The sequence below is a fragment of the Pseudonaja textilis genome, chromosome Z (genome assembly GCF_049901715.1).
Source record: "Pseudonaja textilis isolate UNSWEBS1 chromosome Z, rPseTex1.2, whole genome shotgun sequence".
NCBI lineage: Eukaryota > Metazoa > Chordata > Lepidosauria > Squamata > Elapidae > Pseudonaja > Pseudonaja textilis.
In genome coordinates, this window is record NC_142008.1 from 2,295,610 (window position 1) to 2,436,547 (window position 140,938).

The window sequence follows — 140,938 nt, forward strand, 5'->3', positions numbered from 1 at the left end:
TTTTCATCTCTGCAGAAATTTCCAAGGTACATCAACTGGGGACCTTCCCTGATTGCAGTATTTTTATTCTCTTACATCTGTGGCTAAATTCATAATTCTTTGCAAAGGGGCTGAAAAATTGGTGCTTCAGAATTGGCAGAGCTCTCTCTTCAGACATATAAGTCAATTTCCAAATCATTTTTAAAAAGCAAATTTTAAACCTTTATAGAGTTAGAGCGGTGTTTCTCAGCCTTGGTGACTTTTAAGATGTGTCAACTTCAACTCCCAGAATTCCCAAGTAGCTATGAAGAAAGAAAGAGAGAGGGACGGAGGGAGGGAAGGAGAAGAGGGGAGAGAAAGAAACAGACAGAAAGAACGAAGAGAAGGATGGGAGGGAAAGAAAGGAGGGAGGAGGGGAGAGAAAAGTGAAAAAAGGAATGAAAAGGAGGGGAGAGAAAAGGAGAGGGAGGCACTGAAAGGGAGAGGGGGAAAATGAGTGGAGACTTAGAAAGGAAGGGAAAGGGGGAAAAAGGGATAGAAGGAGAGAAAGGCAGAAAAACATAGAAAGCAAAAGAAAAGGGAGGGAGGGAGAAGGGAAAAAAAGTCAGAAAAAGAGTGAAAGAAAAGGAAGGAAAGGGACCCAACTTTTTTTAGTACAGAGATAATCATATGATACAACAAACTCAAAACTTTAAATGGATATTTAGAATTAGAATTCTTTATTGGCCAAGTGTGATTGGACACCCAAGGAAATTTGTCTTGGTGCAAATGCTCTCGGTGTACATAGAATAGAATAGAACAGAATAGAATAGAACAGAATTCTTTATTGGCCAAGTGTGGTTGGACACACAAGGAATTTGACTTGGTGCAAATACTCTTAGTGTACATAGAATAGAATAGAATAGAATGGAATGGAATGGAATGGAATGGAATAGAATAGAACAGAATTCTTTATTGGCCAAGTGTGGTTGGACACACAAGGAATTTGACTTGGTGCAAATACTCTTAGTGTACATAGAATAGAATAGAATAGAATAGAATAGAATAGAATAGAATAGAATAGAATAGAATAGAATAGAATAGAATGACAGAACAGAACAGAACAGAATAGAATAGAATAGAATAGAATAGAATAGAATAGAATAGAATAGAATTCTTTATTGGCCAAGTGTGATTGGACACCCAAGGAATTTGTCTTGGTGCAAATGCTCTCAGTGTACATAGGATAGAATAGAATAGGGAATAGAGTAGAATAGAATTGAACAGAACAGAATTCTTTATTGGCCAAGTGTAATTGGACACATAAGGAATTTTGTCTTGGTGCAAATACTCTCAGTGTCCATAAAAGAAAAGATACATTCATCAAGAGTCAAGAATCATAAGGTACAACACACTTAATAATAGTCATAGGGTGCAATCAGCAATCAAATCATGCTAGGAAACAGTCAGTAAAATACCTTAAACTACTAATAACCAACATTCTGGAAAACAAACGCTCATAATATATTCTTCGTCTAATTTTAATCTAATCAATGGTCAAACATGGATGCCTATTTTTTAAAAAAAAGCACAATATTTTTCTAGCCCCCACCAATCCCTACTCCTCAACTCCCAGGGTCAAAAGTTGATTTTACCAACTCCTTTTCCAGCTGTGCTAGACTTTTCCTGCATTTGATTCTCGGCTGCCCTCTGCTGGATCTGTCCGATTTTCAAAATCTTTCTTTGGCCAGTTTCCACCCACCCACCCACCGTCCCAAATTTCGTTCTGTTGTGGTCAATTTTTGAACAATTATTGTCTAGATAAAAGTCTCTGACTCCTTTCATGCAAGTAGCCCTTGACTTATGACCACAATTGCGCCCAAAATTTCTGTCGCTTAAACGAAACATTTGTGAAGTGAATCTTCCCGTTTTACATCCTTTCTTATCCCAGTTTTTTAAGCGAATCGCTGCCGTTGTTAAGTTAGTAGCACCGCTGTTAAGCCAGTGAGGACAATTAACCAGGGGAACTGCTTGCCACCAGAAATAGTAGGTGGAGGTTTTGAAGAATAGACTGGGCAGCCATTTCTCTGAAATGAGATAGGGTCTCCTGCTTCAGCAGAGGGTTGGACTAGATGACCTCCGAGGTCCCTTCCAGCTCTATTCTGATTAATTCATTGATTGTACTTGTCCGAAGGTTGCAAAAGGGGATCACGTGACCCCCCAAGGACACTTCAATCATCATAAATCCCAGCCAGTAGCAAAGTTCTCCCATCCTTGCCGCTCCCCCCACCCCTCCTTCGTTGGTTTGGCCCTTCCACTCCCAGGATTCCTGTGGAAATGGTGTAGGGCAGGGGTCTCCAACCTTGGCAACTTTTAAGACGTGTGGACTTCAACTCCCAGAATTCCTCAGCCGGTTTGGGAGTCCACTAGTCTTTAAAATCGCCAGGGTTGGAGACCCCCTGGCGCAAGGCATTCTGGGATTGGGAAGAACTGATGGAGTGAAGCAGGGGTGTCCAACCTTGGCAACTTTAAGACGTGTGGACTTCAACTCCCAGAATTCCTCAGCCAGCTGGCTGAGGAATTCTGGGAGTTGAAGTCCACACGTCTTAAAGTTGGCAAGGTTGGACACCCCTGGAGTAGAGTTTGGTGCTCAGAAGTTTTTGCTTTTTGTTTTGGTCTGTTTTAGATCCTGCTAATTCCTTGAAGGTGCAAGGTGAGCTATGATTGGTGTCCCTCAAGCTGGGAAACTCTTAAGGTCTGTGGAGTTCAGCTCCCAGAATTCCTCAGGCAGCATGTCTGCATTTCAGTTCCCAGAATTCCCCAGCCAACAAGTGTGGAGTTCAGCTCCCAGAATCCCTCGGGCAGCTTGTGGGATGGAAAATTCTGGGGCATGAAGGCCCCCAGGTCTTAAAGTATGCTGGCTGGGGAATTCTGGGAGTTGAAGTCATCCCATCTTAAAGCATCCTGGTTGGGGGATTCTGGGAGTTGAAGTCATCCCATCTTAAAGCATCCTGGCTGGGGATTCTGGGAGTTGAAGTCATCCCATCTTAAAGCATCCTGGCTGGGGATTCTGGGAGTTGAAGTCATCCCATCTTAAAGCATCCTGGCTGGGGGATTCTAGGAGTTGAAGTCCTCCCATCTTAAACCATCCTGGTTGGGGGATTCTGGGAGTTGAAGTCATCCCATCTTAAAGCAGGCTGGTTGGGGGATTCTGGGAGTTGAAGTCCTCCCATCTTAAAGCATCCTGGTTGGGGATTCTGGGAGTTGAAGTCATCCCATCTTAAACCATCCTGGTTGGGGGATTCTGGGAGTTGAAGTCATCCCATCTTAAAGCATGCTGGTTGGGGATTCTGGGAGTTGAAGTCATCCCCTCTTAAAGCATCCTGGTTGGGGGATTCTGGGAGTTGAAGTCATCCCATCTTAAACCATCCTGGTTGGGGGATTCTGGGAGTTGAACTCCACCCACAGAGGCTGGGGGATTCTAGGAGTTGAAGTCCTCCCATCTTAAACCATCCTGGTTGGGGGATTCTGGGAGTTGAAGTCATCCCATCTTAAAGCATCCTGGTTGGGGGATTCTGGGAGTTGAAGTCATCCCATCTTAAAGCATCCTGGTTGGGGGATTCTGGGAGTTGAAGTCCTCCCATCTTAAAGCATCCTGGTTGGGGATTCTGGGAGTTGAAGTCATCCTCTTAAAGCATCCTGGTTGGGGATTCTGGGAGTTGAAGTCATCCCATCTTAAACCATCCTGGTTGGGGGATTCTGGGAGTTGAACTCCACCCACAGAGGCTGGGGGATTCTAGGAGTTGAAGTCCTCCCATCTTAAACCATCCTGGTTGGGGGATTCTGGGAGTTGAAGTCATCCCATCTCAAAGCATCCTGGTTGGGGGATTCTGGGAGTTGAAGTCATCCCATCTTAAAGCATCCTGGTTGGGGGATTCTGGGAGTTGAAGTCCTCCCATCTTAAAGCATCCTGGTTGGGGGATTCTGGGAGTTGAAGTCATCCCCTCTTAAAGCATCCTGGTTGGGGGATTCTGGGAGTTGAAGTCATCCCATCTTAAACCATCCTGGTTGGGGGATTCTGGGAGTTGAACTCCACCCACAGAGGCTGGGGGATTGTGGGAGTTGTAGTCCACCCTTTTTAAAGCTGCCCAGGTTCACAGACCCCGCTGCCCTCCCACCCCCTTGACCCCCTCCGCTCCCTGTGAATCCTTCCTAGCCAATTGCTCGTCAAATTAGCCCAAAGGTTTAGAAATTTTGTGATTATCTGAACCCCATAGAGCCCACTATCCATTTCTCCAAATGCAACAACCTGCCCTCCTAACACAGGGCGCGCTTTTCTGCAGTGCCCCAGCGTTTTTCCAGCCAAACCATGTACAAAGAGAACAGGTAATCCTGGCCGAAACTGTGTCACCCAAGACCACGCTAAATGGGTATTTCAAGCATAAATTCCCCATTTGTGTGTGTGTGTTTGCAACTGCCTAGGGACTTTGCAAGCAACGTTGCCACCTCTGTTGTTTTCGGCAGCATCCTCTGCCTGTGTGTGGCTTGGTTTTGTTCTTTTACAACACCCCAATTTCACAATTTTCTGTCACCCCCCCCCCCCACCATTTTTGGGGGGGTTGGGGGGGGTAGGACTTCCCTCTCCTGGGGGCTTATGACCCCTGGCTTTGTCCATAAAGCGGCTTTTCTCACGGGATCCCCCCACATTTAACACATAGGTGAGAAGTTCCACCCTTCTCGCCAACTTTGTTATGTAAGGAGGTTATTGGGGGTCCCCAGGCCCCATTCCTCTCCTTGGCCCCCCCTCCCCCCTTACAGCAGGAAGCTTGGGCACCAGCCAGCCCTGAAGCAGAGAAATATGCTTTATAAAAAAGACATCAATTGCACGGATTTATGGCCCGGCCAGCATCCTCTCGTAAAACGATTTGTTGAGTGAGAAGCATCCTGATGGCCGGACAGACATAGATAACAATTTTCTTGCAATTAAAAGCAAGGGGGACATCCTCAAAGTGACACTTCTCTGCTTTTCCAGATATATGCATACATACATACATATATATGTATTTTTCCATTTTTTTCTTTTCTCTTCCTTTTTTCCTTCCACCTTTTCTTCCCTTTTTTCTTTTTCCTTTCTCCTTCTTCCTTTTGTCCTTCCTCCTTCCTTTCCTTCTCCATTTTTCTTTCATTCCCCAACCTTTCTTCCTCCCTTCCTTTCTCTTCCTTCTTTTCATCCTTTCTTTTCTTCCTCTTTTCCTCTTGTCCTTCCTTTCCTTCCTTTTTTCTTCTTTTCCTTCCTTCCTTCCTTTCCTTCTCCATTTTTCTTTCATTCCCCAACCTTTCCTTCCTCTCTTCCTTCTTTTCATCCTTTCCTTCTTTCTTCCTCTTTTCCTTTTTCCTTTCCTTCCTTTTTCTTTTCCTTCCTTCCTTCCTTATTTTCCTTCTTTTTTTCCATTCCTCAACCTTTCCTTCCTCCCTTCATTTCTCTTCCTTTTCATCCTTTCCTTCTTTCTTCCTCTTTTCCTCTTGTCCTTCCTTTCCTTTTCTTGTCCTTCCTTCCTTCTTTTCCTTCTCCATTTTTTTCTTTCTTTCCCCAACCTTTCCTTCCTCCCTTCCTTTCTCTTCCTTCTTTTCATCCTTTCCTTTCTTCCTCTTTTCCTTCTTCCTTTCCTTTTTCTTCTTTTCCTTTCTTCGTTCCTTCCTTTCCTTCTCCATTTTTTTCTTTCATTCCCCAACCTTTCCTTCCCCCTTCCTCTTCCTTCTTTTCATCCTTTCCTTTCTTCCTCTTTTCCTTCTTCCTTTTTCCTTCCTTTCCTTCTCCATTTTTTCATTCCCCAACCTTTCCTCCCTCCCTTCCTTTCTCTTCCTTCTCTTCATCCTTTCCTTCTTTCTTCCTCTTTTCCTTCTCTTTCCTTCCTTTTTTTCTTCTTTTGCTACCTTCCTTCCTTTCCTTCCTTCTTTTCCTTCCCTCCTTTACTTATTTCATTTCTATATGTTGCTTTTACGTCCACCTGTTGTTTCCCCCCCACTTCTCAATGTAACCTATTTGGGGTTTTTTTGGCCCTGGTGGATTTTCCCCTCAGGTTTATTTCATTTATTGATGAATTAAATTTAGGCATCTCCAACCTCACACTGACATGACTAGTAGTGGCTTCCCAAATTTTAAAAGAGATGAGATAAAACAAGGAAAAGATGAAGACCCATGGTGTTTGGGATGCAGAATTAAAACTTCTTCAAAACCTTTATTTAAAAAAGCCATTAAAATGTTATTTGAAATTAAAATTTGCATTCAAGTTAACTCAGAAATGAATGAAGGTCTTGGTTAATTTGAACCTGAATTTTAATTTTTAATTAACAATTACACTTTAATTAAAGGGAGCAAATGCTCCCATTTTTCTCCAGTTTTTGGGAAGTCAATTCAAATTCAGATCTATCTAACAATGCAATTGTTCTCTTAGAAAATCTGAAAAAAAGCATCTATAATAGCAATAGTACTTAAGACTTATATACCACTTCATAGTGCTTCACAGCCCTCTCTAAGCAGTTTACAGAGTCAGCCTCTTGCCCCCAACAATCCGGGTCCTCATTTTACCCACCTCAGAAGGATGGAAGGCTGAGTCAACCTGGAGCCTGGTGAGATTCAAACTGTCAAATTGGAGTCAGCAGAAGTAGCCTGCAGTACTGCACTCTGACCACTGCGCCACCGAGGCTCAGACAGATATGTCTGTGGTTAAGGTTTTTATGGGTAGTCCTTGACTTATAACCATAATTGAGCCCAGTATTTCCTTTTTTAAGCAAGGCAGTTGTTAAATCATTTTGTTTCATTTTACGACTTTTTTTGCCACACTGGTTCAGCAAATCATTGCCATTGTTCAGATGGTCACATGTTTATTAAGTGAATCTGGTTTGTCAGAAAGTCGCAAAAGGTGTTCATGTGACCCTGGGACACTGCCGTCATAAATATGAACCAGATGCCAATCACAGGATCACAGGTGCAACAATCATAACTGTAAAAAATGGTCATGAGTTGCTTTTTTCAGTGCCATTATAACTGGCCACTAAATAAATGTTAAGTCAAGGACTATCTGTAGATTACTAGCTCTAGCCTGCAACACTTTGGAAGACCAGAAGAGGGCAGCAAAAAATACAAAAAAATTCCTCCCCTTTAAAAAAACAAAAAAAAAAACAAACCTTTGCTGCCATCTAGTGGTCATCTGCAATCAAAATCTGCTATTATTCCTAATATATTCCCACCAATTTATTGCCACAATTGAGCCCAAATTTTTGTTCCCGAGTTAAACATTCGTTATGTGACTTTAGTCCAATTTTATGACCTTTCTCACCACAACTGCTAAGTGAATCACTGCAGTTGTTAAGTGAATCTGGCTTTCCCCATTGACTTTATTCGTCAGGTCACAAGAGATATTTCAGGTCACAAAATGAATTTCCCCATTTTTCATGACTTGGCAAAACAAACTTGCAAACCATGTGCAGGTAGTCCTTTACGGCAGTTCATTAGTGGCTGTTTGAAATTGCAACGGCACTGAAAAAGAGTGACTTATGACCATTTTTCATACTTATGACCACTGCAGCCTCTCCATGGTCACATGATTTACATTCAGATGCTTGTCAACTGACTTGTATTTATGATGGTCGCAATATCCTGGGATCATGTGATCACATTTTGCAACCTGATTTAATAACTGCAGCAAATCACTTAACAAATGGAGTAAAACTCAACACATTTCTCACTTCACAACATAAATTTTGGGTTCAATTGTGGTCATAAGTTGAGGACTACCTGTAATTATTAATAAAGACCAGATGGGTGGACTTCAACTTCCAAAATTCCCCAGTCCACCCACATTGGCTGGGGAATTCTGGGAGTTGAACTCTACCCCTCTTAAAGCAGGGGTCTCCAGATTTTGTGGGCTTCGATTCCCAGAATTCCCCAGCCAGCTTGCTGGGTGGAGAATTCTGGGAATTGAAGTCCACCCTTCCTAAACCATTCTGGCCAAGGAATTCTGGGAGCTGGAGGTTGGGTAACTCTGCTGTAGTCAAATTCTGTGTTGTTCCCCAAGTCACCTCCTCTTAATGACTGCAAAATAAAACCACTTGCAGGAAAATGAGGAAGAGGACAAAGTTGTGGCTGAATTACCTGGGTGTTGCCCACTCCTACCCAGCACAAAACATGAGACGACATCACAACAGACAAGCCACAGAATGGAGCCGAACCAGCGAGGATAAAGGCTGTGCCCCCAAATGGATAGACCTACTCAGTCACCTGCAATTAGCAGCCCATAAAAGAATTTTTAGCCATCTGTTGCCACCCGGCTTCTCCCAGGAAGTGCCAGGATGCCAGTCCTCATGAAGGTAGCACATTCTTTCTCTCCCAGCAGGCAACTCCAAATGCCTTCAGGGTGGGAAGGATCTGTAAAATCACTGTGCACATTGACATGGGCTGTGTATAGGTAGTCCTTGGCTTATGACCACAATGGAGCCCAACATTTCCGTTGTTGAGTGTGTTATTAAGTGAGTTTTGCCCCCGTTTTACGCACCTTTGTCACAGTTATTAAGTGAATTGCTGCAGGTGTTAAGTTAGTAAAATTGTTGTTAAGTGAATCTGGCTTTTCCCACTGACTGCCTGTTAGAAGGTCGCAAAAGGCGATAACGTGACTCCAGGGACATTGTAACTGTCATAACTAGAAGTCAGTTGCCAAACCTCTGAATTCTGACCACGTGACCAAGGGCATACTGCAACCGTTAAGTATAAAAGACAGTCATGTCACTTTTTTCAGTGACGCGGTCGCTTCGAATGGCCGCTAAACAAATGGTCGTTAGAGGATTCCCTAAGGTTAAATTCCCTTTGAATTCTGAGGAGGGATTTTGAATTTGCAAATGGCAAAGCATTTTCAATTTTGTGCATTGCATAACGGTTTGCAATTTGAAAATTGAGAGTGTTTTGTAATTTCTAAATTGCAAAGGGGTTTGTCGTTTGTAAATTGCAAAGAGTTTCAATTTGTAAACTGCAAAGGGTTCAACATTTCTAAGTTGAAAAGGGGTCTGTAATTTTTAAATTTCAGAGGAGTTTGGAATTTGTAACCTGCAAAAGGGTTCAGAATTTGTAAATTTGCAAAGGGATTCGTAATTTTTAAATTGCAAAACGTAGTAGTTTTAAAATTGGCAGTGATGCAGCTTGCTGGAAATAAGCCAAGTTAATTAATTAAATACATTTATCCTTTGCCTTATGTTTTCGTAACCCTCGGCCTATTTCTTCTGGAGTTGGTGTAATTCCCCCAAAATTCTTGGACCCAAGAAAAATCGCAGGCAGAATATAATTTGAGCTTAGAAGACACATCAGTGGCCAACACCTTTTAGACTTGTCACAAGAGAAACGAAGGTGCTGAACTGATTCCAATGATTCAATTTAATGACAATATCTGTAATTAATCTGTTCTTTAATTGTAAGAACCAAGGTAGCTTCTGAAATTGGTTGACACTCGCAACTACACACACACACACATACAAAACCCCCACAACAACCCCATAAAATGTTTCCATTCCTTGGTTTGGCCTGATGAAATTCAGAAGCGATTTTTTTTTTTTTTTTTGCAATCTGACAGTATTTCCTACTTGGGATGTACCTGATCCCCAAATTCTATTGCTTTTTTAAAAATTTAAATTCTACACGACCCCATCAGACTTCTTTTTATCAACTTTGGGAGGAGGGGAAAAAAAAAAAATCCCAACCCTCTGATAATTCCATATTTTGCACCTGGCATTTGTAAACTACGGATTTGCCCTGACCAGGTAAGCATAGCTAAATTTTATGTCCAATAAAAGACAGGATCCTTTAAAAAGAAATAATAATAATAATTCTCGAGTAGCGGTGCTAATGGACGGAGGGGCATCAGCGCCCCATCTATAGAAGAAAAGGTTGCAGAATTTTGCACCAGACCACAATCCATCTCCGCTTTAACGGTCAAAATAGCGACATGATAGGTAAATCTGGGTTTGTTTTAAAAGGATGGATCAATTGTCGGAATCCATGTCGTGCCACTTCTTGGCTGGGTGGTAGTCTAAGGATTCACCCTGCGTCCGTTTCCGGGGCTCTGAAGTTCTGTCTCTGGAAGCGGAGTACTTTCTATGACTTTGGTGTGGATGGTCGTCCCTTTTCGGCTTGGAGGGAGACGTCGAAGTCCTTTCGCGCGGGTACCGGTCGGAGGACGAGTGCGCTGCTCGGGGCGGGGACGATGGTCTATCGCGCCGGCTAGGATCCAGAGAGGATTTAGGTGAAAATAGGAACAAGGCAAAGTCAGGTTATGCGATTCGCAGCCCTGCAAAGCAGACCAAGTTAGAAGATCCCAAGACCGTGGATCTTCTAGCTTATCATCGCTTTATGATAGAGGTTACTCAGGTAGCCCTTGACTTACAACCACGTTTCAGTTGCTAAGCAGGAACGGGATTAAGTGAATTTTGCCCTGTTTTACAATCTTTCTTCAGACGGTTGTTAAGGGGAACCACTGCCGTTGTTAAATTAGTCGCACAGCTGTTAAGTGAATTGGATTTGCTTGTCAGCAGGTCGCAAAAGGGGATTGTGTGACACACACACACGCACACACGGGACACTGTGACTACCATAAGCATGAGTCCATGGCCAAATCTGAATACATGGCCAGGTGGAAAAGTTGTGGAAAAACAGCCACAAGTCACTTCTTTTCCCAGGGCCGTCGTAATCTCAAACGTCCGCCCACCGAAATGCTGTAAGTTGAGGACTGCCTATATCCTGATTGGCCACTGCTTGCTTAACTAGAAGAATTCGACAGTTAAACGTTAAAGTTCCAATAGGCTAGGAACATAACTTCAAAAAAAGGGGAATGCGGTGTTAAACGCGAATCCCACTCCGGTTGAAAGTGCGATCAATTTTCCTTTTGGGCCAAATCTTAAACTTCTAATCTCTACAAGATGCGGAAAAGATTTCCGAACTAAAAGGCTGTTCACAATGCCACCCACCGCACAATGCGTTTGCTAAGGGAACGAAGTTAAAGGCAAAACGCTCGTTACATCCGACAGCCCTATAAGGTAGACCGGACCAAGGAAACAGACCCTCAATAGACCTATAGCTATTAGAAGAGTTATAGCAACAGGGTCTTTAAGATGGATGGACTTCAGAGGTGGGTGTTCAGACAGTTGTGACCGGTTCTGGAGAACCGGTAGCGGAAATTTTGAGTAGTTAAAAGAACCGGCCAATCCCGCCTCTGTCTGGCCCCGCCAACCCCGTCTCTTCTCTGCCTCCCATTGAGTCCCAGCTAATCGGCTGGGTCTCCTTTGGTTGCCCTGCACAGGAGAACGGAGCTGGAAAGCAGGTTAGTGGGGTAGGGAGGGAGGAGTTTTTTGCGGTATCCTTCCCCTGCCACGCCCACCAAGCCACGCCCACAGAACCGGTAGTTAAAAAAATCTGTATCCCGCCACTGATGGGACTTCCACTCCCAGAATCCCCCGGCCCAGGGTCTCAAATGATACCTTTTCTCGTGATCCGAAGTCGTGCTGTTTGATGAGGAAGGCCTTCTCTTCTTCTGGTCTTTTTCCTTCTTCTTTTCTTCCTTTTCTTTCTTCTCTTTCTTCTTCCCCTTTTCCTTCTTCTTCTTTTTCTTCTTCTTCTTGTCCTTCTCCTTTTTCGACTTCTTGATGACTTTCCTCCTGACAAGATAGATCAAGGAAAGGATGTCGCTCTTGGACCACCCTCTCCTGTTCCACCCCAAATATCCCTTACCGAGGCGCCAAAACGTCGCCCCCAAAAGCGGCTTGGATCGTATAGGACACAGACAACGATGTGGCGCGGGTAGTTCTCGACTTACGACCCCAAGGGAGCCCCAAATTTACGTGGGCTAATAAGCAAGAGAGTTGTTAAGTGTGTTTTGCCCGTCCGGCGAACTTCCTTGCCACGGTTGCTAAGTGAATCGCAGCATTTGTTAAAAATTAAGCAGCATGGCCGTTGAGTGAATCCGGCTTCCCCGTTGACTTTTGCTGGTCAGAAGGTTGCAAAAGGGACCGTCGCAAATACGAGTCAGTTACCAAACGCCTGAATTTTGACCCCCCTGACTGCGGGGGAGGCTGCAATGTTAGTTTAAAAAACGGCCGTAATATTGCCGTCGTAACTTTGAAAGGTCCCTAAGCGAGCTGTTGATCCGTCGAGGAGGACTACCTGTGGATCAATTAAAAAATAAGAATGATAAAAGTCACTTACTCCAGCGCCTTGCTGTCCTCATCCAGTTTCTCTGGAGGGCCTGAGGGTTTGTCAGCCTTTGTGACCGGTTGATGCTGAAATTTCCGAGACAAAAAAAGAAAAACCAATCAAAAAACCCAGGCGGGTGGGTTAGGAAAGCGGAAAGGTAACAACACTAGTTCTGACACAACGTTGTGCGGCCACCACACAGCTTACCGTAAACACGGCTAGGCCCAGCTTGGCGGCTTCTTTGTCTTCCTTGGACAACACCATCCTTCCGCTAGCATTCCTAAAAGAAAATTAAAACGGAATTAAACAGCAAGCAAGGCGGAATTATTTTGCTTTCTTTCTTTCTTTCTTTCCTTTTTTTGTTCCCTTTGGTGGTTTGTCATCCTGGAAGGAAAATCTTGTTTTCCAGAAATAAAACCCTCAGCCCGTCAGAGGCTGCCTGTCGTGCCCCTGTCGGAGTCTGACTCCGAGGAGGAGGAAGACGAACAGCCGGCAGGGAGTGGGAATGTGGCTCCCTTGGCTGTGGAGGAAACTGGAGAAGGGCAAAGTCTAGCTGGGCAGAGCAGGGGAGAGGTAGAACAAGGGAGAGGGAGTTCAGAGGAAGACCCAGGCCCACCCCCTCCTCATCCTAAGGCACGCAGGGAGGAACGGAGAAGGGAGCAACGTGGGTTGCATGGCTTACGGGGAAGGAAAGGGCCCTGATTCCCTTCATTAGATGCAGCTGGGAACAGTTTATAAGAAAGGCAAGCTGCATGTGCCAGACTGTGGGGAGCAAACATGACTGCATCTTGTATTGTCGTGGCTTATCTGTGTTCCTGGCATCTTCCCAACCGTGCGAGTTTGGCTGTGGCTTCAAGTCTGAATTTCTTGCTCCTGCCCTGCCAAACTAATTACTTCAGTTTGGCTTGTTTGGACTTTAAGTTACAGTTTGTGTTGACTATGTTTTGGACTTAATTTTCTGCAGTCAAAGGTGGTTCCTGGGAGAGTTTTTTTTTTCCTCCAGCCGGAAGGTAACCTGGACATTGGGGGCAAAGTTGGAGATAATAAAGGAATTCCTATTGATTATCTGACTGTGTTGCCTTTGTGCCACGCCCCCTTGGGTCATCACACTACCAAAATGGGACATTATTTTTGGAAAGAAAGAGCCGTTGCCAAGACCTACACAAAATTCATCCTTGCTAACAATGTACAGGTAATCCTTGACCTATAACCATTCGTTTAGTGGCCATTCAAAGACACAACAGCCCTGAATAAAGTGATTTAGGAGCGGTCCTCACACTTACGACCATCATAGCATTCCCCACAGCCACGTGGTCTAAATTTGGACATTGGGCAACCAGTTCACATGATGGTTGTAGAGTCCCAGGGGTCAGGTTATCCCACTTTGCGACCTTCTGACCAGCAAAACCAGTGAAGCGGCTGTTAAGTGAAACCAGATTCACTTAACAACTGTATTTCCAATGGTTGCAGAGTCCCAGGGGTCACCTTTTGTGACCTCTACAGCCGGCTTCTGACAAGCAAAATCAATAACGGGAAGCAGGACTGCCTGATTCACTTAACAACTATAGGGATTCACTTAACAATGGTGGCAAAAAAAGGATGGTAAATATCAGGTTAAAATGCTTGGCGGTGGAAATTCGGGTTCCTACTGAGGCTGTAAGTCAAGGACTACATGGGCATCATCAGACTGTTTTTCAGTGAACTGTGGAAATCATAAGACAATTATTATCTTTCAAAATTGTTTTTATGTCCAAAAGAAGAGCGTGTCTTTGTGACTCTTGAAGGCTGAACGGTGGAGCCTTTTGATGTACTCGTGAGTTTGGTGGATTTCTTGCAGACGTCTCATGACCCAACTAGGCAACGCCATCAGTGCCAGAAGGAGTGGGGTTTGCAGAGGAAGAGGAGGTATGTGGGGGTCCTTGGTGTGCTGGGAGGTTTTCTTGCAGACATCTCATGACCCAACTAGGAAACATCATCAGTGCTAGAAGAAGGGGGCTCTGGAGAAAAGGAGGAGGAGAATGGGAGGGGAGGACTTTGGGGCCCTTGGGGATTTTCTTGCAGACATCTCATGACCCAACTAGGCAACGCCATCAGTGCCAGAAGGAGTGGGGTTTGTAGAGAGGAGGAGGAGGAGCACGAGGTAGAGGCAGTAGGTGGGGTTGTCGGTGCATGGGGTGGCTTTCTTGCAGACATCTCATGACCCAACTAGGGAATATCATCAGTGCTAGAAGGGAAGGGGGATTTCTGGAGAGGAAGAGAAAGAGGAGCGGTGGTGGATTTGGGCCCTTGGTGGTCTTTGAGCTTAGGGGCTTTCGTGCAGATCTTTCATAACCATCGTAGTGGTAGTGGAATCTGCCCTATTTCTCTGACGGCCATCCTCCTTACGACCTACACCAGCGTTTCTTCATTTCACACAACTTTAAGACACGTGGACGTGGTGCTGTCCCAGCTAGTCTATGGGAATTGGATAGTTACTTAGGAACTATGGGCTGTCCCCTTAAGGCAATGCATCATGGTAAATGGAGTTAAAAGTATCCTGGGAAATGTAGTTCATGTCACGTGACCACATCTGTAATCCCGATTGGTCACTAAATTGACCCTCCAAGGGTGGGGGAGGTTTTCCTCACTTTCGCCTGAACTCCCTAACTCATGGCAGCTGCTTTCTATCACTATGAGATGGGTTAGGAGATAACCATCTTTTACCTACAAGGCAGATATACAAAGGATTGGTCATTAAAGAAGAACTTTGTCACAAATGTGAGTCATGGGGATACCTGATGAACCGATAAATGTTCTTCGTTATGAACGTCTTGTTGAGTTATCTATCTGCCATCTGTACAGCTTATAAATCCACCTCTGAACAGGATACAGAAAAGTAAAAGATGATTATTTGTATTCCTGAAGTCCAAGAATAGTGGAAGGAGTCGGAAGGGACCTCGGAGATCTTCTAGTCCAACCCCAGCTCAAAAGCAATGCTGTATGTTGAAAAACCTCCAGACTGCTCCAACGCTGTGTTTTATTATTGGTCTGTGGGTAATGGATCCAGCCTATCAACCTTAGCAGTGGAAAGACATCTGAACTTCAACCCCCAGAATTCCCCAGTCAGCGGAGTGGAGAATTCTGGGAGCTGAAGTCCACACAGGTGAGGGGCAAGAAACAGTAGTCTACACCAGCCTGGCCTTGGGGCCTAGAGGCTGGGTGGGACTGTCCCAAACTTCCTTGGGCTGAGTACAGCCAGGGTCCTCGTCCAGCAGGCTACTAGCCACTAGGCCACGCTATCTCGAGCCACGCTTACCATGAGCTGCCCAGCCCCATGAGGCGATCCACGCTCTTCTCATCAGCCTCTCCTTCGTTGCGTTTGCAGACTTCGGCGAGCTCCTGGGGGAACAATTGCAGGCAGGCATGAGGCCGCTAAACCGCCATAGGCGATGGTAGGTAGTCCTCGACTTACAACCAGTTCATTTAGCGACTGAGGCTACGACAGCACTGGAAAAAAGGGAGTTGGGACCGTTCCTCATACTTACGACCCTCTGTGGCATCCCCGGGGTCACGTGATCAAAATTCGGACGCTTGGGAACCGACTCACATTTATGACAGTCGCAGTGTTCCCGGGGTAACATGACTCTCGTATTGCGACCTTCTGATAAGCAACGAGGAAGACAGATTCGTTTAACAAACGTGTTACTCACTTAACAACTGCAGGGATTCACTTAACAACTGTGGAAAGGAGGTCGTAAAATGGGGCAAAATTCACTTAACAAATGCCTCAGCAACTGTGGTCGTAAGTCGAGGACTGCCTGTGCCATCTTTAAAGCAACATTTGCACTTTTTTTTCCCCTTGGGCCAAAGCGACGACGTGCTTTCTATCCGGGTTAAAAGATTAAATTTATAAAAGACAGAAATCCAAGCAGATCCAATTGTGAGCCTCTTACTAAAAGCACTGAAATACTTTGAAATTAATAACTGACTTCTGACGAAACAGCCAAGTGAAGTAATTCACGACCTTATTTTATTCTGTGGTTGTTTATTATTGAAACCTAGGATACCGTGCGCTAAAATCACATTTAAGAAGAGAAGGGGCAGCCATTTGTCTGGAATGACATAAGTGTTCCTGCTAGAACAGGGGGTTGGACTAGAAGACCTTCAGGGTCCCTTCCCTTATTTCCCAGCTCTGTTATTCTAAAAATCGATAAGGTACCTCTTTGCTCAGTCCCGTCGGCTGCTTTTTCACGTTCTTGTAACCTCTGCAAAATGACAAAAAAAAGGAAATAAATAAATAAATGAAGCACAACACGGTAATGAGTGAAAGATCATCCGATCCAACTTGGAATTTAAAGAGAAATTTCCTCTGCTTTCTCTACTGGGCTAATTCTCCGAATTCCAGGACCCAGGTGGTTCCAGGAAACACCGAAAAGAAACAAGAGTCCTTGATTTTCTTAACAGCTCGTGTGGGTTTTTATTCGTGGGTATCATTTCTTCAACATGAGCTTGGTGGTTTTCTTGCAGACATGTAATTATCCAAATGTCTAGTGCCAGAAGGGAGTGGGGCTTTGGAAAGAGGAGGAGGAGAAGGAGGAGGAGGAGGAAGAGGAAGAAGAAGAGGAGGAGGAGGAGGAGGGAGGGGAGGAGGAAGAGGAAGGGAGAAGGAGGAGGAAGAAGAGGAAGAGGAGGGGAGAAGGAGGAGGAAGAAGAGGAAGAGGAGGGGAGAAGGAGGAGGAGGAGGAGGAGGAAGAGGAGGAAGGGGAGGGGAAGGAGGAGGAGGAGGGGAGGGGAGGAGGAGGAGGAGGAGAGAGGAGGAGGGAGAAGGAGGAGGAGGAGGAGGAAGAGGAGGAGGGGAGGAGGAGGAGGAGGAGGAGAACTGTGGAGTCCTTGGTGCTTCTCTGAGCTTGGTGGTTTAATGACACAACTAGGTAATATCAGGATATTGATGTTCCGTAGAGAAGTTAGAATCTCTCCCTTCTTCTAGCCCTGATGGTGTTTCCTAGTTGGGTCATTAAATGTAAGAAAACCACCCAGCTCCGCAAGCCCCAAGGGACCCCACAGCCCTCCCCCATTCTGCCACCTCCCCTCCCTCCTGGCATCGATATGTTGCCTCGTTGGGACACGAGACGCCTGCATGGAAAACCGCCAAACTCGGAGAGCACCAGGGACCCCGAGCCTCAAAATATTCTCCTTTGCCGGTATCATTTCTTCCTCCCAGACAAATCCCCCTGGGAGGTTTGCTGCGATTTCATCCCTACCCATTCTCCTTGCAGTTTCTCCTCTCGCTAGAGCTGAAAACTTCCTCCAAGCCTTACGTCAGGGGTCGCCCAAGCGGCCATTTTAAAGACTTGTGGACTTCAACTTCCATCTTTGCTGGCTGAGGAATTCTGGGAGTTGAAGTCCACAAGTCTTAAAAGTGGCCAAGTTGGGGGAGCCCTGGCTTACGTGATAGACCAAGGACTCCACCACCCGAGGGTTGGATCTGAAACTTACAGGGCTGCCATCATGGCTTCTTCTTCCGCCTGGCGAATGGCGTTCAGCTCTTCGGTGCGGGACAACGACGCATCGCCCTTCTTCTCCTTGGCATACCAGGTGAGGTCCTTGCCCTTCTGCCAGCGGCCCACGGGGGCCATCAAGGAATTCCCTGAAAGGAAAGCCAAAGAAATTCTTGCAATGTCGGAGCAGGAAGATCTTGGTGCTCCCTGAGCCCGGTGGTTTTCTTGCCGACGTCTCATGACCCAACTAGGGAAGAGCGTCAGTGCTAGTAGGGAGTGGGGCTTGGGAAGAGGGGGCGGGGGAAGGATTAAAGTTGCCAACGTTGAAAAATATACCGCTGGAGCAATTCTGGGAGTTGGAAGTCCAAGCATCTTAAAGCTAGATGGACAATTTGAGGAGCTGAAGGAAGGGAGGAAGGCTCAGCCCGTATCATTGTACACATGTTGTACTCTGACAATATAGGTAATAATAATGAAGGGTACACCATTTAAAGCCTCCTGACTGGGGGATTCTGGGAGTTGAATCCAGCCCTTTTAAAGTTTCCAAAATTGAAAAACGGTGACATACTAAATAAAAAATGTCTCTACTGTTTCAATCTAGCTTAGCAAGCTGCCAATTTGCATCCGGAGACATTTGAACCCAGCACTGCTGCTCTTTAAATAGATCTGGAGTCAATTCATTATTCTTCCTTTGTTCTCTCTCCTAATAAGCTTAATATTTTTTCTTTTACCAGTAAAATTTGGCAAAGTCTCTTGGGAAAAAACAACAACAACAGGAGCTGATTGGACAAGCCACCAATCAGAAAAGCTAACCGAGATAGTTTTCACGTTGTTTGTCTGTCTTCACATCTTCCCACTTGAACTGGTCCTGCCCTCCTCTCACGCCACCACGGGAGGAGCCGAACATGGTGGAGCCTTAACCAGGATCTAAAAAAGAAGATGACAGTTTAAAGTAGGTTAAACTCTATTCTAGTCACAAGACTGGAGTTCTGCCAAGCTAGTGAAAGTTTGCTTATTGTGTTCATGGTTTGCCCAAGGAAGACCAGTGTTAGACAGGTAGTTCTCAAGTTACGACAATGTAGCCCAAAATTTCTGTTGGTAAGCAAGCTAAGGGAGTTTTGTCCCATTTTACAATCTTTCTTGTCATGGTTATTAAGTGAATCAGTGCAAGTTATGTGCCACGGTAGTCACACGGTTGTTAAGGGAATCTAGTTTCCCCACAAAAGGGGATCACATAACCCAAGGACACCGTGACCGTCGTATAAATAGCAGCTAGTTGCCAAGCAACCAGGTTTTGGTCATATGACCACAGGTATGCGGCTACAGTAGTAAGTGTGAAAAACAGTCACAAGTCATTTTTTTCAGTGACCTGTGTAACTTCAGTCACTAAATGAAAGGTTGTAAGTCTTGAAGTGTCCGTTGTCTCAAGTGCGGTGTTAGACCACATTTTAGAGAGAAAAAAATAGTCAAAAGAAGAGGTCATAGGCCACTGTTTTCAATCTTGGGTAGTTTAAGAGCTGTGGACTTCAACTCCCAGAATTCCCCAGACAGCAAAACTGGCTGGGGAATTCTGGGAGTTGAAGTCCACGCATCTTAAAGTAGCCAAGGTTTAAAAACAATGCAATAAAGTGTTAACGAGAAGTGGAGACCCCGGAATTAGGCACGCCCTCCCCCTCCAACATGATCCTCCGCCCCCCCTTCCTCATCCTCACCCCAAACGTGCAAAGGGGTGCAATTCTAACAGCCGGACCCCCAACACACATAGGGAACTCTTACACCGGAGCCCAAGAGCCCCTTGAATCTTCAATGAATGCTTCCCCGCACCCCACTTCCTCTCGCCCAACTCTAGCTGGGACACACCCCACCCGGCTGGGGAAGATGGGATAACACATTCCCCGGTTTGCAAAGACCCCGGGGCTAGTGCACGGTCTCCCCACCGCACTGCAAAGGAGAGAAGGGGTGCATCGCAAGGAGTCCTCTCCTTTAAGGGGAGCCCCACCCCAAACCCGCCAACCGGTTCAGCCCAGCCCAGCAACCTTAACTGCAGCTTCACGTGCAAAACCCAGGCGTCGCTTCCGCGAGCCTGGGCGGGACCATCCGTTCTCATGGGGGACGACGACGAAGCGGGCTGGACCAATCGGCTCAAGGAGGAGGGGGGTGAGAGGAGGAGAAAATGTCTAATTGAAAATTCCTTTCGCTACGACCGCCTCCACTTGACAGAAGTTTTTAATTTTTTTTTTAAGTTAAAAAAAAAAAAGCAAAAAAGAGGGCTTGAGGGCAGTGAAGCAATGTTTTTTTCCCTCTCCAACCGGAGTAATTTTTTCCAGCCACTTGGAGAATTTGTAGTGGCTGGGGATGTTGGGCTTTGTAGTCCCCGCGCGCGCGCAGGCGCGCATGCACGCACACGCATGTACAACGGTGCCGTCGGGTTTGTTGGGAATAGTTGTTTGCAGAACGCCCAGCCGGATGGGCATTTGAGGTGTCCCATTGGTGCTTTTGGGGGGCGGGGCGGGGGAGTTAGTAGTCCAACTCCCATGGTCCCCAGACGGCAAGGGTGTCGTGGACGATGGTTGCAGAAATCCAGGCAGTGTGGTTTCCTGCTCTTTTTCCCCAGGAAGAAGAAAAGGGTGTTTCTGGGTGCATTAGGGTGGAGGCCACTTCTCCACCCCACCCTGCCTCCCCAGGATTTTGGGTATGGCTACAATGTCCATCCTCCTTAAGTCAGCAAAGATGTTGCAGTTCCCAACCTTGATAAAAAGCTAATTTAGGCATGCCTTGTAAAGAGAGAAGACCCCAAATAGTGCTGCAGATAGAGAGTTTGCTGGTTCGTCTTCTCACTTGAACGACAGCCCTACGAGGTAGGCCTCAGGCACTTAAGTTTCCCAAATATTTTAGAAGAGCGAGAACCTCTCTAAAAATGTTTGAAAATATCCTAGATTTAGGCAGTGACTCTAGCAAAGGTCTTCAAACTTGGCAAGTTTAAGACTTGTGGACTTCAGCTCCCAGAATTCCTGAGCTAACACGACTGAAGAAGGAATTCTGGAAGTTGAAGTCCACAAGTCTTAAAGCTGTCATGTTTGAAGACTCTTGGAATATAGGTTCAACAACATCAGGGTTTTTCCAAACGTGGCCCATTTAGGAGGTATGGACTTTAATTTCCAAAATTCTCCAGCTGGCATGCATCTTAAAAGTGATTTATGTTAAGAAACTCTGATCTAGAATAGAATAGAATAGAATAGAATAGAATGAAGAAGAGGAATGGAATAGAATATAGAACAGAATATAGAATAGAATAGAATAGAATAGAATAGAATAGAATAGAATAGAATAGAATTATTTACTGGCCAAGTGTGATTGGAAACACAAGGAATTTGTCTTTGGTGCAAATGCTCTCAGTGTACATAAACATACATTCGTCAAGAAGCGTAAGATACAACACTTAGTGATAGTCATAGGTTACTAATAAGCAATCAAATTATACTAGGAAACAAAACAATATAAATTGCAAAGATACAAGCAACATGGTTACAGTCATGTGGGAAGAGGGAGGTATTAGGAAGGATGAGAGGAATAGTAATACAGTCTTAGTAAATAAGTTGACAGTGTTGAGGGAATTATTTGTTTAGCAGAGGGAAGGCATTTGGGGAAAAACCGTCCTTGTGTCTAGTTGTTCTGGTGTGTAGGGCTCTATAGTGTCATTTTGAGGGTAGGAGTTGAAACAGTTTATGTCCGGGATGTGGAGTCCGTAGATATTTTCACAGCCTTCTATTTGACTTGTGCAGTATACAGGTTGAGGGCAGATTAGTAGTAATTGTTTTTTCTGCAGTCCTAATTATCCTCCGAAGTCTGTGTCTGTCTTGTTGGGTTGCAGAACCAAACCAGACAGTTATAGAGGTGCAGAGGACAGACTCAATCATTCTTCTGTAGAACTGGATCAGCAGCTTCTTGGGCAGTTTGAGCTTTCTGAGTCGACTGCTCCTTTTTTCTTTTTTGACCAGAATTGTGATTGCTAAGCAAGACAGTTTTGGAAGAGAGTCGCACCCAATTTTATGACTATTTTTATGATTGTAAAGTGAACCAATGCATTGTTAAGTGAATCACACAGTCGTTAAACCCAGATTCCTTTGCATTATCAGAACCAGCCGGCAAGGTGCAAATAGCGGCCACATGACTGAAAAACAAGCCAGGTACAAATTTTAATGTGACCGTGGGGATGCTGCAATGGTCATAACTGCGAGGACCAGTTGTAACTCATAGTTTTCCGCACTGTTGTGACTTAAAACAGTCACTCAATGAATGATTGTAACTTAAGGACAACCTGTAAATTCTATTACAGATCAAACCAAGAATGCCTGTGTTTACAACAGACACTTAACACATATCACAAATGCCTTCCTCCTTCAAACAAATTCACACATTCTCCCAAAAACACAACGAGAGCAATTACAAAGAAATATCTTTATTTGTGGGTGGGTTGCATAACTTGCTGCCATTGAATTTTGTTTTTCTTACGGCCCAAAACAACCCCTCCCTCATTTTTTATTCCAAAATTTCTTGTAATATTCCAATTGAAAGTCGTCTTCGAAAGTTGCAACCACTTCTTCCTTCTTGGACTTCATCAAGTTCTTCCTCCTCAACCGACTTCTCCTTTCGGCCTCGGGGAGAGTGTTGAGGTCCACGGGTATCTGAGTGGGGAAAAAAGACATTTCTCAGTAGCTGGGCCGACAGATGGCTAGACTACTGCTACGGGAAGCCTACCCGGGGCTGCCCTTGAATACTATCCAATTCAATTTTCAACCCGCTTACTAGCGGGCCTGTGTTGCTTTGAGTATCTTACACCTGTTTTGGCAGGTTGAGTTCTGAAGGCTATTTTTGACTTCAAAACACATTTATTATTATAGATAGTCCTCGAGTTATGGCCACAATTGAGTTCAAATTTTTACTGCTAAGCAAGACAGTTAAATGAGTTTTGCCCCATTCTATGAACTTTCTTGCCATAAGGGAATCATGCAGCTGTTAAAAGTTACTCATATGGTCGATAAGTGAATCTGGCTTCTCCACTGAGTTTGCTTGTCAGGAGGTCACAAAAGGGGATCGCATGACACCGGGACACTGCGACCGTCATAAATATGAGTCAGGTGGTAGAGGCTGGATTAAGATCATGAGACCCGGGGGATGCTGCTAAGGTCATAAGCGTGAAAAAGTCATGAGTCACTTTTTTCACTGCTGTGACTTCAAATGGTCAGTGAACGAATTGTTGTAAGTCAAGGACTACCTGTATTATTAAATTTTTAAGCATCCATCTCTTGTATAAGGTGGTGCAAGTTACAAAGGGAATATAAAAACATATGACTTGGCACACAGATTCCTGCGATGTTGTGAGTTTGTGTGAATACAGGTGGTCCTCAACCTACGACCAAAATTTATGTTGCTAAGTGAGAAATCTGTTAAGTGAGGCTCACCCCATTTTGCAACTTTTCTTACCACCATTGTTAAGTGAATCACTGTGGTTAAATTAGCAACATGGTCGTTAAGTGAATCAGGCTTCCCCATTGACTTTGCTGGTCAGAGGGTCGCAAAAGGGGATCACCTGACCTCAGGACACTGCGACCGTCGTAAGTGTGAGTCAGTTGCCAAGCGTCTGAGGGTCGCAAAAGGGGATCACCTGACCTCAGGACACTGCGACCGTCATAAGTGTGAGTCAGTTGCCAAGCGTCTGAATTTCAATCACATGACTGAGACTGCTGTCGTAAGGGTGAAAAATAGTCATCAGTTACTTTTTTTCAGTGCCGTTGCAACTTTGAATGGTCACTAAACAAACTGTTGTAAGTCGAGGACTTCCTATATATTACATTGGTGTGTGTGTGTGTGTGTGTGTGTGTATGTATGTATCTGCAGTCCCACACAACCCACAGCTGTTTTCTTTCCCCTCTGTCAGTAAGAAATAATAAAACAAACAAAACTACCGCAAATCCCTATACGTATAGTCCTTGATTTATGACTGTTAAGCCCAGAATTGAGGTCCTAAGTTATGCTGGCCATTAAGCGGGTCATCACATACCTGACCCAATTTTGTGACTTTTTTGTGGTGGACGTTAAGCAAACCACCACGACTGCTACACGACCCTGCAGTCGTTAAGCGAGCCGATTGTCTACAATAGGCCAGACGGGAGCTCAGAAACAAGTCAGATGGTTGCAACATGGTTTAGGGAGTCCTACCCTGTCACTGCAAAGGAAGCCGGGGGGCTTAATTCTCACCTGAAGGATACGCCTCGGCTCTTTGTAACGGAGATGTACAGTAGATCCGTCCAGTCTAATCAGAAGGACCGGATATAGCCGAGCGTACTTTGATCTTGGAAAGCAAGCGATGGACGTCCGATTGGAATTCAGATGATTGGGCGTTGTGTGAAGCCCACAAGCCCCGAGAAGACATCTGGACAGATTCCCGACCTGCAGGATGCTGAAACCAATTCAGACAACACAGAATGGCATCTTTCAAAAGGTGTGGACTTCAATTCCCAGAATCCCCCAGCCAGCATGATTTAATAGGGGCGGACTTCAAATCCCAGAATTCTCTACGGAGCATGCTGGTGGAGAACTCTGGGATTTGAAATCCATCCATCTTAAAGTTACCAACACTGCAGTAACTCTTTTAAATATTCCAAGATATATACCCTTTTCAGAATATCGCTGCTGTAAAAATTTCTTTTTTTTTAAGCAAATTTTATTGATTTTAACAACAAAGACACATAACAAAACATCATTAAACATTAAAAACATAAAACCTCTTTCCATTATAAATCTTTACAAGGCAGGTAACACATTATTTTATATCACATTCTTCTAATTTATCCCATTTCCATATAAACATGTAAATTCCCTTTAACAAATTTCACATTATTTCTCTTTACTCTTATTCAATAACTTTTCTAATTTATCTGCTATTCAATCATCACATTTTTATAGAATTTCTGTTAAGACTGTTATGGGAACATTATAAATACCTTAAACTCCTGCTTATAGCTGCCATTCTGATATGCAATGAGACTTTGGGAATAAATCCTGATCAGGAATTCCTAGGAGGATTAAAATGCTGGGCTTTTTTTCTGAGCCATAATGCGAAGCCCTTGAGAAGTGGAAGAAGAGAAAAAAAATAAATCACGTTACAATCTTTGGATCTGTTATTTTGTGCTTCCAATGTTGGAAATAAAATTTTAGAGTGGCTTTTCGTGCATGGGTAGCAAATGAATGAATGAACAAGCAAACAAATGCAAGAAATAAAAAAGTTGCAAGTTAGTAGGAAATATCTTGGATTGTTTGCAAAATTGTGATTTGGCCATTATTTATTTAAAATAATAAAAAAAGATACATAATCCACCTATCAGACCTGCTAAAATTAACCAGTTTAAAAGTCATATAATTTAAAACTGCTCTTGTGGCGCTGAAATATTGCATCAAATTCCAAGAAGTATAAAAAACGTTTAAAGGTTTGCGACCTTTCTTGCCCCAGTTGCTGCAGTTGTTAAATTAGTCAGAGGGTCGTTAAGTGAATTCAGCTTCCCCATTGACTTAGCTTGTCAGATGGTCGCAAAAGGGGATCACATGACCCTGGGACACTGCGACTGTCATAAATACGAGTCAGTTGCCAAGCGCCTGAATTTTGATCAGGTGACCTTGTGGAGGCTGCTATGGTTGTTAAATATGAAAACCCGTCGTAAGTCTCTATTTTCAGTGCTGTTATAACTTTGAATGGTCACTAAGTGAATTGTTGTAAGTTGAGGACTACCTGTAAATGGCAGCAGGTCCCAAGTTACACTGCCATGTAATCTGGAGGCTCTGTAAGCCAGTCAACCTCTATATAGGGATCTCCAAACTTAGTAACTTTAAGATTTGTGGGAAACTCCCAGAATTCCCTAGCCAGCATAGCTAGCTGAGGAATTCTGGGAATTGAAGTCCACGAGTCTTAACGTTGCCAGGGTTCAGCCAATCGTGGTTTGTTGGAGCTCCCCTTTGCTTCGCACCCATCTCACGCTATTTCCCACGCCCGGAATGAATTGCCTCCCGGTTCCACGTCTATTCCCCCACCAATTCTCGCAATGGTTTGATCCTTACCCACCCCCTTCCCGCTTGCCGGTGGTTCGATCCTTTGCTTTTCCACTCTGCGAATACCCGCGGCCCGCTTCTTCTCTTCTCCTTCCTCCAGAATGGTTCAACCTATCGCTGCCCTCCCCTCGTCCGTGTACCGAATGGTTTAACCCGGAACGGCCGAGGGTAGGTCATTTACGCATGTGATTCCTGGCTGGCCCTGCCAGGCGCTTTCAATGTCCTCTCATGCATCTGTGACGTCATCCGCGCCGCCGCTCTCCCACACTGCCTTTCGGCGCGGCCGGAACGTACAGTGCTCCCGGATACGGGGCGGAGCTTGCCTGGGGCGGCGGAGCCCGGTCATGGCCCGCCCCGCCTCTGTGAGTCATCCTTCCCGGACGCGGCTCCGGTTTGGCTCCTCATGTGGTGGCGGCACTTCTTATGCGCTGCAGTTTCAGGTGAGTGCAACAGCTTCGGGGTTCCCCCACGCCCCATTTCGACTTTGAGGTGTGCTGCAGAAATGTGCCCCCCCGGATCCCGCACTACTTCGCGTTGGTTCCACTACAGTTATGGCGCTCTGCGAGCCTTCCCTTTGCTTTCTCCCAAGGCATTTAGCTGGCCGGGAGTGATGGGCCGCGTAGTCCTCCCGGCGCACGTGGCGCTTTTTTTTGGCGGGGGGGGGGGATGCACAGAATGACCAATGCATTAATTGAAAGAATGCCTATTTAAAGGAGCCATTGGGGTACCCCTGAGGTCATCCAGTACAACCCCTATTCCATGGATGAATCCAAATCAAAGCATCTCATAGTTGTCCAGATAACCGCGATAGACACAGTGACTGAAGTAGAGAAGAGATTTTTCCCCCTCTAGGATTCGATGAGAACATCTAAAAATTGGAAGGGTCTGTAGAGGTCATCTAGCATGACCCCAGCTAAGTTCAGGGTCCCCTGCAGCATTTCTATCAGCTGGCCAAAGAAAGGCCAGTTTTCTCTGCAAGTACTCAACTTATGACCAGAATTGTGCCCAAAATTTCTGTTGCTAAGCCAAGTTTAGTGAGTCACATCCAATTTTTTTTACCGTAGTTCCCATCGCCTCCAGGTATCAGTTGTTGGATCCTGGGCCATAATCCAGGTCCCCTAATTTCTGGTGTTTCTTTAAAATAATCTACTGACTATTACCTTGAACGCAGTCAGCTCCACTCACTTTATAAATAAAATTTTATCACCAGCCAGAATCTTTTCCTTTGCTGAGAAATGGCTGCATTCTCAATGTTATTTTATTTTTATCTAGTAACACATTTATATGTGGGGTCCTTAGTGGTCTCTGAGCTTGGTTTGTTTGTTGCAGACGTTTCATTACAAAACTAGGTAACGGCATCAGTGCTACGAGATTATCTCCTTTAGCACTGATGATGTTACCTAGCTGGGTCATGAAATGTCCACAAGAAAACCACCAAGCTCAGAGACTACCAAGGACCCCCAGTCCTCCTTCATCTGCACTTCCACCTCCTTCAACTGATAATGTTAACTAGTTGGGTCATAAAATGTCTGGGGGAAAAACGATCAACTATCAGAGCGTATCAAATACCACACAGTTCAACCTTCTATCTCTTCTATCACTACGAATTTATATATCTACCCAAGTAACACATAGCTGACTGGGGTAGAGTGGGTAACAACATTAACATTTTGAGGCTCACTGAGCTACCATATCAATTTTTAAAAATACTGCTATAATTCTGTTTTCAGTTTATCTCTGCAAGTAGAATGAGAGTACAGGTTGTCTTCAACTTGCAACTAATACCACTCTTTAGAATGGTACTAATACCACCCTATAAAGCCTTAGTAAAACCACACCTAGAGTTCTGCATCCAGTTTTGGTCACCACATTATAAAAAAGATGTTGAGACTCTAGAAAAAGTGCAGAGAAGAACAACCAGGATGATTAGGGGACTGGAGGCTAAAAGATATGAAGAACGGTTACAGGAACAGGGCCTGGCTAGTCTAGGGAAGAAAAGGACCAGGGGGAACAGGAGAGCAGCCTTCGAGTATTTGAGGGGCTGCCACAGGGAAGAGGAAGTGGGTCCAGCTATTTTCTAAAACCACCTGAAGGGCAGACAAGGAATAATGGATGGAAACTGAACAAGGAGAGATTCAACCTGGAAATAAGAAGAAACTTTCTGACAGTGAGAACAATTAACCAATGGAACAGAGGTTGCCCTTGGAAGTTGTGGGAGCGTCATCATTGGAGGCTTTCAAGAAGAGATTGGGATCGCATCTGTCAGAAATGGTGTAGGGTCTCCTGCTTTGGGGGGGCTGGACTAGATGACCTAAAAGGTCCCTTCCAGCTCTGATTATGTTATCTGTTACAATGGTTATTTAGCGACCATTTGAAGTTACAACATCAGTGAAAAAAATGACACGATCATTTTTCACACTTACAACCATTGCAGCCTCCCTGTGGTCACATGATCAAAATTCAATCAGCTTTGCAACTGACTCATATTTATGACAGTTGCAGTGTCTCTGGGGGTCACCTGATCCCCTTTTGCAACCTTCTGACCAGCAAATTCAATGGGGAAGCCAGATTCACTTAACAACGGTATAACTATCTCAACAACTGCAATGATTCACTTAACAAATAAAGCAAGAAATGCTGTAAAATGGGACAAGACTCATATAACAAATGTCAGACTTAACAGAAATGTTGGTTGTGGTTGTAAGTCGACCACGTATATAAATTCTCAGGGCTTGAAATGTCAATTCTGTCAATTACTTGGAATCTTTTAACTCAATGAATTTTACACTCTAAAATTGGAGTACGATTTGAATGATAATCAGTTCCAAGAATCCAAAAAGGTTGGTGAAAAGCAGATATATTAAAAACCTTTTTTTTTCAATATTCTGAAATAAGTTCTGATGAACATCTAGGATTATGATGATTTGTTTTTTAATCTAAAAAACTTATTTTCAGAGAGATGAATGGAAGTTTAAAAGCTAAGGGCAGATGCCAGATTAAATACAATGAAGCGTCTTATATGTCCTTTTGGCAATTATTAAATCTATGCTGGAGCTGTCCACTTATTTACAGGATTACAAGCAACTGAAGCAGGAAATATCTAATTATTGCTGCTTTCTCTGGGAAACACATGTGCTGCGTGCTGTTCCCTGTTAGTGAATTTTATGCATGGCTTATAATGCACAAACAGCTTCTGAAAGCCAGGGTGAATTTCCCAGTAATTTATTTAATTTACCTATTCCTTTGGTGAAGGTCTGTCCCATCAAAGCATAATTGATTCCCAGCTTCTTTCAACAGAATAAATGAGATAAAACCAACCCAGGATAAGCACATCAGGACAAGCAAGCTGCCAGAAACAAAACACTGTGTAAATTAACAGATTAAAATATAGGTAATCCTAAACTTAAAAACAGTTTGCTTAGTGACAATTTGAAGTGACAATGGCCCGGAAAAAAGAGACCAATGATTGTTTTTCACACTTATGACCATTGCAACATCCCCCTGGTCATGTGATCAAAATTGAGACATTAGGCACTGATCTCACCCTTCCTTCCTTCCTTCCTTCCTTCCCTCCCTCCCTCCCTCCCTTATCTTCCTTCCTTCCTTCCTTCCTTCCTTCCTTCCTTCCCTCCCTCCCTCTTTTCCTCTCTCTCTTATTTTCCTTCTTTCCTTCCTCTCTCTCTTATCTTCCTTCTTTCCTTCCTCCTTTCTTCTCTCTCTTACCTTCCTTCCTTCCTCCCTCCTCCCAATATGAATCCGTTTAATGATTTTATATTTTATTTTTCTTCTGTGTTGTGCCTTTACTATTTTCACAAATACCTCAAAGGGGTGAACATAATCAATATACCTTCTACCTCTTATTTTACCTAGAACAACAACCCTGTGAGGCAGGATGGGCTGAGAGAAAGGGATTGGCCCCAAATCACCTAGCCGGGTTTCATTCCTAGGATGGGACTGGAACTCACTGTCTCCTGGTGATTGGGCCAAAGTCCCCCGGCCAATTTTCATGCCGAAGGTATGACTAGAACTCCCAATCTGGTGATTGGCCCAAAATCACCCAGTTGGCTTCCCTGCCTCATGCAGTACTAGAACTCCCAGTCTCCCATTTTGTAGCCTGGTATCTTAACGCCTGCTCCAAACGACGAGACCCTAACCACGAGATCAGACAGTTTAAACTGCGTTCTTTTTTATCCAATTTCTGCTTTGCTCTTTATTCTGCACCAAGAGCAGGTAAGTAGAAGGAACAGAGCAAATTTCTGTAACACAAATTTCTTGTGTCATGGTTTTCAAATTTGGCTCCCTAATTATTCCTTTCTGCTCTCCTTGATCTTAGTTTAACGACTTACACACCTCTTGTTTTTTTCTTTTTTTGCTGTCCTTGGATCAGCCATTGTAAAAGCGGTTTTAGATTAAAGCAGGCTATAAATAGGAAATCAGATTAGCGGTGCTTAATTGGGAAAAGGGTTCTTTTTTAGGCTCCGTAATCATCTTTTATTTGGAAGCCTAATGTTCTTCTCCCGCTGAGTTTTCCTTCCTTGTCAGGATGTGCTTGACTGAAAGCCAACCTCATCAGATATTGTCACCCATAATAAGGGTCTCCAACCTTGGCAACCTTAAACCTGGAGGACTTCTCTCAGAATTTTTAAGTCCTCCAGGCTTAAAAGTTGCCAAGGCTGGAGACCCCTGACCCATAGGGTGGATTTTATTCCTTCCTTCTGCAAATATCCCTGAGGACCTTTGGTTTCAAACCTGTGGCCTTCCTGCGGCCGACGGCTGCATTTTAATCAGCTGCACCACGTGTGCGTTGTGTGACTAACTTAACAACCGTAGTGATTCACTTAACAACAATGGCAAGAAGAGTTCTTAAAACTGGGGCAAAACTCATTTAAGGACTGCCGCGCTTAGCAACAGAAAGTTGTGGCTCAGTTGTGGTCGTAAATCTAGTTTCCAGTACCACCTATGGAAGAGTTTTTTTAAAAAAATTAAATTCCCCATTCTAAAATTTAAGAGCCGTGGCCTTTCTGGTGAGTCTTTCCTGCCAGTGTTAATCAGGATTCTTCCCAGTTGGCTTTTTTGGGGGACTGTTCGAGATTAGCTGTTGCTTGTCCGGATGGATATGTTAAATAAATGATGGATATATAAATTAAACAAGGCTGACAAGACCGCTCATCGTTTCTTAAAACTCCTTATGTCGAAAGGCAGAGTTTACCTCCTCCAAAGCTAAGCTCATGCTGTCTTTAAGCATTAAATAGCCTGATCCAAAGCGCCTGCTGGAAACCACGAAAGATGATTAGGGATTGAGATTGTCCCAAGGTAATTAAGGCTTTAGACACTCAACCAGGCTGTTATTCCCTCTGCGCTGCCTTCTCCTCCCAACACGATCCGGAGCCATCCCTTTCCTTTCTTGGAATCGTAAGAAAAAGCAGGATTTCGTTACAGTACTAAATTTTAAAAGGTCCTCCAAAAGGTAAGTAAGCTGTGGTGGACTTCAAGAAAGCGGCCATCAGTGCTGATCTTAACAATGAGGTTTTTTTCCCACCCTTGGCTTAGTGGCAACCCTCTTCTATTTTAATTTTCAAAAACCGCTTCATTGTTCTGTGTTCCCGGAGGTGCTTGCTTGTTTTATTCTGGGTGGGCAGCAAGAAATACGAACTCCGCATTAATGAGTTAATTGTATGAGACATTATTCATCCCTTCTGGCAGAAGAAGTCACAGTCGAAACCTCAAAAGAAATAAACATCAAAAATCTGAACAGTTATATAAATGGAACAAATACAGGAAGCCGGGTTTCAGATTAACGGAGTTGGAAGGGGCCTTGTAGGTCATCTAGTCCAACCCCCCAACCCAAGCAGGAGACCCTGCACCATTTCTGACAGAGGGCAGTCCAGCCTCTTCTTGAAAGTCTCAAGTGATGAAGCTCCCACAACTTCTGAGGGTAACTTCTATTCCATGGGTTGATTGTTCTCACTGTCAGAAAGTTTCTCCTTATATCCAGGTTGAATCTATCTTTGTTCAGTTTCCATCCATTGTTCCTTCTCTGGCTTTCAGGTGCTTTAGAGAATAGCTTGACCCCTTTTTCCTCTCTGTGGCAGCCCCTCAAATATTGGAAGGCTGCTCTCCTGTCTCCCCTGGTCCTTCTCTTCACTAGACTAGCCAGGCCCAGTTCCTGCAACCATTCAATATATGTTTTAGTCTCCAGTCCCCTAATCATCCTGGTTGCTCTTCTCTGCACTTTTTCTAGAGTCTCAACTTCTTTTTTATAGTGTGGTGAACCAAAATTTGATGCTGTATTCTAGATAGAAAAGGGGCTTGGAGTTGAAGATGGTTGGAAAAGGGACCTTGGAGGTCCTATAGACCAACCCCCAGCTCAGGCACGAGATTCTATACCATTCCAGACAAATGACTGTCCAATCTTTTCTTAAAATCTTCCAGCGTTGGAGCATTCACAACTTCTGGAAGCCAGCTGTTCCACTGGTTAACTGTTCTCACAGCCAGGAAATTCCTCCTTAGTTCTAGGTTGCTTCTCTCCTTTGCAGGCGTTCCTTGACTTACAACCACAATTGAGCCCGAAATTTCCGTTGGTGAGTGAGACATTTGCGAAGTGAGTTTTGCTCCATTTTACGACCTTCCTTGCCATGGTTGTTAAGTTAATCATTAATACGTTAGCTAACACGGTTGTTAAGTGGCTTCTCCATTGATTTTGCTTGTCAAACGGTCACAAAAAAAAATATATGATCACATGACCCCGGGATGCTGCAACGGTCATAAGTATGAAACAGTTGCCGAATGTCTGAACTTTGATGACATGATCATGAGGGATGCTGCAAAGGTTGTAACTGTGAACAATGGTCATGTAACTTTTGTCAGTGCTGTTGTAATTTTGCATGGACACTAAATGAAGGATAAGGACTACCTGTTACTAGTTTCCATCCATTGCTTCTTGTGTTCACTTTCAGGGGTCTCCAACCTTGGTAACTTTAAGACTTGTGAACTTCAATTCCCAGAATCCCTCAGCCAGCAAAGCTGGCTGAGGAATTCTGGGAATTGAAGTCCACAAGTCTTAAAGTTACCCAGGTTGGAGACCCCTGTTTTAGATAATAGACTGACCCCTTCTTCTTCTCTGTGACAGCCCCTCAAAAATTGGAAGACCGCTCTCCTGTCTCCCCTGGTCCTTCTCTTCCCAAGACTAGCCAGGCCCAGTTCCTGCAAACGTTTTCCAAAATGTTTTAGCCTCCAGCTCCCTAATTATCTCTGTTGTTTTCCTCTCACTCTTTCCAGAGTCTAGAGGTTTTAACTCACTGGGGGAAAAAAAATCGGATATCTCAGAACATTCATATTACGCGTTGCTGTGGGGATTGCTGCTTCCAAGCACTGAGAAATCTTACGAGGGGGAAATAATATAGATTTTTGCACAAAGTGACTCGTTCTAAATGAACATGGCCACATCCGGTAGCCTTTATCAAAAGATAGGCAAGAACTCAGGAGTGGAAATTGTTGTAGCAGAAAAATACATGATTGCTTCCTCTGCTTTTCTTCTATTGGGTTCCCCGGGTAACAGCAAATGCAGCTAGTCCTTGACTTACAACCAAAACGGAGCCCCAAATTTCCATTTCTAAGCCGAACCCTTATTAAGGGAGTTTTGACCCATTTTACAATCTTCCCCTGCTCTCATTAAGTGAATCACTTCAAAGGTTAAGTTAGTCACAGTTGTTAAGTGAATCAGGCTTCCCCACTGCCACTGCTTGGGAGAATGTCGCAAAAGTGGATCGCGTGACTCCGGGACACTGCAACCGTCATAAATATGAGTCAATTGCCAAGCTTCTGAATTTTGATCACGTGACCACGGGGGAGGCTGCATTGGTCGTAAGTGCAAAACTATCATATCACTTTTTCAATGTTGGTATGTCTCTAAACGAATGGTTATAAGTCGAGGATTAGCTGTAGGTGGCATGGGATGGATGGAAAAGTTATACTTGGGTGTTGAAGGACCACACACTTTGTGAGGAGAACATCACAACTAATTGGAAGGTTGGAAGTTTCTTTTCTGGATTATTTTTTTATTGGTAATATGCCTGCTTAAAATTTCCACATCATTTTTACACATTTCCCATCTAGCAGAGGAATATATATATATATATATTTAAAACTGAAACGGCTGTGATAGTCTGACTCACAGACGAACACAATACAGAAGCCTGATGATGGCAGATGAGATTCTGCCGAAACGTTGCTACAACTTTAAAAGCACGACTACAATGACGTGGGAAAATACCCGAACAAAGCTGAATGCCATACATGTAAGTACCATGAAAACTTAAGAAAACAAATATATATATATATATATATAATACACACTGCTCAAAAAAATAAAGAGAGCACTTAAACAACACTGTATCTCCAAGTCAATCACACTTCTGTGAAATCAAACTGTCCACTTAGGTAGCAGCACTGATTGACAATCAATTTCAGATGCTGTTGTGCAAATGGAATAGACAACAGGTGGAAAGCATAGACTGTTAAGCAAGACATCCCCAATAAAGGAGTAGTTCTGCAGGTGGTGACCACAGACCACTTCTCAGTTCCTACGCTTTCTGGCTGATGGTTTGGTCACTTCTAAATGCTGGTGGTGCTTTCACTCTAGTGGTAGTATGAGACGGAGTCTACAACCCACACAAGTAGCTCAGGTAGTGCAGCTCATCCAAGATGGCACATCAATGCGAGCTGTGGCAAGAAGGTTTGCTGTGCCTGTCAGCGTAGTGTCCAGAGCATGGAGGCGCTACCAGGAGACAGGCCAGTACATCAGGAGACATGGAGGAGGCCATAGGAGGGCAACAACCCAGCATCAGGACCGCTACCTCCACCTTTATGCAAGGAGGGACAGGAGGAGCACTGCCAGAGCCCTGCAAAATGACCTCCAGCGGGTCACAAATGCGCATGTGGCTGCTCAAATGGTCAGAAACAGACTCCATGAGGGTGATATGAGGGCCCAACGTCCACAGGTGGGGGTTGTGCTTACAGCCCAACACCATGCAGGACGTATGGCATTTGCCAGAGAACACCAAGATTGGCAAATTCGCCACTGCGCCCTGTGCTCTTCGCAGATGAAAGCAGGTTCACACTGAGCACATGTGACAGACGTGACAGGGTCTGGAGACGCCGTGGAGAATGTTCTGCTGTCTGCAACATCCTCCAGCATGACTGGTTTGACAGTGGATCAGTAATGGTGTGGGGTGGCATTTCATTAGGGGGCCGCACAGCCCTCCATTTGCTCACCAGAGGTAGCTTGACTGCCATTAGGTATCGAAATGAGATCCTCAGGCCCCTTGTGAGACCATATGCTGGAGCGGTTGGCCCTGGGTTCCTCCTAATGCAGGACAATGCTAGACCTCATGTGGCTGGAGTGTGTCAGCAGTTCCTGCAAGACGAAGGCATTGATGCTATGGACTGGCCTGCACGTTCCCCAGGCCTGAATCCAACTGAGCACATCTGGGACATCATCCACCAATGCCACATTGCACCACAGACTGTCCAGGAGTTGGGGGATGCTTTAGTCCAGGTGTGGGAGGAGATCCCTCAGGAGACCATCCACCACCTAATCAAGAGCATGCCCAGGCATTATAGGGAGGTCATACAGGCATGTGGAGGCTACACACACACTACTGAGCCTCATTTTGACTTGTTTTAAGGACATTACATCAAAGTTGGATCAGCCTGTAGTGTTTTTTTCCACTTTAATTTTGAGTGTAACTCCAAATCCAGACCTCCATGGGTTGCTAAATTTGATTTCCATTGATAATTTTCGTGTGATTTTGTTGTCAGCACATTCAACTATGTAATAAACAAAGTATTTAATAAGAATATTTCATTCATTCAGATCCAGGATGTCTTATTTTTGTGTTCCCTTTATTTTTTTGAGCAGTGTGTATATATGTATGTATGTATGTATATATATATATATATATATATATATATATATATATATATATATATATATAATTTCAAGAGATCCTCAAGGGTGGACACACGTTACTCTCTCCTGCTGCAGATGTTTCTAAAACATTTCTCTCTGCAGAATCAAGGTGGTGTAATTTTGCATTTGCTTTTAACAACTTCCTCTTTACCTGGTGTTTCTCCACCCATTTCAAAGGTCATCTTTTCATTCCTTCAAATACTGACTCACACAGTTGCTACGGTAGTTCACAGTTTACTTAAGGTCACAGAGATAACAACAGCCAATGCATACAAACCCAAGCAGAGTCTCTTGACAGTCACTTGCTTGAATGGTTAGCTTTTTAATAGGAGCGTGTAGAAAAATATTCCAAAATCAATCCAAGGTTCTGAGAGCCAGGTCAGAATCATCATCCGGCCTGAAGGTCAGTGTTTCATGGGCAGAATCCACACATATGCAATAGCCGAAGCGGATGGTTTCCACTAAAGGAAGAAAGGTAGGGCTGCCTAATAAATCAGGCAGTATGTTGTTAAAGATATTTACTCCTTTGCGTAAATATAGGAGCCACATAGAACATCGCTGCTCTGCTCCAACTCTCCAGGTGGTGCCTGCTCTCAATCAGTTCTATTTTAACTTTTTATTATTGCATTTGTTTATTTCCTGTTTTTATTTGTTTACAAATAAGGTAATGAACATAACCAACACACTTTCATCCTCCTATTTTCACCACCACAACAATTATGTGAGGTAGGTTGGGTTGAGAGAGAGGGAATGGCCTACAGTCATCCAGCTGGCTTTCATGCCGGAAGTGGGACTAGAACTCACCGCCTCCTGGTGATTGGCCCAAAGTCACCTAGTCAGCTTTCATGACTAAGGTGGGACTAGAACTCACCGTCTCCTGATGATTGGCTCAAGGTAATCCAGCTGCTTTCATGCCTAAAGCAGGACTAGAATTCACCACCACCTATTTTTTAACCTAGCACCTTAACCACTACATCAAACTGGCTCTCTTTTCCTAGGATTTTAACAACTCTGCTCGCTTTATAAACCACTTTTCTCTCTTCTCTTTCTCCAGTTATGAAAGGACCAAGGCCAGTGGTGTTGAGCGGCCCGTCAGGTGCAGGAAAAAGCACTTTATTGAAGAAACTTCTCAAAGATTATGACAAAGTCTTTGGCTTCAGCGTCTCCCGTAAGTATGCCCTTGTCTGCACCGACGGTGTGCGAAGGGAAGTGTGCATAATGGCTGGCCGGGTGGCTGGCTGTGCCTGCCAGACATACGCAACCGTTCCAGTTAAAAATCCAGGCGCTGCTTGGATCATCCTAATTTCAGTTACATCTTTATTCCTTTACTTAGCTCTGCTATTAGGATCATCTCCCGATTATGAATGAATTAAGCACGTTGTGAATTTAGCTCATGCCAATCATGCCTATTCAGGTAGTCCTCAACTTATGACCAAAATTGAGCTGCAAAACTTATGTTGCTATGTGAAACATTAATTGAGTTCTGCCCCATTTTACAAGCTTTCTTGCCGCAATTAAGTGGATCCCTGTAGTTGTTAAGTTAGTCAATGGTTGTTAAGTGAATCTGGCTTCCCCAGTGACTTGGCTCGTCAGAAGGTTGCAAAAGGGAATTGTGACCCTGGGACACTGTGACTGTCATAAGTATGAATCGGTTGCCAAGCATCTAAATTTTGATCACGGGGATGCCGCAACGGTCATTAAGTGTGAAAAGCGGTCATCAGTGACTTTTTTCAATGCCGCTGTAACTTTGAACGGTCACTAAATGAACTGTTGAAAGTTGAGGACTACCCATAATGTTTCATTTTTCTCCCTTGCTGTTGACACTAATGCAGGAAGTCCTCGCCTTAATGACCACAACTGGGACCAGAAGCGAGGTGGTGTTTAAGTGAGCCGACCCCGATTTTGCGTCCTTTTTTCTTTTTGCCAAGATTGTTAAGCGAATCACTGCAGCCGTTAAGTGAATCACATGGTCGTTAAGCAAATATGGTTTTCCCCCTGGGCGGGAAGCTGGCTGGGAAGGCCTCAAATGGTGAATTCATGACTCAAGAGGCTCTGCAACCGTCATAAATACATGCCAGTTGCCAAGCACTGAAATTTGATCACATGACCACGGCGATGCTACGACATTTAAGTCCAAATTGCGGTTGGAGGTTGCGGGGATGGTTTGGCCGGGGGAATGGCCAGCCCCACTTCACTTGTGTTGGAGGCACCTATGGAGGCCTGAACACTGCCAGTGAAAACGGGCTTCCAGAGCTCCATTTTCAGCCACAGTGGCCTCTTGCAGTTCTCTGTCAGTGAAAACGAAGCTCGGAGGCGGGTGCCTGCAGCCCGCCAGGCCCTATTTTCGGCCGCGATGGCCTCCTGCAGCTCTCTGCCAGCGAAAATGCATGCCCCCACCCCACAAGCTCCGTTTTCGCTGGCAGAGGCACCACGGGCTGGTCCTTCGCTGTTTCCAGGGTGGAAGATCTAATCACCCTCTGAGCCGGATCCAGCCCGTGGGCCTTGAGTTTGACACCCCTGTAGTAAACAAATGATTGTACGTCAAGGACTATAGCAGTGATGGCGAACCATTTTGTTGTGGTGTGCCGAAAGCAAAAGAAATACCGGAAGTGCCGAAACCGGCCCATTTTTCGGCCTCCAAAGGCTGCAGAGTCTTCCCTCGAGAGAGTGAAAAAGGCCTCAAACGGGCCGAAAATCAGCTGGGAGGTGCGCACGCATGCGCATTGCAGTAAATCTGGCTGGGGCTCGTGTGCCCACACAAATGGCTCTGCGTGTCACAGGTTCGCCATCATGGGACTACAGCATCCTTTTTCCTCCGTTGCTAACCTCTTTTGTCTTGTCATAGTCCTTAACTTATAACCATTCACTGAATGGCTGTTTGAACTTACAGCGGCACTGGAAAAAGTGACTTATGACTCTTTTCACACTTATGACCCCCTCACAGTCACGTGATCAAAATTTGGATGTGGCTGGCATATATTTACAACGGTTGCAACGTCTCGGAGTTCACATGGTTTCCATTTGTCAACCTTCCCAGTCTGTTTCCGACAAGCTAAATCAATGCGGGGGAAGTCGGATTCACTTAACAACCACATGATTGATTTAACCACTATGTCCTAAGTTGAGGACTACCTGTATCCATCATAGAATCAGGGCATAACTTAAAAGTGAAGAGAAGATGCGATTAAGTCAATGTAAATAGAAAGGGAAAAAAAACCCAATGCATTGGTGCAGCCGCTTCATAACGTCTCTTAAGAGTGTTTCTCCTCAAAAATTATTTATTTTTTCGCTACTTTCAGATACTACAAGACAACCACGACCTGGGGAAGTCAATGGAAAAGGTAAAAAAACAAGAATTTTATCATCACGTCCAGGAAAAACAAAACAAAATATAAACTGAATTTTCCTCAATCTGTAACCCAGCAGCAAAAAATTACAATTCCCAGTAACATGGGTAACAAACACGGACAGTCCTCAATTTACAACACCAATGGGGCCCACAATTTCTGTTGCTAAGTGAGACATTTGTTCAGTGAGTTTTGCCTTCCTTTATGACCTTTCTTGCCACCGTTTTTAAGTGAGTCACTGCAATTGACAAATTAGTACTAGTTTTGTTCTGTGAATCTGTCTTCCCCATCGACTTTGCTTGTCAGAAAGTCACTCAAGAGGGATCACGTGACCCCGGGACACTGCGACCGTCATAAATACAAGTCTGTTGCCAAGCGGCAGAATTTTGATCACGGGACCAAAGGGATGCAGCAACGGTTGTCAGTATGAACCCTGGTCATAAGTCACTTTTTTGCTGATGTAACTTTAAATAGCTCTTAGATTTATATACCGCTTCACAGTGCCTTCCGGCCCTCTCTAAGCAGTTTACAGAGTCAGCCTCTTGCCCCCAACAATCTGGGTCCTCATTTTACCCACTTCAGAAGGATGTAAGGCTGAGTCAACCTGGAGCCTGGTGGGATTCAATCTGCCAAATTGCAGGCAGTCAGCAGAAGTAGCTTGCAGTACTGCACCCTAACCACTGCGCTCCTTAAATAGTCATTAAAAGAACTGTTGTAAGTTAAGGATTACTTGTAGCTGCCTCTTTGTTAAATTTTAAATTTTGACCTTTGGCCAGAAATTCAAGATGAATCCTAATTTTCTTCACAACAGCCTTGTGAGGTAGGTTGCGGGAAATTCTCCGGAGGAAGTCCTCCAATTCTGAAGATTCTTTTGGGGTTCCTTTAAAATAATTTTAAAAAATGAATTAAAAATAGTTAAGTTTAATTAGTTAATTTAATTAGTTATTCTGGTTTTAATGTAGATGTACTTTTATGTCTGCTCAGTTACCTTATGGTAAGATCCAATAAAATTTTATAAATAAATAATAAATAACTTAGGAATTTGCACTTTAGTAAAAAAAATAAACGTGGAATACTTTTCAAATTCCAATTTTGAGGCTTCTTTAATTTTTTAAAAGAATTTGTTATTTATTTGCTTATTTATTAAATTTACTTGCCTCCTGTCTCGTAACAAAATGATTTTCTAATGGTTGATTTATTAATAGTAATAATTATTTTTATTAGAAAAAATGAAAATGGGTTTTTATCAGAAATTTTCACTTCAGGGAAAAATAAGTACCTAATTCTACAAATTCCAATTGTTCCCAATTCTGAGGCTTCTTTTATTTTTAAAATAGTTTAATTATTAAGGGTAATTATTAACTAACAATGTATTAATTATTACTATTTTTATTAGGAATTTTCACTGAAGTAAAAAAAATAAACACGAAAGACTACAAATTCCAGCTTTTCCCAATCCTGAGTCTTCTTGTTTTTTGAAAAAGTTTAATAATTGAATTATTAAAGATAATTGTGTACTAATAATTCATAATAGGTATTATTAACTTTTATTAGAGCTTTTTACTTAGGTAAGAAATCAACACAAAAACATACAAGGGAAAGAAAAAGAAAAAAAAGTGGTGAACAATAATAGAGTTTTTTAAAAAAAAGAAATGATATATAAAGAAACAACTTTCAATCTCCTTTACTAAGAAACCTATTGTCTTGCACCCCGTTTCTTAAAATTGTATATAATTCCCATCTTCCCACGTTCAGCCCTGTTTAATCAGGGTAGGTTAATTTAATTCAAACCCATAAATAAGCAATCATTGTTTCTTTCTGTGCATTCTAATCTTTTCGTGTTCCTTTTGAGTTGTTCTCGAACGTGAGAGAACGCGCGAGGGAACCACGATCCCATCGCTAAGAATGCCAGATAACCCAGCAACCTCTCCTAACAAATCAAGCATGTATTCTAGCAGGCAGTTGTGAGAAACCTGGTTTGTTTCTTGCCCTAGATTACCACTTTGTGACCAGGGAAGAGATGCAGAAAGAGATCGACATGGGAGAATTCGTGGAGCACGCGGAGTTTTCGGGCAATATTTACGGAACGAGGTAGCCTCTTTGAAACGGATCGGGAGATACGCTGCTTTTTTAAAAAATGGTGAAGCCTTGTCTTTGTGAACATGAGGACTAGGTTCTTAGAATATGAAGTATTTACATACCAAATGTACAGGTATAGCAGTGGTACCTTGCTGAATAGTAGTAACTGTGAGGAGGGGTCTCGGGGTCCACGTGAACTATCACTTAAATAGGAGCCAGCTGCGTGACGCAGCTGCCAAAAAAGCCAACACAATCGTAGGTTGCGTGAACAGAGGGATAGAATCGAGATTGCATGGAGTATTAATACCACTTTATAAGGCCTTGGTGAGACCACAGTTGGAATTCTGCGTCCAGTGTTGCTCACCATGATGTAAGAAAAGAGGTTGAGACTCTGGAAAGAGTGCAGAGAAGAACAACAAAAGAATAATTAGGGGTCTGGAGGCTAAAACATATGAAGGTTACAGGAATTGGGTATGCTTAGTTTAATGAAAAGAAGGACTACGGGTCACATTTTTCCAATATTTGAGGGGCTGCTAGAAAGAACAGGGAGGTCAGCTTTATTCTCCAGGCCACCTGAAGGCAGGACAAGAAATAATGGTTGGAAATTAATCAAGGAGAGAAGCAACCTAGAACTAAGGAGAATTCCTGACAGGAGAATTAACCAGTGGAACAACTTGCCTCCAGAAGTTGTAAATGCTCCCAACACTGGAAGTTTTTTTAAAAAAAGATGTTGGATAACCATTTGTCTGAAGTGGTGTAGGGTTTCCTGCCTAAGCAGGGGGTTGGACTAGAAGACCTCCAAAGTCCCTTCCAACTCTGTTATTCAGTTATTGTCCTAACTGTTTCTCATCACTTCTGGTTAGCTGGACACCTAGATTGAAATTTAAAATCTTTGCGCTCGTTTTTTCAGAGACATTTTATAGACTGGTTTTAAGAAAAAGAACTGTAACCACTCCTCTTTTCCTTCTCCTGGACAGCAAAGCCGCCATCCAGGCTGTCCAAGCTCAGAACCAGATCTGCATCCTAGATATTGACCTCCAAGGAGTGAGGAACATCAAGAAGACTGACCTGAATCCCATTTACATCTCTGTTCAAGTCCCCTCCATAGAGATATTGGTGAGAGGTTGGGTTACCGTAGTTTGTAGTTGTGGTTGAAGTTAACCTTCCGGGGTTGCTGGTTTTTGCAAAATTACCGACGGTAGTAACTCAAAACCCAGACTTTGAAATCACAGTCATGGTCCTTCTGCTGGACCTTATTCCTTTGTAAGGCACCATTTGAAGACCTTTCCTGTCTTATATTCTTCTCCGACATATAGGTAGAATAGATTCTTCAGTAGTTCTGTGTCTCATAAATACATCCTCTGGGCATCGTAGACCGAGCCAAATCCATAAAACATGAGGGAATTTCTGGAAGGTTTTGTACTCAAGACACATCAGCCATCAGTAGACATAGAGAGAGAGAGAGAGATGATAGCTTACTAAAAAAAGGTATTGTTTTCTGAAGAGTGTTTGTCTGGTGTTAATCCATGCTTATCTGGGTTCCTCTGTGTGTGTGTAGTCCTTCTCCGAGCTTGGTGGTTTTCTTGTAGACATTTCATGACCCAACTAGATAACATCAATATTACAAGGGAGTGAGGTTTGTGGAGTATAGAGAGAGAGAAGGAGGATGACAATTATGACTGTGGCTCTTTGGTGTTCTTTGAACTGGGTTGTTTTCTTGCAGATGTCTCATGACCCAACTAGGGAACGTCGTCAGTGCTAGAAGGGAGTGGGGTTTGCCCTATCATTATTGGTGGGAGTATTCTGGGTGGTGCCTTGGTTTTAGACCATTTACTTCCTTCTAGCACTGATGATGTTACCTAGTTGGATCATGAGACGTCTGCAAGAAAACCACCAAGCTCAGAGACCTCCACATACTTCCTTCTATCTATACCAGTGAGAATTTTTCCCCCCAGAAATTGAAACGCCCTAATTTTTCCTCTTTGTTCTTCCAAAGGAGCAACGGTTAAGGGAGAGACAGACGGAGACGGAAGAAAGCTTACAGAAGCGGCTGCAAGCGGCTGCCACTGACATGGAACTCAGTGAGTTAATTTGCTGGCTTTTGGCGGGGTTCTCTCCTGGTCCCCAAGTTGGAGGAAGGGGGTTCGGTCCAAGCGTCAGCAGAGATGACCTTCTGGAATGAAAAAAACAAGAAGAGAGGGAAGGAGGGGGGATCGAATCCAGGAAGGATCAACCCCACGTGAGGTTTGTCTGGTGTTAATCCCTGCTTATCTTAAGTTTTCAAACTCTGCCAATCAAAAGACCCAGGGAAGGTAGTCCTTGACTTATAACCATTCATGTAGTGACCATTCAAAGTTACAACAGTACTGAAAAAAGTGACTTATGGCCATTTTGTTGCAGCATCCTGATGGTCTGGTGATCCAAATTCGGACACATGACCACTGAACCTGTATTTATATGACGTATGGAGTGTCCCCTGATCGCCTTTTGCAACCTTCTGACAAGCAAAATCAGGACAGAAGCCAGATTTATTTAACAACTGTGTGACTCACTTTAATAACTACAGTGATTCCCTTAAAAACCATGGCAAGAAAAGGTCATAAAATGGGGAAAACTGTCTGGCTTAGCAACCTTTTTTTTGGCTTAGTTGTGATCATAAGTCAAGGACTACCTGTAGCCCCCCCTTTTTTTTAGTCTGGCCTTCCTCACAGGGCTGTGGTTGTAAGGCAAGAAATGATGAGGAAAATGTCTTATTTATGAAGATCCCGTAATTTCTGGGTTCTATTTCATCCTGGTTTTCCCTTCCAAGATGTGAACCTGGATGCGTTTAAAACCTTTCTAATCTCTGGTTTACTGCTAGGCAAGGAGGCTGGCCTTTTTGACATGATCATCATCAATGATGACTTGGAAGAAGCTTATACGAAACTGAAAAACATTCTGGCCGAGGTGAGTCACTGGGACTTTCACAAGTTCAATTCGAGTTTCGCTAGTTCAATTCGCAAGCTGTTTTACTGGGTCATGAATAGCTGTATTAAACCTCGCATTTCTTGGGAACTGCCAGAAAAACGGCTGCTTGGAAGAAAACAGGATCTGGGATGGGAAGTCCTGTCTGGTGCTGGGTTGGGTTTTAATTACCTATTATTGTTTATCTTCTGTATATATGAAAGCAAAATATCCCTCATGTGTCATCACAAAATCTCCAGAACCGTAAAGCCTACAAGCTTGAAATTTGGCACGTATGTTCTTTTGGCTTCTAGGGGCTCACTAAGAAAGGATTTTTTGAAATGACCATAAGAGCATTAGCATTTCGTATATTACTATTATTAACATGCTCTAATGCTAAGAAGTTCTACTCCCCCTCCCCACCTGAAAAGAAATCTGTTCCAAATGCAAAACACAAGCAGAGGAGTTTCAGTTTTAGTTTCATAGCGCCAAGCAGCTTTAGTACAGAACAGTTGAGGTAAGCCACACCCAGACTCCTTGCTGTCTCCGTGCTCACAGCAAATACTCTTTCAGTTTCCAAACAGCCCTCCACTCTCTCACATACTGACAAGATGCTAGCCAGACGAAAACCGATGGATGTTAGTAGGCAGAGGCAGAATTTTTCTCCTCCTTATTTTCCTCCCCAAAAACTAAGCCCGATTACATAATTTCGTAGCGAAGCACGGGTATAGAGCTAGTTTCATATATAGAATAGAATTCTTTATTGGCCAAGTATGATTGGATACACAAGGAATTTATCTTGGTGCATGTAAGAACAGGACAAAAGAGAAATGAACACCTACATTTCTATGGGGATATGATAGTGGCTTCACAACAATATGTCCAATTTAGCTATCCAGGTCATTCCCTCTGGGTTGGATTTTTTTTTTTTTTTGCAATTTTGCACAAATATGTTTAACACACATAATCCTTGACTTACAACCGCAATTAAACCCAAAATTTCTAAGCAAAAATCGTTAAGTGAATTTTACCCCATTTTACGACCTTTCTTTCCATAATTGTTACGTGGATCGCTGCAGTTTTTAAGTTAGCGACACGATTTATTAAGTGAATCTGGGCTTCCTCACTGGCTATAATTGTCAGATGGTTGCAAAAGTGAGTCATGTGACCCCAGGACACTGCGACCGTTGTAAATATGAGGCAGTTGCCCAGCGCCTGAATTTTTGATCACGTGACCATGGGGGTGTGGCTGCAATGGTTGTAAATGTGAAAAACTGTCGTAACTCCCCCCTTTTTTTAGTGCTGTTGTAACTTTGGTCACTCAGTGAACGGTTGTAAACCTATAGTTTGCATTTGGCAACAAAAGGAATCTTTCCATCCTCACGGACACAGGTTTGAGCGACATAAATCTGTAAAATTCAAATTAAATTCTGCCGCGTCGTATTTGGGGTCTGGATCCGCTCTGTGAATTCCAGAGGCTAAACTTCTCCATTCTCTTTCCCGTAGGAGATCGAGAAAGTGCAGGAATCGAAGAAAACATGAAATCTCCTGGAGATCCAACCGAGATCCAACCAAGCTTTGGAGTCATTCCTTGATGTGTTTTGTTGTGATTATTATTGTGCTGTGTTTGAGAAAAACACTCGTAAACCCACCCAAATGTATAAATACTCGTACATTCCTTTTTAGCTCGCTTCTCCTGTGAAATCCTTCTTCGACACTTTCTATTAAAGCGGGCAAAGTTCCCTTCCGGTTATTTTGCCTGATTCTTTCTGCGTTTTGACGCCCAGGGGATGGGGAAGAAACTGAAAGTGTTATAAAAAGGCTTTAAAATTCCACTTTGGGTGAAGTTTCCCACCTTTCTAAAAGATAAACCTGTCTCCTGTTTTGGATCGCACGCCCCAGAACCTCATTTATCCTTGCTGTGCAATGGGTTCTTTTGGTAGCGGGACAGACTCAAAACAAACCAGTTTTGAGGTCAGGATCCTTTTGGTGACCCTCAAAACAGACCACAATAGATCTTCTAACCTATCCTTGATCAGAGAACACATAAAATACAGAAAAACAGAGTTGGAAGGGGCCTCCAAAATCTCGCTCTCTATATATTTAAATATATATATATATATTGAAGGCTGTCTATTCTCATTAAAATGAATTCTGCATCGGTGCCCTTAAGTAATGTTCCCACTGTTATTAAGAGAGGCAGCCTACTACCCACCAGCAGGCAAATATTCTGCATTCTGGCCTTGTGATGCACAGCAGAAAATACACACATACCCACACAACACACACACACTCAGAGAACCAGACAGCCTGTCCATCTCCAAAATGCCCCACTGGAATTTAAATCAGCAGCAATTTGTCTTCTGTGACCCTTCAAGATTATGCTAGAAAGGGCTAATAAAACATTAGGCATTGTGCTCTTACCACACAAATGTCACAGTTTTACATCAATGTTGTCCACTGGAAGATTGGATGGACTTCCAACTCTCAGAAATCCCCAAATCAGCATGCTTAAAATTATATAGCATTTTTTAATTATTATTTTTTATTGTAAATTTTTTAAAAAACTATTTTTAAAAAAATATTTTTTATTTTAAAAGTTTTGGTTTTTTTACAATTTTTTATTTTTAAATTATTTTTATTTTTTTAAAATGTAAAATTAGTTTTTCATTTTTTAAAAGTACTTTTAAAATTTTAAGTAGAGCTATTTTTAAAATTTATTTTAAAACAGATTTAAAAATTGTGGACTTCCAACACCCAGAAATCCCTAGCCAGCATGCTTAAAATTATATATCAAATGTTTTTAAATTATTTTTACTATAAATTTTTTAAAATATATATTTTTAATTTTTTTAATTTAAAAAAGTTGATTTCTTTATATTTTTATTTTTTTTTAATTATTTTTATTTAAAAAAATTTTTTTCATTTTTAAAAATTACTTTTACAATTTAAATTATTTTTAAAATAATTTTTATTTGCATTAACAGAAACACTCCAAACTATTCAGAGGATATATTTGTTATGTTTTGAATTGATCAAAACTCACTTGGGGGGCATTCTGTAACTAATTCAACCAGTACCCCACTTGAAAAGGGGTTCAGATAAGCCACAGCAGGTTGCGAAGATTTATATGCAGGTAGTCCTTGACTTACGACCATTCATTTATTTACCATTAGATGTTACATCAATGCTGATATGAAGTGATTTATGACACTCAATTTTTCACACTTATGACCATAGCAGAATCATCTGGTCACATGAATTTTTAATTGAGTTCCCCCCCATTTTATGACTCTGGCCACAGTCGTTAAGTGTATCGCTGCAGTTGTTAAGTAAACCACATGGTCGTTAAGTGAGTGGCTTTCCCATTGACTTTGCTTTCCAGAAGGTAGGACAAGGGAATCACCTGATCCCAGGCCACTGCAACCATCATAGTTGTCAAGCATCCAAAATTTGATGATGTGACCATGGGGCCACAATGGTCATAAGTGTGAAAAATGGCCCTAAGTGCCTTTTTTTCAGTGCTGTTGTAACTTTGGTCACTAAACAAATGGTTGTAAGTTGAGGACTACCTGCATAGCAAAGCCTCTTCGGTTGAATTGTGTCATGCTGCTAATTCCAAAATAAACATTTTTCTTGCTTCCAATGCAAGTTCCAGCTATTATACGCTTGCATTATCCTAAATAAATGCATGCCTAAATGCAATTTAAGTTTCTCTAATTGCTTCGAATCCCAGCCCAATTTTGCTTTAAAACTTTTAAGCTCATTGCAATCTTGGGAACCTCATAATCTTGGGAATCCCGTAAAAAATTCCTTTTTCTTGCAGAAATCGTATTTCCCAAGATTTCCTTCCCTTTTCCTTTATTTCAGGGGGAAGGAAGAGAGAGGAGAGATAGAGAGCTGGGGTGGACGCACATGTGCCTGAAGTGGCTTTAAGCATCCCAGGCTTTATAAGGGCAAAACTTTGCAAACTTTCAGGGGGCGGGGGTGGAGAAGAAAGGAAACTGGAAAGAAAGAGAAGGAAGGAACAAAAAAAGGAAGGAAAGAAAAGGAAGGAAGAAGGAAAGAAAGGGAGGGAGGGAGAGAAAAAATGAGGAGGGAAAGAAGGAAGGAAGAAACAAAAAAGAGAGAAGGAGGGAAGAGAGGGGGTAGAGAAGAAGGGGGAGGGAGAAAGAAAGCTTCGGAGCCCCCTCTCCAAAAACACCCGTCACCATCTCGAACTCGCGCGTTGCAAAACACCCTTTGCAAACGTTCGCTGCGCCACGTTTTGCGCGCTTCCAGCAGGCAGCAGAGGCGGCTCTTCAGTCCCGGGACTGGCCCTTTCCTCTCCGGACGGGGCGTCCCAAGCTGCCCCCCTCTTCCCCGGTGGGTCTGCACGCCATCTCTGGGCTCCAGAGGCCCCGTTTCCATGGCCTGGATGTGCGCGCAATTGCGCACCGGGAGCCGCGGCGTTTGCAGGGTCTGCATCGGCTGCATCTGCTGCGAGTGGTCGCTGCCTGGCCGACCCGGGAGACAGAGGGAGGAAGGCTGGTTGCATTCACACGTGCACCTTTGAGCGTGCACGGGGCTCTCCTAACCGGCTCCGGTGTTGAAAATAAACGAGCCGGCGCTGCCTCGGGTGTCCTATGGCTCTGGCAGACGGGGCGCTGTTTAAAGCAGGCCGGCTTGTGCTCCAGCCCCGAGCCAGCACGCTTGTCGTCTGAACGGGGCAGTATGACTCGAGAGGTGAGTGGCCCCCGGCGGGAAAGAAAAATCTGGCCGTCCTCGGCCTTGTCTGGAGTCATCACGTGTCTTTCTTCCGCTAAAGAGCCGCATTTGCGAGCAGCCAACCCGGTCCCAGCCACGGATCCTTTTCCTGTACTGCATTCTCACGACCCGCTGGGATGAAGGGAGTTCAGGTTACAAGCAGTTGAATTTTGGTCATGTGACCACGGGGAGGCCGCAACGGTCTTAAGTGTGAGCAAACGGTCATAATTCACCTTTTTTCAGGACAGTTGAAACTTCAAACTGTCATTAAACATAGTTGTAGATCAAAGATTACCAGTACTTTGGAGCAGTGGTCACCAATCAATGGGCCGGGGACCACTGGTGGCCCGTGAGAAAATTTTGGTGGTCCGCAGATGGTCACCCCCAAAATATCCCCCAAATCAATTAATCCAGTGAGGGGCTGGAAGAATGACCCTTGAGGTCATCCAATTCATCCCCCTTTCATAGAAAAAATTATTTGATTAGCCATTTTTTTTAAATTTTTTCTCCAGGATCTGGAAAAAAAAACTGCAATCCTGGATGCCTAGTTTGACCCATTTCTAAAAATCCTAGCCTGGCCCAGGTAAGTGGCTGACCTATTTGGAATTGTTGGAAGGCTGCCAATCTGCTCCCGCATCTTCTCTCGCACTCAGCTCACACCAAGAACCTGTCAGGGGATGATGGTGAAGAATTCACTGCAGGTAGTCCTCGAGTTATGACCACAACTTCCAAATTTTCCATTGCTAAGCATTTATGCTGTTAAATGAGTTTTGCCCCATTTTATGACCTTTCGTACCATCGTTAAGTGAATCACTGCAGTTGTCAAGTTAGCCACATGGTTGTTAAGCGAACCCGTCTTCCCCGTTGACTTGGCTTGTCAGAAGGTCACAAAAGGGGAGTCACGTGACCCCGGGACACTGCGACCGTCATAAATATGAGTTAGTTGCCGAGCATCTGAAATTTGATCACATGACCGCAAGGATGATGCAATGGTCGTAAGCGTGAGAAACGGTCATAAGTCACTTTTTTCAGTGCCATTGTAATATTGAACGCCCACCAAACGAATGGTTATAAGGCGAAAATTACATTTAGTTTAAGAATAATTGAGATAAGCTACCTGTGCTAAAGTTACACCCTGTTTCCAGCAGGGGGCAGCACATGATGACGCTTGTGCTGAACTAAGAGGCCATGGAGGAATTTGTTTTCCATGGTTGCTTTTTCAAGTTTTGCTCTTACTTACTTTATTACTCGATTTATGACCACGATAGGGCCCATATGTTGCTAATTGAGACATTTGTTAAGTGAGTTTTGCCCCATTTTACTGTCTTTCTTGCCACAGTTGCTAAGTGAATCGCTGTTAGTCACATGGTTGTTAAGTGAACCTGGCTTCCCCATTGACTTTGCTTGGCAGAAGGTTGCAAGAGGGGATCATATGACCTTGCGATGCTGCAACAGTCATAAGTACATGCCAGTTGCCAAGCATCTGAATTTTGATCACGTGATCGTGAGGATGCTGCAACGGCCGTAAGCGTGAAAAACGACCATAAGTCACTTTTTTCAATGTGGTTATAAGTCACTTTTTTCAGTGTGGTTATAACTTTGAACAGGTGTAAGTTGAGACTTTCATACACTAGTAAAATAATGTTTCCCCTGTGATCCCAAGTAATACTCAACTTACAACCGTATCGAAGCCCAGAATATCCATCATAAATCACGAGTCAAGGCGCCCACATGACTGGACTATTTTAGCAGCGGTCGTTAAGTGAATCAATGTATTCCTACCGGTGTTTTTTTGCCAAAAAAAGGGCTGGAAATTGGCAAAAAAAAATTGTAAAAGAATACTATAACCTGCCATGAAATTGGACCACTGTCCCAGTGCTCCGAAAGGCACCTGTGTATGTTTTTGTGTGTGCGTTCTTCATCCAGATCTGGATAATATAAGATAACCTTTATTGTTATTTACCTATATACACAACGGCATACATTGAAATAATTGTAAGTAGCTTTCGGGTGTCTGTCATAACTTGAAACAGTCGCTAAACAATCGGTCATAAGTCGAAGACTACCCATAAGGGGACTTGATTTCTGCCAGCTGGGGGATTCTGGGAGTTCAAGTCCAGCCACCTGAAAGTAAGCAAGTTTGAGAAACCCGGTTTAAGAAAAAAACTCTTTTCTGTGTGTTTTCTTTCTTTCTGTGTAGAAATGTACAAAAAAAAAATCTGTCGCAAAGAGAAAAGGTGGAATGGCGGATTCCCCAGGGAAGAACCGTGTGTGTGTGGGGGGGGGGTGGCAGCATCTGGAGCCTCTATACCCCAGGGAGGGCCACATCTGGAGGGCCTGAGATTCTGGCTGATCTCAGCGGCTTTTGTGCACAGTCGCAATCTGTGTTGTTGTCACTTAGGAATGTTGTGAGAACGAGAATATGGGCCCCAAATCCAGATTTTAGTGCTGCCGGCGGTTCTTAATATTGGAACGATGCCTCCTGTCCCAGGCGGAATACACGAAGTCCTCGGCTTACGACTACAATGGAGCCCAACGTTCCTATTGCTAAGTGAGACAGATGTTGCGTTTTTGCCGCGTGGTGTGATCTTTTGTGCCGCAGTTATTAAACGGATCCTCGCAGTCATTAAGTGAATCTGGCTTCCCCCCATTGACTTTGCCTGTCAGGAGGCCGCAAAGGGGGAATCACGTGACTGTAGGACACTGCGACCGTCGTAAATACGAGACAGTGGCCCAGCGCCTGCTTTTTGATCACGTGACCATGGGAAATGCTTCAGTGGTCGTAAGTGTGAAAAATGGTCATAAGTCACTTTTTTTCAGTGTTGTAACTTTGAATGGTCACTAAATGAACCATCGTAAATCGAGTCCTGCCTTTCGAGCAGGGGTTCAACTGAGACCACAGAGGAGGGTCTGGAACTCATATCTCTTTGTCTCTCAAGCTGTTTGGACTTCAACTCCCAGAATCCTCTGGTCTGCAGGGCCTTTGCTAGGAATTCTGGGAGTCGAAGTCCCCCCCTCCCCCCCATCTTCAAAGGGCCAAGTTTGAAAAATTTGGGCATCAAAGTAGCTGCGGAAATTCCGGTTCCAATTGTGGTCGTAAGTCAAGGACCAGTGGTATCCCCTAGAAATTTCCTTTGCAGTCTGTACCCAACTTACAGCAATTTATTTAGTGACCATTCAAAGTTAAAACAGCACTGAGAAACGGGACTTACGACTGTTGCAGTGTTCCCACGGTCACGTGACCAAAATTCAGACCCTTGGCAACTGACTCCTGTTTATGACGGTCGCAGTGTCCCTGGGGAGGGGCAAGCAATCCCCTTTTGGGACCCGCTGACTAGCCGAATCAATGGGGATGCGACTAACTTAACAACTGCAGGGGTTCACTTAACAACGGCGGCAAGAAAGGTTGTAAAACGGGGCAGAATTCGCTGAACAAATGTTTTCACTCATGGCTCACTGGTGGCCATAAATCGAGGACCGACTATTGTCGAAGCTGGAGGTGAATGGGCCCTGGAGACTGTCAGCAGGAATTGCTAGTTCCGGAAAGGGCGTAACAGACACACCATCTGCAATTGTGTGCAGAAGTTGTGAGTCCACCGCACCCAACCTACATCTTTTCCAAACGCCCGGCGGTGAATTCCATCCCTGTGTTTTGGGGTCAGATTTCCCGCGGGGGACACCCCAGTCTCTTAATGGGGGAGGGAAGCGAGCCTCCAGGTCGAACCCCCGAAATGCGGAGCGCGGTTCCGACTGCCCGACATTGTCCTTGGGATACGACAATGGAGCCCTTTGTCGAGAGGATGGGAGCCGATGCTCCGTGGTGCCTGGCGGTGCGAGGCCACGAGGGGAGCGTTCAAATGACCATGAATCGCTCCTCTTCCTGCCTTTCTCTTCGTGTCGGGGTGAAGCCGCTGGTTCGAGTGCTGCTGCTGCTGCTACACAAGCCCCCCATTTGTGTCACGGGGGAAACAAAAGGGACGAGCAACACACACTCACACACGTGGGAGCCACCTAATTTTTTTTTTCCTGTCTGCGAAAGGTATGGAGCGCTGCAGTGGGTGGAGTGGAATAGAATAAGAGAGTTGGAAGGGACCTTGGAGGTCATCCAGTCCAACCCACCGTCTGAGCGGGAAACCTTGTCCCATTTCAGACAAATGAGTGTCCAATCTTCTCCTCCTTCTCTTCCTCTTCTCCTCTTTCTTCCTTCCTTCCTTCCTCCTCCTCCTCCCCTCCTCCCTCCCTCCTTCTTCTCCTTCCTCCTTCTTTCCTCTTCCTTCTTTCCTCCCTCCTCCCTCCTTCCTTCTCCTTCCTTCTTTCCTCCTTCTCCTTCCTTCCTCCTCCTCCAAATAACAGAGTTGGAAGGGACCTTGGAGGTCATCCAGTCCAACCCACCGTCTGAGCGGGAAACCTTGTCCCATTTCAGACAAATGAATGTCCAATCTCCTCCTCCTCCTCTTCTCCTCTTTCTTTCTTCCTTCTTCCTCCTCCTCCTTCCTCCTCCCTCCCTCCTTCTTCTCCTTCTTTCCTCTTCCTTCTTTCCTTCCTCCTCCCTCCTTCCTTCTCCTTCCTTCTTTCCTCCCTCCTCCTTCCTTCTTCCTCCTCCAAATAACAGAGTTGGAAGGGACCTTGGAGGTCATCCAGTCCAACCCACTGTTTGAGCGGGAAACCTTGTCCCATTTCAGACAAATGAGTGTCCAATCTTCTCCTCCTTCTCTTCCTCTTCTCCTCTTTCTTCCTTCCTTCCTTCCTCCTCCTCCTCCCTCCTCCCTCCTCCTTCTTCTCCTTCCTCCTTCTTTCCTCTTCCTTCTTTCCTCCCTCCTCCCTCCTTCTTTCTCCTTCCTTCTTTCCTCCTTCTCCTTCCTTCCTCCTCCTCCAAATAACAGAGTTGGAAGGAACCTTAGAGGTCATCCAGTCCAAGCCACTGCAAGGGCAGGAAACCCTGTTCGATTTCACACAAAGCTTTGTCTAACCCCTTCTTAAAAACCTCCAATGTCAGAGCACCCAAAGCTCCTCGAGGTAAATGCTCCCATTGCTGCAGGTTTTCTAGAAGACACAGCTGTTTGTCTGGAATTGAATAAGGTCTGTTCCTTGAGGACGGGGTTGGACTAGATGACCTCCGAGGTTCCTTCCAACTTTGTTTTTCTGTATCCTGCTTTTGCTAATAATGGCTTAATTCGGCAGGTCTCTCCTGTTGCAAAGGGAAGTATGAATCTTTCTAGCGTTTGATGCCTGCCCTAATTTACAACTGTCATGATTTATGACTGCAATGGCCAAGCTCCAATATTTAGGCTTAATTGTGGTTGTAAGTCGAAGAACGTCTGTAATTATAATAATATAATTTGAAGTCCTTTCCTGGAGCGTTGCTATAGGCTTCTGAAGTGCGCTTTTGTTAACTCCGAGTTGAACAGGGATGCGGAACGAAAGCATGTAGGTTTTGAAGCAGCCGGCGGATGGGAATTGTAGTACTCCCCCTTTCAAAATGGCGGATTTATGTCTTCTTATAGGGAGGGCGTGGCAGGGTCCATGCCTAAAATCCCTTCTGGCTAAAACTCACGTTTTACAGCAATGTTTTTCAAACTTGGATCTTGAAGATGTATGAACTTCAATTCCCAAAATTCCCAGCTTGTGTAGAGTCCCAATTCCCAGAATCCCCAGGCAGCCCGCTTGGGCTGCAACTGTGGGTGTGAATTAAGTAGGCATATAAATCTACTTAATTTTGAGTAATAAGTAAAAAAAAACTCCAAGAATTTTCCAGCTAGCACAGGTAGTTGAGGTTTACTGATTGGGGAATTCTGGTTATTGGATCCCACATATGATGCTGGGGGATTCTGGGAGTTGGAGCCTGGAAATGTTGGCTGGAGGATTGTGGGGGTTGATGTCCCTGCATGTTGGCTGAGGGATTGTAGGAGTTAAAGGCGACACAGGTTGCCAAGGAATTCTGGGACTTGAAGTCCACTCCTTCCTCCTAGTGATTTCTGGACCTTGAAGTCCACCTCTGCTGCCTGGGGAATTCTGGGACTTGAAGTCTGTTCCTTTCTTCTGGGGAATTCTGGGACTTGAAGTCCATTCCTTCCTCCAGGGGAATTCTGGGACTTGAAGTCCATTCCTTTCTTCTGGGGAATTCTGGGACTTGAAGTCCACTCCTTCCTCCTATTGATTTTTGGACCTTGAAGTCCACTTCTGCTGCCTGGGGAATTCTGGGACTTGAAGTCCGTTCCTTCCTCCTGAGGAATTCTGGGACTTGAAGTCCATTCCTTTCTTCTGGGGAATTCTGGGACTTGAAGTCCACTCCTTCCTCCTAGTGATTTCGGGACCTTGAAGTCCACTTCTGTTGCCTGGGGAATTCTGGGACTTGAAGTCCACTCCTTTCTTCTAGGGAATTCTGGGACTTGAAGTCCACCCCTTCCTCCTAGTGATTTCGGGACCTTGAAGTCCACCTCTGCTGCCTGGGGAATTCTGGGACTTGAAGTCCATTCCTTCCTCCAGGGGAATTCTGGGACTTGAAGTCCATTCTTTTCTTCTGGGAATTCTGGGACTTGAAGTCCATTCCTTCCTCCAGGGAATTCTGGGACTTGAAGTCACTCCTTCCTCCTGTTGATTTCTGGACCTTGAAGTCCACTTCTGCTGCCTGGGGAATTCTGGGACTTGAAGTCCACTCCTTTCTTCTGGGGAATTCTGGGACTTGAAGTCTACTCCTTCCTCCTGAGGAATTCTGGGACTTGAAATCCATTCCTTCCTCCAGGGGAATTCTGGGACTTGAAGTCCACTTCTGTTGCCTGGGAATTCTGGGACTTGAAGTCCACTCCTTTCTTCTAGGGAATTCTGGAACTTGAAGTCCATTTCTTCCTCCTGAGGAATTCTGGGACTTGAAGTCCACTCCTTCCTCCTGTTGATTTCTGGACCTTGAAGTCCACTTCTGCTGCCTGGGAATTCTGGGACTTGAAGTCCATTCCTTTCTTCTGGGGAATTCTGGGACTTGAAGTCCATTCCTTTCTTCTGGGAATTCTGGGACTTGAAGTCCATTCCTTTCTTCTGGGGAATTCTGGGACTTGAAGTCCACTCCTTCCTCCTGTTGATTTCTGGACCTTGAAGTCCACTTCTGCTGCCTGGGGAATTCTGGGACTTGAAGTCCATTCCTTCCTCCTGAGGAATTCTGGGACTTGAAGTCCGTTCCTTTCTTCTGGGGAATTCTGGGACTTGAAGTCCATTTCTTCCTCCTGAGGAATTCTGGGACTTGAAGTCCACTCCTTCCTCCTGTTGATTTCTGGACCTTGAAGTCCACTTCTGCTGCCTGGGGAATTCTGGGACTTGAAGTCCATTCCTTTCTTCTGGGGAATTCTGGGACTTGAAGTCCATTCCTTTCTTCTGGGGAATTCTGGGACTTGAAGTCCACTCCTTCCTCCTGTTGATTTCTGGACCTTGAAGTCCACTTCTGCTGCCTGGGGAATTCTGGGACTTGAAGTCCATTCCTTCCTCCTGAGGAATTCTGGGACTTGAAGTCCATTCCTTCCTCCTGAGGAATTCTGGGACTTGAAGTCCGTTCCTTTCTTCTGGGGAATTCTGGGACTTGAACTCCATTCCTTCTGCCTGGGGAATTCTGGGACTTGAAGTCCACTCCTTCCTCCTAGTGATTTCTGGACCTTGAAGTCCACTTCTGCTGCCTGGGGAATTCTGGGACTTGAAGTCCACTCCTTTCTTCTAGGGAATTCTGGAACTTGAAGTCCATTTCTTCCTCCTGAGGAATTCTGGGACTTGAAGTCCACTCCTTCCTCCTGTTGATTTCTGGACCTTGAAGTCCACTTCTGCTGCCTGGGGAATTCTGGGACTTGAAGTCCATTCCTTTCTTCTGGGGAATTCTGGGACTTGAAGTCCATTCCTTTCTTCTGGGAATTCTGGGACTTGAAGTCCACTCCTTCCTCCTGTTGATTTCTGGACCTTGAAGTCCACTTCTGCTGCCTGGGAATTCTGGGACTTGAAGTCCACTCCTTTCTTCTGGGGAATTCTGGGACTTGAAGTCCATTCCTTTCTTCTGGGGAATTCTGGGACTTGAAGTCCACTCCTTCCTCCTGTTGATTTCTGGACCTTGAAGTCCACTTCTGCTGCCTGGGGAATTCTGGGACTTGAAGTCCATTCCTTCCTCCTGAGGAATTCTGGGACTTGAAGTCTACTCCTTCCTCCTGAGGAATTCTGGGACTTGAAGTCCGTTCCTTTCTTCTGGGGAATTCTGGAACTTGAAGTCCATTTCTTCCTCCTGAGGAATTCTGGGACTTGAAGTCCACTCCTTCCTCCTGTTGATTTCTGGACCTTGAAGTCCACTTCTGCTGCCTGGGGAATTCTGGGACTTGAAGTCCATTCCTTTCTTCTGGGGAATTCTGGGACTTGAAGTCCATTCCTTTCTTCTGGGGAATTCTGGGACTTGAAGTCCACTCCTTCCTCCTGTTGATTTCTGGACCTTGAAGTCCACTTCTGCTGCCTGGGGAATTCTGGGACTTGAAGTCCACTCCTTTCTTCTGGGGAATTCTGGGACTTGAAGTCCATTCCTTTCTTCTGGGAATTCTGGGACTTGAAGTCCACTCCTTCCTCCTAGTGATTTCTGGACCTTGAAGTCCACCTCTGCTGCCTGGGGAATTCTGGGACTTGAAGTCTGTTCCTTTCTTCTGGGGAATTCTGGGACTTGAAGTCCATTCCTTCCTCCAGGGAATTCTGGGACTTGAAGTCCATTCCTTTCTTCTGGGGAATTCTGGGACTTGAAGTCCACTCCTTCCTCCTATTGATTTTGGACCTTGAAGTCCACTTCTGCTGCCTGGGAATTCTGGGACTTGAAGTCCGTTCCTTCCTCCTGAGGAATTCTGGGACTTGAAGTCCATTCCTTTCTTCTGGGGAATTCTGGGACTTGAAGTCACTCCTTCCTCCTAGTGATTTGGGACCTTGAAGTCCACTTCTGTTGCCTGGGAATTCTGGGACTTGAAGTCCCTCCTTTCTTCTAGGGAATTCTGGGACTTGAAGTCCACCCCTTCCTCCTAGTGATTTCGGGACCTTGAAGTCCACCTCTGCTGCCTGGGAATTCTGGGACTTGAAGTCCATTCCTTCCTCCAGGGAATTCTGGGACTTGAAGTCCATTCTTTTCTTCTGGGGAATTCTGGGACTTGAAGTCCATTCCTTCCTCCAGGGGAATTCTGGGACTTGAAGTCCACTCCTTCCTCCTGTTGATTTCTGGACCTTGAAGTCCACTTCTGCTGCCTGGGGAATTCTGGGACTTGAAGTCCACTCCTTTCTTCTGGGGAATTCTGGGACTTGAAGTCTACTCCTTCCTCCTGAGGAATTCTGGGACTTGAAATCCATTCCTTCCTCCAGGGGAATTCTGGGACTTGAAGTCCACTTCTGTTGCCTGGGGAATTCTGGGACTTGAAGTCCACTCCTTTCTTCTAGGGAATTCTGGAACTTGAAGTCCATTTCTTCCTCCTGAGGAATTCTGGGACTTGAAGTCCACTCCTTCCTCCTGTTGATTTCTGGACCTTGAAGTCCACTTCTGCTGCCTGGGGAATTCTGGGACTTGAAGTCCATTCCTTTCTTCTGGGAATTCTGGGACTTGAAGTCCATTCCTTTCTTCTGGGGAATTCTGGGACTTGAAGTCCATTCCTTTCTTCTGGGGAATTCTGGGACTTGAAGTCCACTCCTTCCTCCTGTTGATTTCTGGACCTTGAAGTCCACTTCTGCTGCCTGGGGAATTCTGGGACTTGAAGTCCATTCCTTCCTCCTGAGGAATTCTGGGACTTGAAGTCCGTTCCTTTCTTCTGGGGAATTCTGGGACTTGAAGTCCATTTCTTCCTCCTGAGGAATTCTGGGACTTGAAGTCCACTCCTTCCTCCTGTTGATTTCTGGACCTTGAAGTCCACTTCTGCTGCCTGGGGAATTCTGGGACTTGAAGTCCATTCCTTTCTTCTGGGGAATTCTGGGACTTGAAGTCCATTCCTTTCTTCTGGGAATTCTGGGACTTGAAGTCCACTCCTTCCTCCTGTTGATTTCTGGACCTTGAAGTCCACTTCTGCTGCCTGGGGAATTCTGGGACTTGAAGTCCATTCCTTCCTCCTGAGGAATTCTGGGACTTGAAGTCCATTCCTTCCTCCTGAGGAATTCTGGGACTTGAAGTCCGTTCCTTTCTTCTGGGGAATTCTGGGACTTGAACTCCATTCCTTCTGCCTGGGGAATTCTGGGACTTGAAGTCCACTCCTTCCTCCTAGTGATTTCTGGACCTTGAAGTCCACTTCTGCTGCCTGGGGAATTCTGGGACTTGAAGTCCACTCCTTTCTTCTAGGGAATTCTGGAACTTGAAGTCCATTTCTTCCTCCTGAGGAATTCTGGGACTTGAAGTCCACTCCTTCCTCCTGTTGATTTCTGGACCTTGAAGTCCACTTCTGCTGCCTGGGGAATTCTGGGACTTGAAGTCCATTCCTTTCTTCTGGGGGAATTCTGGGACTTGAAGTCCATTTCCTTTCTTCTGGGGAATTCTGGGACTTGAAGTCCACTCCTTCCTCCTGTTGATTTCTGGACCTTGAAGTCCACTTCTGCTGCCTGGGGAATTCTGGGACTTGAAGTCCCTCCTTTCTTCTGGGGAATTCTGGGACTTGAAGTCCATTCCTTTCTTCTGGGGAATTCTGGGACTTGAAGTCCACTCCTTCCTCCTGTTGATTTCTGGACCTTGAAGTCCACTTCTGCTGCCTGGGGAATTCTGGGACTTGAAGTCCATTCCTTCCTCCTGAGGAATTCTGGGACTTGAAGTCTACTCCTTCCTCCTGAGGAATTCTGGGACTTGAAGTCCGTTCCTTTCTTCTGGGGAATTCTGGGACTTGAACTCCATTCCTTCTGCCTGGGGAATTCTGGGACTTGAAGTCCACTCCTTCCTCCTAGTGATTTCTGGACCTTGAAGTCCACTTCTGCTGCCTGGGGAATTCTGGGACTTGAAGTCCGTTCCTTCCTCCTAGTGATTTCTGGACCTTGAAGTCCACTTCTGCTGCCTGGGGAATTCTGGGACTTGAAGTCCACCCGGAGTTGTCCAGCTTGAAAGCCCCTTCTTTGCTGGGAGCCTTGCAGTCGAAGGTCCCCTGTTGCAGGGAGAAAGCCAAGGCCCTCTCGGTGGTGGCAGCTGTCCGGACGAGGTGATGCATCCCTTGCCTTTCTCTGTCCCCCCTGTTTTTGGAAGTGGGGCCCCCAATCTCACCCACCCATCCCCCTTCCTTGGAAAACAGTCTCCTTTCGGGTGCAAAATCTCCAGATCCTCGGCGGGAGTGGAAGGAAGGACCCAGCAGACGACAGGAAAGCAGGAAGGAAAAAATGGAGAAATAGCTACAAAGAAGACGCTGCAGAGATGCAGAGAGGAGGGGATGGAAAACTTTTCCAGATCTCCGAAGAATTCCTAGTATGTCCGTTTTTTTCCTTCCTTCCCTCCTTCTTCTGTCCTTTTCTCCTCTTTTTGGCAGTTTTGCAACCGCTTGTAAATTCCCTCTGAGCCAACGTTTTGTAAGTTGCATAGACGTCTTGCAAAAACCTCCTTTTGTTCGTATGTTGGATTCTTGAACATAACTTTTTTTAAAAAAAAGAGTTCCTTGGAGGAAGCGTGCAAAAATATAGAAAATGGGTTTGCAAATTTCTTTTATTTTTTTCTCAGGGACCCGTTATGTTTCTAGGCCCGCGTTAATGGTATTTTTGAGGTTTGTATTTAGTTTTCAGTCCTAATTTGGTACTTTCTGCACACTATTTTTAACCCCTTTTGGCTGGAAGCTCTGAGTTTTCTCACAAATCGATGAACTTTTGTTATTTGTAGGTGTGTAGTGTGTGTGTGTGTGTGTGTGTGTGTGTGTGTGTGTAAGGGTATGGAACTGAGTTAGATTTCAGTGGCTGAGTTTGTCAGATAGCCGATTCAGGATGCAATTATAAACTCATAAGAAGTTTTGATTTGCGTATGATAAAGTATTTGTGTTGTAAATCTTATGAGCCTTAAAATATGCCAATTAAGGTTTGAAAAAGTTCAGAGTTTCTACTGACCTGGGGCATTTTAGCCAATGCAATGTAATTATTGTAGTTGTGTATAACAATTATCACTTATTTTTATTATAAATTTTGTAAACAATATAAACCAAAAATAATGTGATTAAGATAATAATGAAGATAGAACTTACTTTTTCTCTTGGGAGCATTTTAGCAAAGGCCATGTAATTATTATACTTGCAAGTGATAAATATCAGTTATTTTTATTACAAATATTTATAAGCAAAAAACATAAATAAGTTGTATGCCAATTAAAGATAAAAGATCAAAATTACTTCCAATCTGAAGCATTTTAGCAAGTGTTTGCATATGATAATCCTCAATTATTTTTATTATAAATATTATAAGCAAAAATATAAATTATAAATAATGTGTGTACCAATGAAGGGTAAGAGATTGAGGTTTCTTCCTATCTGGAGCATTTTTTTCTAATGTAATGTAATCATTGTACTATTCTATGATAATTATAAATTATTTTTATAATAAATATAAGCAAAAAATTATAAATGATAAATCTAAATATTTGTAAATCTTGCACCTGTGGGCCAATTAAAGGTGAAAGATAGATGCTTCTTCCTATTTAAGCAAATGCAATATAATAATTTTAATTATTTTTTTATTATAAATATATGTTAAAATACAAGTGATAAATTATGATGTAATTATGCATTAGTGCAGCAGTGCAAGAACTGTAATTATAATGTAATGTAAGGATGCATCTGCTGGTTAAGAATAAAAGATGGGTGTTTATATTCATCTTTGGGGCATTTAAACAAAAGAAAACTGGTGGTGTTTTGGTTTTTTCAATAGATCTTGTTTTTAAATTCATGCTAACTTTTAAGTGTGTTAAGTGTGCAAATAAAGGAATGAGAGATAAACAAACTTTTGTAGAGAGTAAAGGTGGTTCAAAGGGCCCTTGGTGTTCTCTGAGCTTGGTGGTTTTCTTTCAGACGTTTCATGGCCCCACTAGGTAACATCATCAGTGCTAGAAGGGAGGAGAAGGAAGAAGACGAGGAGGAAGGGAGGAGCGGGGTTATTGGAGATGTCCTTGCTGCTGTGTGATGCTCTGTTGTTTCCTTGCAGACATTTCATGACCCAATTAAGGAACTCTATCAGTGCTAGAAGGGAATGGAGAGGAGGAGGAGGAGGAGGAGGAGGAGGAGGAAGGACTGTGGGGTTCTTGATGCTCTCTGACCTTGGCAATTTTCTTGCAGACATTTCATGACCCAACTAGGCAACATCATCAATGCTAGAAGGGAGAGGGGTTTTCAGGGAGGAGGACAGGAGGAGGATAATTATTGTTGGGTCGTTGGTGCTGTCGGAAGATTAGTTGTTTTCTTGCAGACATTTCATGACCAAACTAGGTAGCAACATCAGTGCTACCAGGCTGCAGTGAGCTTTTTCCTATTATAGCTTGTTTGAGGTGATTAATTGATTGAAAATTGATTCTTTGTGTACAGCATTTAGCACATTTTGGAGATGGAGTAGTTGTCTGGAGAGTTGCAAATTGTTACGTACAGGTGGTCCTTAACTCATAACCATCCATTTAGTGGCCATTCGAAGTTGCAAAGGCCCTGAGAAAACAGCGTACAACCAGTCCTTATACTTACGACCATCGCAGGACCCCACAATTACACGATCTAAATTCAGGCTCTTGACAACTGGCATGTATTTACAAAGTTTGCAGTGTCCCTGGATTCCACGATCGCCATTTGTGACCTTCCATACTGGCTGAATTGGGAAGCTGGATTTGCTTTACAACGTTGTGGTTCACTTAAGAACTCTGACTGGTATTTGAGTAGTCCTTGACTTATAACCATTTGTTTTGTGACTGTTTGGCATGAAAAAAAATGACCTATGATCATTTTTTACACTTTGGACCATTACAGTATTTGATCATGTGATCAAAATTTGGGCTTGGCACCTGACTCAAAGTTATGATGGTCGCAGTGTCCCAGAGTCCTTTTGCAACCTTCTGACAAGGAAAGTCCATGGGGAAAGCCGGATTCACTTAACAACCGTGTGACTAACTTAACTATTGCAGTGATTCACTTAACAACGGTGGCAAGAAAGGTCACAAAACGTGGTCAAGTTTACTTAACAAGGGTCTTACTTAGAGACAGAAATGTTGGACTCAATTGTGGTCGTAAGTTGAAAATTAGCTGTATGTGGTTTCAGAGGTATTTTTTTTAATTGTATTTTTTTCAGTTGTGTGCTACCTAGAATCACCTTATAAATCTTTTTAATAAATAGATAGTAAATAAATTCATTATTGAGGCTCAAGTTTTCTAGGTTTAAGATTAGCTTTCTATAATGTTTCTCAGCTTTGGCAGCTTTAAGAGTTTTGGTCCAACTCCCAGAATTCCCCAGTCTGCATGCTTTAAGATGGTTGGACTTCAACTCCCAGAATTCCTCAGTCTGCATGCTTTAAGATGGCTGGACTTCAACTCCCAGGATTCCTCAGTCTGCATGCTTTAAGATGGTTGGACTCCAACTCCCAGAATTCCTCAGTCTGCATGCTTTAAGATGGCTGGACTTCAATTCCCAGAATTCCTCAGTCTGCATGCTTTAAGTTGGTTGGACTTCAACTCCCAGAATTCCTCAGTCTGCATGCTTTAAGATGGCTGGACTTCAACTCCCAGAATTCCTCAGTCTGCATGCTTTAAGATGGCTGGACTTCAACTCCCAGAATTCCTCAGTCTGCATGCTTTAAGATGGTTGGACTTCAACTCCCAGAATCCTCCATCCAAAACTGACTAAATTCCTGGAGTTTTTCTTAAAATAGGTAATCCTCGATTTACGACCGGTCACCTAACAACCATTAAGTGATGATGGAATTTTTAAAAAGTTACTTGTGACCTGTCCTCATATTTAAAACTTCTGTGGTCCTATGATCGCATTTACAAACAGTTCAAGCTTCCAGATGGTCAGAATTATCTTTTCCAGTAAACAAAATGCCCATTAAATAAGCTGGATTCGGACTTAGGACCACGTGATTTGCTTAATGACTACTGTGACTCACTTAACGACCATCATAAAAGCGGTTATAAAATATATCCGGTTACGTGGTACCTCGACTTACAACTCCAATAACTTACGACCAAAAATTCGGGAAAGAATTTGGGCAAAATTGTGATGCTGGCAATAAACACCTGCTATAAACATCGACTTACAACATTTCGTTTAATGACTGTCCAAAATTTCAACACTGAAAAAAGTGACATGACTGTTTTTTCACACTTACAACCATTGCAGCATCCCAGTGGTCACATGATCAAAATTCAGATGCTTTGTAACTGACTCATATTCATGACGGTTTGCAGCATCTGACAAGCAGGGTCAATGGGGAAGCCAGATTCACTTAACGACTGTGCTCCTAACTTAACAATTTCAGTGGTTCACTTAACAACATGACAAAAAAGGTTGTAAAATGGGGCAAAACTCACTTAACACATGTTTCATTTTAGCAACATAAATTTTGGGCTCCATTGTGGTTGTAAGTCGAAGACTTCCTGAATTTCTTTCAGGCACCACAAGGTGGCGGCGCTCTCCCTTTTTGTGAAAATTTAAAACAGAGGTCTCCAAACTTGGCAACTTTTAAGACTTGTGGACTTCTTCATTCCTATGCTGGCTGGAGAATTCTGGGAGTTGAAGTCCACAAGTCTTAAAGTTGAAAAGTTTGGAGACCTCTGTTTTAAAAGAATCTGTTCTCTCAATTCTTTCATCACCTCTTTTGATATTCTTTCTTTCTGTCTTTCTCGACCATATCTCAAAAATCGAAAAAGTGATTCCCAGCCCAACTTGGATGAGCAGTATTGGGAGGGGAGACCACTGGGAGATCACAGGATGGGATGTTAGACTGGGAAGACAATGGTAATCCCTTTCAGCATTGTTTTAAAAACTTGAATATTTTCTTAACTGGTGAAAGCTGGCAAAAATCTGGATAGAGATGTTTACATTCTCATTTAGTGTATTCGTTCCAGATGGTTCTTTCCCCCCCAATTCTGTTGATTTATTTGGCTGAATTGAGTGATTGTAGCACTTGGACGGAGCACCATAAGGTGATCCCAGTCCTTGGCTTACAACAGTTTCACTTAGTGACTGTTCAAAGTTGGCAATAGCACTGAAAAAAATGGCACGACCATTTTCACACTGGTAACCATTTCAACGCCGCCACAGTCAAGCGATCAAAATTCCGATGGTTGGCAAATGATTCATATTTAGGACAGTTGCAGAGTCCCAGAGTCACGTGAATCCCTTTTGCAGCCTTCTGACAAGTAAAGTCAAGATTCACTTAACAACCGTGTGACTAATTTAATGACTGCAGCGATATACTATTCTCGCAAAAGTTCAAAATGGTGGCCTTGTGGTTAAGACACAAGGTTAGAAACCGGGAGACGGTGAGTTCTAGCCTTGCCTTAGGCACGAAAGCCAGCGGGGCGACTTTGGGCCATTTCTCCTTTCTCAACCCAGCCCACCTCACAGGGTTGTATAGGGGAGGAAAAGGCGTGTTCGAAAAGTTCACTGCCTTGAGTTATTTATGAAAACAATGGTGAGCTATAAATAAATAACTTTCCGTGGCTCTCCCATTTTGAATGTTTTTGAGGGTTCTTCTTCCTCCTCATCTTCTCCTCTTTTCTCCCTCCTTCCTTTCCCTCCCTTCCCCTCCTTCCTTCCTTCCCCTATTCTCCTTTTTTCCCTTTTTCCTTCCTTCTTTCTTTCCTTCCTTCTTTCCTTCCTTCCTTCCTTCCTTCCTTCCTTCCTTCCTTCCTTCCTTCCTTCCTTCCCCTGTTCTCCTTTTTCCTTCTTTTTCCTTCCTTCCTTCCTTCCTTCCTTCTTTCCTTCCTTCCTTCTTTCCTTCCTTCCTTCCTTCCTTCCTTCCTTCCTTCCTTCCTTCCTTCCTTCCCCTGTTCTCCTTTTTCCTTCTTTTTCCTTCCTTCCTTCCTTCCTTCCTTCCTTCCTTCCTTCCTTCCTTCCTTCCTTCCTTCCTTCCTTCCTTCCTTCCATTCTTCCTTCTTCCCGTCTACCTCCTCCTCTCTACGTCCCGCTCCTTTCTACCACTGATGGTGTTCCCTAGTTGGGTCATGAAACATCTGCAAGAAAGCTCAGAGACCACCAAGAACCCCACAGTCGTCCTCCTCCCGCTCTCCCCCTCTTCTCCACAAACCTCCCTCCCTTCCAGCACTGATGATGTTCCCTAGCTGGGTCCTGAAATGTCTACAAGAAAACCCCCAGCTCAGAAAGCCCCCAGGGCCTCACAATCTTTCCTCCTCCTCCTCCTCCTCCTCCTCCTCCTCCTCCTCCTCCTCGCCTTTGTATTACTCCAGGTGGTTCAATTATTTTTACCCAATCTGCTTCATTTATTTATTTATTTTTGTCAATCGCTTACAAGATAATAAGTATAAGTAAAAACATAGTTATGAATACATGGATACATATAAGAAAAATAAAAGAAACAATAGCACAGGGACGGTAGGCACATCGGTGCGCTTATGCACACCCCCTACAGACTTCTTAGGAAAGGGGTGAGGTCAATAGTAGACAGTCTAAGGTTAAAGTTTTTGGGGTTTGGGGAAGAAACCATAGAATCAGGTGAGTATTCCAGACATTGACCACTCTGTGGCTGAAGTCGTATTTTCTGCAGTCGAGTTTGGTGCGGTTTACCTTGAGTTTGTATCTATTGTGTGCTCTTGTGTTGTTATGGTTGAAGCTGAAGTATTCATTGACAGGTAGGGCATTGCAATGTATGATTTTATATACCATACTTAGATCAGACCAAAGACGGCGTAATTCAAGGTTTTCTAGGTCTAGAGTTTCAAGTCTGGTGGCATAAGGTATTCTGCAATGAGCAGAGGAGTGGAGAACTCTTCTTGTGATATATTTCTGGACTTTCTCAACTGTGCTAATATCAGATACATGATATGGGTTCCAGACTGATGAGCTGTATTCGAGTATAGGTCTAGCAAATGTTTTGTATGCTCTAGTTACTACTGTGATATTACCAGAGAAAAAGCTACGTAGGATTAGGTTAACAACTCTTAATGCCTTTTTGGCTATGTAGTTACAGTGGGCTCTAGCACTTAGATCATTAGAGATGAGTACTCCAAGGTCCTTGACAGAGTTTGGATCCTCAACAAGGTCTTGACTCTTCAGCCTTCATTCAGCTTACTTCGAATCTGTTGGTGACTCCTGCCAGCTCTGGAGGAAGACGGATTCTTAGACCAGACTGCATGTCTTTGGGTGAAGAAGATCCATCCACTGTAGATAAAACGATGGAGCAACGCAAGCAAATTTAGTGGGGACAATTGCCAAAAAAAGGAGAGAGAAGGGATTTTCTGGGGATCTTGACAAGCGCTGTCTTCCCACGCAGAACAATAGCACGGATGTTATTTCCTTTCTGCAGGAAAGCAGAGTTAACCCCTCGACTTTTTCCAGTGACCCAGAATTCTAGCTTCTTTTGTTGGTACGTCACCGCGAAAACTTTGAAGCAGACGGACAGGTGTCTGCCTCCCCCCACAGATGGCCTGGGTGCCAACGCAGAGTTTTTTCCTTCTATTCTATTTTATTCTATTATTCCGTGTTCAGCTTTAAAGTGCAGCAGATGCATCCTGGTTCCACATCTGGAGCGGGGAAGCGGCCCCGGAGGTTCCATTTGGGGGACCAGCGAGGCGGTCATAAGTCCAATTTGTTCCTTATTTTAATATTCTCGTTATCCTGCTGGGCCTTTCAAAAAATGATCCAGGATGGGTGGTTAATAGTGAGAAAAACGTAACTAAAGTGACAGCAGAAGGAAAAGAGACAGACAGTTTGATCTAGTGGTTAAGGCATCAAGCTAGAAACCAGGAGATGGAGAGTTCTAGTCTAGCCTTAGACAGAAAAACCTGGTGACTTTGAGCCAATCACCAGGAGACGGGGAGTTCTAGTCCCGCCTTAGGCATGAAAGCCGGCTGGGTGACTGGGCCAGTCACCAGGTGACGGTGAGTTCTAGTCCTGCCTTGGGAACGAAAGCCAGCTGGGTGACTTTGGGCCAATCACCAGGAGACGGTGAGTTCTAGTCCTGCCTTAGGCATGAAAGACACCTGGATGACTTTGGGCGATCCCATGATCCAAATCCAGACCCTTGGTAACTGATTCATATTTATGACAGTTGCAGTGTCCTTGTGGGGGTGGTCGCGTAATCCCCTTTTACAACCTTCTGACAGTCCATAGGGAAGCCAGGTTCACATAACAACCGTGTGACTAACTTTACAACTGCAGCGATTCACTGAACCAACATGCCGGGTGGCTGGTCAAATGGGGCAAAACTCACTTAATAACTGCCTTGCTTAGTGACATAAATCCGGGACCATAAGTCGAAGTCTGCCTGTCTACCTGGGCTAGTTTTGAGCCTCCATAGGAAGAGGAGAAGAGAAGTTTTCAACCCCGAGAAAGGGTCACCCTGAAACTTAAAAATGGCCCGCCAATCTGACTTGGACGTGGTGGCCATTCGTGCTCAGCCCCTTCGTGTGGAGCCCAGATGCACGTCTGAAGGGGGGAATTAGAGGGTGGGTGCCTCCCTCTACAGATGGAGTGTGAAATCCCCTTCCTGCACCACCGCCACACCAAAAAAAAGTCTTCAAAGAAAGAGACGCTTCGTTCTGCTGTCCCGTGGTAATTCCATCACTCATCGCCCAGTCATGCGCCCCGAATTCGACAAGTCAATTGACTCAGAGATGCCCCCTCTCCCCCTCCCCTTTCTTCGCATGGGAACATCACATGCAAAGCGAAGACAATGGTGGTGTGTTATATTTGTTACTGGCAATGTGTGAAGAAGCTGGCGTTTTACTATAGACCAGGAGTGTCCAACCTTGGCAACTTTTAAGCCTGGAGGACTTCAACTCCCAGAATTCCCCAGCCAGCTTTTGCTGGCTGGGGAATTCTGGGAGTTGAAGTCCTCCCAGGTTAAAGTTGACCCCTGCTAGAGACCGCCTAGGGAAGCGCTAACAGGCCTGACGTTTTTAGATAAATTAATACGCTATGTTCCTTCTCTAGGGGTTGTATATAAGTAGTCCTCGACTTACGACCCCAGCTGAGCCCCAGATCGCCATTGCTTAAGTGAGACCTTCGTTGAGCGAGTTCTGTCCCCGTTTTTCAACCTTCCTTGCCGCGGTTGTCAATCTGTGCGGTTGTTCAATTGGGAACGCGGTCCTTAAGTGAATCTCTGCCACCGTTAAGATAGTCCCATGGTCGTTAAGCGAATCTGGCTCCCCCACTGCTTGTCAGAAGTTTGGAAAAAGACGGGTCGCTTAACGCCGGGACACTGGGACCGTTATAAATAGGAGTCACTTTACCAAACCTCTGAATTCTGATCGTGTGGCCGTGGGGGACGCTGCATCAGTCGTAAGTGTGAAAAAGCAAGTCATAAGTCCCCGTTTTCAGTATTGTTTGAATGGTCATTAAATGGAAGGTTGTAAGTGGAGAATTACCTGAAATTATGGCTCTTCACAGCAGTCTCCTAAGGCAAACTCTGTACGGTGCAAGGGACGTTTTCACTAAACGAATGGTCGTAAGTCCAGGCAAAAAGTAAATTCCGTCTCTTCGGGGAAGGACGACACAGCCATGCGCACAAACCCCAAAGGCAAGTTCCGAAAAGGAAAAGACAAAAAGTCTGAATATTGACAGACTTGCAAATGTGAGAAACGGAGTCAGGGAGGACTGGCCTTGACTAATTTGTAGCTAAAGGCACTCAGAGAAACAAAAATGTACTTTTTTTGCGCATGTATTTCTTCTCAAATTCATGGAAACATCTTCAAGACTTTTTGCAAGAGGCAGGAGGGAGAAATTGCATCTACGATTTGTGGCTTTTGAGAGGCACAAAAGTAAAACGTGGAGCCCAGAGAAAAGGGAGTTTTTTTTTTTTTTTTTTTAAGGTAATCACGGAGTGAGATACTTTTATAATTGTATTTTTCCTGGAGAAGAAAAGGAAGGTTCCTGTCTGTTTTTTCTTTTATTGTTTTTCCCTTCCTCCCTCCTCCGTTGCTAACTTAGTTCTCCCTCCCTCTTCCTTCCTTCCTCCTTTCCTTTCCTTTCCCTTTCCTGTTTTTTTCTCTCCTTCGTCCCATCCTTCTTTCCTCCCTCCCCCTTCTTCCTCTTTCCTTCTTTGTCTTCTCTTTCCTTCTTTCCATCCCTCCCCTTTTCCTTTCCTTTCTTTTCCTTCTCCCATCGTCTTTTCTTTCCTCCCTCCCTCTTCTTCCTCTTTCCTTCTTCCCATCCCTCCCCTTTTCCTTCCCTTCTCCCATCGTCTCTTCTTTCCTCCCTCTCTTCTTCTTCTTTTCTTCCTCCCTTCCTTTCCTCCCTCCCTCCCTCTCTCTCCCTTTCTCTCTCCATCCTCAAGAGTCGGTGTTTCTTTTTACCTCCTGGGTTAAACCCCTAACCAAAAAAACATTATTTAAAAAACACCCGAAGGAAGCAAACTCCAGCAAACTACCTCAGCAACTCTGGCACCGTGCTGCACCACAAAACCCATGTGCCAGAGACCCCCTAGGAAACCCCTCCTCCCGTCCCCCTCCTCCCAGGCCTAAGATTCCTGGCTCTCAACTCGGGGGGGGGGGCGTGGGGGGAGCCCGCAAGGACCAGGGACAGGCTGAGCTCGTGACGGAGGGTCTTTCCCTTTGCTGGGAGCAGCTCTGAGCCCCAGAAAAACGTATTTTTGTCCCCCTCGCATCATCAGACGATGCTTCTGCCTTTTGGCCAAACGGCCAGTTAATAATCCCCAAGGCCTTTGCAGACCCCACCCTTCCTCCCCACCTCACACACACACCCCTAAGGAAAACTCTCTTTTTCCTGCCTTTTCTCTGCTGGAAAACTTGGAGAAGTTTGCAAACGTTCGCTTCCCACCTCCAGGGTTACCTTCACTTTACAGCCAGCGAGAAGAAAAAAATTCTTTTTTTTTGTCTCTCTGGACCACAGAGAATTTCAGCCATCTCTGGACTCAGGATAGGGTGGCACAAATCCAGCCTCCTGGACTCGCAACTCCTGCACAACTGCGGGTTGCGAGTCCATTACGCCCTTGTGCGAATGCACGTTGTGCGTCTGTTGACTCCAATCCCTGCTCACAAGTCCTCGACTTACAACCACAGTGGAGCCCAACGTTTCTGCCGCTAAGCGAGGCAACTTGTTCCGTGAGCTGGGCCCCCGTTTTGCCCCCCCTTTCTTCCCGCAGCTGTTAAGCAAACCCTGCAGTTGTGAAGTGAGTCGCACACGGTCATTAAGTGAATCCCAGCTTCCCCATCGACGTTGGTTGTCTTGTCCCGAAAGGAGCCTCACATCACACACACACACACACACACACACACACACACACACACACACACACATGGTTATACTGCAACCGTCATAAATATGAGTTGGTGGCCAAGCGGCTGAATTTTGATCGCTTGACCTGAGAGATGCTGCAACGATCGTAAGTGCGAAAAATAGCCATAACTGGCTTTTTCCAGTGCTGTTGTAACTTCAAACGGTCACTAAATGAACAGTTCGAAGGCAAGGACTACTGCCATGTGCTCGACATGGGTCGTGAGACAAGGACTTTGTATACTAGAGGAACAGAATAAAATAGAATATAAATGCCCTCATTCGGGGATCCAGCTCTTTTAAGATACGTTTGATATGTCCTTTGAAAGCCCTTTTTTGGTGCTTCCAGAGACTCATGGATAGATAGATGGATAGATAGATAGATAGATGATAGATGGATGGATAGATGGATAGATGATAGGATAGATGAATGGATGTAGATAGATGGATAGATGGGATGGATGGTAGATGGATAGATAGATGGACAGATGGATGGATGGATAGACGCAGCGGAAGATGGATGGGGGATGTGGATAGATGGATAGATGGATGGATGGTAGATGGATAGATGGGATGATCGATAGATGATGGATAGACAGACAGACGCGGACAGATGGATGGATGGATGGATGGCAGATAGATGGATAGACAGATAGATAGATGGATAGATAGATGATGTGGATGGATAGATGGATAGATAGATGATAGATGGTAGACAGTGGATGGATAGATGGATGGTAGATAGATAGATAGATAGATAGATAGATGGTAGATGGTAGATAGACGTGACAGTAGATGGCAGACAGATAGTAGTAGCAGTGGACAGGACGCGATGACAGCAGATAGATGGTAGATGGTAGTAGATAGATAGATGGATGGGTGGATGGTGGATGGATGATAGATAGATGGACAGATGGATGGATGGATAGTAGATGGCGCAGTGGTGGATGGATAGATGTAGATAGTAGTGGTAGTGGATGTAGTAGATGGATGGATGGATGGATGGATGGATGGATGGTGGACGCGCGGATGGCAGATAGATGATGGATGGTAGTGGCGCGATAGATGGATGGATGTAGATGGTAGTAGATGGAGGGTGGTAGACAGATAGATAGTGTGGTAGTAGATAGATGGACGGATGGGCATGGATGGATGGATGTGGTAGATAGCAGATGGTAGATGGATAGATAGATAGATGGCAGTAGATAGAGGTAGATAGATGGTAGCAGATGGACAGATAGACAGATGGCAGTGTGGTAGCAGACGACGGAGACGTGGATGGATAGTAGTGGATGGTGATAGATGATAGATAGATAGACAGCAGCAGACAGTAGTGGTAGTGATGGTAGCGGTGGCGGATGGACAGACAGATGGGTGGTAGTAGTAGATAGTGGTGGTAGTGGATGGTGGAGGGATGGATGGATGGATAGATAGATGGTGTAGCAGTGGTGGTGGTAGTAGATAGTGGTAGCGGATGGATGGTAGCAGTGGCAGTGGTGGATGGTGGTAGATGTAGTGGCGTAGCGGCAGCGGTAGTGGTGGATAGTGGGCTGGTGTAGCGTGGTGGTGGATGGTAGTGGTAGTGTAGTGGATGTGATGGATGGTAGTAGTGTAGTAGTGGCGTGGTAGTAGTGGATGTAGTGGTGGTGGTGGTAGCAGATGGATAGTAGCGCGATGGATGTAGTGGTAGTGGCGATGATGGATGGCGGCGACGTGGTAGATGGTGTGGATGGATGGCGTAGTGGTGGCGAGGCGTGGTGGATGATGGTGGTGTAGTGGTGGATGGTAGATAGATGGATGGATGGATAGATAGATGTGTGGTGTAGTGGTGCGATGGGTGCGGGTGGTGGTGCGTAGTGGTGTGGTAGTAGTGGCGGTAGTGGATGGTGGTGGTGGCGGGGCGCGGGTAGTGGTGGTGGTGGATGTGGATAGTGGCAGCAGTGGGGATGGTGATGGTGGATGGATGGGGTAGAGTGCAGTGGTAGTGTAGTGGTGGTAGATGGATGTGGATGGTAGATGGTAGTAGTAGATAGAGGTGGTGTAGCAGTGGTGGATGGCGACGCTAGTAGTGGTGGTGTAGATAGTAGTGGATGGCGAGTGGTGGATGTAGTGGATGGATAGATGTAGATGGATAGTAGTGGCGGCGGTGCAGTGGTGGTGGAGGGCGGACGGTGGAGGTAGTGGATGTGGTGGATAGATGGTGGATGGATGGATGTAGTAGATGGATAGATAGTAGTAGATGGATGGTAGCGGCGGCAGTGTGGACAGTAGATGGTGGATGATGGTGGTAGTGGTGGTGGATAGTAGATGTGGTGGATGGATGGATGTAGCAGCGATGGATGGACGGATGGGCGTGATGGATGGTGCAGATGGATGGATGGATGGATAGACGGTAGATGGATGGACAGGATGGTAGATGGTAGTGGATAGATGGATAGGATGGTTGGATAGAGGATTAGATAGCAGTGGATGGTTAGTAGTAGATGGATGATAGATGATAGTGGATGGATGGATAGATGGATAGATGGATGGATGGTAGTAGATGGATAGATGTGGATGGATGGAAGGATCGATAGATGATGTGGTAGATGGAGATGCGGATGTGGATGGTGGATAGGATGGCGGTAGTGGATGACAGTGGCAGATGCAAATGGATGGATGGTAGATGGATGGATAGATGGATGGATGGATGGATAGGTGCAGTGGATGGATAGATGGTTGATAGGATGGATGGATGGTACTGGATGGATGGATTCCAGATGATCAGGATGGTTGAAAGTAGATGGCCAGATGGCAGACAGTGGTGGTGGATTAGCAGCAGCGGATGGAGTAGATGGTGGTAGATAGATGGATGGATGGATGGTGATGGATGGTGATGGATGGATGGCGTGGATGGATGGTGGAGCGTGGTGGTGGTGGATGTGGTAGATGGGCGATGGATGGTATGGATGGTGGTAGATGGTAGATGGATGTAGATGGTAGATGGCGGTGGATGGTGTGGATGGGTGGATGGATGGTAGATGGAGGATGGGAGCGTAGATAGTAGATAGATGGATGGTAGATGTGTGGATGGATGGATGGATGGTGGCGGATGGATGGATGGATGGTGGATGGATGTGATAGATGGATGGATGGGATGGGTGGGTGGATGGATGGGATGGATGGATGAGATGGATGGATAGATGGATAGATGAATGGCAGGCTCCTGCATCCAGGACTCCACATCCTTGCCAGCCTCTCCCCCCCTTGGCCGGAGGGACCCTTAACGCCTCCCCCCCTTTCCCTGGCCAAAAAACTTAGATTTCCAGCGGTGGAAAATCCAAAGCCCTTTTCGGGCAGGACGAAAGAGCCTTTTAGGACTGGTGGATTTCCTGCCGCCGTTTTCCAGTCCATTAAGACTCTGGAGGGCATCGGGGTTCGTAGACCCCACATTGCTTCGCTTTGACTCATAAACTGGGTGTTGCGATACGCCTGGTTTCCACCTATTGAAATGACGGCCGTTTGCTGGCCGGCACAGGAACTGACCTCTTCCATTGTTCGCAAGAGGGACGATGACACAAAGAAGGATAATTACCTATTCTTTCTTTCGTTCTTGATGGCTTTCCCAAAATTCGAAGCAATTTTATTGTATTTTATTTTATTTTACTTTTTTTTTGCTGAGGCAGAAATTTCATTCGGAATAAGGGAAGGGGCAGCAGAAAGTTCTCTTCCCCCTCCCCTCCATGCTTTAACAAATAAAATACGATGATACAATAGAATGAATGAGCTGGAAGGGACCTTAGAGGTCTACTAGTCCAGCCTCCTGCTCAAACAGGAGAATCTACACCCACTCAGATATGTGCCTGTCCAGCTCCAGAGGTGGTCATTTAGGAACCGAGGTTAGTATGTGTGGTTGTTGGCAGTTAGTCCTCAACTTATGACCGCAGTTGAGCGTGAAATTTGCATTGCTGAGCGAGACATTCGTTCAGGGAGTTTTCCCCTATTTTACGATCTTTCTTGCCACAGTTGTTCAGTGAGTCACTGCGGTTGTTAAGTGAGTCACACAGTTGTTAAGCGAATCTAGTTGACTTTGCTGGTCAGAAGGTTGCTAAATGGGAGTCACGTGACCCCACGTGACAATACAACCATCATAAAATACGAGTCAACTTGCCAAGCATCTGAATTTTAATCGTGTGACCTTAAAGGATGTTGCAGGGGTCGTTAAGTGTGAAAAGTGGCCACAAGTTATTTTTTCAGAGCTGTTGTAACCTTTAACGGTCACTAAATGAACTGTTGTAAGTCAAGGATTAACTGTACTCAGGGATGGGATTCTACCGGTTCAGACTGGTTGTATAGAACCGGTCGTTATGATTCTGCGCACTTCAGAGAACTGCAAATTGTGCCCCTGGCTGGCCCCGCCCCTCTCTGTCTGCCCTGCCCCTCCCTGCCCAGTCAGTCCTTATCGCAAATGCGCGACATCGCTGACTGTGTTCTTCCCCGCCCAGTCACGCCTTAAGGTATTTTTTTCCCTCTGCCAACAATCAGCTGTTCCGATGATCAGCTCCGCCAGGATCCCTCTGTCTTACCGCTTCGCCCAGGAGGCAAAAAAAAATGGGGGCGGGATTGTTGCTGCAAAAAACAAAAAGAAACCATGCCTACCCAGTCACATGGCCATGCCCACCTAACCACGCCCACCTAACCACGCCCACCTAACCACGTCCACCATAGTGCTTCCCTAAGGAGATGCATTTTCATATTGTCCTCTGGGAAACAGTACGAGTGAATAGTCCTCAACAAAAGGTTGTTTAGTAACCATTCGAATTTGCAATGGCATTGAAAAAAAAAGGACTTAGGATCGTTGTTCACGCTTACGAACATGGTAACATGTGGTAAAAATTCAGATGCTTGACAACTGACTCATACTGATGACGGTCGCAGTGTCCCAGGGTCACATGATCGATCCCCTTTTGCGACCTTCTGACCAGCAAAGTTGATGGGGGAAGCCGGACTGCTTAACAACCTTGGCATTAACTTAAAAACTTCAGTGATTCACTTAACAACAGTGTCAAGGAAGGTCGTTAAGTGGGGCAAAATTAACCTAACAAATGTCTCATTTAGCAATGGATATTTTGGGCTCACTTGTGATCGCAAGTTTAGGGCTACCTGCAACTGTCTAATTATTCCGTAAGAGTTGGGGTTCTTTTGCCCCTAAACCTTATAGATGGTCCCCTCTTGGGGAGGGTTTACAAAAATTTAGTATGGGTAGTCCTCAACCTATGACCACAGTGGGGTCCAGAACCTGATGTTGTTAAACAAGATAGTTCTTAAGTGGTTTACAACCAATCATCCTACTCGCAACCATTAGCAGCGTCCCATCCCTAGGGTCACGTGATGCAATCGACATGTACCGCCGACAGTTGCCCGGTGCCTGGGTCATGTGATCCCGCTTGCAACTTCCCCGCCGGATTCCAACAAGCAGAGTCAATGAGGAGAGGCTGGATTTGCTTAACAGCCACACGGTTCACTTAACAACAATTGCAGTGATTTGCTTAATGACCAAGCAAAGGTCATCAAATTGGGCACAACTCATTTAACAACTGCCTTGCTTAGCCACAGAAATCCAAACAGCGGCCTTAAGTTGAGGAGTACCTCTACCTGCTTATTAATTCAAGACCGAGCTGGTAGTCTCTCTGGGATATCTTTATTGTGTTTTGTTTTGTTTTATTATTTACTTTTTTTATTTTATGTATCATTTTATTTTGTTTTCTTACCTTATTTTATTATTATATTTTTTATATTTTTTGTTTTGTTCTGTTTTTATGTTATTTTTTAATGTTTTACCTTTTTATTTTAATTATTTTTATTTCATTTTGTTTTATTATTTTATTCATTTATTCATGTATTAATATTTTATTTTATTTCATTATTTTATTCACTTAGCTTAGTATGTGTTAATATTTTATTTTATTTCATTATTTTATTCACTTAGCTTAGTATGTGTTAATATTTTATTTTATTTCATTATTTTATTCATTTAGCTTAGTATGTGTTAATATTTTATTTTATTTCATTATTTTATTCACTTAGCTTAGTATGTGTTAATATTTTACTTTATTTCATTATTTTATTCATTTAGCTTAGTATGTGTTAATATTTTATTTTATTTCATTATTTCATTCATTTAGCTTAGTATGTGTTAATATTTTATTTTATTTCATTATTTTATTCATTTGGCTTAGTATGTGTTAATATTTTATTTTATTTCATTATTTTATTCACTTAGCTTAGTATGTTTTAATATTTTATTTTATTTCATTATTTTATTCACTTAGCTTAGTATGTGTTAATATTTTATTTTATTTCATTATTTTATTCATTTAGCTTAGTATGTGTTAATATTTTATTTTATTTCATTATTTTATTCATTTAGCTTAGTATGTGTTAATATTTTATTTTATTTCATTATTTTATTCATTTAGCTTAGTATGTGTTAATATTTTATTTCACTTCATTATTTTATTCATTTAGCTTAGTATGTGTTAATATTTTATTTCATTTCATTATTTTATTCATTTAGCTTAGTATGTGTTAATATTTTATTTTATTTCACTTCATTATTTTATTTCACTTTGTTTTACTTTTTCATTTTCTTCATTTTTTAAAATTCTACTTTATTTTAGGCCTTCACCCCCACACCCTCCCTTCTGCTGGCTCCACCCTTCTTCTTGGGCAAGATGGGAGCTGGAGATTGCTCCGTCCACGCACCGTCAGGCGCTTTGCAGCCAACAAGGACCTGTTTGTTTGGCACCGCTCAGACCAAGAGGCTGATCCAGGCTTCTGCTAGCATTTTTTTAATTGGGACTCCAAGACCAGATATTGTTGGCTTTGAAAGAAGGCCGCGTTTTCACAGAAGAGAGAAATATCATAGTAGGCATTATAACCTGTTAGGAAACCCATCAAAATCAGAGATTTTTTTTTTTTTTTGGAGCAGATCGTGAAAGAAATGGATGCTGGGAACCAGGTCCGGTCTTGGGTTCGAGACAGCTCACTTTATCGCAAGCGAGGCTTATTCGATCTACGTTAAAATCCACATTTCTTTGCGAGGGTTTAGTTTTTAAAAGGCTGCTATGAGTAGTCCTCAACTTAAAACCATACACGCGGTGACCTTTTGAAATTACAGCAGCACTGGGGAAAAAAAAGCAATGATTCACTTAACAACTGTGGTTGTAAAACGCAACACTCAATCTTAACAACTGTCCTGCTTAGACACAGAAATTTGGGGTTTATAAGTTGAGAACTATCTATCTCTACTGTGTGACTTTTAGTTTATCTTGAGTATTGGAGGGGGTGCCGATAGATGTTTAACAAGTGTTTGCCATTAAACACGTGAATAGACACATGTGAACAGACACACAAACGCACAAATATACAAACACACGCTTCATGTCTGAACTCTACATCTACATGAGGTCTAGGAAAGTATTTCTCAAACTTGGCCACTGGAAGGTGAGTGGACTTCAACTCCCAAAATCCCCTGGCGAACATACTTTCAGAAGGGAGGACTTCCAACTCCCAGAATCCCCCAGCCAGCCATGCTTTAAGCGGGGAGGACTCCCGGAATCCCCCAGCAAACGTGCTTTAAGAGGGTGGACTTCCACTCCCAGAATCCCCTGGCCAGGATTCTGGGAGTCGAAGTCCCCCTGTTCTTCCAGGGGCCGAGGCTGAGAAGAAGCCCAGATGCTTTAAGGACATCTCTTTACATTCCTTGCTTTGAGATGCTTTTTCCAGATCCCACCTGGAAGCAATGATGCGCAAACTCAACTTGCTCCAGCATTTGTGCGCCCGTGCATGTGAGTGTGTGGCTGGCTGGCTCTTCCGGTGTTGTGTGTGTGTGTGTGTGGTGTATGTGTGCGCAGAGACATCTATGTAAATACCTCCAGGAAACATCCCTGCTGTCTTTCTCTCGAGCCTGCTGGTGTATCAGCTTCAGGACGCATGTTGTGAATCACACATCGTCTCTCTCTCTCTCTCTTTCTCTCTCTCTTTCTTTGGCTTCGCCTTGAGGTGCTCCATCCCCAGATCTTCCAGGAAAAGGTAGGTTTACCTGCCAGGTGTCTCCTTCCCCTTCTCTGCTCAGGAGGGAGGTCTCAGCAAAGCAATCGCCTCAAATTCAAATAGTTCGATATTGCGAATATCTGGTTGCAAAATCTATTCGGAATCTCTCTTAACAATTTTGCAATTTAACGTCCCCTCCGTGCCATCCTCCAAATTTTTGCAATCTTCGCAATTTGTGACCCTTGGAATCTGCAACCCTTGCAATTTTCTAAAAATTGGACAGGTCCATAAAGATTTTATTTTAGTTATTTTGTTTTAAGGAATAATTTGAGGAATTAGAGGCGTCTTGCGTTGTATTCAATTGCATTGGTTGTGTTATGTTGTTTTATTTTATTTTGTTTTATTATTTTATTATTCTGTTCCCATTCCATTCCTTGTTCTGTGCTGTTTTATTTGATCCTTATTCCCTATTCTATTCTATTCTATTCCATATTCTATTCTATTCTATTCCATATTCCATTCCATATTCTATTCTATTCTTTTTTTGAAAAACAATTTTATTGGTTTTTAAAGACAAACAAAACATGAAGACATCTGGCTTTCTTTCATAAATATGCAAGCATTGTGTCGGTTGGTTTACCATTTTTTTGTGCATCCATTTCGTAGTCTCAATTACAGTTATATTACATAATAACTCATATTATCAATCAGAAATTAAATACCCTGGTATCACTATTAAACAATAATTTGACTATAATTTTATTCATTCACACTTTGCAAGATAACTATAATTTACTTAATTTATTTTATAACAAATCATATAATCATACCAAATCTATCCTAAAAACATTATTATAGATATGATATATAAAAAAAGAAATATATCTTTATATATTCATTATTTCCTAGAATTCTAGATATTCTATTATTGTATTTTATTATCTAACCATTGGTAGAAAAGGTCCCAAATTTTATAAAATGGTTTATCCTCTTGTTCTCTAATTTCAAATGTCAATCTACTCATTTCAGCACATTCCAATATTTTCTTAATAATTTCTTCCTGCGATGGTATTTTCTCATTTTTCCAGTTTTTAGCAAATACAATCGTAGCCGCTGTTAATACAATCAGGTATTTCAAGTCTTTACTATATGTATCAGGTAAGATTCCCAATAAAAAGATCTCTGGTTTCTATTCTATTCTATTCTATTCTATTCTATTCTATTCTATTCTATTCTATTCTATATTCCATTATCTTCCTATTCCTTATTCTATTTTCTATATTGTATTCTATATTGTATTATTTATATTCTATTCTATTCTATTCTATTCTATTCTATTCTATTCTATTCTATTCTATTCTATTCTATTGATTCATTTTACACATTTTTGAACTGTTTTTTTTTTCTCCCGGTGTAAGAGGTGCAAATATCCATCTGTACTTTCCATGGCTACATACCTTTTGATCACATTGAATGTTAACCAGATTTGCAAATTATGCAAATTGTAAAACGGGGTGCATGTACAGTTTAAACCTCAGGATGTCCATATCCTCCTTTTCTTCCCTCCCAGGACAGAGCCCAATTGGACAACTGTCCAGTTTTGGCACCAACAAGGATATTGTCCAATCGGAGCCATTTCAAAGATGCCCAACAGTTTAAGGGTCTAAAACCCAAACCGTGCAAGGAAAAATTGAGGTTTGGGTATTTTGAAGTCTCTAAAGGAGAAGTTTGAGCTGGAGATGCGATGAGAGTAGAATTTTGTTTTAATTCTTGACTAGCCGGATCAAAATACAGAAGCGCTAACCACATAATGCAATGTATCAATCAATTATGACCTAAAAAATCAATATATGATAGGTAATGTTGAATACATGAAGGTTTGTCACACTGAGAAGGGAGTGCACCCGTTCTGGATTTTTTGCCTCAAAAGGTAGAATCAGACTCAAGGTGTTGCAATGGTGAAGAATGAGGTTCAGAAGAACTTCTTGAGACCACAAATGGTCACAGGACTGGGGGAATTCTCCATCACCAGTGGGGTCTTCAAACGAAGGATGGAAATCATATGGTGTCATGGATATGGCACAGAGTTGGAAGGGGCTTAGAGGACTCATAGGCCAAGCAGGAGAACCTCTACCCTTTGTGGTCCTTTCCAACTCTATGATTTGTGATTCTTCGGGTCCTTTTTTTGATCTATGAGAATAGGCGGCAGAGAGATTGTCGTACATCAGCGGGAAGATTTTTTTTTTAACAATGGAAGTAAACGCTAAATAAATTGGACACAGTTTATGGAGGGGAAGAAAGTGTGAACTCCCTGAACGTATGATACTTTTGAAAGCGGGCAAGATCCCCTCAAGTTTTTGTTCTTTCGTATCAATTTATTCGTTTCAGATTTATTAACCCTTAAAAATTAATTAAAATTAATCGTAGCAATTTGGAGGTGACTCTCGGTGGGCATATAGACGGACGTTGTCCAGGAGAATCTGTCTTCAGGCTTGTTCTTGAGGTCTTTGGGTGGTTGCCACCATAACTGAGTTTATTTACGTTGTTTATCTTCTTCTCTTTCCGTCCACCTTTCCCATTATCATGGACTTCTCAAGGGATCCTGAGTTTTCTCTCTGAGTGATGGTCCATCCTGTTGGTGTTGAGTCTTGGTGACCACCTGGAATCTTCTCCAGGCTGATTTATCCCCAACTTGGTCCTTCAGATCTTCCAATAAGACATTCATGGTCAACATAGTTGAATTGTTTCTTCTTCTTCCCCTTCTCCTCCTCCTCCTCCTCCTCCTCTTCTTCCTTCTTCCCCTTCTTCTTCTTCTCCTCCTCTTCTTCTTCTTCCTGTTCCTGTTCCTCTTCTTCTTCTCCCCCTCCTCCTCCTCCTCCTCCTCTTCTTCTTCTTCCCTCTTCCCATTCTCCTCCTCCTCCTCCTCCTTCTTCTTCTTCTTCTTCTTCTTCTTCTTCTTCTTCTTCTTCTTCTTCTTCTTCTTCTTCTTCTTCTTCTTCTTCTCCCCCTCCTCCTCCTCTTCTTCTTCTTCCTCTTCCCATTCTCCTCCACCTCCTCCTCCTCCTTCTCCTCTTCTACTTCTTCCTTCTTCCCCTTCTTCTTCTCCTCTTCTTCCTTCTTCCCCTTCTCCTCCTCCTCCTCCTCTTCTTCCTGTTCCTCTCCTCCTCCTCCTCTTCTTCTTCTTCCCTCTTCCCATTCTTCTCCCCCTCCTCCTCCTCCTCTTCTTCTTTCTTCCCTCTTCCCATTCTCCTCCTCCTCCTCCTCCTCCTCCTCCTCCTCCTCCTCCTCCTCCTCCTCCTCCTCCTCCTCCTCCTCCTTCTTCTCCTCTTCTACTTCTTCCTTCTTTCCCTTCTTCTTCTCCTCCTCCTCTTCTTCCCTCTTCCCCTTCCCCTCCTACTTCTCCTCCTCCTCCTTCTTCTCCACCTCCATCCACATCTTCACCTTTTCATTTTCCCCAATATTCTGCACTTCCTGAGGGACCTGCTGTTTTTCATTGATCGATGAATTCTAGGAACCCAACTTAAAATTTGGCAAGGTTGAGAGTGCGTGCTTGCGTGTGTGTGTGTGTGTGCAACCATACCGCCTGGCATGGTGGAGGCCATCCCCCTAACTGTGTGGGGTCCAAATCTAAACAGAGCCTGAGCTTTTATGGGGTGGTGGTTGTATGAGCATTTTGGGGGGTGCAATGGATACCCCAACTCTTCTTGTTAAATTTTGCCCCACCCTCCCTTAAAAATGAAGGCAGAAGGATATTAGGGTTGCTTGGACCATACAAGCAATGGGGGTGGGGAAATGTATAGGTAGTCCTTGACATACGGCCACTCATTCAGTGACTGAAGTTACAACAGCACTGAAAAAAAGTGACTTATGACCGTTTTACACACTTACGACCCTCACAGCATCCCTAGGGTCACTTGATCAAAATTCAGATACTTGGTAGCTCATGTTTATGACGGTTACAGTGTCCCGGGGTCAGTGCGATCCTGACAAGCGAAGTTAATGGGGAAGCCAGATTCACTTAACAACCATGTCACTAACTGCAGCGATTCACTCGACAACAGTGGCAAGAGGGGCAGCGCTCACTTAACCTCTGTCTCACTTAGCAACGGAGATTTTGGGCTCAATAAGGACGATCTGGAGAGTCCTTTTCTTTCCAGAGGGAAGCAAACAGAGATATGTGCGCATCAGATGCTGGCTTGTTCCTCTCTTGCACGCCTGAGGGGAGGGCGATGCTGGAGGGAGAAGGCAGACGATTCTCTAGGACAGATGTGTGGGAAATTGTTGGGCGGTGCGCACGCCAAATATCTGTGTTGGCGGGGAGAATAATGGCCACAGGGAATATGGTGTCTGGGAAAGGTCAACCCCGAGTATCCCCATAGAAATAGGTGTGTTTGCACATGTATATGTCAAGGCAGGGGCCGAATATTATAGAATAGGCTAAGAGAGTTGGGAGGGGGCTTGGAGGTCATCTAGTCCAACCCCTTGGTCCGGCAGGAGACCCTTCAATGATTTCAGACAAATGGTTGTCCAATCCCACTCTTAAAAACTTCCAGTGTTAAAGCATTCACAACTTCTGGAGGCAAAGTCGTTCCACGGATTAGTAGTTCTAGTAGTCCTTGAGTTACGACCACAAGCCATTTTGTCCGGAACAACATAGGCGTCACACCACCACTGAATCCAAAATTTGCGTTGCTAAACGAGACAGTTTTCACCAGTGAGTTTCGTCCCATTTCACCACCTTTCTCGCCACCGTTGTTAAGTGAATCACAGCAGTTGTTAAGTGAGCCTGGCTTTCCCCATTGACTTTGCCTTCAGAAGGTCTGCATAAAGGGATCACATGATCCCCGGGAGACGCTGCAACCGTCATAAATACACGCTAGGGGGCCAGGCGTCTGAATTTGGATCACGTGACTGTGGGGAAATGCTGCAATGGTCGTAAGTATGAGAAAACGGTCGTAAGTCACTTTTTAGAGCGTTCTAAAGGGTCACTAAGTGAACTGTTGTAAATCGAGGACTTGCCACTTTCTAAGCATCCAAATTTTATTATGGGACGCCGGGGATGCTGCGATGGTCATAAGTGCGAGGACTGGTTGCCAAGTGCCTTTTTTCATGGCCATTGTTACTCCGAACGGTTGCTAGGTCATAAGTTGAGGACCATTTGCCGTGTTTAAAGGGTTGCTGATCAGATGCCCATTCCTCCGTTGAAAACTATAATCCCACCAACCTTCTTCGGAAGATGCCGGAGAACCCTTCTCCTCCAGGGTCTGGGTTCGAGCATTGCCAGTTTGCTCCTTCCCTCAGTTTAAATGCCTCTCCTATCTACCTTTTCCTCTCTCCCCATTACAGGTAGTCCTCGACTTGCAACCATTTGCTTAGCGACCGTTCGAAGTTGGAACCACACTGGAAAAAAGGGCCGTTTTTTTACACTTAATGTCTGTCACGGCATTCCCCAGAGGTCAAAATTTGGATGCTTGACAACTGATTTGTATTTATGACAGTTGCAGTGTCCCAGGGTCACATGATCCGTTTGGCGACCTTCTGACGAGCAAAGTTGATGGGGGGGAAGCCAGATTCGCTTAACAACCATGTGACTCACTTAACAATGGGCAGTGATCCACTTAACAACTTTGGCGAGGAAGGCCGTGAAATATTGTGAACTTCACTTTTTAACAAACATCCTGCTGAGCAATGGAAATGTTGGGCTCAGTTGTGGTCGTAAGTCAAGGACCATCTGAAATCCGGTCCTAGTCTCTTTCACTCTCTCTCTCTCTCTCTTTCAAAAGTGGGGAACAGGCAGGGGTGGGATTCAAATTTTTTAACAACCAGTTCTGTGGGTGTGGCTTAGGTGGTGGGCGTGGCTTTGGTGGTCATGTGACTGGGCGGACATGGCTTGGTGGTCATGTGACTGGCTGGGTGTGGCCAACTCAATATCACTCACATCTAGACTCGCATCTCCTCGCCTGGCCTCTCATGACTGGGGGGGATGCTGCAACAGTCGTAAGTGTGAAAAATGGTCATAAGTCACTTTTTTCAGTGCTGTTGTAACTTTGAATGGTCCCTCCAGACAAGCAAAGTACTAGCGAAGGAGGGGAAAAAAACTCCAGAGAAGTTTCTGAGACAGGAAGTCTAGTCCTGCCAAGAACGTAATAAGGGATAATGTAGAGGCAGTTTCTGTAAGCAACACCAGAATGTTTTCTTCCTGCCTTCCTTACAGGATTAGCCCAGTAATTTCTTCTAATAATGAACTGCTTAGAATGTTAACAACCGGTTCTAGCGAATAGGTGCAAACTGGTAGAATCCCACCCCTGGGAACAGGCTATCTGCAAGCAATAACCCCCCCACCCCACCCCCCGAGCCCCATTTATGGTCCTGGAGTAGAAAGAGAATCATCCTTATCGATTGTTTCTTTTTAACTTCGATCGGTGGATTCATTCATGACAATTATTTCGCTTAGCCACCAAAATTTAGGGTTCCCTCACGGTCGTAAGTCGAGGATCAGCTGCAAAAACCAGCTGTGCGTCTGGGATCCCACCCCAGTTCTATGCCTGGAAGAGGAGTGGGGGGGGCGATGACCTCAGCTCTCTTATTAAACGCCCCTCCGTTTCCTTCCATTTCTTTAATAATTCGTCCGAAAGGAATCCTCAGGAAGAGCCCCGTGTAATTAAAAATCGGGGTGGGAACTCAGCGAAATTGCCAGATAGGAGAAATTATTTCCTGTTATTTAAGTTTCGGGAGCGACACGAAGGGCTCAACGAGTTTCCCCCGAGGCGTTTAACGCGACCCAGACCTTCTGCTTTCCCAGCGCCGTTGCAGGAAAACGAGAAAATGGCTTGCCCAAAAAAATAAATAAAAATAAATGAATTTTTTTTCTTCTTCTTTTTTTCTGAGCTGGGGGAGGAAAGCCCTCTTTTTTCTCTCTCTCTCTCTTTCTCTTCCTTTTGTGCGCCGTTCGTTTTTAGTGGCGTTTCTGGACCGAGAACAGAGGAAAAAAGAAACAATCGCAAAGCAATTTTTCCTGATTTTTATTCTCACCCGCCCATCCCGAGGGGTGTTTTTGTTGGCAAGGAATTTCATGGAGCAGCCGGCCACCCTTGGACAGGGGTGGGGGTAATCCCTTTAATGTCTTTTGGTGGGGGGGGACACCGTGGTAGGCAGGAGAAGTAGTCCTCGGCTTACGACCTTTCGTTTAGTGACTGTTTGAAGTTACGACGGCACTGGAAATAGTGACTTACAACGGGTCCTCTCGCTTACGGCCACTGCCACGGTCACTTGATCAAAATTTGGGAGGTGGGCAAACAGCACAACAATCGTCCTCGACTTACAACCACCAATTAAGCCCCAAATTTCTGGGGCTAAGCAAGACAGTTTTAAGTGAGTTCTGCCCCGTGTTACAGCCTTTCCTGCCACTGTTGTTAAGCGAATCACTGTGGTTGCTAAGTGAACCCATCTTCCCCATCTACTTTGCTTGTCAGAAGGTCGCAAAAAGGGGATCGCAAGATCCTAGGAACACCACAACCGTCATAAGTACGAGTCAGTTGCCGAGCTTCTGAATTTTGCTCATGTGATCATGAAAGTTGTCGTGTCACTGAGATTTTGATCATGAGCATTGTCATGTCGCTATTTTCAGTACCGTTGTAACTTTGAACGGTCACTAGATGAATGGCTGTAAGTCGAGGACTTACCTGTATCTGGCTTGAAGGTAGAATCTGTTTTAACACATCTTTCTAAAGCAGTGTTTTTGCAAACTGGGCCCATTTGAAATGGGTGGACTGAAACTCCCAGAATTCCCCAGCCAGGGGGTTGGGCTAGATGACCTCCAGCATCCCTGGAATAGAATCTTATGATTCTGTGGATGTTTTTGGGTGTATTAGCTGTGCAGGGTTGCTCAGCGAACTGAAAAGCCATATAAATGTAATAAAATAATACATATTAACTGTAGGCTGTCTTCGACTTACAACCCTTCGTTTAGTGACTGTTTTCGCTGTAAAAGGTGGCTTACGACTGGTCCACGCACTTAGGACCGCTGCAGCTTCTCCATGGTCATGTGATCCAAATTTGGGGGCTTGGCAACGGGTTCGTTTTTATGACAATTATGGTCTCCCAAGGTCACGCGATCCCCTTTTGCAGCTTTCCAGCAAGCAAAGTCAGCGAGGAAATCCAGATTCGCTTAATGGCCACTTGATTCACTTAACAACTGCAGGGATCTGCTTAACCTCCGTGGCAAGAAAGGCTATAGGAGGAGGCAGGATTCACCTAACAACTTTTTCACTTAGCAACAGAAAAAAATTGGGCTCATATTGTGGCCATAAGTTGAAGGCTATTTGCAAACGTTAACTATTATTTTATATTAACTCGGCAAGGTCCCATTTTTGGAGAACATTCTTTCTTCCAAGGGTGCAAATCTATCTTTCCTCGGCCCTGAAAAGTTTTCGCATTTTCTGTCTAATGATAGTTTGTCTGCTGAAAAATCTAAATTTTGCTCTGAAATATGCAGTTAGCTGCTTTCCAGACCAAATATTTTGACATTTGCTTCTCTGGTGTTTTGCATCGCTCTGTCTAAACAACCCAAAACATTGTCATTTTGTGGTCTGCTGCCGTTTTTTCTGGGTGTGCAGCTTGGCAAAGATCCCCAAAATTATCTCACTTTTTTTGGGGGCGGGAGGGAAGCGGGGGGAACGATTTTTCAAGGCTACCCAGCAGAAGCTTGCCATAGCTTTGAAGGTTGCAAAATCTGTCGACGTTTTCTGTTCTCAAAGGGGTTTATAGGCAGGCCTCGACTTACGACCACAATTGAGCCCAACATTTCTATTGCTAAGCAAGGCAATTGTTATTTCATTCCTGCATGATTCCTTTTTTTCTTTTTTGGTCACAGCTGTTATACTTAATAATACTAAGGTTGTTAAGTGAAATGTGCAGTCATTAAGCGAGTTTGGTTTCCTCCATTGTTTATCAGAATCCGGTCGGGGTGGTCGCAAAGGACCCCAGGACAACACAACCGTCGTAAATACAAGCTGGTTACCAAACGCGTAACGATGGGGGTGCTGAAACAGTCATAAGTGTGAGGACCGGTTATAAGTCACTTGTTTCAGTGCTGTTGTAACTTTGAACACTTTTACTTCCAGTTTTATTTCTGGCTTCCAGCAAAAAAAAAAAAAAAAGGGTTCCTAGCGGTTCGCTTAGTGACCGCAGTGTTCGGTTAAAGACTGCGGCAGAAAAAGGTTCATAAAACCCAACCAGTTAGGTGATGACTCATTTTACGACCATCCTGACTTACAGCTGTAATTGCCAGTTAACATCATATGGCCACAGTCATTGAGAACCAGGCATCAAATACAGGTAGTTTAATGCAGGCAGTGCTTGACTTCCAACCGTTCATTTAGTGATTATTCAAAGTTACAAAAGTGCTGGTAAAAATGGGACTTGTGACTGTTTGCACACTTACAATCGTTGCAGTACCTCCATGGTTAGGTGATCAAACTCCAAACTTTTCACAATTGATTCATATTTATGATGGTTGCAGTGTCCCAGGTTCTATGACCAACATTTGCGACCTGACAAGCCAAATCAATGGGGAAAGCCAGACTCATTTACCAACCATGTAATTCACTTAACAACTCAATGATTCACTTAACAACTGTGGCCGGAAATGTTGTAAAATGGGGCAAAACTCAACTGAAGAACTGTCTCGCTTAGCAACCGAAATTTTGGGCTCAATTGTGGCTGTAATTCGAGGACTATCTTACAGTTACTTTGGCCCATTTCTTGCATAATAGCAGGCTTTCGAAATGAATAAACAATGCCAGGAGTCAGCCTGTAGTTGTGGTGATATCTAAATGTGGACGTAAATAAATAAATCTTCGTTGGATGTTTGTAAGGGCAGGAAACAAACTCTGCGCCTCAAAGGAGAAGTTTTTTTCAGACAGAAACCTTGAATGTGGCTGAACTTGCAACTCGAGGAAGACCTGTCTTACAAAAACAATACAGATAATATTTGAATTCCAATTATTCGTTTAGTGACCATTCAAAGTTACAAACTTGTGATCCTTTTTCATACTTAACAACCGTTGCAGGATCCCTGTGGTCACGTGATCAAAAAGTTCAGATGCCTGGCCACTGACTCGTATTTATGACGGTCGCCGTGTCCCTGGCGGTCATGCAATCCCCTTTTGCGACCTTCTGATAAGCAAAGTCAATGGGGAAGCCAGATTCACTTAACAACGGTGTTACTCACTTAACAATTGCAGTGGTTCACTTAATGACGAGAACTGAGGTTGTAAAATGAGGCAAAAGTTCACTCCAGAAGTGTCTCACGTAGCAACAGAAATCTGGGGCTCCATTGTAGCCGTAAGCTGAGGATTACCCATAATTTTGCCCACCACATGTTTACAGATAGTCCTCCACCTACGACCACAATGGAGCCCAATATTTCTGTTGCTAAGCAAGACATTGAGGTTTGCCCCATTTTACCAACATTCTTGCCTCCATTGTTAAGTGAATCCCTGCAGCTGTCCAGTTACTAGTATGGTTGTTAAGTGAATCTGGCTTCCCCATCGAAGGTCGCAAATGAGGATCAAATGACCCCGGGACATGCGACCGTCATAAATGTGAGTCAGTTCTCAAGAAACTGTATGTAAATCACATGACTATGAGGATACTTCCATGATCGTGTGAAAAATGGTCCTAAGTCACTATTTTCAATGCTCAAACAGTCACTAAGTGAGGCGTTATAAATCGAGGATTAACTGTATTCCCCAAAAGAGCAAACATACAATTTTTCCATGCTGTCTGGTGGGCTTGGAATCGCCTCTCATGCTTCCTCCCTCCCTCAAGGGTCCCTTCGGTGGGTTTAATGCTCCGCTGACCGGCGCAGGCGGGTTGCGGACGATCGATGAGCCAGCGGAGTCACTTTCGGATCGCTGCCCTCGGGGAAATCTGCCCCACATCGGCCAGTCAGTCTGGATTGATTCCGTTGAGGTTGCTGGTCTTCATTAACCCTGAGATAGTCTGTCCCGTTTCTATTTCCACCCTTTGGCCTCCTACTCGAAACACCAGGGCTAACAAGCGGTGCCGGTGATCGTAATTAATTAGTAACAATTACAGCTAAAGATAACGAACCATTGGACGGGCGCCCTGTTCACTCTGACAGCATCAAATGCTGGGGTTTTTTTTAGGCCGTTTGCACGCGGCTGCCTTACCCCAAAGCAAACAGGTCGATTGGTGTATATATATACATATATATGCATATATATACTTAAATATATTCTTTGCTCTGGGCGGGTTGCGTTATTTTTGGTGCTGAAGGCCTGCCGTAGAGTCGTCCTCGATTTAACGACCGCCCTTAGCCCAGCCTTTCTGTTGTTAAACAAGAAAGTGGTTTAAGTAAATTTTGTTTTACGATTTCTCTCGCCAGGGTTGTTAAGCGAGGCAGGTTGTTAAATGGATCTGGCCTTCCCCATTGACTTTGCTTTGCAAAAAGGGACCACATCACCCCACCCTTCAGCCGTCATAAATATGAGCCAGTTGCCTTGCCAAGCATCTGAAGGTCGATCATGTGACTGTGGGGGACATTGCAACGGTTGTAAGTGTGGAAAACAGCCGTAAGTCACTTTTCTGAGTGGCGCTGTAAGATTTGGACGGTCACTAAATGAACGGTTGTAAGTTGAGGACCAGCTGTATCACTTGGGCGCCTAAAAGAAGGAATGGCGATTAGAGGAACTTCCAAATTCAGAGGCACTAGCTCTGAAAATGCCTGTTGAAAAATACAGGGAGTCCTTGATTTACGACCACGGCTGAAGCCCTTCTGTTGCAAAGCAAAGCAGTTGTTAAGTGAGGTGCACCTGATTGTACAAGCTGTTTTGCCACTGTTGTTAAGTGAATCATGGCAGTTCTGAAGAGAACCACACGGTCATTAAATGAATACGGCTTCCTCCATTGAGTGCTTGTCGGGAGCTGGCCAGGAATATTACAGATGCTGATCATGTGACACCCTCCCGCCCCCCAGATGCTACGACCGTCATAATTACGTGATAGTTGCCAAGTGCCCGAGTTGCAATCCTGTGTCCGTGGGGATGTGCAACAGTCGTAAGTGAGATGGCTGGCCACTTTTTTCAATGCCGTCATAACTTGGAAGAGTTGCTAAATGAATGGTTGTAAGTCGAGGACTATCTGTCACGAAGAACCATCGGTCGTTTGATACTCCAGAGCAATCCCTTGGACCCCTGCCAGGACATAAAACGGGTCTGATTCAGTCTTTCCGGCTTGCAGAGGAAGGAGAGGGAAACTGAGTCAGACCTCCCAGTCCAGCCAGTTACATACTGGGTAGGTCGATCATTTAAAACCAGTTTATCCAGGAGAAATAAAATTTCTTTCCTTCCTCCCATCTTTCTTTTTTCTTTTTCTTTTCTCTCTTTCTCTCTCTTTCTCTCTCTCTCTCTCTCTTTCTTCTTCCTTTCTCTCCTTTCTTCTCTTTGTCACTTTCCCTTTCATTCCTTTAATCTTTCTTTTTCTTTCTTTCTCTCTCACCCTTCCTTTCTCCTTCCTCCTTCCCTTTTCTTTTTCTTCCTTCCTTCCTCTCTTCCTTGCGTTTTCTCTCTTTCGCTTCCTTCCTTTGATCTTCCTTCCTTTATTCCTTCCTTCTTACCTTCCTCTCCTTCCTCCCTTTCTTTCCTTTCTTTTTTCTTCCTTCCTCTCTTATGTTTTCTTCTCTTTCCCTTCCTTCGATCTTTATCCCTTCCTTCTTACCTTTCTCTCCTTCCTCCATCCCTTTCTTTTTTCTTCCTTCCTTCCTCTTTTTCTTTCTTATGTTTTCTTCTCTCTTTCCCTTTCCTTCCACTGATCTTCCTTCCTTCCTTTTTCTTTCCCTCTCTCTCTCTCTTTCTTCTCTGTCTCCCTCTCCCTCTCTTTCCTTCCTTTCATCTGTCTTTCCTCTTCCTTAAAATTTAGCCCGGTTCCAGTGATCCAACCTTCAGAAAACCTTCCATTTCGTCCTCCCTTTTCCTTCCCCTCTTTTCCCCTCTCCCCCCTTCACTCCAGCCCTTTTCCTCCCTTCCCCTCTCATTCCTCCTTTTCTTCCTCTCTCTCTCTCTCTCCCTTCCATCCATCCATTTTTCCTTGCCTTCTTTCCTTTGTACATCTGGAGCTCCCCCATCTGGACCCGCGGCAATAAGAAACTCCACTGTTTTGGGAGCCCTTGCAACTTCGAACGGCCACCAAACGAACAGTCGTAAAATGAGGATTACACGGAGTGTAACAGGGTTGTCAGCGCTGCTTGCTGGAAAGTCTGGGGCTTACGTCCTCCTCGCGGTTGCAACTGCCGAAAATGAAAAAGAAATAATAATAACTTTGCAGTTAATTCTTTGGCAGATTGTCTAGCCAGCCTCCCGCAGCGTCTTTTTTCCTGCTTTTATCTCCGTCCGTCCTTTGTTTATTCTGCTTTTATATAGTTCCTTTCCTTGTTCCCCATTTCCTCTCTTCGGTCTCTTCTGGCTCGGCCTGTCCAAACGCGGAGCTGGTGCTGCCTCCCACATCGGAGCTCACAGCTAGTCCTCGACTTACAACAATTGGTTTAGTGATCGTTAGACAGCACTACAGCGGCACTGAAAAAAGGGGCTTATGACCATGCTTACGGACATTGCTGCATCCCCACAGTCATGTGATAATAATTTAGCTGCTTAGCAACTGTCTCATATTTATGACCTGGGAGGGTAACACGGTCCCCTTTTGCGACCTTCTTCACAAGCAAAGTGAAGCCATATTCAGTCCATGTTACTCATTTAACAGCTGCAGTGATTCACTTAACAACTGTAGCAAGGAAGGCCTTAAAATGGGGCAAAGCCCACGTAACAAATGTCTCACTTAGCAACGGAAATTTTGAGCTCAGTTGTGGTCATAAGTTGAGGACTAATTGTACCGGCTCTTAATTTTTCAACCTGAAATCCAGCCAGTCACCTTTAAGACTAAATGTTTTATTTTGGCCTTTAAAGTCCTGCAGAATCCAAAACAAACTCTAAAAATGATTTTACGTTTCGATTCCGAAGGATGCGTTTTTCAAAATAGTTGTTGAATTATTATTTTTAGAAACCTACAGTTAGTCCCCACATGTGCAGAATTGGGGCCAGAATTTATGTTGCAAAGCAAGATGTTAAGTGTTTCACGCCAGATTTTACTGCAGTTGTTAAGTGGAACATGTGGTCATTGAGTGAACCCGACATCCTCCATGTTGAATTAGACGTAGTCCTCCAATTATGACCACAATTGTGTCCTAAATTTCCACTGATAAGCGAGACGGTTGTTAAGTGAGTTTTGTTCCATTTTACGACCTTTCTTGCCACTATGGTTAAATGAATCACAGTAGTTAAGTTAGTAACACAGTCGTTCAGTGAATCTGGCTTCCCCATTGACTGGTTGTGAGAAGGTCACAAAAGGGGATTGTGTGGTCCTGGGACACTGTGACCGTCATAAATACGAGTCAGTTGCCAAGGGCTTGAATTTTGATTACATGACCAAAGGGGGATACCGCAACCGTCATAAGTGTGAAAAATGGTCATAAATCACTTTTTTCACTGCTGAAAAAAGTTACTATACAAATGGTCGTAAGTGGAGGAGTATTTGTAACCACAAATTAGTCTTCATTGCAAGTTGGCCTGTTTTGGTGCCTGGCATGTTGGCATCTTGCTTGGCAACTTGTATAGGTTCTCTTTTTTTCACACTTATGACCGTGGCAGCATCTCCCCTTGGTCACATAATCAAAATTCAGATGCTTGGCAACTGACTCTTATTTATGACGGTCGCAGTGTCTCCCAGGGTCACGTGATCCCCTCCTGACAAGCAGAGTCAGTGGGGAAACCAGATTCACTTAACAAACTGTGCGACTCATTTAGCAACTGCAGGGATTCACTTAACCAACGCGGCGAGAAAAATTGTAAAACGGGGCCAGGCTCACTCAGCAAACATAAACTTCGGTCTCAGTTGTGGCCATAGGTTGAGGACTACCTGTGCTCCTGTTTCCTGGCTGTTTCACACATAGCAACAACCCTGCAGGATTGAGAGGGAGGGTCTGTCCCAAAGTCACCCAGTTGCCTTCTGTGCCTTAGCTACGACTCCCAGTCCAAAGTCACCCAGGGCCACACAACAAAGTCGTTATACAATGTGTAGATAACCGCCTGGTACCGGCTACGGAGAGAGGAAAGCAAGCCAAGTGCAACTAAGGTTGGTTGAATCATAGAATCGCTGGAAGGGTCCTTGGAGGTCTTCTAGTCCAACCCCCCGCTCAAGCAGGAAACCTTATAACATTCCAGACAAACGGCTGTCCAGTCTCTTCTTAAAAACCTCCTGTGATGGAGGATCCACAACTTCTGGAAGAAAATCCTTTCGTTGTTCTAACCGTCAAGGACTGGATGCCAGGAAAAAGAGGAAGCTACTTTAATGAGCCTTCTCCTTAAAACAGGTCTTCCGACAGCTCTTTTTTTTATAACCCCGTAATTCCTTAATTCCAGCACAGCCGCTTGCTTTGGCATGGCTTCCAAAATCCTTTTTTGTTTCAATTTTTTTTTTCCAGATGATGTAAGGGTCCCAATCTCCCCCTTATCACTTGGCAGGCCTCCCCTGTTCTCAAAGGAGTCTCTCCCCCACACCCTCCCCTCGGCAGTTCAACCGCCCCCAAAAAATGCAACTTCTAAATTCATTCCAAGGAAAGAAGAGCCAAATATTGAAGGAAACCCTTTGTCTTTTGTTTGCAAAAGGACAGATAGATTCCTGTGTGTGTATGTGTGTGTGTCTGTGTGTGTGTCTTTGTTACCATGCAGACATCCTGCTCCGGTCAGTTTCAAGTCTTTTTTTCTTCATCTGCAAAAGGACAGATAGATTCGTGTGTGTGTGTGTCTGTGTGTGTGTGTGTGTGTCTTTGTTACCATGCAGACATCCTGCTCCGGTCAGTTTCAAGTCTTTTTTTTCTTTCTTTCTTCATCTGCTAAACACCGGGTACATCCATCACCAGATGCACGGTGGGGTTCCCTCTGGACCAAAGTTTTGGCTTTGTTCAAACCTCTGTCTGGCTGTTTGGTGTTTCCTTTTTCTCCCCAAGGTTTCCACTCAGGGCTTTGCCTGGACACGTGCTCCCCATATGGTTCTCATTAGTCGTGCCTTCCCTCCTTCGAATCCGTTACCAGGGCCCGGACTGGCAGGCTTAACTTTTGGAGCTTAGTGGAAGGGAAGCAAAAAAGCTCAGAAGTGGGCTTAAGAAAGCAGGTTTGGGTTCATTCATTCTTTTTCCCCCGCCTTCCTTCCTTTCTTCCCTGTCTTGTTCATCTTTCGTCTTCTTCTTTTTCTTCCTTTCTCTCTTTCCTTCCTTTCTTCCATCAGTCTTTTTCCTCTTTCTTTTTTCTTTTTCTTCTTTTTTTCTTTTTCCTCTTTCTCTTCCTTTACTTTCCTCCCTCTTTTCTTCCCTTTCTCCTTTCTTTTCCTTTCCTTTCACTCCCTTCCCTTTCTCCGTTCCTTCCCCGTCTCTTTCCCCTTTTTCAGCAAAACCAATTCGTGAATTAAGTCTTAAAGCCAGCCAGCCACCTTCCTTTCTCCCTCCTTCTCCCTCCTCTTTTGATTGACACATCGAGCAAATCCCCCTCTTGGAAATGCTGTGATTTGGAGGCTGTTCTGGATTGATGCCTTTGGCAATTTGGGGGACGGTGGGGAGGGGGAGAAGGTCTGCCTTGCTGTCAGGAAGGCGGAGTTGAACAGGATGCGTTTAAAAGTTTGCCTGAAAGTTTGCCTTCCAAACTGGCGGAGGATTCGGGTGTTTTTTTTTGCAAAGCAGTGTGTATTTTTAATTTTTTGATGGGGAGATTCATTTTCCGTGCCGGTTTCTCTCCTTGAAGAAACGTCCGCTGAAGCACCATTTCTCTGTGAGTACCGGTTCATATTAATTTCATCCTCCCTTCTGTCTCCCAGTCATCATTTTAGGAGGAATTAAGAACAAGCTGTATTTTTTTTAAAAAAAAGCAAAACAAAACACCAGTTCTGCAATTCTTATAATTGCTTTAGAAACTCTTAAGCTCGCCTTTCACAGAGCACAAGGGTGTAATGGAATTGGTGGGTCCTAAATAACTTGTGGTTTGTTTTAAAAAGGGTTCAAAATTGCTTCTCCTCAACCCACAAAAGCAAAGTCTTGTGGATGAAAAAACTGCCGTATTGATAACGGTATAAAAGGTGGGTGAATTAAGTTGCATTGAGAATGTCAAAAACAGTAAGCAGGCACTGCTTTGAGCGCATTTGCAATGTTTTTCTTTTTACTGATGTGAAAGTCTTCTTGCTCTCTTAAAAGATGCTTCTGAGTTTCTACTCTTGTGGTGGATCCAGGATGAAGCTGCTTGAACAAATATAGATTGAGAAAAATGCATGCCCTGGAAATATCTTATTTTCTAGCACGATTCTTGCTTCCTTTTCTTTCTATCATTCGATATATATTTGGTTGGTTCAGTTTCTGGATATTTTCAAGTGGAAGATTCCCACCATCAATTAAAAAATTCCAGAATAATGAATTAAAACTTCTTTTTTTAAAAAAAGGAATCTATCAATTTAAAGTGATTCTGGAGCAATGAATTAAAACGTTAAAAAAATTCTGTTATCAGTTAAAAATAGTTCTGGAGCAAGCACTTTTTAAAATTAAAAACAGACCTAATTTATCAATTAAGAACAGTTCTGCAGGAATCAATTAAGTTAAAAAAAAGATTCCATCTATCAATTAAGAATCATTATGAGGTAATCAACAAAAGAAGACCTCATTTGTCAAATTAAAAATAATTCTGGGGGAAGTCAATGAAATTAAAAAAAAGATTTTCATCAATTAAGAATCATTCTGGATCAATCTAATTTTTTAAGATGCTACCTGTTCAAAAAGCATTCCAGAGCAAAGTTAAATTTTTAAAAAGTACTCCATTTGCATATCATTCTGGAGCAATCCATTAAAACTTTAAAAAAGATTTTCAAGCCATAATTAATCCATTTTGGATCAACAGAGCTTTTTCCTACATGTAGTTGACTTGAAAGAGGTTACTAAAAGATGTTTCCTAACCGTTCCATCTCAGCTACAGATAGTCCTCCTCTTAGGACCACAATAAAATTTCTCTTGCTAAGCAAGACAGTTGTCAAGTGCATTTTGCCCAATTTTAGAGCCTTTTTTACCACGATTGTTAAGTGAATCACCACAATCGTTAAGTTCGAAACATGGTTGTTAAGTGAATCTGCCTCCCCCACTGACTTTGCTTGTCAGAAGGTCGCAAAAGGGGGCTCCTGGGACTTTCTCCCGCCCCCGCAGGACGCTGCAACCGGCATAAATATGAGCCATTTGCCAAGTGTCAGAGTTTTGATCACGTGATCTTAGAGATGCTGCAACAATCGTAAGGGTGAAAACTGGTCACATCACTTTTTTCAGTGCCGTTGTAACTTCGAGCGCTCAGTAAATGAACCATTGTAAGTCGAGGATTGCCTATACTATGTGCACGCACGTGAGAGACTCCCAAAGAGAAAAGCAGATTTTGGACTTTGGGAAAGAAGTTAGGGAGATCAAGTCACCAATGGGATGGTCTTCCTTCTGGAATTGTGGGTGCTCCATTACTGGGGTTTTTCAAGAAAATACTGGACACTTGTTTGTTTGAGGTGAAATAAGGACTCCTGCTTGAGTAGGGGGTTGGACTGGATGACCTCCAAGATCCCTTCCAGCCCCATGATCGTATAAATAAGGAAGGAGGAAGACAGGAGGGAGGGAGGGAGCTCTTCTCTGCACCTTCTTGCTCTTCCTTGCACTCTTTCTAGAATCTCAACATCTTTTTTATATCATGGCAACCAAAACTGGATGCAGTATTCCAAGTGTGGCCTTACCGAGGCATTATAAGGCAGTATTAATGCTTCTTGAGATCTTGAGCCTTTCCCTCAGAGGTTAAGACGCTGAGCTCGTCGATAGAGAAAGGTTGGCGGTTCGACGGTTCGAATCCCTAGCGCCGCGTCACAGAGTGAGCTCCCGTCACTTGTCCCAGCTCCTACCAACCTAGCGGTTCGAAAGCATGTAAAAAAAAAAAAATGCAAGTAGAAAAATAAGGACCCCTTTGGTGGGAAGGGAACAGCGTTCCATGCGCCTTCAGCATTTACTCATACTGGGCACATGACCACGGAGACGTCTTCGGACAGCGCTGGCTCTTCTTTGGCTTTGTAATGGAGATGAGCACCACGCCCTAGAGCTGAAAACGAGTATCACGTATGCGCAAGGGGAACCTTTACCTTAATGCAGCCTAGGATTGTGCTGGATTTTTTGGCTGCAGCAGCACACCGCTGGCTCATCTTTTAAGCAAGTGTCCAATAAGACTTCAAGATCTCTTTGCAGTTATGCTTTTGAGCCAGATGCCACCTGTGCTATACCTGTGCATTTGGTTTTTCTTGCCTAAAGTTAGAATCTTACTTTTCTCACCATTAAACTTCATTTTGTTAGATAAGGTCCAGTGTTCAGTTTGGTTTGAGATCCTGGCGTGTTGACTATTCCTACTAGCTTGGTGTCACCTGCTAATTTGATGAGTTCCCCATCTATCCCTTTGCCCAAGTCATCGATGAAGATGTTGAAGAGTCCTGGGCCTAAAAGAGAGCCTTGGTATTCCTCACTGCCTACTTCCCTCCATGTAGATGTTCAGGACTTGGTGAGCCAGTTACGAATCCATCTGGTGGTGATGCCTGCTGTTTTGACTCTCTATCCATTCGCCTGCTTATTTTAGTGGGCGTTGTGTTGAAGCGTGCGTCTTTGACACGCTGTTTGCTTTGTTGTTGTAAACTGGTTCTTTTTGTTATGGAAAGCAACGTGAATGATGAATGATGAGTGTTATTGTATCATTTAATGTTAAGGTAAGGTTCCCCTCGCACATCCGTGGTAGTCATTTCCAGCTCTAGGGGGCGCTGCTCATCTCCGTTCCAAAGCCAAAGAGCCAGCGTCGTCTGAAGACGTCTCCGTGGTCACGTGGCCGGCGTGACTAAACGCCGAATGTGCGTGGAACGCTGTTCCCTTACCACCAAAGTGGTCCCTATTTTTCTACTTGCATTTTTTTTTACATGCTTTTGAACTGCTAGGTTGGCAGAAGCTGGGACAAGTAACGGAAGCTCCCTCCATTACACGGCACTAGGGATTCAAACCACCGGACTGCCAACCTTTCTGATCGACAAGCACAGCGACTTGGCCACTGAGCCACCGGGTACCTCATGTTACTCCTTTAGTATTACAGGAGGTATAACTACTACAGCTTATTACCACAATAGGGAGCAGAATTTTGGTTGTTAAGAAAGGCAGTTAGTCGTTAAGTGCATCGTGCCCGGTTTCACACCTTTTGTGCCACGATTATTGATTCCCATGGTCATTAAGCAAATCCGGATGACACCACTGACTTTGCTTGCCAGAAACCTGTTGAGAAATTTGCAAAAGGTGATCACCACAATAGTCATAAATACATGCTGGTTGCCAAGTGGGCGAATTTTGATCATGTGACTTTGGGGGTGCTGTCTGACCGACATAAGTGTTATGTGTCCCATGATAACGCTTCAGGATCCAATCTGGGTCGGTCACTGGAACCAGAGGATTAGTCTTCCGAGCTTTCGGACTCTGCTGGAGGGCACTTCCCTCTAGCAGAGTGTGTGCTTTTATGCAGTGTCTGGTTGTGTGTGGCTTTTTAGTTGTTGATTGGACCGTTGATGGCTGGCAGTTAAGTCGCTGGCTGTTGTTTCCTTTTGCTGCCAGTCCCTAGACTCCTAAGTGCTTGATAAGCTGATGGTAAACCAGCACTCCTGACTGACAAAGGGCCCGTTTTCCAGGCTTCAATCATTTCCCTGGCTGTTTTTGTACCTACTCTGCTAACAATCTTAATACCTCTGAAAACGAATGTATGCCTTTGTTCTGAGCAGCGGAGGACTTGGCAGCCCAAAGAAATAACAGCCAATAGCTTAATCGCTGAACATCAACACCCCAGTCAGCAACTGAAAAGTCACATACAACCAGGCACCGCGTAAATATTATGCGTAGAATAACCCAAAGGTGAGAGAGGTCCCCTCATGATGGGCTCCGGCATGGAAGACAAAACCTTTGGTCCCGGTGAACGACCCAAATTAGATCCTGCAAAAAAAAGGCATTGATCACAGCAAAGTATTGAGTTGTAATTAATTTTAACCTGGCACCGAGCTGTGATTTAGGTAGTCCTCCCAGGTAACAGGTGTGGGGCATACTGTATGGGACTGAAGGGTCTTGCACATAGGGGAAGTGGGCGGAAGAGAGAAGGGAGAGGGAAGGAGGAATGGAGGGAGCGAGGAAGGGGAGAGGGAAAGAGAGGGGAGGAGAAGTTTACATTGTTTATGAATAGAAAAAGATCTTGATCCTTTCTAGCACTGATGACATTACCTAATAGGGTCATAAAACATTCGCAAGAACACCACCAAGCTCAGGGACTACCAAGGACCCCACATTCCTCCTCCTCTTCCCTGCAAACCCCTCTCCCTTTTAATGATGATGTTACTTAGTTGGGTCATGAAACGTCTTCAGCAAAACAACCAACTTAGAGACCACCAAGGACAGCACAGAATGAACGAATGAATGATTCAATGAGTAAATGATTGAATGAAGGAAGAAGAACAAATTTGTATATTCCCACCTCCCTGTTTTTATCTTGCAGGCCGTAAATGATCAGCCCCTATGACCAACATGAGCTGGAGTTTTCTCACCCGCCTGCTGGAAGAAATCCACAACCACTCCACTTTTGTGGGGAAGATCTGGTTGACGGTTCTCATCGTCTTCCGCATAGTCCTGACGGCCGTGGGCGGCGAGTCCATCTACTCGGACGAGCAGAGCAAGTTCACCTGTAACACCAAACAGCCGGGCTGCGATAACGTCTGCTACGATGCCTTCGCCCCACTTTCACATGTCCGCTTCTGGGTCTTTCAGATCATCATGATATCCACCCCGTCTGTCATCTACTTGGGCTACGCCATCCACCGGATCGCCAGGTCCTCGGAGGAGGAGAAGAAGAGGCTTCGGAGCTTCAAAAAGAAGAAGAAACAGTTCGTCCTCAACTGGCAGGCGTCCCACCATCTGGAGGACTCCTTGGGCGCCGAAGAAGAACCTATGATCTCCGAGGAGATGGTGGAGAACGAAGAGAAGGAGAAGACCAAGGAAGAGGAGAAGAAGAAAGGGGAGAAACACGATGGCCGGAGACACATCCAAGAAGAAGGGCTGATGAAAATCTATGTCTTCCAGCTTCTCACCAGGGCCTCCTTAGAAGTCTGCTTCCTGATAGGTCAATACATGCTCTACGGTTTCGAGGTGAGGCCCTACTATCTTTGCACCCGTGATCCTTGTCCACATAACGTCGACTGCTTTGTGTCCAGGCCCACGGAGAAGACCATCTTCCTCCTGGTGATGTACGTGGTCAGCTGCCTTTGTCTGTTGCTCAACCTGGCGGAGATGTGCCATCTGGGCATCGGTACCATCCGGGACGCCATTCGAGAACGGAAAATCCACAGCTTCCGACAGCCGCCGTACAATTACGCCGCTTACCCCAAGAACATCTCCTGCCCGCCCGAGTACAACTTGGTGGTCAAATCCGACAAAACAGCCAAGATTCCCAACAGCCTGATGGCTCACGAGCAGAACTTGGCCAACGTAGTCCAGGAGCAGCAGTGCACCAGCCCCGACGATAACATCCCTCCTGATTTGTCGACCCTCCATAAACACTTACGGGTGGCTCAGGAGCAGCTGGACATCGCGTTCCAGAGCTACAACAGCACCCAGGGGCAAAACCAACCCTCCAGAACCAGCAGCCCGGGCTCCAGTGGATCCATGGCAGAGCAGAACAGGGCCAACATCGCACAGGAGAAACACGGGGCCAAGCCAAAAACCAGTTCAGAGAAGGGTAGCGTCAATGGCAAAGATGGGAAAAACTCCGTATGGATTTAGGAAGGAGGAACAGGTCAAAGGGTCCTTTGCATCAGGAGGCGGTGGGGTCTCTTCTTTGCTTACGAGAACAAGGCTAAAGTGAGACGCCAACCGGTAGTCCACCAGAGGCCTTTTCTCAATCCCTTGCTTGGTTGATCCCATCTCTCATTTTCTGGGTAAAGCAGAATCTTTGCGCTAGAAGTCTGCGCGAGACCGATCCATCCTTGAGGTTTAGCGTTGTTCTTCCAGGGAAGATTCAAACCAGGCGCTGATGGAAAGATGAGTCCTTTGACTCAAGTCTCCAGAGACCAGAAGAAACAGAAATAAATTCCTGTCGATAAAACCTTGGCCAAAAGCCCAATTTCTCAACCTGCCTTGGTGGTTGGGGAATCTCAGGTATAATCTCCCTTTTGAAACAGGTGTGGCATTTACCGCATTATCCTTGTTCGTCTTTTCTTGTCCTGCTTGCTTGTCCGAGTTTTCCACTTCTTCCTTCTGACAAGCTGCCTTTTTTTTTAAATCAACAAACCAATTCCTTCCTCTTTGTTAGTTTGATATTTGCTTCCTATCGAGACAGGATTGCTTCTCCCAACTTGGTGCCTGCCAAATAATTTAGATTATGAGTCTTTTTTCTTTTTAAAGTTAGGACAGACTTGGGCTGGAGAAGAGGGTGTGTTGGAGGGTTTTTAAATTTTTTACCACTTTTCTGTCTCTCCTGCCCTGTGATTGTGGTAAGATGGTGAACATGGTTTAAATAAACGACGTCCATTGTTTACGAAAAAAAAAAAAACATCGTCTGTGGATGGTGGGCTGCCGTAGACCTCTCTGTTGGGGGTTTTCCTCCTGTGTTAAGCAATTGCGCGGCCGAACCATGTTGTCTCTTCCTTGGTGGATTCCTTTTGAGGGCTAAAATAATCCCAAACTGAATTAATTTCCAGGTCCTTGGAGGGATAGCGATCTGGAGACGTTCCCAAAATGTTGTAGTTCTAAATTGTGGGACGTATCCATTGATGGATAGATTTTAGAAACTGAAAACCTACGTAAGTGTGACTAAAGATACACTAACCTGTGATTTTGGCGGTGTGGTTCGCAAATTTGATCTTCTCCAAGAAAGCGGAGCCTTTCTTGGAGCCTCCAAGAAAATGGAGCTGTACGAGAGAAAGGATTTCTAAAGTCAGTTTCTGGGGTTGGCTTCAGCTACGTTGTGCATTTAGGGATGGTTTTTCTTTTATTTTTTTTCCTGCTCTGCATCTACCCTGAGAAATGAGTTCCGGGAGATATGAAGGACGTTGCATGAAGGATTGTTCCCTGTCGAAAGTTGCAGAGTGAGTAAAATGAATTTAATCACTGTAAAGCAGCTGTTCTCAACCTTGGCTGCTTGAAGATGGTGGACTTCAACTCCCAGAATTCCCCAGCCAACAAGAGAATAATGGAAAACGTCTTCTCTGAATCTTTGTGGGCAGAGATTAGTGTTAAAACAAGATGGCCAGGGCTTCATTTGGGTGAGGCAGTGAACCAGATGTCCTTGTGTTATGCGGGGGGAAAAAACAGTCTCCAAGATGTTGCTGGTGGTGAAACATTACATCTTCCATTCAAAGGTTTGGAGATGTTGTATGATGCTTTTCTAAATCCCTGCTATTTCATTTTTCCATATGGATTTACAAAAAGCCCAAGAAGAACCATGATCCTTCAGACCAGTATTCCCTTGGTGAAACATTACATCTTCCATTCAAAGGTTTGGAGATGTTGTATGATGCTTTTCTAAATCCCTGCTATTTCATTTTTCCATATGGATTTACAAAAAGCCCAAGAAGAACCATGATCCTTCAGACCAGTATTCCCTTAGTCTAGCCTTCTAGTCAGATATCCTGGGCTGTTCCTCGGGATGAAGTAAAATGTAGGTTCTTCTTCTCTGTGGTTGACGTAGTAACTGAGAAACCTAAATGAAATCAAGATTTCCCCTTGATGAGTTCATATACCTTGGCAGTTTGGATAGGTGTGGACTTCCACACCCAGGATTTCCACAGCTGGAGAATTCTGGGCGTTGAAGTCCACTCATGGTGGCTGGAGAATTCTAGAACTTGAAGTCAACTTCTGTTAAAAGTTGCTGAGCTTCAAAAACGGTGGAAAGAATAAGGAAGGTGACATGAACAGGGTGCAATAAGACATGTGCAAGCAATTCAGAGATCTCCTTAATTCAAATGTTTATAAGGGAAGAGTTTTTACACTTTCTGTACAAAGGGTGTTCATGTTACGCCGGTATTTCTGAACCTTAACCATGTGAAGACTTGTGGACTTCATCTCCCAGAATTCTTCACGCTGGCTGAGGAATTCTGGGAGTTGAAGTCCACATCTCTTCAAGCTGTCAAGGTTTTGAGAAACCTACTGATCTGGAAATAGATTTCTTGAATATAATTCAGACATTGTTTGCTATTGTTTTCTTCCAGAACATTTTGTGTCTCCTTGTCTAGCCTACATCTCTGAGGGGTTTTACATCTCCCATTTTAAGTCCTCCATAACAAAGTCCGATCCTGCCTAGGTCTTGAGATCAGCCAAGAGAGACTTAATACTGTTTATTTAACTTCTATAAAAATCTACCTGCTCCTAATATCTCTAAGACCAAGCCCTTCTGCGTCGAAGTTCTCCAGAAGCGTTTACGTCAACTGGGAATTAAGGACCTGGAGGCTTAGGCAGGAGATTGAATTGGAAGACCTCAACAGTCCTTTCCAACCCTGTTACTCCATGTTGGGGGGAAACAGCCTTAACGTTATTTTATCCACTGCCAAAACACAGGTCTCCATTTTCACTCCATGAATATTGCACAGTTAGCCCTCCAGGTTGGTGTCACTGACGTTCACCAGGATGTGAAGGCCTCAGGAATGGAAAACGGTTGCAAGCATCGATCAGTCGCACAGGGAAGACTTCAAGATGTCTCTATGGAGTCCACAGTTTCATGTGTTTCATGTACGTAATGTGAAGTACCAGTCCTGAGTCCCTTTTGGTAATTTTCAGGAGATCATTCCGTTAACTTAACTAGACCATCAAGTTGCATCATGAGATATGTTGAACACCTCAGGTACGATAAGAAGCGAAGTGGCCTCAAGAAGTCAAATCCACTCTGTTACTACAAATCTCTCTTAGAGCTCACCCCAAGGGAGAATAAGAGGATTCAGACAAATAAGAATTAATTTTTGAAGGAAAAATACTTTCTTCCAACAGAACGAAGAAAAATCTATGTTTACAACTCTGCGGTGGGCAGAAACAGGTCTCTTTCACCCCTACTTATCCCAAAATGAAGATTCAGCAGTGGAGGATTATCCTAAAAATTATTCTGGAAACTCTATTTTTGATGTCAGGTTTGAGAAACAAGAATCTGCTAATTCAGCTTCGCTTAAGATTGGTCCTGGATGAAAATCATAATTAAAAACAAGCCTACCTTTATGGACAAAAAACCAGAAATGTTCAAAATAGGTGATTCACGGGTCTGTTTTGTGAGGGGCCGAACCGCAACTTAGTTTGCCGGGCTGATCAGGATTGTAGGACTGAAAAGAGACCACTTGGAGATCAACGTAGTGACAGTATTTTAAAAAAATTACACAACTTATAGTGAAAGCATTGCTGTCTTGACCTGGTCAATTTTCTTTTTCATCTTCGACTATCAGATGATGTCCTTCAGAAAAAGTCTTGAAGAAAAGGTCGTTATGGAATGAAGTGAATAATTAGTTCAAAAAAAATAGATCCTTTTGTTAAGAAAGTGTGTACAAATCAGCATTGTGTTTGTTTAGATTGGGATGGCAGGGTTAAAAAAAATGTAATTTTTGGGCGTATCTAGATCAATACATCCAGAGTTGCCTTGAACCTCGAGATGGGCAGCAAATAAATTTGATTATAATGATAACATGCACCAAATAATTCAATTCCTCCATTCTGTTATCCTGAATCTTTAGCTATTATGCCCAATACATGGGAAGACATCCTACATCAGAAGGCAGAACCAACGTTGTACAGTTTTTAAGACTCTTTATATACTTGCAGTATTAAAAAAAAAGCGAATTACCAAAAGATTAATCTATATTGCCAAAAAAAAAAAGAAAAAAAGCTTTTTTAACAGTAACCGTTTCCGTCAGCAGTTGTGCCCACAAAACTTTAAGGATTTTAGTATGGATATGGTGGTTTTGAGATACCAGCATCTTTCTTCCTCCTTTGAGCAGAGAAGAGAACACCGCTGTTCTCTTTCGACAACCGCACAACCAAAGCCTACACATACACACTGCCGTTCGCGTTCCATTCCGCTGGGAAATACTTGAAATTAACCAAATAGCCATAACAAATCTATGCTGTTAACAGAGTTTTGACCTCTTTTTTTTTTTTTTTGGTCTTTTTTTCTTGATTTTCCTCCTTTGCCAGTTGTGTAAGAAACCCGTTTTGGTTGCGTTCATATGACATGTTTAAACAACCCAGTTATAGAAAGTGGCTGTGTTGACACCTGCTTGTTTTGAAGTGTACAATTTCACTGGGTGTGATTAAAAATTCTGAGAATTATTATCTGAGCTGAGACAAGGGATGAATTCGTTATATTGAATCTTTTGTGTGAACACAGCCAGAAAGTATGTTGTTGATCCTTAATATGTTTCATTGTAAATGCTATTTACAAATTGTACGTGGAATAATTACTTACAAACAGTAAACAATTTTGGATGTTCAGTGTTCAGTACTAATAAAACGGAACAGAATGTTCCTTTTGTTTCATCATATTCCGGATGTGGTGGTGCATTTATTTAGGGGAAAGGTTTTTCTAAGTGTCCCATAGAATCAGGTTTCCAAAACTTTTGTCGATTTACTGCATCTTGAGTTCTCAGTAATTTTTTTCATGCTGACCCTAGGCCAAAAGAAATAACTAGCTACAGACATATAAAAGAGTTAGTTAAATAGTGGGTTGGGTGGGTGGGTAGATGATGAGAGAGAGAGGTAGGTAGGTAGTACAAAAATGATGGATAGATGGATAGGCCATGGTGGTGCAGTGGTCAGAATGCAGCATTGCAGGCTAACTTTCCTCACTGGCAGTAGTTCGATCCTGACCAGCTCAAAGTTGATACTGACTTCCATCCTTCCAAGGTTGGTAAAATGAAGACCCAGATTGTTAGGCACAATATGCTGTACACTACTTCGTGGTGCATTGTAAAGCACTATGAAGCACTATATAAGTGCTACTGAGATAGACAGACAGACCAATCAACTGACCAATATATATTATACGTGCGTGCACACACACACACACAAAATAGATGGATTACCTACACACAAACACACAGATGATAGGTAGATAGATTCATTCATTCGTGCACCTCTAGAATCAGAGTGGACACTCCGTTCACTTTACAGGTAGTCTTTGACTTATGATCATAGTTGGGATCAGAATTTGCCAAGGAAGGCAGTGGTTAAGTGAGTCATGCCCAATTTGCAACCGTTAAGCTAATCACCATAGTTATTAAGCAACTCATGTGGTCTTTAAGCAAATCTGGGTTCCTCCGTTCACTTTGCTTGTCGGAACCCAGCTGGGGAAGTTGCAAATGGAAATCCTACGATCATGGGACACTGCAACCCTCGTAAATAATGCTGGTTGCCAAGTGCCTAAATTTTGATCACATGACCGTGCAAAGGTCATACATTCCTAGGGCTGGTCATAAATGGTTTTGAGTGTGGCTGTGACTTCGAGCAGTCATTGTTCATTTTATCACAGCAACTGCCAAAAAGCAAGCTTTGTGAAGATAAAGACATTCCAACCTTTTAAAGTATCCTCTGGTGCAAAAAAAAAAAAAAAAGAAGAAGTTTGCTGGGTTTGAGTTTCCCTGATAATGGAGATTCAGTGTAGATCGGGGAAGTCAAACCTTGACAACTTGGCTGAGAAATACTGGGTATTTGAGCTGCCACAACTCTTAAAAGTTGCCAAAGTTGGCCACCCCTGCTATAGAAAGAAAAAATGCATAGGATTAATTCTGACAGCTTCCTTCTATTCCCCACCACTGTCCAGTCAGAACTGATGAAGCTTCTTGGATGAGAAGCAAAATGTCTTCAAAGAAAAGCCAGAAAGCCCAGTTGTCTCTTGAAAAAAAGCACCTTTGGGGAAAAAACCACCTTTGCCTGCATTCTGCCTAAAGCACTATAAAGAAAGGCAAATTGTCTGTGTAGTCCCTACGACCACAACTGAGCCCAAAATTTATGCTTCCAAGTGAGACATTTGTTATGAGTTTTGCTTCATTTTCCGAACCTCCCCCCAGTTCCTAAGTGAATCACTGCAGTCGTTAAGTTAGTAACATGGTTGTTAAGTTAATCCAGCTTCCCCATTGACTTTGTCAGGTCACAAAATTGGGATCGCGCGACCTTGCGACAGAGCAACCGTCGTAAATGTGAATCAGTTGCCAAGCATCTAAATTTGGAACCCATGGCCATGGGGATGCTGCAACGGTCGTAAGTGTGAAAAACGGTCATAGGTCACTTTCTTCTGTGCTGCTGTAACTTCAAATGGTCATTAAATGAACTGTTGTAAGTTGAGGACTGGCTGTAGATTCTCAATCATCCAGGGCATGGTTGTCCCAAAGGTGCTTTGTTTTTGTTTCTTGAAGACGTTTCACTTCCCATCCAAGAAGCTTCATCAGTTCTGACTGGATGATGGAAGGGAAGCAAGCTGTCAGAACTAACCCTTACACACACACACACACACACACACACAGAACTGACGAAACTTCCTGGATGAGGTCTTCAAGGAAAAACAAAAGCTCAGTTGCTTTTTGAAAAACCACCTTTGGGGCACATAACTTGGATCACTGAGAATCTCCATAGACATTTTCGTTGCCATGTATTCAAAAAGGTCCAGTATCTGATTTTTTTAAAACATAAATGGATGCTGTGCTTCAATGGTTAAATGGCCTAGACACTGGTATGAACATAATATTTCTCAAATTTAGAGTTTAGTATGTTTTACTAATCTTGGTGAAATGTTAATATATAGTGTTAGGCCATGCTAAAATAAGTCTTTGTAAAAAAGGCCCCAAATCGCTTCCGCATTCAGCACATGGATCGCAGAGGCCGGAAGAACCACTCGGCCAATGATGAGCCACCTGAGGATCTTGGCCCCGCCCCTTTACGCCAGTTGCCCAAGAAAGGAGCTGAAGAAGCCGCTGCGCTTGCGTACTTGAGTAAATCCGCCTCACGCCCTTTCGCTCCACCCTCGACCATACATAAGATGGCGGCGCCGAGGTCTTTTCCAGGTCCTTGGTCGCTCTCCGCCAGGCCGCCATGCTGGTGAGGGCGAGCAAGGCGCTGCGGCGGGGCCTCCCGCGAAATTTACACCTCGGCGGCGGCGATATAAGAACGACCGCCGTTTGCTTCCCGTTGAGCCATCGAGCGCTCCTCCGCTTGCAAGGCCCCGAGACACTCTCTTTTCTCCAAGGACTCCTCACCAATGACGTAACCCCTTTCGCAGAGGTGGGCGGAGCCGCACCTCGCGCGCTTTACGCACACGCCCTCAACGTCCAGGGGAGGTGCCTCTATGACGTCATCGCGTACAGGTGCGTACGGTGCTCTCAGCCGGGCGAGCCGTGGTAGGAATGCGAGGCTCGTCATCCGCCGCCATTGGCGGCAGGGAACTATGGGAGTTGTAGTGTCCCTTTTCCGCGGGCATTTCCGAGCTCTGAGAAAGACGGATCCTGAGGGCCACGTAGAATGGGCTTTATAATTTGCTTGCAAAATTTTGTAGTACTGTTGCAATGACTAAAGTGGGTTTTTCTTGTATCCTAATTTGTCTTATTTCCAAAGGCAAATTAAAATACAAGGAAACCAATTTGAATTAGCCAGTGCAACAGTGGTACGAAACCCATATTCCAAGTATGACAAAATCCATTTTACATAACCCTCAATGCCAAAAAAAAAGAAAAAGATGACATTTGTGAATCCACTTCCTCTTTCTTGCTTTCTAGTAGTTTTGCATCATCTTTTTATCTTTTTTATTTTGTGCAAACCCTCCAGAATTGACCTAGCTGGAAGCCCATTCCCTGCTAGCACTGATGATGTTACGTAGTTGGGTCATGAAAGGTGTGAAAAACAACCCCACCAAGCTCAGAGAGCACCAAGAACCCCCACATCCTCTTCTTCCTGCTCCTCCTCTTGCCCACCAACCCCCACTCCTAGTGATGTTCCCTAGCTGGGTCATGAAATGTCTGCAAGCAAAGCACCAGGAGCAGAAAACACCAAGCAGCCCCCAAACACAGTAGCTTTTCATAACACAATTTGGCCTATCCTGCTACAGGAAACAGCCCAAGATGTTAGCGTGTTATCTGTGCCAGGAGAGGAGCTTAACGCTTAGAGCAAGTTAAATTTGGCAACTTGCAGATGGCCTTCAGCTCCCAGTATCCTCCAGCTAACTGGGGAATTCTGGGAATTGGAGTCCACCTGCTTTAAAGCCGCCAAGTTTGGAGAGGGAGTAAATAGATTTCCCCATGGAGATTGCCAAATTCTTTCCTCGTTTTGCATCGGTTTTCAGGCTCCATGAAAACAAGCAAGAAGAGCAGCACGTCTTGTTGGAATGCGATGCAGGCCTGCTGGACTCCTTCCGGAAACATCTGAAGCTCTATAAGATCCGCAGGAAATTAGACATCTCGCCCTGTCTTGACCTCTTGGTGTGGGCCGTTGTTCCAAAGGAACCATCGGAGGGTTTGCCACATGCTGGCCAAGCTGTAGTTCTAACTACAGACCCCAGAGTGGAGGTTATGGGTTGGAGGCTGATCACCCGCAAAGATGTGAACCCTCTGGAGATCGTCTCTGGATGCCGGCTTGGAGAGCTGAAGGATTACCACCGGCACCGGTATCAACAAGGTAAAATGCCCTGCCAGCCGTCCTAGGAAGGGGAAAACGGCACTGTGTAGAAAGTGGTCGGTGATGGGTTCAGGAGTGGAAGGGGGGAAGTGGAACATGGGGCATAGAATGATAGGCTTGGGAGGGCCTGCCGTTGTGTTATTGTGGCGTGTCTGTTTTAGGATTTTAAAGGATTTTTTGTATTTCTCTACCTGAAAAGATAGATCAGAGGTGGGGAAATCCTGGGAGCTGAAGTCTGCACGTATTAAAGCTGATGAGATTGAGAAATACTGCCTTTTTTTTTTCTTTTAAAAAAACAACACTGTGCATTAACTTCTCCTTTGGCTCGATTGCCAGAATCCCAAACCCAATATTAGTATTGAGAAACCTTAGACTCAGCCGTTCCTCCTCCTTGCCTCAGAACAACCCTGTGAGGTGGGCTGGGTAGCCAAAGTCACCCAGCTGGCTTTTATGCCTAAGGCAGGACTAAAACTATCCCATCTCCTGCTAGGTGGCTCCTAGATGCCCTAACATTTTCTCTGTAGTAATATGCTGAATGGATCCATTAAACCCAATATCTTGGTCAAGAGAAAAAGCAAGCAGTCCCAACAAGAATTTCTAGCTCTGACATCATTCTAAGGTTCCATTAACCAAAACATGTAAGTCTCAAATTACATTTTCCCCTCCTAACACTCCAAGAAACTAGGGAAGGTCCTTTCAGAGATGTTTCTATGCCCCCTTTCCTTCTGTGGGCTATCCAGCCACTGCCTCATTTGTGCTATTCCTCCTAGCCCCCCACATACAGATAGTCCTTGACTTACGACCACAACTGAGTCCAAAATTCCTGTTGCTAAACTAGACCGTGGTTAAGTGAATTTTTCTCCATTTTGCGATCTTTCTTGCTGCAGTTGTTAAATGAATGACTACAGTTGTTAAGTTAGTCACAAGGTTGTTAAGCGAACCTGTCTTCTCCAATGATTTTGCTCGTTAGAAAGTCACAAAAGGGGATCGCGTGACCCCCCCGGGATGCTCCGACCACCGTAAATATGAGTCAGTTGCCAAGCATCTGAATTTGGATCCAGATGACCATGGGGATGCTGCAATGTTGTGTAAAAAATGGTAATATCACTTTTTTCAGTGCCGTCGCAACTTTGAACTGTCAGTAAACAAACTGTTGTAAGTCAAGGAATGCCTGTGTTGTTATAACAATGCAGAGTCTTGCTAGCATAGTGCTCACTTCCAATGAAACCCTTTCTACAGAATTGGCTGTCATGCTGAACCAGAATAGTCCTACAATTCAAATCATATCGATTCGTTTTCTTCCAGGTATCCCTGAAGGCGTGAAAGATCTCCCGTATGGAACCGCTTTGCCTTTGGAGTCCAACCTGGTTTATCTGAACGGCGTAAGTTTCACGAAAGGCTGTTATATCGGTCAGGAGTTGACGGCTAGGACTCACCACATGGGCGTCATCCGGAAAAGGCTCCTCCCCATTCAGCTCTCGCCATTGATGCCTTTAGAAAACCTTGCTGAAGGTACCGAAATTTTGACCGAATCGGGGAAGTCGGCTGGAAAATTCCGTGCGGGTGAGAACGAGTTCGGAATTGCCTTGTTGCGTTTGGCGACCACGAAGGAGCCTCTGCGGCTCAAAGTTTCTGACAATTCTCAAGTGATGGTCACAGCATCCGTTCCTCCATGGTGGCCCCAAACTGCCAATAAATAGCCCGATCTTCTGCTGAATATGACTTGCCTCAAAGTTTATTGTCTTTAGATGCTTCTTTTCACAATTCTGAAAATTAGTGGCTTTGAAAGGAAGAATCCTTTATGCTGGTGCCAAATTGACACCGATGGAAAACTTTGAAATGTTAGGTTGTTATTTATTCCTTGACAGTCATATTATTGTAGCTTTGTCCGATTCTTCCTCTCATCCTCCTTTTTTTTTTTTTACCTCCAGAGAAACAAAACCTAATAATAATCTTTCCTAATAACAAGGAAAGATTTGAACTCCTGCAAGTTTCGCCCAAGTTGGCTGACTCTAGATTTATTATCTTGACTATTTGTTGATACTGGTTTCCAGTTATAACTATCAACCTCGTTCTTCCCCTGAAATTCCTTCCCCTTTAGATAAACGTTTCTCCACAACTTTAAGTGGTATGGTCTTCAACTCCCAGAATTCCCCAGCAACCACGGGGAAGTCTGAGAATTGAAGTTGCCAAGATGAAGAAATAGCTTACTTGGATTCTTCATGTCCATCACTTTATTTGATCGGGAAAATATCACAGGTAATCCTCAACCTACATCCATTCGTTTAGCAACTGTTCAAAGTTACAAGAGCATTGAAAAAAGTGACTTATAACCGGTCCTCATACTTACAACCATTACAATATTCCCATGGTCACGTCCTGGGGTCACATGATCACCATTTGCAAATTGCAAAAATAGTAGTTGAAGAATGTTAAACCTCGCAGGAATTTTAAACCTATACAGACTACTATATAGGCAATCTTCTTTTGAATTCAGATTAATATTATTTGTAACTTAATCATCCGGAATAATTATTTTTCCCACTATCCGGCCTTCCTTCTTGCCAGTCAAATCAGTACAGGTAGTCCTTGACTTATAACAATTCTTCTAGTGACCATTCAAAGTTACAGCTGCACTGAAAAAGGGAACATGACCATTTTTCACATTTATGACTGTTGCAGCATTCTTATAATCACGTGATTGAAATTCAGAGGCTTGGCAACTGGTTCGTATTTATGACAGTTGCAGAGTCCTTAACAACCTTCTGACAAGCAAAGTCAATAGGGAAGCCAGATTCACTCAACAACCATGTGACTATCTTAACAATTGCAGTGATTCACTTAACAACTGTGGCAAGAAACATTATAAAATGGGCCAAAACTCACTTAGCTATATTACTTAGCAATTCAAATTTTGGACTCCGTTGTGGTTATAGATTGATGACTACCTGAAGTCAATTTTTCCAGTACTGCTTTAACTTTGAATGGCTGCTAAACAAATGGTTGTAAACCTATAGTATCTGTATGTGTGAAAAATTAGCATTGGCTTTGGGGTGTGTGAAAAAAGCCAAAACTAAGAATCATTAAATGTTTTCTCTGTCAATAAACACTGTTTCCGCTTTGTGATTTATGAATTAACCCAGTGCTTTTCAACCTTTTTTCCCTTGTAGTACTTTCTAACCTGCTTTTCTCGTCGAGCAGGGTGTGGGGAATTAAGACTCCTCTTTTAAGTTGCTGACCCAAATCAGAATATTAAAATGTCAAAATATTAATTTATTTGTAAATTAATAACAGAACATAATTCTTTATTGACCAGGTGTGATTGGACATACACAAGGAATTTGTCTTCGGTGCAGAAGCTCTCACTGTACATACAAGCAACACGTGATAAATCACAATCATAAAATCATCAAAAATCATAAGATACAACACTCAGTGATAGTTATCAGATATTAAATAAATCATAAGATACAAATTGCAAAGGGATCAGTTGCAAAAGGGATAGGTAATAGGAAAGATGAGAAGGATAATAATGCAGCCCTACTACATGGTCTAACATCCCAGGGCATAAGACAGTGTTGTGGGAATTAGTTGTTGTGGGAATTAACACATGTTGTGGGAAACTGCCTTTGTGTCCGGTTATTTTGGCATGCAATGCCCTATAGTGTCTTGAGGTTGAAACAGTTTATGTCCAGGATGTGTGAGGGTTCTATAAATATTTTCTCAGCCCCCTTTCTTAACCCATGCAGAAGGCAGAAGGCAGAATGGAAGAAGGCAGTCTGGTTATATGTATATCCCTTTTTCTCATCTGACACACACACACACGCACGCACGGACGCACGCACGCACGTGTACAGCAGCTGCCAAAAAAGCAAATGCAGTCCTAGGCTACATTAACAGAGAGATAGAATCAAGATCACACGAAATGTTAATAGCATTTTGTAATGTCTTGGTAAGGCCACCCTTGAAATATTGCATCCAGTTTTGGTCGCCACAATATAAAAAAAAAAACAGATGTTGAGCCTCTAGAATAGAAGTCTCCAAACTTGGCAACTTTAAGACTTGCGGACTTCAACTCCCAGAATTCTCCAGCCAGCATAGCATAGGAGAAATGAAGGAGAAAATTTCTGACAATGAGGACAATTAATTGTTATAATAATAATAATAATAAAGAGGGTATGAGACGCCTCCGCCCGCTTCTATCGCCTGCCCGTTCTTCAGACTACAGCTCCCAGCTTCCTCAGTGCCCGAGTTCCGCCTCCAGATCCGTTAGGGGCGCGCGCGCTCAAGGACGGCGGCGCTTGCGCGGTTTTCGCCCCTTTCCCCCTCCCCTTCGCGTGCTCAGAGGGCGGAAATAAGGTGGCAGTTGCAGCCAATGGGAGGCGCCAGGTGGCCCTATCAATCAAAAGAGGCCCGGCGGCGATGATCTAAACAGATCTTTTTTCACAGAGTTGGAAGGGACCTTGTAGGTCATCTAGTCCAACCCCGCCTCCTTGGTCGCGGATTGTTCTCGCATTCCGCGGCTGGAGGTGAGGCTCGAGTTGCAGCGTCTGAGAGCTTAAGGTCTGCCCCTCCCATCATCCGTAGCCAACCCCCCCATCATCCTGCGGGCACCCCTCGCAATGGGGGCAGGCTGCAACTTTTTCCTTTCCGCCTTCCAACCTTTCGGGCTCCAAATCCCATTATCCCCAGACACCGCACTTCCTCAGCTGTCAGCGCAGCCCCCACCCCAATTTTATTTGCTGGACTACAGGCCCCATTATCCCCAGCACAGCGTTGCTCCCAAGATGTGTTAACGTATTCCATGGTTCTGTTGGACTGCAAGTCCCATTATCCACAGCCAGCAAGCACTGCTGCACCCTGGGTTCCTGGCCTTCCATTTGCTGGTGGGGCCTCTGTCGCTGCCCCCACCTCATTTTTTTTCCTGCTGGAATACAGGTTCCATCCTCCCCAGCACAGCAGTGTTCTCCCGATGGTGCTAATCCAAATCTTTCTCATTCCTCTGTTAGATTGCAGGTCCCATTATCCCCTGCTGTTATCCAAGAATTCAAACTATGCCTCCCATCACCTTCCATGAGCCCGGCTGGTCGTCAGACTACAACTCCCACACCTAGAATCCTGTATGACGCACCTACAAAGCAGCCATTTGGAGCTGGGAGGTGCTCACGTAATGCTCAGACTCATATGCGACCTCCAAAACTGTTACGTTGTTAAGGAAATCACTGCAGTTGTTAAGTTAGGTACATCACGGTTGCTAAGTGAATCTGCTTGTCAGAAGATTGCAAAAAGCAATCACGTGACCTCCGGGACATAGCAACCGTCGTCGAGTCAGTTGCCAAGCGTCTGAATTTTGATCATGTGATCATCATGAGGATGCTGTAGCGGTCATATCAACAACAGTCGTGTCACTTTTTTTAGTGCCTTTGTAACTGGACGGTCACTGAATGATTGTAAGTCAAGAACGACCTATAGCAATTTCCTTTTTAAAAAAATCCACAAATACACCTGGGATTTCATGGTGGTCTCCCATCCAGACTACTTCTAAAGCCAAACAAGCTTGGCTAGTTATTACCACTTACTAACGTGCAACAAACTTGATTTATGCACCTGGAAATAATATGAATGACATTTAATTATTAATAAAATAAAGCAAATATTTACATTCCATGTATGCAGCAGAACCAAAATCCGCAAACCTGTTTTAGACTGGCTGATTTCCCTGTTCAGTTTTGGGTGTTTGTAGAGGAAGTACTCATTTTGCATTTCTTGATGAAAATTCTGGTGCAATTTTATATATTAAAATAAGACCCAGGTGGAGTCTTTTGTTTGCAGGCATCCTGAACTTTCTTGTTATGTTCATTTTGTGACTAAATTTACAACAGTACTGAAAAAAGTGACTTGTAACAATTTTTCACACTTAACGACTGTTGCAGCATTCCCACGGTCATGTGATTAGGACACTTGGCAAAAATTAGGACACTTGGCAAATTACTCATACTTACGACGGTTGCAGTGTCCCAGGGTCACACGATCCCCTTTTGCAACCTTCTGACAAAGAAAGTCAATGGGGAATCCAGATTCACTTAACAACCACAGTTACTAAACTGAACAACTGCAATGTTTCTCTTCAACTGGCAAGTGAGGTTGTAAAACTCACTATCTCACTCAGCAATGGGAATTTTCAGCTCATTTATGGTTGTAAGTCAAGGATTACCTGTACTTTTAAATTTTTGTTCCTGCTTTCTACAAAATATAGTTAAACCAATCAGCTAATTTAAGGTTTAGCAGTACCATGTGGTGGCGAAGTATAATTTAGCAGTAGGTACGGTAGTAGCGTTACCTGTGCTAGTGTGAGAGTTTGTCATTTGATACCAGTGCAAATTTTTTTTTTAAAAAAAAAGCCTACTGTATCGTTATTTAAGAATTATTTTGAGCAAGAAAACTTGTCGAGTTCGTCAGAAGTCTTCAGGCTAAATAAGGTATCTCAAAAATGGAAAGAAGAGAAGGCAGGATTGGCGGAAGGCGTGGCTGTATTCAGGGCTTCAAAAATTTTGGCAAGGGATTCTCGGCTTGGTTTCTGGGTGGGCGTGGCCATGGTGGGCGAGGCCTAGCCAGCCTCCTGCACCACAGCTGGGGAAAGGGGCGTTTTCGCCCTCCCCAAATCTCCGCACACGCCCTGCACTTACTTGCACTTGCACCCTGCACTTACTTGCATCTAAAATGGGCGGCGTGGGGACTCTGGGTGGGTGGGGAGGGCCAACCAGGAGTGGGATTTGAGGGTTCTCCGAATTGCACAGCTAGGAGCTCTCCTGAACCCCCGAGGACCCCCAACAGCCCAGCCCTGGTTGTATTCTCACAACACATTAACCCAGTGAATCTCAACCTTTGCATCCCTTATGGGGTGTGGACTTCGGTTCCCAGAATTGTCCTGCCTGCAGGAAAAACCACTTGGTTTTCAACCAGTTGGTTGGAAAATTGTTCCATAACGTGACCAATCCTTGTGTTGAATTATCAAATTACCGAAATTGCTATACAGGTAGTCCTTGACTTATGACTTGAGATTTATTTTTTATTTATTTATCATATTTATTTGCCAAGTTTCACGATTCAAGGTGACTGTGAACATTATTTTCCTCCTGTGTGTAGTTCCAGACCTACATCTAGACTTAGTGACCATTCGAAGTTACACTGACACTAAAAAAAAGGGATTTATTGTTTTTTCATACTTATGACCGTTGCAGCTTCCCTGTAAACATGCAATCAAAATTTGGGTGCTTGGCAACTGACTTGTACTTATGGCGGTTGCAGTGTCCCGGGGTCTTGTGATCCCCTTTTGTGACCTTCTGATGATCAAAGGATAATGGGGTGGCTGGATTCCCTTGATTGCGGTGATTCACTTAACGGTGCCAAGAAAGATAGTAAAATGGGGCAAAACTCACTTAACAACAGTCTCGCTTAGTAACAACTTTTGGGCTCAATTGTGGTGGTAGATTGAGCTCTACCTTATACTGAGATAGTCCTCAACTTACAATTATTCTAAGTTAACAATGGCACTAAAAAGTGATTTTGTGACCAGTCCTCACACTTACGACTGTCTCACCATCCGTGCAGTCATTTGGTCAGAATTTGAGTGCCTGGCAACTGGCTTATATTTGCAATGTATTCAGGGCCTCATGATCACCTTTTGCGACCTTCCCAGCCAGATTCTGACCAGCAATGTGAAGAGGCGAAGCCAGATTCACTTAGTGACGACAGTGATGTGCTTAACAACCATGGCAAAAGTAGTGAAATCAGGTGTGGCTCACTTGACCGCTGGATTAGTGACAGAACTTCCGTTCTCAACTGCAGTTAGAAGTTGAGGATTATTGTGGGGTTTTTTTTTCCTTCTGGTTATGTGGAATGTTATATACAAAGTTGATGCTGAGTAGGAAAGTACATGCAATCTTTGACTTACCACCACAATTTAGACCTAAAGTTCTGTTGCAAAATAAGACAACTGTTAATGACTTGTGCCCAGTTTTACAACCCTTTTTCCCTATGGTTGCTAAATGAATCACCCCTGTTGTTAACCGGATCATGTGGTCGTTAAGCAAATCTGGCTTTTCCCATTGGCTTTGCTTGTCAGAAACTGGCTGGGTAGGTCATAAAAGCGAGTTGCCAAGCGACTGAACCTTGATCATGTGAACGTGGGGATGCTTTGTCGGTTGTAAGTGTGAGGACTGGTCATCAGTCTGCCATTGAACAGTCGCTAAACAAATGGTTGCAAGCTGAGGACTACTCACATAGGAACAAAAATATACCACGTTTTCTGTCTGTTTAATTATTGTAAAATACTTGCCTAGACCTGGCCTCTTTAACATTTGGTGAAAATAATAATAATTATAATTCCCCCTTAAGTATTTATTACACTGAATATTTTCCTTTGAACACATCTATTAAAACGGAGAAAAGTCTCTCAAAAGATACCACCAAGGTGCACCAAGGTGAAGGATTTTCAATTAAATTAAGCCTTTGTGTGTGTGTGTGTGTGTGTGTGTGTGTGTGTGACAATCACACTTGTGGATAACCTCAGCCCTGATCCTACATGTGTTTGCTTGTCATGGGGGGCGGGGGGATATCCTAAAACTTGGCAACTGTTTCTGTGTGAGAGTTGTCACACACACACAGACATAACTGAGTTTGTAACAGTGTCCCATAAGCAGCGGCAATAAGGGCAGTTGAAATAGAGGTTGTTAAGGCATAGAGTTGTATCAATTACCTGTTAATCTGTTAAACCTGTTAAATCTCAGCCAAGTGGTTTTAAACCCCCTGTGTTCAGAGAGGAATCAGTTGCTGTCACACCTGGGCAGGTAAGGAAAGGAATGGAGACGCCGCCGCCAACGGAGTCTTCCCCAGAGTTTGAACGGGGGGGCGGGAAGGATGTAAAACGATTGGAATGGCATTTTTGCACTAGCCTTTTCAAAGTGTTATTTTAACTGCATCTCTGAAAGGGAATTTGGGGATGCCTATATGTTTTTTAGACCACTTATGCTTGAGATATTAAATGTAAGTAGGTATGTTGATTGGGAACCATGAAATGGCGGGTAATTTCTGAAGGTTAGTAGAAGACAATATTTGTAGCTCAGGTTTTAGGCTATTGGGTCCTTGCAGCTCTCTTCACGTGCTCCTTTTCTTGCGGACGTTTCATTACAGAACTGCCGGGATAACACCAGTTGTGCTAGAAACCAGGGTTTGTGTGGAGGAGGAGGAGGAAGGGGGAGGAGGGGGGAAGGGGGAGGAAGGGGGAGGAGGAGAGGGGAAGCGAGGAAAAGGCAGAGGACGGAGAAGAAAAGGTGGAGGGGGGAAGGAAAAAAGGAGGAGGAAAAAGAGGAGGAGGAGGGGGACTGTTGGGGTCCTTGGTGCTCTCTAAGCCTGGTTGCTTTCTTGCAGATGTTTCATAACCCACTTAGGGAACATCATCAGTGCTAGACGGGAGTGGGGTTTTCCAGAGTGGAGAAAAACGAAGAAACTGTTATGCGAGTTAAGTGAGTCTGTTTTCCCCCATTGACTGCTTGTCTGGGAAGGTTACAAATGCGCTGTTGCAAGGGGTCGTGAATACCTGCCGGTTGCCAATGGCTCAAATTTGGGGATGTTGCAACAGTTAGAACAGAATAACAGAGTTGGAAGGGACCTTGGAGGTCCTCTAGTCCAACCCACTGCTTAGGCAGGAAAGCCTACACTATTTTTCAGGCAAATGGCTGTCCAGTCTCTTCTTAAAAGCTTCCAGTGTTAGAGAATTCACAGCTTCTGGAGGCAAGTTGGTTAATTATCTTCACTATTAAGAAATTTCTTCCTTAGCTCTAAGTTGGTTAAATTTCATTTAACAAAATGAGATTCAATGTAGAGAAAAGTAAAGTCCTACACTTAGGCAAGAAAAATGAAAGTACACATATAAGTCAGTGGTGGGATTCAAAAAATTTATTACTACTGGTTCTGTGGATGTGGCTTGGTGGGCGTGGCAGGGAAGAGCAACCAGGATGATTAGGGGACTGGAGGCTCAAACATACGACGAACGGTTGCAGGAACTGGGCCTGGCTGGTCTAGGGAAGAGAAGGACCAGGGGAGACAGGAGAGCAGCCTTCCAATATTTGAGGGGCTGCCCCAGAGAGGAAGTGGGGGGAGGCAAGCTATTCTCTAAAGCACCTGAAGGCCAGACAAGGAATAATGGAGGGAAACTGAACAAGGAGAGATTCAACCTGGAAATAAAGAGAAATTTTCTGACAATTAGAACCAACAACCAATGAAACATAAGTTGCCTTCAGAAGTTGTGGGAGCTTCATCCCTGGAGGCCTTCAAGAAGAGATTGGACTCCCATCTTGGTCAGAAATGGAGTTGGCTCTCCCGCTTGGGCAGGGGGTTGGACTAGATGACCCATAAGGTCCCTTCCAACTCTGATAATCTGTTATCTGCTCCCCTCCTTGATTAGTTTCCACCCGTTGCTTCTGGTGCTGCCCTCTGGTGCTTTGGAGAATAGCTTGACTCCCTCTTCTTTGGGGCAGCCCCTCAGATATTGGAAGATTTACACAAGAGTTTTATCAGGCGCATTATGGATGGTTTCAAAGGTTTATTTTTCATGGCTTCGCCCTTGTGTAACCAGAGTCAAGAGTAAACCAGTAGCTTATGGCATGTTTTACGCAGATTAAATTCCTTTAGTGACAGTTCAAGGTTACAAAAGCACTGAAAAGGTGAATTGTGACCGTTTTCACAGTTACAACCACTGAAGCATAGTCACGTGATTCAAATTTGGACCCTTGGCAACTGACTCATACATATCACAGTTGCAGTGTCCCGGGGTCACATGATTCACACTTGCGACCTTCTGACAAGCAAAGTCCAAGGGTAAGCCAGATTCACTTAATAACTGTGTTACAGCTGCAATTTCACTTGGTAAGAAGGGGTCATAAAACGGGTCAAAACTCACTTAACAATTCTCTTGCTTAGAGATTGAAATTTTGTGCCCAACTGTCATAAGTAGCTTTTGATTTCATCATAATTTTGAATGGTCATTAGTTGAGGACTACCTGTACCTGTACAAGTACCTATGGAGAAAATGGAGGCGGGTAGTTTCATATGTATTTTTGCACAGTGAAACGTCTTGCACGCGATGATTGTGATTTAAATCTGTGGGGAATCTTCTTTTTGTGCTCATTTATGGTTTGTTGATCATAGCTAAGGTCTCCAAACTCGGCCACTTTAAGACTTGTGGACTTCAACTCCCAGAATTCTCCAGCCAGCTATGGAATTCTGGGAGTTGGAAACCCCCCCCCCCCAAGTCTTAAAGTTGCCAATTTTGGAGACCCTTGATTTATAGCTTATTGGGTTCCCGTCCACAAAATCAATTATTTTTTTCTGCAATTACTCCTCAGAGAAACCACAGTAATCCAAAAATAATTCGACAATTTCTGGGTGAAAGAACAAACGAAACTTTTTCTATGGAACATCCCACGGTCTTACCTGGATGTAAAGGAGGTGCCAGGATGGAGACTCTCCTGCTTAAATGCCCAGACCAAAGGTAGGAACTGTGACCCTTTCATGGATGATACAAACAGGTGTGGGGGCGAGGTGAGAGTTTTCTGCTCATGCACACATACACACGCGCACCTAACCTGTCCCTTAGCACTTGTATCATCTACCTGTTTGGCCTGCTTTAATAAATTTTAAAGTTCAGTCTTCTAAGCTCAAACGGATCATAAATTGATGAAAACACTTGCGGAGAAAATGTGAGGGAAGAAAGTTTGGTCTTGTGGTTGAGGCACCAGACTAGAAAGCGGGAGACAGTGAACTCTACTCCTGCCTTACACATGGAAGTGGTTTCGCTGATTTGGGCCAATCACCAGGAGACGGTGAGTTCTAGTCCCGCCTTAGGCACAAAAGCCAGCTGTGTGACTTTGGGCCAATCAACAGGACATGGTGAGTTTTAGTCCCGCCTTAGGAACGAAAGCCAGCTGAATATCTTTGGGCCAATCACCAGGAGGTGGTGAAATCTAGTCCAACCTTAGCCAGCTGGGTTGTGGTGAGTTCTAATCCCTCCTTAGGCACAAAAGCCAGCTGGGTGACTTTGGGTCAATCAACAGGAGGCGGTGAGTTCTAGTCCAACATTTTTCCAGCTGGGTGGTGGTGAGTAATAGTCCTGCCTTTACACAAACGCCAGCTGGGTAACTTTGGGCCAATCACCAGGAGGCGGTGAGTTCTAGTCCCACCTTTACACAAAAGCCAGCTGGGTGACTTTGTGCCAATCACCAGGAGGCGGTGAGTTCTAGTCCAACCTTATCCAGCTGGGTGGTGGTAAAGTCCAGTCCCGCCTTAGGCACGAAAGCCAGCTGGGTGACTTTGTGCCAATTACCAGGAGGTGGTGAATTCTAGTCCAACCTTAGGAACGAAAGCCAACTGGCTAATTTTGGGCCAATCACCAGGAGGCGGTGAGTTCTAGTCCGGCCTTAGGGACGAAAACCAGCTGGGTGACTTTGGGCCAATCACCAGGAGGCGGTGAGCTGGTCCAATCTTAGAGACGAAAGCCAACTGGGTAACTTTTAGCCAATCGCCAGGAGGCGGTGAGTTCTAGTCCAACCTTAGGAACCAAAGCCAGCTGGGTAACTTTGGGCCAATCACCAGGAGGTGGTGAAATCTAGTCCAACCTTAGCCAGCTGGGTTGTGGTGAGTTCTAATCCCTCCTTAGGCAGAAAAGCCAGCTGGGTGACTTTGGGCCAATCAACAGGAGATGGTGAGTTCTAGTCCCGTCTTAGGCAGGAAAGCCAGCTGGGTGAGCTTGGGCCAATCAACAGGAGGCTGTGAATTTTAGTCCAACCTTATCCAGCTGGGTGGTGGTGAGTTCTAGTCCCGCCTTAGGCACGAAAGCCAGCTGGGTGAGTTTGGGCCAATCACCAGGAGACGGTGAGTTCTAGTCCAACCTTATCCAGCTGGGTTGTAGTGAGTTCCATTTCCGCCTTAGGCATAGAAGCCAGCTGGGTATCTTTGGGCCAATCACCAGGAGGTGGTGAATTCTAGTCCAACCTTAGGCATGAAGGACGGCTAGGAAACTTTGGGCCAATCACCAGGAGGCGGTGAGTTCTAGTCCAACCTTATCCAGCTGGGTGGTGGTGAGTTCTAGTCCCGCCTTAGGCACAAAAGCCAGCTGGGTAACTTTGGGCCAATCACCAGGAGGTGGTGAGTTCTAGTCCAACCTTATCTAGCTGGGTGGTGGTGAGTTCTAGTCCCGCCTTTACACAAAAGCCAGCTAGGTAACATTGGGCCAATCACCAGGAAGCGGTGAGTTCTAGTCCAAACATATCCAGCTGCGTGGTGGTGAGTTCTAGTCGCGCCTTTACACAAAAGCCAGGTGGGTAACTTTGGGCCAATCAACAGGGGGCGGTGAGTTCTAATCCCGCCTTAGGAACCAAAGCCAGCGGGGTAACTTTGGGCCAATCACCAGGAGGCGGTGAGTTCTTATTCCTCCTTAGGCACAAAAGCCAGCTGGGTAACTTTGCGCCAATCACCAGGAGGCGGTGAGTTCTAGTCCCGCCTTAGGCACGACAGCCAGCTGGGTGACTTTGTGCCAATCACCAGGAGGTGGTGAGTTCTAGTCCAACCTTAGAAACGAGAGCCAGCTGGGTGACTTTGTGCCAATCACCAGGAAGCGGTGAGTTCTAGTCCAACCTTATCCAGCTGGGTGGTGGTGAGTTCTAGTCCCGCCTTTACACAAAAGCCAGCTAGATAACATTGGGCTGATCACCAGGAGGTGGTGAGTTCTAGTCCCGCCTTAGGCAGAAAAGCCAGCTGGGTATCTTTGGGCCAATCACCAGGAGGTGGTGAAATCTAGTCCAACCTTAGCCAGCTGGGTTGTGGTGAGTTCTAGTCCCACCTTAGGCATGAAAGCAAGCTGGGTGACTTTGTGCAGATCACCAGGAGGCAGTGAGTTCTAATCCCTCCTTAGGCACAAAAGCCAGCTGGGTAACTTTGGGCCAATCACCAGGAGGCGGTGAGTTCTAGTCCCGCCTTAGGCATAAAAGCCAGCTGGGTGACTTTGTGCCAATCACCAGGAGGCGGTGAGTTCTAGTCCCGCCTTAGGAACTAAAGCCAGCTGGGTAACTTTGGGCCAATCACCAGGAGGGGGTGAGTTCTAGTCCAACCTTATCTAGCTGGGTTGCAGTGAGTTCTAGTCCCGCCTTAGGCACGAAAGCCAGCTGGGTGACTTTGGGCCAATCACCAGGAGACGGTGGGTTCTAGTCCCGCCTTAGGAACAAAAGCCAGCGGGGTGACTTTGGGCCAATCAACAGGAGATGGTAAGTTCTAATTCAACCTTATCCAGCTGGGTGGTGGTGAGTTCTAGTCCCGCCTTTACACAAAAGCCAGCTAGGTAACATTGGGCCAATCACCAGGAAGCGGTGAGTTCTAGTCCAACCTTATCCAGCTGGGTGGTGGTGAGTTCTAGTCGCGCCTTTACACAAAAGCCAGGTGAATAACTTTGGGCCAATCACCAGGAGGCAGTGAGTTCTAGTCCCGCCTTAGGCATGACAGCCATCTGGGTGACTTTGGGCCAATCACCAGGAGGCGGTGAGTTCTAGTCCAACCTTATCCAGCTGGGTGGTGGTGAGTTCTAGTCCTGCCTTTACACAAAAGCCAGCTAGGTAACATTGGGCTGATCACCAGGAGGTGGTGAGTTCTAGTCCCTCCTTAGGCACAAAAGCCAGCTGGGTATCTTTGGGCCAATCACCAGGAGGTGGTGAAATCTAGTCCAACCTTAGCCAGCTGGGTTGTGGTGAGTTCTAGTCCCACCTTAGGCACAAAACCAGCTGGGTGATTTTGGGCCAGTCACCAGGTTGCAGTGAGTTCTAGTCCCGCCTTAGGAACGAAAGCCAGCGGGGTGACTTTGGGCCAATCAACAGGAGATGGTAAGTTCTAATTCAACCTTATCCAGCTGGGTGGTGGTGAGTTCTAGTCCCGCCTTTACACAAAAGCCAGCTAGGTAACATTGGGCCAATCACCAGGAAGTGGTGAGTTCTAGTCCAACCTTATCCAGCTGGGTGGTGGTGAGTTCTAGTCGCGCCTTTAAACAAAAGCCAGGTGGGTAACTTTGGGCCAATCAACAGGGGGCGGTGAGTTCTAGTCCCGCCTTAGGCACGACAGCCAGCTGGGTGACTTTGTGCCAATCACCAGGAGGCGGTGAGTTCTAGTCCAACCTTAGAAACGAGAGCCAGCTGGGTGACTTTGGGCCAATCACCAGGAGACGGTGGGTTCTAGTCCCGCCTTAGGCACATAAGCCAGCTGGGTGACTTTGGGCCGATCAACAGGAGACGGTGAGTTCTAGTCCCGCCTTAGGAACAAAAGCCAGTGGGGTGACTTTGGGCCAATCAACAGGAGATGGTAAGTTCTAATTCAACCGTATCCAGCTGGGTGGTGGTGAATTCTAGTCCCGCCTTTACACAAAAGCCAGCTAGATAACATTGGGCCAATCACCAGGAGGTGGTGAATTCTAGTCCAACCTTATCCAGCTGGGTCGTGGTGAGTTCTAGTCCCGCCTTTGGCACAAAAGCCAACTGGGTAACTTTTACCCAACCCAGGAGGCGGTGAGTTCTAGTCCAACCTTAGGCACGAAAGCCAACTGGGTAACTCTTAGCCAATCACCAGGTGGCGGTGAGTTCCAATCCTGCCTTAGGAACGAAAGCCTGCTGGGTGACTTTGTGCCAATCACCAGGAGGTGGTGAGTTCTAGTCTAACCTTAGGTAGGAAAACCAGCGGGGTGACTTTGGGCCAATCACCAGGAGGCGGTGAGTTCTAGTCCCGCCTTAGGCACGACAGCCAGCTGGGTGACTTTGGGCCAATCACCAGGAGGCGGTGAGTTCTAGTCCAACCTTATCCTGCTGGGTGGTGGTGAGTTCTAGTCCCGCCTTTACACAAAAGCCAGCTAGATAACATTGGGCTGATCACCAGGAGGTGGTGAGTTCTAGTCCCGCCTTAGGCAGAAAAGCCAGCTGGGTATCTTTGGGCCAATCGCCAGGAGTTGGTGAAATCTAGTCCAACCTTAGCCAGCTGGGTTGTGGTGAGTTCTAGTCCCACCTTAGGCACGAAAAAAGCTGGGTGACTTTGTGCCAATCACCAGGAGGCAGTGAGTTCTAATCCCTCCTTACGCACAAAAGCCAGCTGGGTAACTTTGGGCCAATCACCAGGAGGCGGTGAGTTCTAGTCCTGCCTTAGGCATAAAAGCCAGCTGGGTGACTTTGTGCCAATCACCAGGAGGCGGCGAGTTCTAGACCCGCATTAGGAACTAAAGCCAGCTGGGTAACTTTGGGCCAATCACCAGGAGGTGGTGAGTTCTAGTCCAATCTTATCTAGCTCGGTGGTGGTGAGTTCTAATCCCGCCTTTACACAAAAGCCAGCTAGGTAACATTGGGCTGATCACCAGGAGGTGGTGAGTTCTAGTCCCGCCTTAGGCATAAAAGCCAGCTGGGTGACTTTGTGCCAATCACCAGGAGGCGGCGAGTTCTAGACCCGCATTAGGAACTAAAGCCAGCTGGATAACTTTGTGCCAATCACCAGGAAGCGGTGAGTTCTAGTCCAACCTTATCCAGCTGGGTGGTGGTGAGTTCTAGTCCCGCCTTTCACACAAAAGCCAACTAGATAACATTGGGCTGATCACCAGGAAGCGGTGAGTTCTAGTCCCGCCTTAGGCATAAAAGCCAGCTGGGTGACTTTGTGCCAATCACCAGGAGGCGGTGAGTTCTAGTCCAACCTTATCCCGCTGGGTGGTGGGGAGTTCTAGTCCCGCCTTTACACAAAAGCCAACTGGGTAACTTTTAGCCAACCCACGAGGCGGTGAGTTCTAGTCAACCTTAGGGAAGAAAGCCAACTGGGTAACTTTTAGCCAATCACCAGGAGGCGGTGAGTTCTAGTCCTGCCTTAGGCACATAAGCCAGCTGGGTGACTTTGGGCCAATCACCAGGAGGCGGTGAGTTCTAGTCCAACCTTATCCAGCTGGGTGGTGGTGAGTTCTAGTCCCGCCTTTACACAAAAGCCAGGTGGATAACTTTGGGCCAATCACCAGGAGGCGGTGAGTTCTAGTCCCGCCTTAGGCATGACAGCCAGCTGGGTGACTTTGGGCCAATCACCAGGAAGCGGTGAGTTCTAGTCCAACCTTATCCAACTGGGTGGTGGTGAGTTCTAGTCCTGCCTTTACACAAAAGCCAGCTAGGTAACATTGGGCTGATCACGAGGAGGTGGTGAGTTCTAGTCCATCCTTAGGCACAAAAGCCAGCTGGGTATCTTTGGGCCAATCACCAGGAGGTGGTGAAATCTAGTCCAACCTTAGCCAGCTGGGTTGTGGTGAGTTCTAGTCCCACCTTAGGCACGAAAGCCAGCTGGGTGACTTTGGGCCAATCACTAGGAGATGGTGAGTTCTAGTCCCACCTTAGGCACAAAAGCCAGCTGGGTGATTTTGGGCCAGTCACCAGGTTGCAGTGAGTTCTAGTCCCGCCTTAGGCACGAAAGCCAGCTGGGTGACTTTGGGCCAATCACCAGGAGACGGTGAGTTCTAGTCCTGACTTAGGCACAAAAGCCAGCTGGGTGACTTTGGGCCAATCACCAGGAGACGGTGAGTTCTAGTCCCGCCTTAGGCATGAAAGCCAGCTGGGTGACTTTGGGCGATCAACAGGAGACGGTGAGTTCTAGTCCCGCCTTAGGAACAAAAGCCAGCGGGGTGACTTTGGGCCAATCAACAGGAGATGGTAAGTTCTAATTCAACCTTATCCAGCTGGGTGGTGGTGAGTTCTAGTCCCGCCTTTACACAAAAGCCAGCTAGATAACATTGGGCCAATCACCAGGAGGTGGTAAGTTCTAGTCCAAGCTTAGGAACCAAAGCCACCTGGGTGACTTTGTGCCAATCACCAGGAGGTGGTGAGTTCTAGTCCAACCTTATCTACCTGGGTGGTGGTGAGTTCTAGTCGCGCCTTTAAACAAAAGCCAGGTGGGTAACTTTGGGCCAATCAACAGGGGCGGTGAGTTCTAATCCCGCCTTAGGAACCAAAGCCAGCGGGGTAACTTTGGGCCAATCACCAGGAGGCGGTGAGTTCTAGTCCCGCCTTAGGCACGACAGCCAGCGGGGTAACTTTGGGCCAATCACCAGGAGACGGAGAGTTCTAGTCCCGCCTTAGGAACAAAAGCCAGTGGGGTGACTTTGGGCCAATCAACAGGAGATGGTAAGTTCTAATTCAACCTTATCCAGCTGGGTGGTGGTGAATTCTAGTCCCGCCTTTACACAAAAGCCAGCTAGATAACATTGGGCCAATCACCAGGAGGTGGTGAATTCTAGTCCAACCTTATCCAGCTGGGTCGTGGTGAGTTCTAGTCCCGCCTTAGGCACAAAAGCCAACTGCGTAACTTTTACCCAACCCAGGAGGCGGTGAGTTCTAGTCCAACCTTAGGCACGAAAGCCAACTGGGTAACTCTTAGCCAATCACCAGGTGGCGGTGAGTTCCAATCCTGCCTTAGGAACGAAAGCCTGCTGGGTGACTTTGTGCCAATCACCAGGAGGTGGTGAGTTCTAGTCTAACCTTAGAAGCGAGAGCCAGCTGGGTGACTTTGTGCCAATCACCAGGAAGCGGTGAGTTCTAGTCCAACCTTATCCAGCTGGGTCGTGGTGAGTTCTAGTCCCGCCTTTACACAAAAGCCAGCTAGATAACATTGGGCTGATCACCAGGAAGCGGTGAGTTCTAGTCCCGCCTTAGGCAGAAAAGCCAGCTGGGTATCTTTGGGCCAATCACCAGGAGGTGGTGAAATTTAGTCCAACCTTAGCCAGCTGTGTTCTGGTGAGTTCTAGTCCTGCCTTAGGCATAAAAGCCAGCTGGGTGACTTTGTGCCAATCACCAGGAGGCGGCGAGTTCTAGACCCGCATTAGGAACTAAAGCCAGCTGGGTAACTTTGGGCCAATCACCAGGAGGTGGTGAGTTCTAGTCCAATCTTATCTAGCTCGGTGGTGGTGAGTTCTAATCCCGCCTTTACACAAAAGCCAGCTAGGTAACATTGGGCTGATCACCAGGAGGTGGTGAGTTCTAGTCCCGCCTTAGGCATAAAAGCCAGCTGGGTGACTTTGTGCCAATCACCAGGAGGCGGCGAGTTCTAGACCCGCATTAGGAACTAAAGCCAGCTGGATAACTTTGTGCCAATCACCAGGAAGCGGTGAGTTCTAGTCCAACCTTATCCAGCTGGGTGGTGGTGAGTTCTAGTCCCGCCTTTACACAAAAGCCAACTAGATAACATTGGGCTGATCACCAGGAAGCGGTGAGTTCTAGTCCCGCCTTAGGCATAAAAGCCAGCTGGGTGACTTTGTGCCAATCACCAGGAGGCGGTGAGTTCTAGTCCAACCTTATCCCGCTGGGTGGTGGGGAGTTCTAGTCCCGCCTTTACACAAAAGCCAACTGGGTAACTTTTAGCCAACCCACGAGGCGGTGAGTTCTAGTCCAACCTTAGGGAAGAAAGCCAACTGGGTAACTTTTAGCCAATCACCAGGAGGCGGTGAGTTCTAGTCCTGCCTTAGGCACATAAGCCAGCTGGGTGACTTTGGGCCAATCACCAGGAGGCGGTGAGTTCTAGTCCAACCTTATCCAGCTGGGTGGTGGTGAGTTCTAGTCCCGCCTTTACACAAAAGCCAGGTGGATAACTTTGGGCCAATCACCAGGAGGCGGTGAGTTCTAGTCCCGCCTTAGGCATGACAGCCAGCTGGGTGACTTTGGGCCAATCACCAGGAAGCGGTGAGTTCTAGTCCAACCTTATCCAACTGGGTGGTGGTGAGTTCTAGTCCTGCCTTTACACAAAAGCCAGCTAGGTAACATTGGGCTGATCACGAGGAGGTGGTGAGTTCTAGTCCATCCTTAGGCACAAAAGCCAGCTGGGTATCTTTGGGCCAATCACCAGGAGGTGGTGAAATCTAGTCCAACCTTAGCCAGCTGGGTTGTGGTGAGTTCTAGTCCCACCTTAGGCACGAAAGCCAGCTGGGTGACTTTGGGCCAATCACTAGGAGATGGTGAGTTCTAGTCCCACCTTAGGCACAAAAGCCAGCTGGGTGATTTTGGGCCAGTCACCAGGTTGCAGTGAGTTCTAGTCCCGCCTTAGGCACGAAAGCCAGCTGGGTGACTTTGGGCCAATCACCAGGAGACGGTGGGTTCTAGTCCCGCCTTAGGCACATAAGCCAGCTGGGTGACTTTGGGCCAATCACCAGGAGACGGTGGGTTCTAGTCCCGCCTTAGGCACATAAGCCAGCTGGGTGACTTTGGGCCGATCAACAGGAGACGGTGAGTTCTAGTCCCGCCTTAGGAACAAAAGCCAGCGGGGTGACTTTGGGCCAATCAACAGGAGATGGTAAGTTCTAATTCAACCTTATCCAGCTGGGTGGTGGTGAGTTCTAGTCCCGCCTTTACACAAAAGCCAGCTAGATAACATTGGGCCAATCACCAGGAGGTGGTAAGTTCTAGTCCAAGCTTAGGAACCAAAGCCACCTGGGTGACTTTGTGCCAATCACCAGGAGGTGGTGAGTTCTAGTCCAACCTTATCTACCTGGGTGGTGGTGAGTTCTAGTCGCGCCTTTAAACAAAAGCCAGGTGGGTAACTTTGGGCCAATCAACAGGGGGCGGTGAGTTCTAATCCCGCCTTAGGAACCAAAGCCAGCGGGGTAACTTTGGGCCAATCACCAGGAGGCGGTGAGTTCTAGTCCCGCCTTAGGCACGACAGCCAGCGGGGTAACTTTGGGCCAATCACCAGGAGACGGAGAGTTCTAGTCCCGCCTTAGGAACAAAAGCCAGTGGGGTGACTTTGGGCCAATCAACAGGAGATGGTAAGTTCTAATTCAACCTTATCCAGCTGGGTGGTGGTGAATTCTAGTCCCGCCTTTACACAAAAGCCAGCTAGATAACATTGGGCCAATCACCAGGAGGTGGTGAATTCTAGTCCAACCTTATCCAGCTGGGTCGTGGTGAGTTCTAGTCCCGCCTTAGGCACAAAAGCCAACTGCGTAACTTTTACCCAACCCAGGAGGCGGTGAGTTCTAGTCCAACCTTAGGCACGAAAGCCAACTGGGTAACTCTTAGCCAATCACCAGGTGGCGGTGAGTTCCAATCCTGCCTTAGGAACGAAAGCCTGCTGGGTGACTTTGTGCCAATCACCAGGAGGTGGTGAGTTCTAGTCTAACCTTAGAAACGAGAGCCAGCTGGGTGACTTTGTGCCAATCACCAGGAAGCGGTGAGTTCTAGTCCAACCTTATCCAGCTGGGTCGTGGTGAGTTCTAGTCCCGCCTTTACACAAAAGCCAGCTAGATAACATTGGGCTGATCACCAGGAAGCGGTGAGTTCTAGTCCCGCCTTAGGCAGAAAAGCCAGCTGGGTATCTTTGGGCCAATCACCAGGAGGTGGTGAAATTTAGTCCAACCTTAGCCAGCTGTGTTCTGGTGAGTTCTAGTCCCACCTTAGGCATGAAAGCAAGCTGGGTGACTTTGTGCCAATCACTAGGAGATGGTGAGTTCTAGTCCCGCCTTAGGCACGACAGCCAGCTGGGTGACTTTGGGCCAATCACCAGGAAGCGGTGAGTTCTAGTCCAACCTTATCCAGCTGGCTCGTGGTGAGTTCTAGTCCCGCCTTTACACAAAAGCCAGCTGGGTAACATTGGGCCAATCACCAGGAGGCGGTGAGTTCTAGTCCAACCTTATCCAGCTGGGTGGTGGTGAGTTCTAGTCCCGCCTTTACACAAAAGCCAGCTGGGTAACATTGGGCCAATCACCAGGAGGCGGTGAGTTCTAGTCCCGCCTTAGGCACGACAGCCAGCTGGGTGACTTTGTGCCAATCACCAGGAAGCGGTGAGTTCTAGTCCAATCTTATCTAGCTCGGTGGTGGTGAGTTCTAGTCCCGCCTTTACACAAAAGCCAGCTCGGTAACTTTGGGCCAATCATCAGGAAGCGGTGAGTTCTAGTCTAACCTTAGGCAAGAAAGCCGGCTGGTGTCAGCTGGTGCTGCATTGAAAATCCAAATTCTGTTTGTAAGACCCCCAGCGCACTTCCCATAATCCTCCCCGTCCACCAACCCCGTTACTTATGACAGCCGAAAGATGCAAAGCAAAGGGAGGAAATCTTGAAGCCTGACAGCTGGGTGACTTTGGGCCAATCAACAGGAGACGGTGAGTTCTAGTCCTGCCTTAGGCACATAAGCCAGCTGGGTGACTTTGCGCCGATCAACAGGAGACGGTGAGTTCTAGTCCCGCCTTAGGGATGAAAGCCAGCTGGGTGACTTTGTGCCAATCACCAGGAGGCGGTGAGTTCTAGTCAAACCTTATCCGCTGGGTGGTGGTGAGTTCTAGTCCCGCTTTTACACAAAAGCCAACTGGGTAACTTTTAGCCAACCCAGGAGGCAGTGAGTTCTAGTCCAACCTTAGGGAAGAAAGCCAACTGGGTAACTTTTAGCCAATCACCAGGAGGCGGTGAGTTCTAGTCCTGCCTTAGGCACATAAGCCAGCTGGGTGACTTTGGGCCAATCACCAGGAGGCGGTGAGTTCTAGTCCAACCTTATCCAGCTGGGTGGTGGTGAGTTCTAGTCCCGCCTTTACACAAAAGCCAGGTGGATAACTTTGGGCCAATCACCAGGAGGCGGTGAGTTCTAGTCCCGCCTTAGGCATGACAGCCAGCTGGGTGACTTTGGGCCAATCACCAGGAAGCGGTGAGTTCTAGTCCAACCTTATCCAACTGGGTGGTGGTGAGTTCTAGTCCTGCCTTTACACAAAAGCCAGCTAGGTAACATTGGGCTGATCACGAGGAGGTGGTGAGTTCTAGTCCTCCTTAGGCACAAAAGCCAGCTGGGTATCTTTGGGCCAATCACCAGGAGGTGGTGAAATCTAGTCCAACCTTAGCCAGCTGGGTTGTGGTGAGTTCTAGTCCCACCTTAGGCACGAAAGCCAGCTGGGTGACTTTGGGCCAATCACTAGGAGATGGTGAGTTCTAGTCCCACCTTAGGCACAAAAAGCCAGCTGGGTGATTTTGGGCCAGTCACCAGGTTGCAGTGAGTTCTAGTCCCGCCTTAGCACGAAAGCCAGCTGGGTGACTTTGGGCCAATCACCAGGAGACGGTGGGTTCTAGTCCCGCCTTAGGCACATAAGCCAGCTGGGTGACTTTGGGCCAATCACCAGGAGACGGTGGGTTCTAGTCCCGCCTTAGGCACATAAGCCAGCTGGGTGACTTTGGGCGATCAACAGGAGAGCGGTGAGTTCTAGTCCCGCCTTAGGAACAAAAGCCAGCGGGGTGACTTTGGGCCAATCAACAGGAGATGGTAAGTTCTAATTCAACCTTATCCAGCTGGGTGGTGGTGAGTTCTAGTCCCGCCTTTACACAAAAGCCAGCTAGATAACATTGGGCCAATCACCAGGAGGTGGTAAGTTCTAGTCCAAGCTTAGGAACCAAAGCCACCTGGGTGACTTTGTGCCAATCACCAGGAGGTGGTGAGTTCTAGTCCAACCTTATCTACCTGGGTGGTGGTGAGTTCTAGTCGCGCCTTTAAACAAAAGCCAGGTGGGTAACTTTGGGCCAATCAACAGGGGGCGGTGAGTTCTAATCCCGCCTTAGGAACCAAAGCCAGCGGGGTAACTTTGGGCCAATCACCAGGAGGCGGTGAGTTCTAGTCCCGCCTTAGGCACGACAGCCAGCGGGGTAACTTTGGGCCAATCACCAGGAGACGGAGAGTTCTAGTCCCGCCTTAGGAACAAAAGCCAGTGGGGTGACTTTGGGCCAATCAACAGGAGATGGTAAGTTCTAATTCAACCTTATCCAGCTGGGTGGTGGTGAATTCTAGTCCCGCCTTTACACAAAAGCCAGCTAGATAACATTGGGCCAATCACCAGGAGGTGGTGAATTCTAGTCCAACCTTATCCAGCTGGGTCGTGGTGAGTTCTAGTCCCGCCTTAGGCACAAAAGCCAACTGCGTAACTTTTACCCAACCCAGGAGGCGGTGAGTTCTAGTCCAACCTTAGGCACAAAGCCAACTGGGTAACTCTTAGCCAATCACCAGGTGGCGGTGAGTTCCAATCCTGCCTTAGGGCGAAAGCCTGCTGGGTGACTTTGTGCCAATCACCAGGAGGTGGTGAGTTCTAGTCTAACCTTAGAAACGAGAGCCAGCTGGGTGACTTTGTGCCAATCACCAGGAAGCGGTGAGTTCTAGTCCAACCTTATCCAGCTGGGTCGTGGTGAGTTCTAGTCCCGCCTTTACACAAAAGCCAGCTAGATAACATTGGGCTGATCACCAGGAAGCGGTGAGTTCTAGTCCCGCCTTAGGCAGAAAAGCCAGCTGGGTATCTTTGGGCCAATCACCAGGAGGTGGTGAAATTTAGTCCAACCTTAGCCAGCTGTGTTCTGGTGAGTTCTAGTCCCACCTTAGGCATGAAAGCAAGCTGGGTGACTTTGTGCCAATCACTAGGAGATGGTGAGTTCTAGTCCCGCCTTAGGCACGACAGCCAGCTGGGTGACTTTGGGCCAATCACCAGGAAGCGGTGAGTTCTAGTCCAACCTTATCCAGCTGGCTCGTGGTGAGTTCTAGTCCCGCCTTTACACAAAAGCCAGCTGGGTAACATTGGGCCAATCACCAGGAGGCGGTGAGTTCTAGTCCAACCTTATCCAGCTGGGTGGTGGTGAGTTCTAGTCCCGCCTTTACACAAAAGCCAGCTGGGTAACATTGGGCCAATCACCAGGAGGCGGTGAGTTCTAGTCCCGCCTTAGGCACGACAGCCAGCTGGGTGACTTTGTGCCAATCACCAGGAAGCGGTGAGTTCTAGTCCAATCTTATCTAGCTCGGTGGTGGTGAGTTCTAGTCCCGCCTTTACACAAAAGCCAGCTCGGTAACTTTGGGCCAATCATCAGGAAGCGGTGAGTTCTAGTCTAACCTTAGGCAAGAAAGCCGGCTGGTGTCAGCTGGTGCTGCATTGAAAATCCAAATTCTGTTTGTAAGACCCCCAGCGCACTTCCCATAATCCTCCCCGTCCACCAACCCCGTTACTTATGACAGCCGAAAGATGCAAAGCAAAGGGAGGAAATCTTGAAGCCTGACAGCTGGGTGACTTTGGGCCAATCAACAGGAGACGGTGAGTTCTAGTCCTGCCTTAGGCACATAAGCCAGCTGGGTGACTTTGCGCCGATCAACAGGAGACGGTGAGTTCTAGTCCCGCCTTAGGGATGAAAGCCAGCTGGGTGACTTTGTGCCAATCACCAGGAGGCGGTGAGTTCTAGTCAAACCTTATCCCGCTGGGTGGTGGTGAGTTCTAGTCCCGCTTTTACACAAAAGCCAACTGGGTAACTTTTAGCCAACCCAGGAGGCAGTGAGTTCTAGTCCAACCTTAGGCAAGAAAGCCAACTGGGTAACTTTTAGCCAATCACCAGGAGGCGGTGAGTTCTAGTCCTGCCTTAGGCACATAAGCCAGCTGGGTGAGTTTGGGCCAATCCCCAGGAGGCGGTGAGTTCTACTCCAACCTTATCCAGCTGGGTCGTGGTGAGTTCTAATCCCGCCTTTACACAAAAGCCAGCTAGATAACATTGGGCTGATCACCAGGAAGCGGTGAGTTCTAGTCCCGCCTTAGGCAGAAAAGCCAGCTGGGTATCTTTGGGCCAATCACCAGGAAGTGGTGAAATCTAGTCCAACCTTAGCCAGCTGGGTTGTGGTGAGTTCTAGTCCCACCTTAGGCATGAAAGCAAGCTGGGTGACTTTGTGCCAATCACTAGGAGATGGTGAGTTCCAGTCCAACCTTATCCCACTGGGTGGTGGTGAGTTCTAGTCCCGCCTTTACACAAAACCCAGCTAGGTAACATTTGGCCAATCACCAGGAGTTGGTGAATTCTAGTCCAACCTTATGCAGCTGGGTGGTGGTGAGTTCTAGTCCCGCCTTAGGAACGAAAGCCAGCTGGGTAACTTTGGGCCAATCACCAGGAGGTGGTGAGTTCTAGTCCAATCTTATCCAGCTGGGTGGTGGTGAGTTCTAGTTGCGCCTTTACACAAAAGACAGGTGGGTAACTTTGGGCCAATCAACAGGGGGCGGTGAGTTCTAGTCCAACCTTAGAAACAAGAGCCAGCTGGGTGACTTTGTGCCAATCACCAAGAGGCGGTGAGTTCTAGTCCAACCTTAGGCACGAAAGTCAGCTGGGTATCTTTGGACCAATCACCAGGAGGCGGTGAGTTCTAATCCCGCCTTAGGCACAAAAGCCAGCTGGGTGACTTTGAGCCAATCAACAGGACATGGTGAGTTTTAGTCCCGCCTTAGGAACAAAAGCCAGCTGGGTGGCTTTGTGCCAATCACCAGGAGGCGGTGAGTTCTAATCCCGCCTTAGGCACAAAAGCCAGCTGGGTGACTTTGAGCCAATCAACAGGACATGGTGAGTTCTAATCCCGCCTAAGGAACAAAAGCCAGCGGGGTGACTTTGGGCCAATCACCAGGAGACGGTGAGTTCTAGTCCCGCCTTATGGACGAAAGCCAGCTGGGTGACTTTCTGCCAATCACCAGGAGGCGGTGAGTTCTAGTCCAACCTTATCCCGCTGGGTCGTGGTGAGTTCTAGTCCCGCCTTAGGCACAAAAGCCAACTGGGTAACTTTTAGCCAACCCAGGAGACGGTGAGTTCTAGTCCCGCCTTAGGAACGAAAGCCAGCTGGGTAACTTTGGGCCAATCACCAGGAGGTGGTGAGTTCTAGTCCAATCTTATCCAGCTGGGTGGTGGTGAGTTCTAGTCGCGCATTAACACAAAAGACAGATGGGTAACTTTGGGCCAATCACCAGGAGACGGTGAGTTCTAGTCCCGCCTTAGGGACGAAAGCCAGCTGGGTGACTTTCTGCCAATCACCAGGAGGCGGTGAGTTCTAGTCCAATCTTATCCAGCTGGGTGGTGGTGAGTTCTAGTCGCGCATTAACACAAAAGACAGATGGGTAACTTTGGGCCAATCACCAGGAGACGGTGAGTTCTAGTCCCGCCTTAGGGACGAAAGCCAGCTGGGTGACTTTCTGCCAATCACCAGGAGGTGGTGAGTTCTAGTCCAATCTTATCCAGCTGGGTGGTGGTGAGTTCTAGTTGCGCCTTTACACAAAAGACAGGTGGGTAACTTTGGGCCAATCACCAGGAGACGGTGAGTTCTAGTCCCGCCTTAGGGACGAAAGCCAGCTGGGTGACTTTCTGCCAATCACCAGGAGGCGGTGAGTTCTAGTCCAATCTTATCCAGCTGGGTGGTGGTGAGTTCTAGTTGCGCCTTTACACAAAAGACAGGTGGGTAACTTTGGGCCAATCAACAGGGGCGGTGAGTTCTAGTCCAACCTTAGAAACAAGAGCCAGCTGGGTGACTTTGTGCCAATCACCAAGAGGCGGTGAGTTCTAGTCCAACCTTAGGCACGAAAGTCAGCTGGGTATCTTTGGACCAATCACCAGGAGGCGGTGAGTTCTAATCCGCCTTAGGCACAAAAGCCAGCTGGGTGACTTTGAGCCAATCAACAGGACATGGTGAGTTTTAGTCCCGCCTTAGGAACAAAAGCCAGCTGGGTGGCTTTGTGCCAATCACCAGGAGGCGGTGAGTTCTAATCCGCCTTAGGCACAAAAGCCAGCTGGGTGACTTTGAGCCAATCAACAGGACATGGTGAGTTCTAATCCCGCCTAAGGAACAAAAGCCAGCGGGGTGACTTTGGGCCAATCACCAGGAGACGGTGAGTTCTAGTCCCGCCTTATGGACGAAAGCCAGCTGGGTGACTTTCTGCCAATCACCAGGAGGCGGTGAGTTCTAGTCCAACCTTATCCCGCTGGGTCGTGGTGAGTTCTAGTCCCGCCTTAGGCACAAAAGCCAACTGGGTAACTTTTAGCCAACCCAGGAGACGGTGAGTTCTAGTCCCGCCTTAGGAGCGAAAGCCAGCTGGGTAACTTTGGGCCAATCACCAGGAGGTGGTGAGTTCTAGTCCAATCTTATCCAGCTGGGTGGTGGTGAGTTCTAGTCGCGCATTAACACAAAAGACAGATGGGTAACTTTGGGCCAATCAACAGGGGGCGGTGAGTTCTAGTCCAACCTTAGAAACAAGAGCCAGCTGGGTGACTTTGTGCCAATCACCAGGAAGCGGTGAGTTCTAGTCCAACCTTATCCAGCTGGGTGGTGGTGAATTCTAGTCCCGCCTTTACACAAAAGCCAGCTAGGTAACTTTGGGCTGATCACCAGGAGGTGGTGAGTTCTAGTCCCGCCTTAGGCAGAAAAGCCAGCTGGATATCTTTGGGCCAATCACCAGGAGGTGGTGAAATCTAGTCCAACCTTAGCCAGCTGGGTTGTGGTGAGTTCTAGTCCCACCTTAGGCACAAAAGCCAGCTGGGTGATTTTGGGCCAATCACCAGGTTGCAGTGAGTTCTAGTCCCGCCTTAGGCATAAAAGCCAACTGGGTGACTTCGTGCCAATCACCACGAGGTGGCGAGTTCTTGTCCCGCCTTAGGCACGAAACCAGCTGGGTGACTTTGGGATAACCAACAGGAGGCAGTGAGTTCTAGTCCCGCCTTAGGCACATAAGCCAGCTGGGTGACTTTGGGCCGATCAACAGGAGACGGTGAGTTCTAGTCCCGCCTTAGGGATTAAAGCGAGCTGGGTGACTTTGGGCCAATCACCAGGAGGCGGTGAGTTCTAGTCCAACCTTAGAAACAAGAGCCAGCTGGGTGACTTTGTGCCAATCACCAGGAAGCGGTGAGTTCTAGTCCAACCTTATCCAGCTGGGTGGTGGTGAGTTCTAGTCCCGCCTTAGGAACGAAAGCCAGCTGGGTAACTTTGGGCCAATCACCAGGAGGCGGTGAGTTCTAGTCCAACCTTAGAAACAAGAGCCAGCTGGGTGACTTTGTGCCAATCACCAGGAGGTGGTGAGTTCTAGTCCCGCCTTAGGCAGAAAAGCCAGCTGGGTATCTTTGGGCCAATCACCAGGAGGTGGTGAAATCTAGTCCAACTTTAGCCAGCTGGGTTGGGGTGAGTTCTAGTCCCACCTTAGGCACGAAAGCCAGCTGGGTGACTTTGGGCCAATCACTAGGAGATGGTGAGTTCTAGTCCAAACTTATCCAGCTGGGTGGTGGTGAGTTCTAGTCGCGCCTTTACACAAAAGACAGGTGGGTAACTTTGGGCCAATCAACAGGGGGCAGTGAGTTCTAATCCCGCCTTAGGAACCAAAGCCAGCTGGGTAACTTTGGGCCAATCACCAGGGGGCGGTGAGTTCTAGTCCCGCCTTAGGCACGACAGCAGCTGGGTGACTTTGGGCCAATCCCCAGGAGGCGGTGAGTTCTAGTCCAACCTTAGAAACAAGAGCCAGCTGGGTGACTTTGTGCCAATCACCAGGAAGCGGTGAGTTCTAGTCCAACCTTATCCAGCTGGGTAGTGGTGAGTTCTAGTCCCGCCTTTACACAAAAGCCAGCTAGGTAACATTGGGCTGATCACCAGGAGGTGGTGAGTTCTAGTCCCGCCTTAGGCAGAAAAGCCAGCTGGGTATCTTTGGGCCAATCACCAGGAGGTGGTGAAATCTAGTCCAACCTTAGCCAGCTGGGTTGGGGTGAGTTCTAGTCCCACCTTAGGCATGAAAGCAAACTGGGTGACTTTGTGCCAATCACCAGGAGGCAGTGAGTTCTAATCCCTCCTTAGGCACAAAAGCCAGCTGGGTAACTTTGGGCCAATTACCAGGAGGCGGTGAGTTCTAGTCCAGCCTTAGGCATAAAAGCCAGCTGGGTGACTTTGTGCCAATCACCAGGAGGCGGTGAGTTCTAGTCCCGCCTTAGGAACTAAAGCCAGCTGGGTAACTTTGGGCCAATCACCAGGAGGTGGTGAGTTC

The 140,938-nt window shown here is 45.2% G+C and overlaps 5 protein-coding genes across 22 annotated transcripts; 3 read left to right on the top strand and 2 right to left on the bottom strand.

Annotated features, from left to right (window-relative positions):
• Positions 1-9,364: 9,364 nt before the first annotated feature.
• Positions 9,365-19,787, bottom strand: CZH1orf35 (chromosome Z C1orf35 homolog). Of its 3 annotated transcripts, none has more exons than XM_026720336.2 (9): positions 19,704-19,787; positions 18,481-18,594; positions 17,666-17,816; positions 16,389-16,434; positions 15,486-15,568; positions 12,398-12,470; positions 12,203-12,276; positions 11,479-11,655; positions 9,365-10,225 (listed from the first exon to the last, which is right to left on the bottom strand). In XM_026720336.2, exons 2-9 carry the CDS (start codon positions 18,572-18,574, stop codon positions 9,988-9,990), a joined length of 936 nt encoding a protein of 311 aa, XP_026576121.1. In that variant the 5' UTR covers positions 18,575-18,594; positions 19,704-19,787; the 3' UTR covers positions 9,365-9,987. The 3 variants fall into 3 exon arrangements, with proteins under 3 accessions (XP_026576121.1, XP_087774228.1, XP_087774229.1); XM_087918102.1 differs by having other exon boundaries at positions 19,710-19,759; XM_087918103.1 differs by lacking the exon at positions 19,704-19,787 and adding an exon at positions 19,605-19,689.
• A 2,323-nt stretch (positions 19,788-22,110) lies between these two features.
• Positions 22,111-26,009, bottom strand: MRPL55 (mitochondrial ribosomal protein L55). Of its 2 annotated transcripts, none has more exons than XM_087916926.1 (4): positions 25,784-26,009; positions 24,672-24,793; positions 23,926-24,127; positions 22,111-22,352 (listed from the first exon to the last, which is right to left on the bottom strand). In XM_087916926.1, exons 2-4 carry the CDS (start codon positions 24,695-24,697, stop codon positions 22,200-22,202), a joined length of 381 nt encoding a protein of 126 aa, XP_087773052.1. In that variant the 5' UTR covers positions 24,698-24,793; positions 25,784-26,009; the 3' UTR covers positions 22,111-22,199. The 2 variants fall into 2 exon arrangements, with proteins under 2 accessions (XP_087773052.1, XP_087773051.1); XM_087916925.1 differs by having other exon boundaries at positions 25,780-25,921.
• A 65-nt stretch (positions 26,010-26,074) lies between these two features.
• GUK1 (guanylate kinase 1) lies at positions 26,075-45,862 on the top strand. Of its 9 annotated transcripts, none has more exons than XM_087916919.1 (9): positions 26,075-26,210; positions 32,307-32,351; positions 36,795-36,908; positions 39,040-39,081; positions 41,082-41,178; positions 42,144-42,282; positions 43,163-43,247; positions 44,027-44,112; positions 45,616-45,862. In XM_087916919.1, the coding sequence occupies exons 3-9, from the start codon at positions 36,797-36,799 to the stop codon at positions 45,649-45,651; spliced, it is 597 nt and encodes a 198-aa protein (XP_087773045.1). In that variant the 5' UTR covers positions 26,075-26,210; positions 32,307-32,351; positions 36,795-36,796; the 3' UTR covers positions 45,652-45,862. The 9 variants fall into 9 exon arrangements, with proteins under 9 accessions (XP_087773045.1, XP_026576081.1, XP_087773048.1 ...); XM_087916922.1 differs by having other exon boundaries at positions 26,090-26,210; positions 32,307-32,371; XM_087916921.1 differs by lacking the exon at positions 32,307-32,351 and adding an exon at positions 33,886-34,067 and having other exon boundaries at positions 26,101-26,210.
• A 6,911-nt stretch (positions 45,863-52,773) lies between these two features.
• GJC2 (gap junction protein gamma 2) lies at positions 52,774-106,958 on the top strand. 7 transcript variants are annotated; one of them, XR_015740417.1, is made up of 3 exons: positions 52,774-52,894; positions 100,953-102,607; positions 104,659-106,958. XR_015740417.1 is itself a non-coding variant. In XM_087918228.1 (2 exons), exon 2 carries the CDS (start codon positions 100,973-100,975, stop codon positions 102,230-102,232), a length of 1,260 nt encoding a protein of 419 aa, XP_087774354.1. In that variant the 5' UTR covers positions 59,930-60,271; positions 100,953-100,972; the 3' UTR covers positions 102,233-102,843. The 7 variants fall into 7 exon arrangements, 2 of the variants coding, with proteins under 2 accessions (XP_087774354.1, XP_087774353.1); XR_015740416.1 differs by lacking the exon at positions 52,774-52,894 and adding an exon at positions 59,930-60,271; XR_015740415.1 differs by lacking the exon at positions 52,774-52,894 and adding an exon at positions 79,183-79,305.
• A 2,462-nt stretch (positions 106,959-109,420) lies between these two features.
• Positions 109,421-114,189, top strand: IBA57 (iron-sulfur cluster assembly factor IBA57). Its single transcript, XM_026720295.2, has 3 exons — positions 109,421-109,779; positions 110,751-111,082; positions 112,388-114,189. The coding sequence occupies exons 1-3, from the start codon at positions 109,508-109,510 to the stop codon at positions 112,780-112,782; spliced, it is 999 nt and encodes a 332-aa protein (XP_026576080.1). The 5' UTR covers positions 109,421-109,507; the 3' UTR covers positions 112,783-114,189.
• The last annotated feature ends 26,749 nt before the right edge of the window (positions 114,190-140,938 follow it).

Excerpts from the sequence above, each read along its gene's own strand:
- IBA57 (XM_026720295.2), top strand. The coding sequence starts at position 109,508 with ATGCTGGTGAGGGCGAGCAAGGCGCTGCGGCGGGGCCTCCCGCGAAAT. Across the intron at positions 109,780-110,750 it reads TATGACGTCATCGCGTACAG|GCTCCATGAAAACAAGCAAG; the intron begins GTGCGTACGGTG and ends ATCGGTTTTCAG. Across the intron at positions 111,083-112,387 it reads CCGGCACCGGTATCAACAAG|GTATCCCTGAAGGCGTGAAA; the intron begins GTAAAATGCCCT and ends GTTTTCTTCCAG.
- CZH1orf35 (XM_026720336.2), bottom strand. The coding sequence starts at position 18,574 with ATGTTCGGCTCCTCCCGTGGTGGCGTGAGAGGAGGGCAGGACCAGTTC. Across the intron at positions 12,277-12,397 it reads TGGGCCTAGCCGTGTTTACG|CATCAACCGGTCACAAAGGC; the intron begins GTAAGCTGTGTG and ends CGGAAATTTCAG. Across the intron at positions 11,656-12,202 it reads GAGGACAGCAAGGCGCTGGA|GAGGAAAGTCATCAAGAAGT; the intron begins GTAAGTGACTTT and ends CTATCTTGTCAG.
- GJC2 (XM_087918228.1), top strand. The coding sequence starts at position 100,973 with ATGACCAACATGAGCTGGAGTTTTCTCACCCGCCTGCTGGAAGAAATC.
- MRPL55 (XM_087916926.1), bottom strand. The coding sequence starts at position 24,697 with ATGGCAGCTATAAGCAGGAGTTTAAG. Across the intron at positions 24,128-24,671 it reads GCTATAAGCAGGAGTTTAAG|CATCCTGCAGGTCGGGAATC; the intron begins GTATTTATAATG and ends AATTGGTTTCAG. Across the intron at positions 22,353-23,925 it reads AGCCGAGGCGTATCCTTCAG|ATACCCGTGGACCTCAACAC; the intron begins GTGAGAATTAAG and ends TTCCCCACTCAG.
- GUK1 (XM_026720296.2), top strand. The coding sequence starts at position 26,174 with ATGTGGTGGCGGCACTTCTTATGCGCTGCAGTTTCAG. Across the intron at positions 26,211-36,794 it reads CTTATGCGCTGCAGTTTCAG|TTATGAAAGGACCAAGGCCA; the intron begins GTGAGTGCAACA and ends CTCTTTCTCCAG. Across the intron at positions 44,113-45,615 it reads TGAAAAACATTCTGGCCGAG|GAGATCGAGAAAGTGCAGGA; the intron begins GTGAGTCACTGG and ends TCTTTCCCGTAG.